This window comes from Trichosurus vulpecula, chromosome 2, assembly GCF_011100635.1.
Source record: "Trichosurus vulpecula isolate mTriVul1 chromosome 2, mTriVul1.pri, whole genome shotgun sequence".
NCBI classification, from domain to species: Eukaryota; Metazoa; Chordata; class Mammalia; order Diprotodontia; family Phalangeridae; genus Trichosurus; species Trichosurus vulpecula.
The window spans coordinates 41,244,986-41,380,143 of record NC_050574.1 but is presented as its reverse complement, the minus strand read 5'-3'; the positions used below and the strand labels follow the sequence as shown (position 1 = coordinate 41,380,143).

General features: G+C 53.7%; 9 protein-coding genes across 14 annotated transcripts in view; 2 read left to right on the top strand and 7 right to left on the bottom strand.

Annotated features, from left to right (window-relative positions):
• CIC (capicua transcriptional repressor) overlaps positions 1 to 7,500 on the top strand; it is a 10,837-nt gene extending 3,337 nt beyond the window's left edge. Inside the window, exons 7-20 of one of the 2 annotated variants that reach the window (XM_036745587.1) lie at positions 416 to 615; positions 698 to 920; positions 1,489 to 1,592; positions 1,673 to 2,906; positions 3,662 to 3,849; positions 3,931 to 4,052; positions 4,143 to 4,318; positions 4,479 to 4,778; positions 5,003 to 5,331; positions 5,466 to 5,692; positions 5,775 to 5,926; positions 6,010 to 6,141; positions 6,242 to 6,373; positions 6,459 to 7,500. In XM_036745587.1, coding sequence (XP_036601482.1) covers positions 416 to 615; positions 698 to 920; positions 1,489 to 1,592; positions 1,673 to 2,906; positions 3,662 to 3,849; positions 3,931 to 4,052; positions 4,143 to 4,318; positions 4,479 to 4,778; positions 5,003 to 5,331; positions 5,466 to 5,692; positions 5,775 to 5,926; positions 6,010 to 6,141; positions 6,242 to 6,373; positions 6,459 to 6,814 — 3,875 coding nt within the window. In that variant the 3' untranslated portion in view covers positions 6,815 to 7,500. Of the gene's footprint in view, positions 1 to 415; positions 616 to 697; positions 921 to 1,488; positions 1,593 to 1,672; positions 2,907 to 3,661; positions 3,850 to 3,930; positions 4,053 to 4,142; positions 4,319 to 4,478; positions 4,779 to 5,002; positions 5,332 to 5,465; positions 5,693 to 5,771; positions 5,927 to 6,009; positions 6,142 to 6,241; positions 6,374 to 6,458 lie in introns of both variants that reach the window. The other variant, XM_036745586.1, reaches the window with a different exon arrangement.
• Positions 7,501 to 8,802: 1,302 nt separating this feature from the next.
• PAFAH1B3 (platelet activating factor acetylhydrolase 1b catalytic subunit 3) lies at positions 8,803 to 11,877 on the bottom strand. Of its 2 annotated transcripts, XM_036745350.1 has the most exons (6): positions 11,856 to 11,877; positions 11,483 to 11,587; positions 11,112 to 11,201; positions 10,033 to 10,152; positions 9,695 to 9,817; positions 8,803 to 9,116 (listed from the first exon to the last, which is right to left on the bottom strand). In XM_036745350.1, the coding sequence occupies exons 2-6, from the start codon at positions 11,558 to 11,560 to the stop codon at positions 8,835 to 8,837; spliced, it is 693 nt and encodes a 230-aa protein (XP_036601245.1). In that variant the 5' UTR covers positions 11,561 to 11,587; positions 11,856 to 11,877; the 3' UTR covers positions 8,803 to 8,834. The 2 variants fall into 2 exon arrangements, with proteins under 2 accessions (XP_036601245.1, XP_036601246.1); XM_036745351.1 differs by having other exon boundaries at positions 10,033 to 10,149; positions 11,483 to 11,871.
• A 14,741-nt stretch (positions 11,878 to 26,618) lies between these two features.
• TMEM145 (transmembrane protein 145) lies at positions 26,619 to 33,515 on the bottom strand. Of its 3 annotated transcripts, none has more exons than XM_036745686.1 (15): positions 33,357 to 33,515; positions 32,547 to 32,621; positions 32,107 to 32,184; positions 31,882 to 31,968; positions 31,412 to 31,513; positions 31,236 to 31,320; positions 31,017 to 31,088; positions 30,856 to 30,924; positions 30,543 to 30,623; positions 30,375 to 30,453; positions 29,871 to 29,964; positions 29,032 to 29,204; positions 28,433 to 28,553; positions 27,984 to 28,190; positions 26,619 to 27,373 (listed from the first exon to the last, which is right to left on the bottom strand). In XM_036745686.1, the coding sequence occupies exons 1-15, from the start codon at positions 33,465 to 33,467 to the stop codon at positions 27,161 to 27,163; spliced, it is 1,647 nt and encodes a 548-aa protein (XP_036601581.1). In that variant the 5' UTR covers positions 33,468 to 33,515; the 3' UTR covers positions 26,619 to 27,160. The 3 variants fall into 3 exon arrangements, with proteins under 3 accessions (XP_036601581.1, XP_036601580.1, XP_036601582.1); XM_036745687.1 differs by having other exon boundaries at positions 26,808 to 26,953; positions 33,357 to 33,477; XM_036745685.1 differs by having other exon boundaries at positions 26,619 to 28,190; positions 33,357 to 33,493.
• A 3,796-nt stretch (positions 33,516 to 37,311) lies between these two features.
• PRR19 (proline rich 19) lies at positions 37,312 to 39,493 on the bottom strand. Its single transcript, XM_036743063.1, has 3 exons — positions 38,286 to 39,493; positions 37,908 to 38,071; positions 37,312 to 37,791 (listed from the first exon to the last, which is right to left on the bottom strand). The coding sequence occupies exons 1-3, from the start codon at positions 38,914 to 38,916 to the stop codon at positions 37,468 to 37,470; spliced, it is 1,119 nt and encodes a 372-aa protein (XP_036598958.1). The 5' UTR covers positions 38,917 to 39,493; the 3' UTR covers positions 37,312 to 37,467.
• LOC118836370 (proline-rich protein 2-like) lies at positions 38,950 to 64,747 on the bottom strand. The gene is made up of 3 exons (XM_036743682.1): positions 64,359 to 64,747; positions 39,497 to 39,786; positions 38,950 to 38,987 (listed from the first exon to the last, which is right to left on the bottom strand). The coding sequence occupies exons 1-3, from the start codon at positions 64,745 to 64,747 to the stop codon at positions 38,950 to 38,952; spliced, it is 717 nt and encodes a 238-aa protein (XP_036599577.1).
• Positions 64,472 to 93,205, top strand: MEGF8 (multiple EGF like domains 8). The gene is made up of 42 exons (XM_036744939.1): positions 64,472 to 64,536; positions 67,021 to 67,271; positions 67,351 to 67,514; positions 67,956 to 68,162; positions 68,263 to 68,443; positions 68,539 to 68,627; positions 68,824 to 69,236; positions 69,349 to 69,494; positions 69,802 to 69,924; positions 70,128 to 70,282; positions 70,640 to 70,759; positions 70,873 to 71,017; positions 71,253 to 71,416; positions 71,617 to 71,823; positions 72,811 to 73,011; positions 73,115 to 73,342; positions 73,791 to 73,909; positions 74,043 to 74,174; positions 74,528 to 74,641; positions 75,050 to 75,292; positions 75,793 to 75,992; positions 77,058 to 77,268; positions 77,564 to 77,804; positions 78,262 to 78,394; positions 78,771 to 79,027; positions 79,133 to 79,243; positions 79,958 to 80,076; positions 80,151 to 80,358; positions 80,496 to 80,676; positions 80,762 to 80,925; positions 81,442 to 81,586; positions 82,516 to 82,747; positions 82,975 to 83,101; positions 83,191 to 83,404; positions 83,493 to 83,707; positions 83,989 to 84,202; positions 84,527 to 84,692; positions 85,015 to 85,207; positions 89,275 to 89,445; positions 89,536 to 89,666; positions 89,769 to 89,898; positions 90,239 to 93,205. The coding sequence occupies exons 2-42, from the start codon at positions 67,076 to 67,078 to the stop codon at positions 91,469 to 91,471; spliced, it is 8,343 nt and encodes a 2,780-aa protein (XP_036600834.1). The 5' UTR covers positions 64,472 to 64,536; positions 67,021 to 67,075; the 3' UTR covers positions 91,472 to 93,205.
• A 2,887-nt stretch (positions 93,206 to 96,092) lies between these two features.
• CNFN (cornifelin) lies at positions 96,093 to 97,666 on the bottom strand. Its single transcript, XM_036743006.1, has 4 exons — positions 97,630 to 97,666; positions 96,887 to 96,997; positions 96,316 to 96,452; positions 96,093 to 96,182 (listed from the first exon to the last, which is right to left on the bottom strand). Exons 1-4 carry the CDS (start codon positions 97,664 to 97,666, stop codon positions 96,093 to 96,095), a joined length of 375 nt encoding a protein of 124 aa, XP_036598901.1.
• Positions 97,667 to 104,810: 7,144 nt separating this feature from the next.
• Positions 104,811 to 121,090, bottom strand: LIPE (lipase E, hormone sensitive type). 2 transcript variants are annotated; one of them, XM_036747938.1, is made up of 10 exons: positions 120,988 to 121,090; positions 115,826 to 116,361; positions 111,720 to 111,810; positions 111,333 to 111,478; positions 110,342 to 110,527; positions 109,646 to 109,940; positions 108,440 to 108,667; positions 108,085 to 108,261; positions 106,482 to 106,888; positions 104,811 to 105,990 (listed from the first exon to the last, which is right to left on the bottom strand). In XM_036747938.1, exons 1-10 carry the CDS (start codon positions 121,076 to 121,078, stop codon positions 105,622 to 105,624), a joined length of 2,526 nt encoding a protein of 841 aa, XP_036603833.1. In that variant the 5' UTR covers positions 121,079 to 121,090; the 3' UTR covers positions 104,811 to 105,621. The 2 variants fall into 2 exon arrangements, with proteins under 2 accessions (XP_036603833.1, XP_036603834.1); XM_036747939.1 differs by lacking the exon at positions 120,988 to 121,090 and adding an exon at positions 117,031 to 117,125.
• Positions 121,091 to 126,406: 5,316 nt separating this feature from the next.
• CXCL17 (C-X-C motif chemokine ligand 17) overlaps positions 126,407 to 135,158 on the bottom strand; it is a 10,454-nt gene continuing 1,702 nt past the window's right edge. Inside the window, exons 2-5 of the mRNA XM_036743155.1 lie at positions 131,586 to 131,666; positions 128,515 to 128,616; positions 126,629 to 126,743; positions 126,407 to 126,493 (exon numbers count right to left, since the gene is read on the bottom strand). Of these exons, the coding sequence (XP_036599050.1) occupies positions 126,658 to 126,743; positions 128,515 to 128,616; positions 131,586 to 131,666 (269 nt within the window). The 3' untranslated portion in view covers positions 126,407 to 126,493; positions 126,629 to 126,657. The remainder of the gene's footprint in view (positions 126,494 to 126,628; positions 126,744 to 128,514; positions 128,617 to 131,585; positions 131,667 to 135,158) is intronic.

Below are 135,158 nucleotides of genomic sequence, written 5' to 3'. Positions count from 1 at the left end.
GTTGCACCACCTAGCTGCCCAGGCAGTGTTATGTTTAAAAGCTTTGGGGACCATTAACCCAGAAGAGACTGGGGGTGTTTGTGTGTGCGCGCACGTGTGCATCTATGTGCACACGTGATAGCATTTGTGTTTAAGGACTAACACAGAGAAGAGGGATTCCACGTATTTTGTTGGGCCCCTTTGGGGTGCCTTGGAACAGTAGGAAGGAATCATAGAAAGACAGGCTTTGACTGGATATCGAGAGAGCCTTGTGGCTGTGGGGTGCTGCCCTCCGCAGTGGAGCAGGCAGTCTTGTGATGTCACGGCAGAGGTCACGTGTGACCCTGTGCCAGCAGGGCTGTTGGGAAGGCTTGCACCCTCCACTGTCTGACCCTTGGTCTCATCGGATTCTGGCTCTGGTTCCTTCCCCATGCAGTCTCATCAGAATTACTGTCAGCAGCAGCCCAAACCCTGCTGGGCACAGAGGTCAAGACCCCTGCATCTGGCCCTGGGACGGCAGAACGGCTCCACCCAGCAGGGCCTGGCCCCACCAGGCCGAGAGCTTTCTCCCACAGTGGTGTGCATGGCTTAGATGGGGGTGAAGCAGACAGCCAGGCGCTGCAGGAACTCACCCAGGTACAGCTGGGGGGAGGACTTCCTGAGGGCAGGGGTCATCAGGACTCCATCAGCCAACCCTGCATCTCCACCCTCCCTGCAGATGGTGTCAGGGCCAGCTCCCTACACGGGGCCGAAGCCTCCGCCTCAGTATGGGGGCCCAGGACCCTTTGCCACTCCCAGTGAGGGTGGAACCTTGGCAGGTGGGCGGCCCCCAATGCTGCCAGCAAGACCATCCCGCTCCCAGCGCACAGCTAGCGAAGACATGACCAGTGACGAGGAGCGGATGGTCATTTGTGAAGAGGAGGGAGATGATGATGTTATAGGTGAGGGGGAGAGACGGGGGTACAATGGAGGACATAGGGGCTTGCAGCCTCAGGCGTGTTTGAACTTGGTCACAGGGCCTTTGAGTATGATCTATACCTCTAACTGCAGGGTGGAGAAATCGGTGGGCTCATCACCTCCCTGGGCTTCTCATTCATGGCCCCCATCCTGTTCTCTACCTGTCCACCCTCCCACACCCACCCCCCACCCCCACGTGTCCTGGGTGGCATGCCTGTGTTTTTAACAGCACTGGCCCCTCTGTAGAGTGCCTGCCTCTTGTGGTAATCTCAGTGCTTGTCACAAGAGCCCCCGCCAGGAGGTAGGGCATTTTTATAGAGGAGGAGAGGGGTCTAGGCAGGGGTGACCGAGCAAGCTTCTGGCTGTGGGGCCCCATTTCCGAATCTGCTCCTCTCTTCTCCTGAATCCTGCGTCCAATTGCCTTCTTTTCCTGACCATCCTGAGCCCCCGTTAAAAGCTGACAGGAGAGAAAAACTCAGGCTTCTGTGCCTACTCAGAGGGGCTTCGGGGCATGGGCTCACCGGCGGCTTCTCTGCCCCTCTGCTTCCCAAGCGGATGACAGCTTTGGCACCACTGACATCGACTTAAAGTGCAAGGAGCGGGTGACGGACAGTGACACCGAGGACAGTTCTGGGGAGGACCCAGAGGGGGCCAAGGTGAGGGGCTGGGGCCATGCAGGGAGCGGGGAGCCCTAGGCCACAGGGTCTTTCTTCACCCTGATGCCTTTTTCTCCCAGGGATTTGGCAGGAAGTTGTTCTCACCTGTGATCCGTTCATCCTCTCTATCTGCTGCCTTCACACACTGCCGCCCAGCACTGGAGTCCGAACCCCCTGGAGCCCCTGACCCTTCCGCTTTTCCCAAGGGCTATGGCCCTGCACCCACCTCCTCCTCTTCTTCCTCCTCCTTCCAGTCGGCTCCCCGGGAGCCTGGTCGAGGTGCAGCTGGAGGGCCTCTGCGTGCCCAGCACCCGGCTGGGGGAGGCCCGCTGCCTCCTAAAGCCCGATTTCCTCCTGTGGACCCAAATGCCTATCGGCGCAAGCGGCCAGAGAGCACAGCAGGGCCAGAGCCCTTCCCCGGCCCCTCAGTCATTGCCTCGCCCCCCGGAGGAGGTGTCCTACAGGCCTTGGTGCTGCCCTCCGGGGGCAGCCTGTACCCGGCCAAGGAACCCCCAGAGCGGGACAGCAGTGTGGCCCGACTGCCATCAGCCACAGTGTTGGTGACAGCCCCTACCTCCCTAGGGAGTGGAGGGCTCACCTATGGAGCCCCACCGGCTCCCCCACGTCCCGCTCCAACTGTGGTGACCAATGTGGTACGGCCAGTCAGCAGTACACCTGTGCCCATTGCTTCTAAACCCTTCCCTGGAGTGGGACGAGGTGAGGGGTCACCAGCTGAAGGAGGCGCCAAAGGGGAGGCGGGGGCTGGTCCCCGAGCACCAGGGGGCTCCCCACTCGGTATTGGTCTGGTCTACACTGATAAAAAACAAGCAGCCCCTACAGCCCCGCATCTGGTGGCAGGACCCCTTCTGGGAGTGGGCAAGGCCCCTGCTGCTGTGACTAACCTTCTCGTGGGCGCCCCAGGCTATGGCACCTCTGCCCCTCCAGCCGTGCAGTTCATTGCCCAAGGCCCACCTGGTGGAGGCGGGGCAGCGGCTGCAGCAGGGCCCCCCACTGGCAGTGGCCCCAACGGCCCCGTGCCCCTGGGCATCCTGCAGCCCGCCCCTCTAGGCAAGCCTGGGGGCATCACTCAGGTGCAGTATATCCTGCCCACGCTGCCCCAGCAGCTGCAAGTGGCCCCAGCCCCAGCAGCGCCTGGCCCCAAAGCCGCAGCTGTCGGGGGCTCAGGCCCTACGGCCAGCATCCGCTTTGCCCTGCCACCAGGAACTACCACCAATGGGAAGGTCCTGGCACCAGCCACCCCAGCCCCTGGGATTCCCATTCTGCAGCCAGTGCCCTCTCCTGCACCCCCGAAAGGTGAGGAAGGAGGGAGGATGGTGAGAGTGTTAACTGATCTGGTGTGCTGAGGGCTTAGAGACATTGTGTCAGGCAGGCTAAGTTACACGAGGTGACAGTCTGGAAATGATTTCAAGGCCAGTACAAGTGATAGAGAGGAAGGCCTATCCTTAGATGAAAGCTAGCTGCTGAGCTCCAGTTATAGGGTGGCCAAGGGGTGGCCAGATAGCAGCTTGTTTGACAAAGATCCAAAAGTCTGAGTGGGGCATAAGCTCTAATAATAGAAGCCTCCAGCGAGATCCGCCGTCCTGAGCAGTCCAGCAGTCTGCACCAGAAAGTGGGCCGTGCAGGACAAGGAGCCGATCCAGGGGAGGGTAGCCAGGCCTCAAACTCATGGTGCTAGTGTGGGCAGGGACCTGAATGTGGCAGGGGGATCCCAGAGGACCGGTGGATCCTGTAGCGAGGTGGGAGACGTGATGAGAGCCCCACTGTGGGAGGGGGAGCGTGGTGCGGTCAGGACTCCTGAACGGAGGTCTCTGAGTGGAGGTTTGGTGCCTGCTAGGAATGCTTTCGGAGGGAATTCTTAATCGAGTATAGATTAGGTAGCATCTGGTCCAGTTTGTTTGAGGTTCTGAGGAGTGAATCTTCTCATGAAGGGGGAAGGTTCAGAGAGTGCTTTATGAACATCCGAGCGACGCTGGAGGATGTGGGGAGGATGAAGGTGGGCCCAGCACGGCTGGTGGATACCTCACCGCTCTCCCTCTCTTCACCTCCAGCCCAGTCGGTGTCTCCAGTGCAGGCCCAGCCCTCAGCAGGCCCCACCCAGCTGCTGCCTGGGAAGGTCCTGGTGCCCCTGGCAGCACCTAGTGTGGCAGTACGGGGTGGGGGGGCCAGCCAGCCTCTACCTTTGGTGAGCCCACCCTTCTCTGTTCCAGTGCAGAATGGAGCCCAGCCATCGAGCAAAGTAAGTGACTGGCTCCTGGGGTGGGCGCTGGGGGCATGGCCTAGGGCCAAGGGCAACTCCCTACCCTCTTACCTCCTCTAGATCATCCAGCTCACCCCAGTGCCAGTGACCACCCCTGGTAATCTGGTACCCCCACTCAGCCCGGCCACGCTGCCCAGTCCTGCATCCCAGTCTCAGAAGGTCATTTTGCCCTCTTCCACCAGGTAATTTGGTGAGGTAGAGTAGAGACGTGGATGTGGTAGGGGCCCTGCGACCCTAACTCACCTCTCCCCACTGTGGTTTTTCTTGGGCAGAATAACTTACGTACAGTCGGCTGCTGGGCATGCCCTTCCCCTGGGCCCCAGCCCTTCTTCCAGCCAGAGTGGAGCCCCTGGCACCCCAGCCTCTTATGGGCCGGCCAGCTCCGTGGCGCTGGGCTTCACCACCATCGGGCCCAGTGGCCCTGCCATAGTCCAGCCCCTGATCTCAGGTGAGGGCCACTGGATTGTCTTGTTGGAGGCAGGGTTAGTGAGGTTCACCAGAGGGTTGGTGGCGGGTCACAGACTGGGCTATTTGGGGAAGGGATTCTAGAGTAAAGGGGCAGGTGGTGTCCCTCCAAAGTCCCGACCCTGCTTCCTCTTTCTTTCCAGGCCAAGCCCCGCTGCTGGCCCCAGGCCAGGTTGGCGTATCACCAGTCCCCAGTCCTCAGCTGCCACCAGCCTGTGCTGGGGGTCCTGTCATCACAGCATTCTACCCTGGCGGGCCAGGGGGCCCCTCAGCCATGCCCCTCCCTCAGCCAGCCCCACCAACCCCAGCCCCTCCTGGTCTCGTCTATACTGTGGCCACCAGCGCTGCCCCACCTGCTGCCATCCTGCCTAAGGGCGGGGCACCTGGTCCTCCAGCCCCCACTGCCTCTCAGACCCCTACCAGTCCTTTCCCCAGTGCCACAGGTGAGTGACGTGCCTAGGTTGGGGTCCTGGGCTAGGGACAAGTGGGGATGGGGATTTCAAAGATGGTAAAGTGATTCTGCATGGGAGGGTTACCCTGGCAGGTGGGAGAAGTGCCTGGTAAATGCAAACTAATTTGCCAAACAGCCAGTCATTGGAGCAGGATACGGGCAGAAAAGGGACCAGAGTTTTATAGCTTTCATCCTGGATATTTTTCTCTTTGACAGGCTCCGTGGCCTATAGCTTGGTGACCCCAAAAGCCCAGCGTCCACCACCCAAGCCCCCACAGAAAGTGAAGGCGGCCATTGCCAGCATCCCCGTGGGCTCCTATGAGTCTGGCGTCCCCACCCGGCCAGGCCCTGTCCCCCGGCAGGCTGCAGAGCAGGGCGCCCCCAGGGAGGTGGCCCCGGAGACAGAAGCTGATGGTGGGCCAGCCACGCCCGCACCCCCACCTCCACCAGATAATTGGGCTCCACCTGGCCGAGAGAGCGCCCGCAGCAGCCCTCCCCCTGCCCCGCCAGCAGAGGATCGGCCAGGAGTCAAGGCATCAGAGACGGTGAGGGAGCTGGGGGGCAGGGGTTGAAGTTCTCATGCCTTTGTTCCCTTTTCCTTGTTCCCTTCCCCTCCCCCCAGTCACATCCCTTATGGCTGTTCTGAGCTGCTTTCCCCCCCACTCCTTCCTCACCCCAGGCCAGCAAGATTCCCAGTTCCCCTGATTGGCGGATTCCAGCTCTGGCACTGGAGAGCCGTGGGGAGCCCCCGGCTCCGCCCAGCCCAGCTCCCGCCCCTGGGGGCAGTGAAGGGGCAAGTGGGCGGCCTCCAGGGGCTGGGGACACCCCGGAGCGGAAGGAAGCCCCCAGCAAGAAGGTCAAGGTTCGGCCCCCTCCCCTGAAGAAGACTTTTGACTCGGTGGACAAGTGAGTGTCGGAAGGGCAGGGTGGTGGAGTGGCTAGACAGGGTGGTGCGGACAGGGGCTTGACACTTGCCATCCCCCAGCAGGGTCCTCTCTGAGGTGGACTTTGAGGAGCGCTTTGCAGAGCTGCCTGAATTCCGGCCAGAGGAGGTGCTGCCCTCACCCACCCTGCAGTCGCTGGCCACCTCCCCCCGAGCCATCCTGGGCTCCTACCGGAAGAAAAGAAAGAACTCAACTGGTGAGGAGCCCCAAGGGTGGCAGACTGACTTGGGGCAACAGAGGGCCAGGGTACCACTCTGAAAACTCTCCCCTATCACCTAGACCTGGACTCAGCCCCAGAGGACCCCACCTCCCCCAAGCGCAAAATGAGGCGTCGTTCGAGCTGCAGCTCTGAGCCCAACACGCCGAAGAGCGCCAAGTGTGAGGGCGACATCTTCACCTTTGACCGGACTGGTGAGGCAAGGGACAAAGCTGAAAGCTGGGCGGGGGGCGGGGCGCACTGGTGGGTGCCTGACAGGGTAGTCCGGCCTCACCTGGCCCTCTTTGACCACAGGCACTGAGGCAGAGGATGTGCTGGGGGAGCTGGAGTACGAGAAGGTGCCCTACTCGTCTCTGCGCCGCACCCTGGACCAGCGGCGGGCACTGGTCATGCAGCTCTTCCAGGACCATGGCTTCTTCCCCTCAGGTGAGTGGGGGCTGCCAGCTGTGGCTTAGCCGGGATGGTCTCCCTGAGACCCCAGGCACTCACCACGCTGTCCATCCGTCCCCAGCCCAGGCTACGGCGGCGTTCCAGGCCCGCTACGCAGACATCTTTCCCTCCAAAGTGTGTCTCCAGCTCAAGATCCGAGAGGTCAGACAGAAGATTATGCAGGCAGCCACACCCACAGAACAGCCCCCTGGTGGGGAGGCCCCTGGACCTGGGCCTCCACCAGCTAGCGCAGGGGCTGCTCCTCCGCCCCCCTCTGAGGGCCCTGACTCGCCCCCACCTGCTCCGGACTCTTCCTCATCCTCCGTCCCCTCAGCTGCCCCTCCCCAGCCCTCGGAGCCTGCGCCCGGTGAATCGAGCTGGGATGGGGCCAGCCAGCCTTCCCCTCCACCCCCTGGCCCTTCCCCAGGGGGCAGGTGAGGTGTCTGCCGGGGAGTGACATCCCCGAGGGTCCAGAGACCCCCATGGAGGAGACAGATGGCCCTGAGCTGGCCCTGGGCAGGAAGCTGTGTGGGGAGGGTGGGTAGCCCTGTACATTAAGCCTCCCTCCAGTGAAAGGAGGAATAAGGTCCCCTCTTCCTACTGCTTCCCTCCCTGGGGACTAGGGGGAGGCAGCAGAGGGCAGAGGGGGGACTCTGGCCCCCACGGAGCCCCTGTACATAACCTGGAGTTTGTTATCTTGCGAATCTTTTCACTCTACTTTATGCAAAATGGCTCATGAGGGCAGGACTGAAGGAGGGAAAGATGGGAGCCCCGCTCCCCCATGTGAGGGGGTACTGGGGAGATAGCCCAGAACTGAGGGTGGTGGCACCCACTTCCCTCTCTCCCCTCCCTCAAGGGGCTGGACTCAGGTTAGTTTGGAGGTAGGGGTGGAGGATCAAGGTTGGGGGGCCTCCTGCACTTTGGCCCTGGGTCGGCGGGGGGGCAGGGCAGGGTGCACCCCTTTCCTCCTTACCTGCTCCCCCACCAGGCTGTACTTTCTAAGAAGGCAATTTCCCTGTCCCCCCACCCCCACCCCTGGAACAATACATGTTGATCATGTGCAATATTTCTTACTGTGCCGAGAAGCCTCGAAGACCGAGATTAAAGCTGTTTTAACACACGTGTCTGACAGCCTGGGCCCCCTGGGACTGGGGAGGATGGGGCTGAGGGGTCAGCCTGGGAAGCAGCAGCTTCGCCATCGGTCACCCACACTGGAGAAGCCCCTCATCCTCCAGACCTTGGAGTCGGGCAGGGCCTGACCTGTGGGTCTGACCTAGGGCCAGTGTAGGCCTCAGTACTGATGCCCCCCAACTGCCACTGTGGCCAGGTATGGTAACAGGCCTCTCTGGGGAGAGTTGGTTTGTCTGTCATGGATTCCCACTCCCACCCCCCACCCCAGTCAGCAGTGAGGGGGAGGGAGTTGGGCATTCCCCCTCCAGGCTATGGGAGGGAGGGGGTTTGGGTCAGTGCCCACCAGGCTCCCTGTGAACCACTCATTGGTCTGTTGGCAAAGTCACTTAGCCCCAGGGACCTAGGAACTAAGCGTCTTGGGTCACCAGGTCCTTTGAGGCCTCCTGGTCCAGAGGTAGACAAAGTACGGCCTCAGAGCTTAGAATGGTTTTTACATGTACAAGAATGGGGGTGGGGTGGGGTTTACAGACCCTTGTTCTAATCCACCCCACTCATTTTAGAAGCCTTAAGGGATGAGGTGAGTTGCCTGAAGTCACAGGTTGAGTGGGAGAGCTCAGATTTAAACTCTGGTCTAATGATGACAGATTGTGTACTCTTTCCACACCCCTCCCTGCCCAATACTTTTTTTGGGGATGGGTGGGGTATGGGGGAGTTTGGACATCCACTCTCCACCCTAAGCCAAAAATGCCTCCTACAAAGCCAGGTCATGTAAATCCATACATATGCCAACTTGAGCCTTTGCACTGCCCCAAACCCTCAACTATGTGGGCCACTTGGTAGGTGGCAAGTCCCTCCCACTTGCTGGGCCTCTTATCTTTGAAGGAAACTCTTCCCCTTACAGTTGTAAATCCTAAGGGTGCCCTGTTGAATTTCCCATCAAAGAAAGGTCCAGCAAGGGGAAGCTACTTAGCCAAGGTCAACCAGGAAGGACCACCCACCCATTCAGCCTGTAGAGCTGGGCCTAAGAGGGCAGGTGGCATTGGGGTAGAAGCTGCAACCCAGGGTTAATGTGAGCATCCAGTGGTCTAGGGGAACTGCAGCCTTTTGGGCCAGCTCCTTGCTCTGCCCTCTGGTCCTGGTTTCCTATGAGGAAGATGAAGGGGTTGGCCTAGATTCCCAAGTCTCTATCCATCCATATGTATCGGCAAGGGCCCACAGAGGATAGGGGGCTGTCAGGGAAATGTTCCTGCTTAGAAGGGCTTCGCAGACATAAAAGATGAGGCTGGAGGCCAGACTGGAGAAAGAAGGTGTTTAATGGGGAGGGAATTCAGGAGCCTGGCTCAGGCTGTGGGGGCCCCTGGCCTGCAGCCAGGAGGCGCAGCAACAAAGCGTGCAACGCCTTGCACACAGGTGTGTAGCCCAGGCGGGTCAGATGCAGGTAGTCATACATGTCATGGTGGCTGATGGTGCCATCCGAATGCACAAAGCCAGGGTCAGCATCCAGAAAGTGAGCACGTGGCCGGCCTGCCAAGGCTGCTCGGACCAGCTCATTGACACGGCGGTTCTTCTCCCTCAGTGGGTTGGGGTGCTGGCCCCTTGGGAGCAGGGCCTGTAGAGTGGGACAAGACTGAGGAGGGCAGGCAGGCAGACACCTCCCCTCCTGGTAGAAGCAGAGTCTGATCATGACCAAGTGTGTGCTGTTGACCTTGGGTTAAACCCACTTGAAAGTGAGGTTGACCTTAGATTATACCTGACTCTCCTTTCAGCTCTAAACTCTATGATCCATTCTGTCCCTCATGGGGCCTCAATCTCCCAATTGACAAATAAAGAAGGGTCCTCCCAAGTCTAAAAGGGCAGGAATGAATTCCTGGCAAGAATGGCTCAGGTGCAGAAGAGTCTCAGCCTGGCATACAACATCCTCTCTTATGGAGTCAGTTTTCATGGGGTCCTAGCCCTGGACTTGCTTTGTGACTTCACCAAAGGCCCCTTCCCTCTCTGTGCCTCAGTTTCTTTTGTAAGTCAAATGGGAGTAGGAGTGCCAAGGACCCTCCCCTAGAGGCCTCCTACCTCTGGGACCTGCCTCTGAGGGTAAAGAAACAAGAAAAGTATAGCTGGCAAGATGGCCTTGTATCTGAGACCCTCCCTGTGTCCCTCCCTTCCATCCATCCTAGGGCTGGCCTCTCTTACCAGCACAACCACTCGGGCCTGGGGCTGCCGCTGGTTTACCAGGCCCACAATCGCCTCGATTCCAGCTGTGACCTGCTCTGCCGTGTGCCCGTGATTGTTGGTCCCCACCCAGACCACCACGATCTGTGAGAAAGGGAGCAAGGCTGTGATGAAATGGAGATCCAGGAGACCTGGGTCCTTAGCTCCTGGGGCAAGTCACTGCATCCCTCAGGCTGCAAGGAGGACACCCATCACCTACCCCCCGAGGGTGTGTGAAAACTGTAACAGCAATCTGAGAAAATGGAAGCCCCAGCTCCAGTCAGGATGCCCTCCCCAGCCCGGGCCTCAGTCCCTCTCACCTTGGGGCGGATGTGCTCCAGCTCCCCATTCTCCAGCCTCCACAGGACATGCTGAGTGCTGTCCCCACCTATTCCGAAGTTGAGGGCATGAAGAGGGGAGAAGAGCTCCCTCCAGAGCTGCTGGGACAGAAACGTGATGGGATAGCAGGAGAGGCTCCAACTAAGCCCTGGCTTGTGCTCCTAGCCTGGTCCCCACACATGGAACCTCAGGTGGCCCCCTTCCCTCTCTGGGTCTTTTATAATTGGAAGGAAAGGCTGGTGAAGCCTACAGACCCCTCCTCACAATCATGCCTTCTAAAGAACTGAAGGAAAGTAAGTCATCGATTTATCGATTGTTCATTTCTGATTCAAACTCATGCCTGCTTGGGAATCCAGACGGGATTAGGCTAAGAAGATCTAATTAGTTCAATACATCTCCCCCTCCCCCCAATCGGGGAGAGTGAAATGAGGGCCTGCTGGCCTTGAGAGGCAGAGGCAGAATTGAAGGCCAGGTCTTCTGACCTCCAAAACTCAACCGCCCCCCCACCCCCACCCCAGCTGTCCACTCATGACCTTACAGCTGAGAACACTTGAGGTGAAGTGACCCACACCCAGGTCAGCTCTGCCCGAGGCCCCTCCCTGCAATGCCCCTTCCCCTCCCTCCTCCCCCACCCCTGTCTCTACACCACGTCTTTGCATTTTACACTCAAGGTTCAGACTTCCGAGCCCCCAGCGCTGGCCACAACACCCCTTGCCTCCAAGTCAAGCAGGGCTTCCCTGCTTCCCTCTCTGTTCATCCCTCTCCATCCTCAGGGAAGCGGCCGGACGCCTCCCTTCTCCAGGAAGTAATCCCTGGCCTGGCCGTGGCAGGAACTCACCTGCAAAGTAATGGGAGGGGGAGGGGAACAGAAAAGCGGGGCAGGGCCTGGCCCAAGGTACAGCCACCCGGGGAGGGAGGGGCCATCCAGAAGCTTCTGCCCCGCGTTCAGGCCCCCGGTAAATGTCGTCGCCCTAGAACCAAGCACCGTGGCGCAGCCCTAGTTACCCTCCCTCGGGCAAAGGCCCAGCCTCCGTTTCCCCCGCTGCCCGGGAGCGCTCACCTCGCACTGGTGCAGCAGCTGCACCAAGGAGTCCCCGATGAAGACCACCTCGGGCTCCTTGTCCTTGCTGTCCGCCACGAAGCGGTGGTGCTGCAAGAGGGACAAAGCACGGTCCGGCGGGGACCTCGGACAGCGCCCTCCGCCCCGGCTCACGTTACAGCGGGGGAAACCGCCGGCCCAAGGTCACGCGCGGGGGCAAGGCGGGCGGGGGCGGGGCGGGCAAGTCCCCCTCCCTCGCCTCAGTTTCCCACCTGTCAAATGGGTACAGGGAGTGGTGTGCGGGGCGGGGGACAGGTGAGAAAGGGGGAGCTGATCGCTTTGGCCCCGCCCCTTGAGGCCCCACCCACCCGGGCAGGGCCAGGGACCCTCACCAGGGACATCCAGCGCCCGTCGCCCTGCACGTCCTGGACCGGGGTCGGGGTGCTGGCCGGGTTGTGGTCTCCGCTCATCGCGGTGGCGGCTGGCTGTTCCGGCTCCTGCGGTGATTCCGAGGTCAGCCCGGGCCCCGGACTCCTCCTCTCCGCTTCTCTCGCAGCCCGCCCTGCGCTCCCCCCTCCGCGCCGAGCTCGATGGTCCCGCCCGCGGCCCGGGACAATGGTCCGCACCCCCAACCGTCCCCCCCTTCCTGGGACAATGGGCCGCTCCGCCCCGACTCAGCCTGGGCGTGCCCATTGCACCGGGGAGGGGGGGAGGGGAGCCGCCGTCCCCCCCCGCAGCGGGGCGCGATGGGCGCGTCTGTCTCACCTCCTGGATCCGACTCGCGGCGCCCACGCGGCTCAGGGGACTTCGGCCCTGGGCTGGAGGATGAAACCATTCCACACCGGACGTAGGGGTGGAGGGCGAGACCATTCACCAGAGAGAGGGGAAGTCGAGAGCCTGACCCTGAGAGTAAATCACCAAAGACAGGGGGAGGACGAGATCATCTGACACCAGACGGGAGGGGTGGGGGAGAGCGGAGGAAGAAACCATATTCCGAATAGGGAACAAGCTTTTATTAAGCGCCTACTATGTACCAGGCACTGTGCTTAGCGCTTTACAAATAGTGTCCGATCCTCAAACGACCCTGGAGAGCAGCTATCACCCTACAGGTGTCATTCTACAAGTGAGGAAGCTGTGGGAGATGGTGAAGTGACTTGCCCAGAGGCGCGCAGCAATGAAGTGTGTGCAGAGGATCTGAACTCCGATCTCCCTAAGCCCACACCCAGCTCTCTATTCTCTTCCAAAGCCAGCTGTCTCTAGGGCCACCAGGATGTCCCCACCTGAGCTCCACTTCCTGGCTTCCAGCGATCCTTCCCATCCACACCAAACCCGGCACTCAAGCCTTGGCTGACCTGCTAGGTGTGCTAGCTCTTCTCCACCTCCCCTGGAGGGTTGGGGGGAAGGGGGTGGGCTCTTGGTCCTTCATTCCTTGTCACCTAGTCTTCCTGACTGCCACAGTCGCTGTGGATCTCCTCCTGAACATCTCGCCTCTTCCAGGAAGTCTTCCCTGACTGCCCCAGCCCCCAGGGATCTACCTCTCTCATACAGCATCCCGCATCTCACCAGGTTATTATTCATGCATAAAACCCAAAGCCATTCTCAAATTATATAACTGGTCAGAGCATAGGAAACCTTTCCTAAGCAACTATTAATCACCATCAGAAAGAATGCATCATATCACTAGTGATAAGAGAGATGTCAATCAGAGCAGCTCTAAGGTTCTTCCTCACACCTGCACGTTAGCCAAGATGGCAGGAGACAGCAAGAGTCCAACGGTGGAAGGGCTGTGCAAAGAAAGGTGAGCCGATGCATTGTTGGTGGATTGGTCAGAACCATTATGGAAAGCCATTTGTGAAGAGTGAGAGACCCCAGCATCTGCTCTCTTTGACCCACAGGTGGGCATATGACCCCAGGAGGTTGTTGATAGGCTCTACAAGCATCAAAATATTTAATGTGACTTTACTGGAATATAAATGAACATAATAATATATTATTACCTTTGGTAATAAGAGTGGCAGGCACAGGCAGATAGGAGATGAAGCAGGCTAAACTAGATATAGAGCAATGAAGACAATAAGAATGAAAGAGCCGTAGTAGGGACCCTGAAAATGGGTGGTGGCCCCCGAGAAGCCATATGAAGAGGTCTCATCTACCTTCTTGGGAGAAAAGAGATGGCCAGCTGTAAAATGCAACTCAATCTCCACTTTTGGACGGGTCGATTAGTTCTTTGTTATGAGGGGGAAATCCAGTTCGATTAATCTATACTTCTCAAGAGTCAGAATTTAGCCCAAGATGGCCAGGCTTTCCTGGTTATCCCTCTGTGACTCATGGGGAGCTCCCCATTCTCTAAAGCCCCTAGGTATTTCTCTGTCCTCAGCCCCTCCAGACTGGCGGGACTACCTGCTTCCATCTTCCTGGACTCACTCTCTCTGTCTGTCTGTCTCTCTCTCTCTCTCTCTCTCACTGTCTGTCTGTCTCTCTCTCTCTGTGTCTCTCTGTTTTGTGAGGCAATAGGGGTTAAGTGACTGGCCCAGGGTCACACAGCTAGTAAGTGTCAAGTGTCTGAGGTCAGATTTGAACTCAGGTCCTCCTGACTCCAAGGCTGGTGCTCTATCCACTGCACCACCTAGTTGCCTCAACTCCACCTCTCTTCATGCCATACAAGGTCCCTTTCCTATCACATGGCTGCCTCACATTGAGCTTGCAGTCCACTAAGACCTCACAGATCTTCTTCAGAAAATGCTGCTTAGTCCACATGCCCTACCTCTTGTACTTAGGAAGGTGATTTTTTTTAAACCCAAGGCTAAGACCATCCAATGACAGCTCTGTAGGCTGCACACACATTAGGGGGGTATCCAAGATCACAAATGGGAGTACTCTAGGAACAAGAGCAGCCTGTACCTGGGAAAGCAGACAGTCCAGGGGTCACTTGACCGTTAAGCAGCAGAAAACTGTCATTTATCGGGGGGCCAGCCCCAGCCCAGGGGTCCTGTCCATCCTGGGCCCAGCTTCCAGCATCTGAGCCCCACCAAGCTTTCCCAGAGCTGGTGGGGAGCAATGCATCTAGAGCCCAGGTTCTAGAGGCCTCAAAGATGGGACAGAAACGGCTCAAGATTATTAGGATGTTGTAGCTTCCTCCCAAACTCCAGAACATTTCCTGCCCTTGGTCAGCTGTCCGTATGGAAAAAAGGATTTCTAGGCTTTCTTGTGGGAGTGCAGTTTTAGAAACATAAAGAAACATGGGGCGGGGGGGGGGGGGGGGGGGGGGGGGGAACCATTAAGCCCTCAATGCTTGTCAAATGAGACCATTGGTCTAGCCCTAACATCCCCTGTTCTAAGGCCCCTCCCAGCTCTGACATCCCCTGCTCTAAGGTCCTCCCAATTCTGACCTTCCCTCTTCTAAGACTCTCCCAGCTCTGACACCCTCTGATGTTAAGGCCCCTCCTCCTTCTAAGGGCCCTCATCTGCCTTGAGCTGTGACCAGATGGCTACCATAGCCTACCAAATCAAATCTCCCTGTCCGGTTGCTGTCCACCCACATGCCTGTTATCTCCCCCTTCTTGCCTTCCTTGGGGAGGACGAAATGTCTGGATCTCAGGAGGGAAATGAGAGGAAAGCGATAGCTCCCACCTGGACACCGGCATCTGAGCTTAGCTCTGCATGATTCTGTCTCCCTGGCAGATCTGGGAGGAAGGGGCCCGGGGCAATCTTCAGGGCACTTTGCTGACCTATCTTCTGTTCCTCTAAACCATCATCTGACCATAGACCTGAGATAAATGATCATGGAAGGGAGCTATTTGCCTTGGGGAAGTCCTTGTAAAATTCCAATTTATTCAATTTTAGTCCCATGTTCTTTCCCCTCAAAGTCTTTTTAGGTCTTGACTCTGCTGCCCCCCCCCCAGCCCCGCCCCCCCCCCCCCCACCATGTGCTCAGGGTCCTTTCTACTTTGGTGTTATCTACACATCTGACAAGTGTGCTAGTCATGGGTAAAAATGGAGCAAGTCACCAGGGACCTTCCAAAATGTCACTGACTATCAATCCACCAATCGGCAACCATTTAGTAATTGCCTGCTATGCCCCAGGCAGTATTCAAAGTGCTCAGTACAAAGACAAAAGGAAAACAGCTTCTGGCCTCATTGAGCTAGAAACGCTAAGTAGACAGAGTCCCGATTTGGGAAGCCAGCAAGAGCTGAGTTCAAATCCTGCCTCAGATACTTCTTAGCTGTGTGACCCCAGGCAAATTACTTAACCTCTCTCTGCCTCAGTTTCCTTATTCCTAAAATGGGGATGATAAAAACAGTATCTACCTCACTGGGGTTTTTCGAGGCTCACCTGAATATAATGTGAATGTTAGCCATTATTACTATTCTATGGGGGAGACCTAATGAACATGTGTAGATACATATAACATACATGCAAAAGAATGACATGATTTTGGGAGGAGGGCACATAGAATATCAGAGCAAGGAGGGCCCTTAAGGGGCAGCTGGGGGGAGACTAGAAAGGGAAAGATGGTGCTTAAGTTTTGTCTTACAAAAAAAAAATTAAAAAAAAGTTTTGTCTTACAGGAGAATAGGGATTTTAAAGGCAGAAGTAAGGGGAGAGGGCATTCCAGGCTGGAGGGTCAGCCGAGGCAAAGACAAAAAGATGGGAAATAGAGTGTTCCCCTGCATGAGGAGCAGTAAGAAGGCCAGTCTGGGCCACTGGAATCATGAAGGCAAAAATAGGCAAGAAGAAGTTGAGGAACCCTAGCAGTAATTGAATTAAATACATACATATATATATATATATATATATATATATATATATATGTGTGTGTGTATGTGTGTGTGTGTGTGTGTGTGTGTATACATATATATACACACACTTTTTATTTATTTTGTTAAATATTTCCCAATTACATTAAAATTTTTTAACATTATTGAATTTTTAAAATAAATTTTTATTGATCTTTATACCTCCACCTTTCTCATAGTATCCTTCCCCCTCCCCTCCCAGAGAGCCATCTCATATAAAATGTTTTTCAATGAAAAGAAAAAGAGGAAGAAGAAGGTGGCAAACTCCCACCTCTACAAAGAAATGGGGGTGTTTTCTCATAACTTCTTTGGGGTCATGCCAGTCCTTTATAGTTCCTAAACATTCCCTTTTATTATGTTGTCGGGATTGTTTTTTGGGTAGCAATGGCTACCCCCACATATTGCTTGGCAGGAAGTGGGGGCAGAATAGATATCTCCAGTCTCTTCTGCACCCCCCCACCCCTTCTCCAATGGAGATTTTGATTCCTGCTGGGAGGGGAAGGTGGTCCCTTACTGTCCACTGCTGTCCTCAGAGAGAAGGGAGTACCAGGCTAGAATTATATCTATCTGCTCCTTAAGTATTAGTCTGGGGGATCTTGTTCTTAGGTTGAACTAACTTCTGATCTCTAATTAATTAGTTTTATATACAAAGCTAGACTCCTTTCCCATCAAACGCTGGTTCTACAATGAACACATTTAGCAAGTAGCAAAGAAACTAATTTATTCAAGTCTGTAGCAAACAGAAATCAGAGAAAGTCTACATAGAAGAATATAAACTAGAGTATCCAGAATGAAGGAGTTTTCAGCTCAACAGAGGAGTGGGGGGGTGGGGGGGAGGGGGGGGGAGAGAGAGAGAGAGAGAGAGAGCACCCTCGATCTCACTCGAGGGAAAGCTCCCCAAAGTCTCTAGTGTAGCAAGGTGAGGATGGGGGTGCAATGGAGACCGTCTGCTCCTTTCGCGTCGGCTACTTTCCAAAGTCTTTTCCTTCATGACCTGAGGTGGGGTTGGCATCGTCCATCTTCCCTCTCAAAGTTGGAAGCCAGATGCACCAAAACGCAAAAACAAGGGAGAGATTTGAAAGAACTGACGAGACCCTCAAGGAGAGTCCGAAGCAAACCGAGGCGCCTCCTCTGGCCAACTCCCCTTCCCGAGCAGAGGCCAGGCAGTGATTTCTTAATAAGGAGAGAGTCCCTCACCAATGGGCTTTAGGACTCGGGTTACATTTCCATTCACTCTGTTAAAATCATTGTATAAGTGACCCAAGACAATTCAAAAGGACCTACGATAAAAAGTGCTATCCATCTCCAGACAGAACTGATGGAGTCTGAATGCAAATCGAAGCATGCTTTTGTCTTTCTTTCTTCCTTCCTTCCTTTCTTTCTTCCTTTCTTTCTCTGAATTTTCTTTCACAATATGGCTAATATGGAAATATGTTTTGCATGACTGCACATGTACAACCTATATCACATTGCTTGCCTTTTCAATGAGAGGCAAATGGAAGGAGGGAAAGAATTTGGAACTCAAATTTTTTAAAAGAATGTTAAAAATTGTTTTTGAATGTAATTGGAAAAAATAAACAAAATATTAAAAATTTAAAATAAAATCACTGTACATATTCTTTTGTGGGCTCTGATTACTTCACTTTGCCTCAACTCGTCTAAATCATTCCATGTTTCTCAGTGTTTATCATATTGGTCATTCATACAGCATACTAAAATCCCATTTCATTCTTGTACCATAATTTGTTTAGCCAGTCCCCAATCATAGGCATCTTTTTTTTTTCCAGTTCTTTGCTACCACAAAGAGTGCTACTAGAAATATTTTGGCATATATGGGGTCTTTTTCTTATCAGTGATCTCCTTGGGGGTATATACCTAACAGTGGAAGCCACTGGGAATATGGGGAAATGACACAGTTTGCTGAAGGTGTAATTCATCTGAGCCTGATGTCTTGGGCTCATAAAAGGCAACTAGGTTCTCTTTCACTATCTCCTTACTGATAGGGAAATTTTAGATATGTATATCCTCCTTCTGGACAAGTGGTCTATAGTTCCCTCCCAAGATCAAGTTGCTTTTCTCTCTCCCTCCCTTGATTCCCACCCTAATGCTTTCTACCATCTCTCATACCTCTGGTTCCTGGATATCCTAACACAAGATTCTCTTCCCATTTGTCTGACTGTTCCTTCCAGGCTCCTTTGATGGTTCTTGAACTTTGTCACTGCCACTGTTCCTCCAAGCAGGGGGGTGCTGATAAATGTTTAACAACTGGTTCTCTAGCTGCAAAAAAGGTACCAAACTTCACTGGTAGAGATTCTTCAGGTGGGAGCTCCCTTCATGACACACTTTTAAGTTTCATCTGAATCAGTAACATTTTCTTCATCACTTTCTTAAGTCTAGACAACCAACACAACAATAAAGCAAGCTCTGGTTTGTAGCATTTTCCAATTTATCAGCTGTAAATACTCAAACTGAAACTTAACTATTGACCTCTACAATACAGAAGTAAGGAACTGCCTCCAGCACATCCCTGCCCCGCCCCACCCCCAGACAAATCTCTGTCCTGTTCCTCTTCTCTCTTTCTCTCTTCATCTCACTTAGTGATCTCCCAAGCATTCCATTAAACATGTCCAATTCCAATTGGCATCCTTATGGGGATGATTTTTGAGTCTATATATCTAGCCCTGATTTCTCTGCTGAGCTGTCATCTCATATCACCAACTGCCTTTTGAATATTTCAAAGTGGACATCCCATAAGCATTTCTTTTTTCTTTCTTTTTTTGGGGGGTGGGGAGTAATCGGGGTTAAGTGACTTGCCCAGGAACACACAGTTAGTAAATGTCTGAGGTCAGATTGGAGCTCAGATCCTCTTAACTATCCACTGTACCACCTAGCTGCCCCTTAAGCATCCCAAACAATACAAGCCCAAACACAGCTCATTATCTCTACTGCCCTCCCCTTCCCAACCTTCCCTTTTCCAAACTTCCCTGTTACTGGCAAGAGCGTTGCCATCAGTCCCCTAAGTCACCCAGGCTCATCCCCTTGGTCAACTGTGACTCCTCCCTCCCACTCAGCCCACATGTTGCCTAACAGATCTTGTGGTCCTCAGACTCTCTCCACTCACGTAGCCACCACCCTAGTTCAGGCTCATGAACCATTTGCAGCTGCTGGCATAGTGGGTAGAATGCCAGGAAGACCTGAGACTTTAGACACTTACTAGCTGTTGTGAGTCATTTAACCTCTTAGTGACCACAGGTTATAGAAAAGATACCAAACTTCACTGGTAGAGATTCTTCAGGGGGGAGCTCCCTTCACCAGTGAAAACACGGATCCCATCCCTCCTTCCCTTCCCCTTGAGAACAATGTCCTTGAGCTTAGCACAGAATTTTGCATATATTAGGCACCTGATAAATGTTTCTTGATTGTTGTTTGATTGAAAAATGATGCTACTTCCTTGCTACTTGGATATTTTTGGTTCCTTTCAAATTCAGCTATAACCTTCCTTAGCCACACTCCAGGCATTCCAACAAATCTCAGTGACCCATATGAGGGTAATTTTTCTCCTTGTATGAAGAAATATCTTTAGTTCATTTTGCTTATTAAGCATACTTTTATTTTAATATATTTTTCAAAATAACATGCAAAAATAATTTTAATGTTTTTTTAAAAAGTTTTGAGTTCTTAGCCATATTTTTAAATTATAATTTTTTCCATTAACAAGTATTTATTTTATATCCCTTCCACCTCTACCATCCCAACCACTGGGAAAAAAAAGAAAAACAAAACCCTTGTTACAAGTATGCATAGTTAAGCAAAATAAATAAATGTCTAAATTGGCCATGTCTATAAATGGCTCTCCTTTTGCATCTCCAATCCATCACCTCTCTGTCGGGAGATGGGTGGCATGTTTCATCATTGGCAATTTCTCTGGAATCATGGTTGCTCATTGCACCAATCAGAGTTCTGAAGTCTTTCAAAGCTGTTTGTCTTTACAATATAGTTATTTTATAAATTGTTCTCCTGGTTCTGTTCACTTCATTCTGCATCATTTCATGAATATTTTCCCAGGTTTGTCCAAAATCACCCCTTCATCATTTCTTCCAACATGATAGTTTTCCCAAACAATCATACACCACAATTTGTTTGGCCATTCCCCCATTGAGGGGTATCTGCTCAGTTTCCAGTTCTTCATTGCCACAAAAAGAGCTGCTTTACATATTTTTTGTATATATGGGCCCTTTTGCTCTTTCTTTGATTTCTCTGGGGATATAAGCCTAATAGTGGTCAGAAGATAAGCACAGTTGTTCCAAATTGATTTCCAGGAAGGCTGGACCAGTTCAGAGATTATCCATATTTTTAAAAATGTGTACATGAATATCTGAGTCCCTAGGCTTTGTTGGCCCACAGCAGGGCATTTATTCTAGGTAGATCTTTCACATTAGAATGGGAGAATGTTGAAGCTGGGAGGGACCTTATGGTAGAGAGTGTCAGAGCCAAGTGGTCCCCAGACAATCTACTTCAACCATTTCATAGATGGGTAAACTGACTCAGAGAGAAGAGACCCGGCCAGGTTCACACAGTGGAGTAAAGACAGAATCAGGACTGGAGCTCAGGACTCTTTCTATTTCCCTTGGCCTTACTGTGGTTAAATTATTTACAAAGTGGTTGAGAAGTGAGCACCAACATCACCCTTTGGTGTTTTTTCTTTCATGGAACCAGATATCTGTGCTGGTGTCAGAAAGTTCTCTCCTCCCAGGTGTTGGATTCAGTAGGAGGAAATGTCATATAAATGGTCAGAACAAGGTAGTCACTTAATGGTTAAGCAATGATGCAAAAAAAAATATGTTTGAAGCCATTACTTTTACACATTCATAGTCTATCACTGGACTCATCTTTGTAGGTTCCTCAGGAGTCTGCCTGGGTCTTTTCCTCTCCTCTCCTCCCCAATTCTCCCTTCCTCTCCTCTCTCCTCCCTTCCTCTCTCTTCTCCTCCCATTCTCTCCCTGTTCTCCTCAAAGAGGGCAGTCCGTGCCATCAGGAAGCTTACATTTCAATGGCTTACATTTCACACACACACACACACACACACACACACACACACACACACACAGAGAGAGAGAGAGAGAGAGAGAGAGAGAGAGAGAGAGAGCTGAAAAGTGTGTATGGAGGAGGGGGATGCAGAGAGATGGAGGCCTGATGGAGGAGGCTGGTGCGTCGGGGTAGAGCTGGGAGAGGCTTGAGCATGGTGGTCCTGAGTCTCCCAAGTAGAGGATCGATGGGAGGAAGGGACCACAGGGGCAGGGGCATCACCCAGGGTGAGAAGTCTGCTAGAGCTGGTGAAGTACACAGAAACAGGCCCAGAGCTCCAGGTTTCTGAATATCCTTTACACTCTTTGGTGTGGTGCTCCCGAGGTGCCAAGAGCTGGGGCACAGCTTCTGTGCTGGGCACGTGGAATGGGGAATCTGCATCAGTTTGTCCTTGGCTCCCAATTCGGCTGATCCAGGAATGTCCTACAGAAGATGGAACATGTGGAATCCTCCAGACCTTTCCAAAGATACTCCTCCAGCTAGGAAGAAAAGAGGGAAAGAGAGCTGAGCTTCGACCTCTTCTTCTCCCCACCAACCCCTGCCCCCCGCAAGTGATTCCTCCTCGGACGTCTTTACTGGGACACACACCTCTCCCAAATGACTGTCAGTTCCACTCTTCTGTATTTCTCCAGCCTCAGTTTCTCTCCAGAGCCCCAGGTCCCCATTGCCAGCTGATTACAGAACACTTCCCACTGAGCATCCTGCAGGCATCTTGAACTCACTGTCCAAAATGGAGAAGCACAACTGATAGAAAATGCTGGATTGGAAGCAGGCAGCCTTGAACTGAAATTCTGCTTCTGATACTCTCAGAGGCAGCTAGGTAGCACTGCAGTAGATAGAGCCCTGGGCCTGGAGTCAGGAAAACCTGAGTTCAAATCTAGCCTCAGACACTTAGTAGCTGTGTGACCCTGGGCAAGTCACTTAACCTCTGCCTAACTCAGGTTCCTTATCTGAAAACAGAGACAATAAGAGCCTTATTTCCCAGGGTTGTTGTGAGGATCAAATGAGATAATATTTGTAATGCACTTTTCACAATGCCTCATGCATAGTAGGTGCTTAATAAATGCTTGTTTCTTTCCTTCCTGTCTGTGTGACCACACCATGTCACTAAATTTCTCTTAGGTTTTCTCATCTTTAAAAATAATAAGAATAATTGTACTATCTAGCTCACAGGCTTGTTATGGGGCTCAAATAAGATAAAAATAAGTACTTTAAAATCTTAAAATATTATGTAAATTTCACCTACTATTGTTCTTTCCCTAATAATCCTGATCTTCCTCTATGCTTCCCTACATAGCCCAGGCCCCCTTCAATTGTTGGCCCCTAGAAAGTTACCCCAGGTTGAAGGAATTTGAGGGGCTGGCATCTACTCAAAACTATAACTCATGAGCCCCCATAGATGTTTCTTATATCAGACCAACCGTGGAACACATTAGCCCAAAGTGAAAGGCATTAGTTAAACAACACAGTAAAATAAATGACAAAGGAAATATACTCCCCATGAATGGGGGTGGGAAGTACTCTCTCTGACAGGTTACTGCACCATTGGTAGGAGAGGGAATACACAAAGAGAATATATGTGGCCAGGTTCCTCACACTGAGGGGTAGGGCAATACAAGTGGGAGAGGGCAGTTAACACTATATTCCTCCTGGAACACCTCTTTGTCTCCAAGCTTCTAGTGCTCCTGCTGCCATCAGTGGCATTGCTGATAGTCTCTGACTTCATGCTGATCGTGCCACTGCTTGGACCCTACTGTTGGTCTCTTCTCTCCACTATATTGCCACCTGCTACTGTTTGTTCCAAGTTGCAATCTGATGGCACTCTGCTACTGCCATTTGCAGACCGAGCAAGAAGGTCTATCCCTTTGGTAGTCCTGAGGGTTATGTCGGCTCTTTTATGATTCGGCCAACCAAAGAAGTCCCAAGTCAGTGTCTGCCTTTTGCACTATTTTTTCTCCTGGTTCAGCTACCATTCTTAGAATTCAGTGAATGAGAAAAAATGAGAAATGAGAAAAATGAGAAAGTTCCTTTAAAATACACATTTTTATTTATACTTTTGTTTCTTTACATCACCTGCATTACCCTATGCATCCCTCTTCCTTCCCCTGCCAGAGAACCATACTTTAGAACAAAGAATTTTTTACTTTTTTTTTTTTGGAGGGGAGAAGGTGGGGCAATTGGGGTTAAGTGACTTGCCCAAGGTCACACAGCTAGTAAGTGTGTCAAGTGTCTGAAGTCGGATTTGAACTCAGGTTCTCCTGACTCCAGGGCTGGTGCTCTTCTCACTGCACCACCTAGCTGCCCCTAGAACAAAGAATTTTTAAAAGAAAAAAAGAAAAGAAAAAATTCTGCACAACTCATCAACATATTAAAAAAATCCTGTCATTAAATACAGCATTCTATCTCATGGACACTGATCTCTGCAAAGAAGAAAGAGGGAGACATTTTCTCATAGCTCTCTTTTGGGTCCAAGCTTGTTCTTCATAATTTTGCAACATTGTGTTTTGGTTATTTTGTAGTTAATGTTCTTTCCATTTACATTATTGCAGTCAGTGGGTACATTGTGTTTTTGGTTTTACTTGTGTCATTTTCATCAGTTCATGTCATTCTTCTTGGGCTTCTCTATAGTCATCATATTGGGCATTTCTTACAGCAGTCATATTCTATTACATTCACATACCACAATTTGTTTAGCTATTTCCCAATCAATGGGCATATATTTTGTTTCTTGTTCTTTGCTACCACAAAAGTGTTGTTATAAATATTTTGGCATGTATGATTTAGCCAGGAAGCATAACGGGAATTATACCATAAGTTTCTTGTTGTTGTTGTTGTTGTTCTTCTTCTTCTTCTTCTTCCTCTTCCTCTTCTTCTTCTTCTTCTTCCTCTTCCTCTTCCTCTTCCTCTTCCTCTTCTTCTTCTTCTTCCTCTTCCTCTTCTTCTTCTTCTTCTTCCTCTTCCTCTTCCTCTTCCTCTTCCTCTTCTTCCTCTTCCTCTTCCTCTTCCTCCTCTTCCTCTTCCTCTTCCTCTTCCTCTTCTTCTTCTTCTTCTTCTTCCTCTTCCTCTTCCTCTTCCTCTTCTTCTTCTTCTTCTTCTTCTTCTTCTTCTTTCCCTCTGTCTCTGTGTGTCACTCTCTGTCTCTCTCTCTGTCTCCCTGTCTCTCTGTGTCTCCCTGTCTCTTTCTGTCTCTGTTTCTCTGTCTCTGTCTGTCTCTCTGTCTCTGTCTCTCTGTCTCTCTCTGTCCCTCTCTCCCTCCCTCCCCTCTCCTCTTCCCCTCATTAACCTCCTTGGAGTGTATACCAAGCAATAGTATCTTTGGGTCAGAGGGCATGGATATTTTAGCTAATGTATTCACACAATTCCAAATTGCTTATTGAGAGGATTGTAACAATTCACATCTTGGCTGACAATGCTTTAGTTAGCCTAGACAATTCTTGTTCATCCCCATCATTCCCCTTGTCACTCCATGCCAATCACCCTCTAGGAACTTTATTCAGAAAGACAGAAGGGAAGGGTTGAGCTGGGGATTTTCTCTCCTATCTTCACCATCCCTATTTCTTTTAAGGAGGGCATTACCCTCCCAGTCACCCAAGTTCATAACCTGAGGGATCCTTGACTTCTCTTTCCCTAACCTCTCTGATTGCCCAATTCAATTTCCCATTCTTGCCACTTGTTGGCAATTCTTCTTCCATCCACAGCATAGGTCACACCCATCCCCTCTTCTCCACTGACACAGCAACTCCCTGAGACCAAGCCCTCATCATCCCTCATCAGAACTATTAGAGCTGGTTTCCAGGTGGTGCTTCCCTCTTCCAGTCTCTCTCTTCTCCAATCTGTCCCCATAACATGGACCAAATCATTTCCCAGGTCTGATATCACTCTACTGCCTACAGATCTTCACCGATTCCTTGCTTGGATCATACGTCTATAGCTGGAAGTAGGGGCATTTTGGTCAATGTTTAACAAATGGCTCATTGAGGAAAAAAATGTACAGGAAACACTTTTAAGTTCAATTTGCATGATTCACATTCTCTCCATCCCTTTCTTGAATCTAGCCAAGCAACAAAATAATAACTCAAACCTTAATTTATAGCCATTTGCTGATTTCAGAGGTATAAATGCTCATGCTGAAAATTTGACAGTCAGCACTCATGAACCTTTATGAACTGGTTGTAAGTGACCTTAGAGGTCATCTAGGCCAACCCCCTCCCCCTCATTTTTTAGAAGAAGGAATTGAGAGGGCAGCTAGGTGGTACAGTCCATGGAGCCTAAGCTCAGGAGCCACTTCTTCCATGAAGCCTTCCTTGATTCTCTTCCCCTCTCCACATTCAGAATACACCCCTCCCAATTGCTGATTCTGTCTTTATCTTCCAATTTTTGTACAGTCATTTTTCAGTTGTGTTTGACTCTTTGTGACCCAATTTGGGGTTTTCTTGGCAGAAATATGGGTCTAGTTTGCCATTTCCTTCTCTAGCTCATTTTATAGGTGAGGAAACTGAGGCAAACAAGGTGAAGTGACTTGCCCAGGGTCACACAGCTAAGAAGTCTCTGAGGCTGAATTCTCTCCACTGTGCCACCTGGCTGCTTTGTGTTTATTTCTCAGAATACATGTTTTAGTCCCTAATAAGCTCCTTGAGGATGGGCTCCATTTTTGTCTTTACATCATAGGGTCATAGGATTATAGATTTAAAGACACAAGAGATCTCAGAGGTCACCAGTATAACCCCTTCATTCTATGTAAGAGGCCCAGAGAGGATGACTTATTTTTCCAAGGCCACACAGGTAGCAAAGCTGCAATTTGAATCCAGACCCTCTGCCCCCAAATCCTGTTCTTTCCAAGGTTCTTTCTTCCCAACCCAGTTTTAAGGCCCCTCCCAGCCCTGACATTTCCTATTCTAAGCCCCCTCCCAGCCCTGACATTCCCTGTTCTAAGCCCCCTCCCAGCTCTGACATTCCCTGTTCTAAGGCCCCTCCCAGCTCTGACATTCCCTGTTCTAAGGCCCCTCCCAGCTCTGACATTCTCTCTTCTAATGGCCTTCCCAGCCCTGACATCCCCTGTTCTAAGGCCCTTCCTAACTCTGACATTGCCTGTTCTCAGGGCCCTCCTCAGCCTTGGCATTCAGGTGTTCTCCACAAATAAGATCCTGAAGCACTTGGCACAGGACCTGGCACAGCACCGATGTTTAATGCATGCCTGTCCCCTCCCTCCCTCAGCTGTGCTTCTCACTGCTCCAACACAGCTGCTCTCTCCTTGGGGGAGCCAAACCCCAATTTCACCAGCTATGATTCTGATAGCTCCTTCTACAAGAGCACATGTCCCTTCCCAGCAGCCACAGTCCACAAAGTGCTGGCCCTGCACCAACCAGCCAAGGATGACCAGAGGAGGCCCAGAGAGTGAAGCTGAGCGGTCTGGGGCCAGGTAGCCCAGCCAGCAGGGGCATGGCTGGGGCCCTGATTCCCAGGACCCCTTCCTGCTGCCCTGGAGCCTGCAAAGGGGCCCAAGGAGGGCAGCTGCTGAGGCTCTGGCCTCTCTGAGCTGGCTGGGAAGGCCATGGAGGGCCCCTGTGCTCCAACAGGGTCTTCTCTACCATCTCCCCTGATTCATGCAAATGAGGCTGGAGCCTGGTCTAGAGGCCACACTGGTCCTTAGAGTTCTCATTTTTTATTTTGGCAAGAAAAGGGACCCCTCCCCTAGGCACCCCACAAAAAAGCCAACTGCTGGTTGCGTGCCACCCTGGGGGGTTGCCGGGTCAGAATCCATCTGAACATCCGTCAGAGGGCAGGGGTCAAAGCCTGTGGCAGGAGACTGTGAGGGCCAGGAGGCCAGAGGTCATGGCATCTTGAAGGGCCGAGGATGAGCCTGGGGCTTGGATCCTGGGGTTTCTTGAGGAAGCACCTCAGTATCCTTGCAGGCTTGAAGGAGGTCTGAGATCCCGGAGCAGGAGAAGGCTGGGGTCCCTCGGTGACCTTCGGGGTAGGGGCTGAGGGGAGGGAGGGGTGGGGGGAGAGAGGCTCCCACTGGGGCCATTTGGCACAAAATGAGGGGGTTGGGGGTACTGAATTGGGTGTGGGGTGGGGAAGGGAAGCTGCTGGCCATCAAGGCCTGTTGGGGCCCAGGACTCAGGCTGGGCCAACCCCCACCCCCCTAAAACCTCTCTGGGCTGTGTGTGTATGTGGGGTGCCAGCCCTCAGATGGGGGGCACAGCCCCCGCATTGGTATGGACGCTGAAGTACTCAGGAAAGCCAGGGTGAGGCCTGTGGATCTGGGGGGCATGGAGCTGGTAAGGGGGCGGCAGGCCCTCCCCAGCGGGGGCCGGGGGTGGAGAGGCCTGCTTGGCCATGGTCACCACCCGGCCCCTTGGAGGTTCTGCTGCCGCTGTCTCCTCCACCTGCTTCCCAGCCTGGGGGGAGGGGGAGGGTTCAGGGAGGGGAGGGGATGATCAGTTGCTGGTGGGAATTCACAGGAGGAGGGGAGTATATGGTCCCCAAAGTCTCCTCTCCCCCCTCCCTAGGAAAGATCCCTCCCCCCCCACCCCTGGTGACTCAATCCGGGAGAGTGAGGAAGCGCCCCTGGCGAGTGGGGAGGGGGGCCAGATACTCTAAGGGCATAGTTAAGTCATGTGTGATGAATTCTGGGGGTGGGGTCAGGGGCCGAGTGGCCAGGACTGGGGAACGGGGAGGGGGAGGGGGGACCTGGAAGGCTGGGGGAGGGGGGACTCGTGGGGCCGGGGGTGGGGTCCGAAGCAAGGCCAGGACCCAGGATGGGAGGGGTGGGGGTGGGCTCCTGAAGCCTAGGGGTGGGGTCATCGGGGTCCTGGGTGTGAGGCGGTCAGAGGTCTGTGGGGGTGGGGCAGGGACAGGAGTGAGGTACTCTAGGGGTGGGGCCAGGAGCTGGGAGGGGAGAGGGGCATCCTCAGGGCCTGGGAGGGGAGCCTGAGTGAGCAGCCAGGTCCTCAGGGGGCGGAGCCAGCTCCCAGGGGGAGTAGCTGGGACCCGGATGGCAGAGCTTACGCTGGCCCCTGATGCTGAAGGGATGGAGAAGAGCTCCGTGAAGTTGGGGACTGAGTCGCTGATGAAAGTCACGTTTCCGTAGACATGCTGAGGGAAGGACTTGTCTGATGGGGCCCCTTCTGGCCCGGGGCCCCCAGCTGAAGCAATCTGGGAGGTTCGCACATGGTAGGGGAAATTCTTGTTGGCAGCTGAGGGCCTGGTCATGATCTGGAAGGGATGATGAGGGAGATACATGAGATGATGGGGGACAGAGGGATGGCGGGGCGGAACGATGGAGGGCAGAGGAATGGGGGACAGAGGGATGGGGGACAGAGAGATGGGTGGGCAGAGGGATGGAGGATCAGAGGAATGAGGGACAGAGGGAGGGGAGATGGAGAGATGTAGGGGCAGGGAGGAGACAAGGGCCAGCCTTGAATGCCCCTCCACCTTACTCCCATCCCTGTCCTCACCAGGAATACCCCATGTGCATAGAGGTGAATGCCCAGCTGTATGCCATTGACGATCTTTTCTCGGGCCCACTTGGGGATGCCAAAGTTAGCAATGAGGGCCATGACAGGGACAGCAAAGAACCTGGGGAGGGGGAGTGAAGATGGGGATGAGCCCTGACCTCTGCCCACCTCCCACTCCCTGGCCCCAGGTCCTGCTCCCTAACGGGCAGGGGGGGAGGGGTCCTGTGCACAGGGACCAGTGACCACCCCTCCCCCCAGCACAGTGCCCAAGGTCCCTCCCCAGATCAGGGTCTCCCAGGCCAGGCCAGGGCTATGGTCTCACCAGAAGATGTCAGAGGCAGAGAAGGTGCCTGGATTAGGAGAGGTCAGAGGTCAGGAGGGGGAGTTTTGAGCAAAGGTCAGGGAACAGACATAAATAAAAGTCAGAGGTCACAGGATCAGAAGGAGCTTGGAGGTCACAGGGGATGTGGGTCAGGTATCAGAGTGGGGAATGCAGGGGTCAGAAGGGGTTAGAGGTGAAGTGTCAGTGTTTGACAAGGCCAGGCTGCCAAGGTCCAGAGGCCTCACCAGAGGCTGTAGACCTCCCTAGGACATCTCACCAGAGCGTGTAGGCTGCAAAGAACGGCCCATAGAACGGTTGTTTCTCAGGGAAGTGTCTCAGGGACACCAGCACAGCGTAACAGAACCACACATAGGCGGCCACCTGGAGGCCGATGAGCCCATAACCAGCCGGAGACTCATAGGTGTACAGCACCTGCCCAGGGTCAAAGAACTGGCCCCCAAAAGGAGAAAGAGCCGTGAGGCCCCAATCCTCAGGTCCTAGCCCTGCATTTTACAGATGAGGAAACTGAGGCACACAGAGCAGAGGCCACCCAGGAAGTAAGTAGGCTGAGCCAAAAATCAAACCGGGTCCTCTGACTCCAGATCATGGTCAGACTCAGTGACAGAAACAATGAAGGGCAGGCAGGGCCAGAGGGACCAGAAGAACAGACCCAGCTGCCAGTCACAAACACAGGAAGGGAAATGTCGGGTCCTGGTGGGGCTCCTAAGGAGGTGAACACTGGCCTCTGGGAGCCAGTGGATAGGCAGACCTGTGGAGGGTCCCCTGGGGGGCCAGGCCAAGGTAGAAGCCCCCAACCCTTTGCATCGTTTCTCTATGACAAACTGCCTTCCCAGTGAGTCAGAAAAAGACAAGCTCTTACCCCAAATATAGCCCTCTCTCCAGAGCAAATCATGAGAGGCAGAAGCAGAGAAAGCTAGAGAGAGGCAGTCAGTGCTGCCAGAAAGAGGGGGTGAGGGGCTCTGACCAGGAGACAGGAGCAGAGAGGAGAGGGGACCTGGAGTTCTGAGGAGCACGGGGAGGGAGGGCAGAGACAGAAGAGGCCAGAGGAGCCACTGGAGGAGGGAAGAGGGGAGGAGGGCCAGGACCGGCTCTTACCTCGGCCTCATAGATGAGGAGAACCACGTGTGTGAGTGTGTACAGTGTCATGTAGACGGAGAGCTTCACAGAGCCTGAATGGCTGATCCGGCCCCTGGGGATGGAGGGACAAAAGGCGAGAGAGAGAGAGAGAGAGAGAGAGAGAGAGAGAGAGAGACAGACAGACAGACAGACATGGAGACAGAGAGAGAGGGAATGGAGAGAGAGAGAGAGAGGGAGAGAGAGACACACATACACAGAGAGAGAGACACAGAGAGAGACAGAGAGAGGGAGGAGGAGAGGGAGAGGGAGGGGGAGGGGGAGAGAGACAGGGAGGGAGGGGAGAGGGAGGGAGGGAGGGGGGAGAGAGAGAGAGAGAGAGAGAGAGAGAGAGACAGAGGAATGTGGGGGGTGGAAAGGAAACCATCAGGAAAGAGGGCAATGGCCAGTCCCCCTCCCTCCCCTGCCCCAGCACTGCCCACTCCCACCCGCCAGGGAGCCCGCTCTGCCCCCATGCCCAGGCACCGTGTCACGGTGAAGCCTTTTCCCAACAGGATCAGCATCAGTAAGAAGATGAGGAAGCTGACAGAAAACAGTAGTTTGGCTGAGAGGAGAGAAAGGGAGAGAAGGTGCTCAGAGGGGGCCTCTGCCCAGCCCCCGCTGGTACCCTGCCCTGGTCAGCTTGATCCTCACCCACGATCTTCAGGCTCTCGTTGCCAATGCCATTGCTGGCATATTGACCCCAGTATATGCAGAAAAACAGGAGGCTGAGGACTGTAAAAGGCAAAGCCAAGTCAGTTAATGTGCATTTATTAAGCACCACCTACTGGGAAGACAGGACCAAAGGAGAGCAGTTTCTGCCCACAAAGAGCTATGACTTTACTCAGATCCAAAGAAGGACAGAAGTGGGGTGTGGGGGCAGAGGAGAATCAAAGGCCCCAGATCCCCTAGAGTCTTGAGCAGGGTACCCTCAAAGACTCTGGTTTCCTGGCCCCCCAGCTCTCACCTTCTACTCCTGCTGCTGCCATGAACATCTTATAGGTTGTGTGAAGCAGCTGTCGGCCTTTCAGCAAGTCTGGGGTCAGGGGGGGAGGGGGAGAGGTGTCCATGGGGCATCCCCATCCTCCAAGGTCTCCCCTCTCCTCCCACCTCGGTGTGGTGACTTACAACCAAAGTAGCAGGAGAGGAGGAAGATGAGGGTGAAGATGAGGAGGAAGGTCACATCCGTCTCTAGGATCCCTGGAGAGAGCAGGGATCAGTTCAGGCTCAGACGGTTGCCTAGGAGACTCAGGGTCCTGATGCCTCAGTCCCTGCTGCTCCCCATCCCTGGGAGGAGGGTATCCTGATGCCCTCACAGACACCGGGGGTCTAGGTCTCCAGACTCACCAAATTCATCAGCTGAGAAGTGTTGGGTCCAGAAAGACTTGCCATTGGTCAGCACCATCTCATACTCCAGCTGCAGCCCATCCCCCTGCAGGGTGGCAGGGGGGCCTGAGCCAGGGGGGCCATCAAGGGTGGGGTGAGCAAGCTGGGGGGCATGTGTTGGGGCAGGGTCACCTTACCCCGCACTTGCTGAGGGCGATGTACCACCATCTCTCTCGCACTGAGCGGAAGCTCCGGCCGCTGGAGCAGCTGAGGTAGCGGACACCCCCCTCAGATACCACCTGCCAAGGGGAGCCCGAGGAAGCAAGGGTGAAGTCCACCTCCCCACCCCCTCTTGGAGATAAGCAGCCATCTATTCCGTGTATATCTTGTACGGACCCATTTACATCCACATTGTCTCCCCAAGTAAAGTGTGAGTGTCATGAGGGCAGGGAAACCTTTTGCTTTTCCTTATATCCCTAGCACTGAGCGCAGTGCCCGCCACATAGTTAGATGCTTAATAAATGCTGGCTGATCTCTGCCTCTCACTCTCAGGCCCCGCCCTCTTACATGCAGGCTTCCCCTCTCCCATTCCCAAGCTCTCCCCCCAGGCCTTGCCCCCAAATCTCAGGCCACACCCCCTCCTTCTCCCAGGCCCTGCGCTACTCACCTGACAGCCCGACCAGGGGTACTGGGTGGTAAGGTTGATCACCTGGTTGTTCTCAGGCCTAATGACCGCCTCTTTGGCCAGGCAATCCTGCCACATGGAGGGATGGGCGTGACCGGGCCACCTCCAGGCCTTTACCTCCTCCCAGCTTGACCCTTCCCCAGCTCTTCTCCCTTGGCTCCACCAGTCCCCAATCCCAGCTTTTGACTTTCTCTAGGGGTCTCCCACCTTGTCTTGGGCCTTGTACACTGCGGGCCACTGGGAAGGGTCATCAAAGTAGAGGAGGATGTTCTCACAGCACTTGGCCTGTGAAGAGAGGGATGGGAAGGAGGAGAGGGGGAAGAGGGACTTACCATAGGGAAGGTGTCACTAGGGAGATTCGAGGACAACGGGTGGTATATCAGAGATTAAGACCAGGCTGTCCAACCCTCTCATTCAGCTGGAGAAGAAAGAGGCCACCACAGGGGAAGGGGCTTAGCCAAGATCATAGAGAGGAAATGGCATTTGAACCCAGTTCCTCAGACTCCCAATCTAGTATTCCTTTCCAACTCAGTTTGACGGTCTTAGATAGGGATTGGGGGAGAAGGTCCCATTTCAAGAATCTGGAAGGTCTCCCCCTGGGGACCTGGGGGGATTTTGCCTCAGGGCTTTTGGGGAGAAAGTCTCACCTCAGGATATCTGAACCTGAAGTCCAGCCGGCCATAATCGGAAAGAAAGCAGAATCTTGTCAGGAATACCCAGTCCTAGGGAAGGAAAAGGGTCAGAGCGTCCCCAGATTCCCCTCAGCACCACTGTCCCCTCGCCAAGTCTACACAACATTCTCTTCCCATCTGACCCTAACATTTCTTCCTTCCTGACCCCCTCTCCCTTGCCTCGACCTCAATATCTTTCCAGACCTGATTCCATCTCTCCCACCTACCCCGTTGTCTTCCCAGACCTGACCTCTTCCTGGCCCTAACCCCAATATCTCCGTAGCCTTAAATCCCGACCTCAACATCTCCCTAGCCTGGAGCCCAGCATCTTCCCAGACCTTATCTCAAGGTCTTCGCACACCCGACCTCCCTGGCCTATACCCCAATATCTGCTGCCCTCTTCGGTTCCCAGCCCCCTCCCCTCGCCATGTGCTACTCTTCTCAGGCCAGCCTCTCTTCCCAGCCTTCCTCCCTTGTCCTAGAGACCCTTTCCCTTCTCCTCCCACGGTCCCTTTCGCGGCCCCTTCCCCTCTCCCCAGGTACCCTCTTTAGCCCCGCCCCTCCTAGCCCCGCCCCTTCTTCAGCCCCGCCCCCAGGTGGATTGAGCATCTCCGCGGGCCCCAGGGCGAGGGTCTTCCAAAGCTTGGGGCCCAGAAGGGAGGAGACGGTGATGGGGAAAGGGTCTCCCGGGGGCGGGGTCCAGCGCAGGGCGGCCCGGGCTCCAGGGCGGGGGAGGGGCAGGGTTCCAGGGCGGCTCCCGCTAAGGCTAGGGCCCGGCGCGCTCACCTCTTTGGAGCTGAGGTTGCCCCGCACGTACTTGCCCCAGGCACAGGGGGGCAGCAGCAGCAGCAGCGGCAGCAGCACCATCAGCAGCGCGGGCGCGCGCGGGGGCTCCATTCTGCTCCCGCTCCGGAGACTCCGGCGGGGCCGAGCGCGCGCGCGCACCCGATTAAAGGGCCGCCGCCGCCGCTGGCCGCCCGGCCCCTCCCCCGCCCTCCCTCCGCCCCGCCTCCCCGTCTCCTCTGCGTAGACCTCCGGGGCTGCGACGACCGAACTCTTCCACTGTGCTCATCCCTCCTCTTATCACCCCCATCCCTCTGCACCCATGCTCCTCCTCGGCATCCTCGTCCCTCCCACCCTTCTATCTCTACTCCGGCCTCTGGGGCTGCGAGGACCAGACTCCCCCACGGTGCCCATACTCCTCCTCTGCACCCCCATCCTTCCCATCCCTCTATCTCTACTTCGGACTCCAGGGCTGCGAGGGTTGGACTTTATCCCTACGACCCTCCCGTCTCTTTTCTCTGCTGCTATAGGGGGTTTCGAGTGTCGAGTGGCAACCCAGCCCCCTCGAGGGGAAGAGCTTGTTCCGCTAAGACTGTCTTCCTGTCACGCTCCCTCTTTTTCAGACCCTGGTCCCTGGTCCCTAGTCCCTAGTCCCTGCTCCCAATGGGCATCAGATTGGGCCAGACCTTTCCAGAGATCTGAATCCGGAGTCCAGTGGCCTGTATCCTCAGGTAGGTTTTGCCTGCTGGGTCTCCAGCCGGTCACTCCTCCCTGCTGCAGCTGTATTAGATGACCTCTGTTCCTTCTAGCTCGCTCCCCTTTGCTTTCAGAGATCATTCAGCCCAAACCAGTCATTTCACTGAGTGGAAAAGGAGGCCCATGGGAGGAAGACTTTCCCCAAAGTCACACACTCAAAGTGGTAGCAGAACCAGGCTTCCAACCCAGGCCTCCTAGACCCCCAGCCCTGGACACCTGGCCATGAAGGCGCCTGCCTTCCCTGAGGGTACCTCTGCTCCTTTTTCTGGGTAGACACTTGTGCTTGAGGGGACATGGTAGAAAGAATGCTCAACTCAGTGCAACATAAGTCCTGGCTTTGAGACTCAGCTGCCCCATAGCAGTGTGATGTTGGGCAGGTAACTTAACCTCTTTGTAAGCTGGAGATAAGGGTCTGGGCTCCAGCCACCTCACCATGGTGTGTTGTCAACACCCCCTTACAGAATCGCCAACACTTTCTCCCACCCTGGAACCTAGCACACTTCCTAAAGTCATCCCACTCTGGGATTCTGTTCCCTGGTATGGACGCCAGGACTTTCTGCAGTGCCAGTGACTCAGAAGATGAGCCAAATAGTCTAAATGCACAAAATTGCCAGCATATCTGTCTGGAGACCAAAGCATGGCTGCCTCTGGAAAGCCCCCTCTGCCTCAATTCTACAAGCCATCTCTACAGGACATTTACCCTGGTTCACCCCCTCTCACCAGGACTAGAGCAAATGTTTTCCAGCTGGTGTTAGCTTCCAGACCCTCCCACTCCAAAGACTGCGTCCTCCACACAAGGGCCACACAAAATCCTCTTCTTAAAGCACAGGGCCCTCACTCTCACTCCCCTGCTCTAGGGTTCACCAACTTTCTTTTAAGATCAAGCTGAACAGGAGGGCCTAATCCTGGGCCCAATCCTACTACTGGCCTGGGAGCTTTCACCTGCTCCACTTCTGACCTCTGCCCATTGCCTTGCTGAACAGGTTCACTAGACGTTACACAACCTCAACCGGGCCCTCGAGGTACCCAGGCAATGCTTTTACACTTCCCTAATTAATTCACCATCCCACTCTTCAGAGCAGCTCTTCCAAACCTCCCATGGTCACCCTTCTCACCACCCTCTCAGCTGAGACCCTTGTTTCCTATTTTATTGAAGAGGCTTAGCTATGAGCTCCCTCTATCCCCTCATCTCACATCACTCAGATGCCTTCCCCCTGTGTCACATGAAGAGGTGGCCCTTCTCCTGACCCAGGAAAACCCTTCTACCTGTACAAGTGACCTCATTCCATCTTATCGACTCCAGCGGGCTGCCCCAACTTCCACATCCCCAATCTCTGACCACTGCTTGCTTCCCTACTGCCAATAAACATGCCCACGTCTTCCCTGTCCTCACTTGACCTATCTGTCCCTGTTAGCTATGGTCCCATATCTCTCCTCTTTGTGGCCAAACTCCTCGAGAAGGCCATCTATAACTGATGCCTCTACTTCTTTTCCTCTCCCTTCTTAACCCTTACAATCCAGTTTCTGACCTTATTCCAGCAAAGCTGCTCTCTCCAAAGTTACCAATGATCTCTTAGTTGACAAATCCAATGGCCTTTTCTTAGTCCTCCTCCTGCCACCTTTGACACTGTGGCTCTCTCTCCCTTGATACTCTTCTCTCTAGGTTTTCAGGATGCCCCCCTCCCTCTTCTCTGTCCCTGTCTACTCCAGATCACACTTTCCAACCACAGGTGTCCTTCAGGGCTTTGTCCTGGCTCCTCTGCTCTCCACCCTCCATACTACTTCACCTGGTGATCCCATGGACTTAATTATTATCTTTATGGGGATAATTCTCAGATCTACTTGTTCAGCCCTAACCTCCAGATTCACATCTTGCAACTCCAACTAGCTATTAGACATCTCAAACTAGATGTCTCCTAACACTTTAAACTTAACATGTCCAAAACTTTCTCCCCACACCTTCCTCCCAGCCACCCCTCACCTTCCCTCCTACTTGTAAAGGCAACACCATCCTCCCAGGCCCTCAGGCTCCCAACCCAGGAGTTATCCTGGACTCCTCACTACTCCCCGGCCCCCCCCCCCCCCCCCCCCCCCCCCCGCCACCATATCCAAGCTGCTGCTTAGGCCTGTTGTCATGTTTGCAGTACCTCCCAAATAGGCTCCCTTCTCTCCCTCTGACACTGCCCCTCCCCACTCTGTCCTGGACTACTGTAGCTCCTGGTGGGTCAGCTGCCTCAAGTCTCTCCCCACTCCTGCTCTTTCTCCATTTAACCACTAAAGAAGTTTCTCTAAAACGAAAGTCTGGCCATATCGGCCCCTGCTCAATAAATTCCAGGGGCTGGGTATTGTCTCTTGGATCAAATACAACATCCTTTTGGACATTCAAAGCCCTTCAGAACCTAGCCCCCTCCTACCTCTCACACCTGACTCCTCAATGCAACTTTTCGATTCAGCAACACCAGATTCCTGACTGTCCCACAAACGAGACCCTCTATCTCTTGGCTCTGGGCATTCTTTTGGCCTGTCCCCCAGGCCTGAAACACTCTGCCCCTGCTCCAACTATTGGCTTTCCTCAAGTCCCAAATAAAAGCTCCCCATTTGCCAGAGGCCTTTCCTAAGCCCCCTTAGTTCTGGTGACTGCCCTCTTTGGATTACCTCAGTTGATCCTGATATAGGTTGTATGCACACAGTTGTTTTCATATTGTCTCTCACCATTAGACTCTGAGCTCCCTGAGGGCTTCCTTTGTATCTGTTGTGCTTGGCACATAGAAGGCACTTAATGCTTATTGACTGGCGACTTTAGGCCACCTCATGGCCTCCTGCTCACCATATTAATGCCAAATTTAGCATCCCTGCTTGGCACAGCCCACAGAACTCAAGAGAGCTGCCAGCCACAGCCCCAGGTAGCTGGCTCGAGACCCTCATGATGACAATTTCTGGCCCTTTGCCATGTCACTTCATATCACTCTCCTTCACCCATTCAGTGCCCCAGCCAAAATGACCTGCTTGCTCTTCTTCCCAGCTCCCCATCCCTTCTCCTCTACCCTCTTAGAATTCCCAGTGTCCCTTGAAGCTCTGCACAGGGATCGATGCTGTGGGCCTTGGCCCTGACCCTGTGCTGACTGCATCCCTCCAGATACCATAAGCTTCTGGGCGTGGGGATGCTGGCATCATTGTCTTTCCATCCCCAGGGTCGTCCATGTGCTGGGCTCTTCATATATTTTTATTGAAATTATTGAACATGAAAGCACCAAGAGGGAACGGGAGCTAATTCTCCCCTGCTGCCATCTCCTAGAAATGAGAATACTCTCAACAAGTTCCTTTATGGAGGGGCACATTTCGGGGATGGCTCCCACCCTCAGTAGAGCCGCATGCGGGGGAAGGTCCAGGGCTCTGGGCTGCTCCTGGACACAAACCAGGGCAGTCCAGGCATTGGGGCTGGGGGGCTGGGGCTCCAGTCCAGGGCCTCTGAGTTGGGGAAGCAAGCAGATGGGTGGGGAGCCACCCCAGCCCCCCACTGCCAGGGCGGGGCACATGTCGGTGGGGTAGCAGGCAGCCAGATGCTCTTCAGGACATCGAATGATGTCTGGGGGCCCCAAGTCGTCTCTCCACGCTCAGGTCCAAGGGTTGGGGGTGGGGGTGAGGGTGAGGGCACCCATGGGTCCGGGGGTAGCACCAGGCTCTGTGGGTAAGAATGCAGGGAAAGACTGTGGGCATACAGCAACACGCCTTGCCTGTCTTCTACCCTCAAACACTTTAACTAGCAACCCCCATGTCCCTCAGGTGAGAAGGTCTTACCTTTTCAGTGGAAGGTGGGCTTGGGGTGGCCCCCAAGGTAAACACAAGTTCCCTTTTTCCCTTCCTCCTCCTCCTTCTTCTGCTCTCCACCAGGACCTGTGGATCAGAGTGGTCTCGACCCCGGGGCACCATCCTCCACTCCTCTTGGCTTCTAGGCTCTGGCCCTGGCAGGAAGAACATGAGCATAAAGCAGCTGAGCCCCCCCCCCCCACCCCACCCTGTCCAGCAGGAATGGGAGAAGTCCCAGACCAAAGGGCCTAGTTAAAGGTGGGGAGATCACTGGGCGGTGGGGCATGGACAAAGCAAGGGGTGCTGGAGAAGAAGGCCCAGCAGGGGGCAGGGTGTTGATGAAGCAGGATGGAGGATGCTCATCCTCACCTGCTCCCTGTTCCCTCAGGCCCCTAAGGACCTGGCCAAGGTCAGGCAGTTCCCCGTAGTGGGCCAGCATGGCCCCGATAATCTCTCCTCGGGCTTCCTGGATGAGGCTGCGCCTGGGGAAGGCCCCAGGAAGATGCAGCTGAAGCTGAAGCTCCTCCAGGAGTGTCCGAGGGCTGGGGGGACCCGGGGTGGGCCCTCCTGGAGCTTCATTTTCTTTGCCCTTGGGTGGCAGTGGGCTGGGCTCCTCTCCCCAGGTGGGCTGCAGGGGTGGCGCTGTTGTTGCTGTGGGGTCTAGGGTCTCCCCGGGTGGGGGGCTGCTCGCCTCCTCAGCCAGGCCACTCAGCAACCGGTCCACGTTCAGGGACTTCACCTCGTTACTCAGGAGGCCCCGGTGTGCCCGGCTCAGCCGGCCCTGGGTGATGACCACAGGCTGGGGTGCAGGGGGGCCCAGAGCTGGGTCCCTGTGGGCCAGTGAGCACCGAGGCCGAGCCCGGGGGGTCCGGGGGCCCCCAGCACTGGAGCCTCTGCTGGCCCTTGCCTGGTTCCGCTCCCGCTTGGTCCTCCGGTGTCGGATGCAGGCCGACCGGTCAGCCGGCTGCACTGGTCGGGGGTCCAGCCCCCGGGGCTCCATGGCAGCCTGTGACAGAGCAGGGGGACAGCATGCTCATGGAGACGGGGGAATTCTTGGGACCACCCCTTTATCTGGGGACAGAGGGAGAGCTGAAGCAGGCAGGAGCAGGGAAGATCCCATAGGGCAGGGGCTGGCTGGAGAGACCAGAGGTGAGGGTCCGAGGTCAAAGGCAAGGGTGGCCCAGGGAGAGACTGACCAGGGCTGCAGTCAGGTTCAGAGGTTGGAGGAAGGGAACAGAAGGGGGGTCAGGGAGTAGAGGTTGGGGGTGGGGGGTTAAAGGTCAAGGAAAGGCTCATGAACTGGGAGATCGTAGTTGGGAATCAGAGACAAGAAGAGGTCAGAGGGTAGGGGTCAGGGTTAGAGGTAAGGCTCAGAATTGGGGAGTCAGGGTAGTCATTTAGGGGAGAGTCAGAGGCGAAGGGCCAAAGGAGAAGGTCAGGGTTTGGGGGTGGGGGGGAAGGTGAGGGGTGGGCCAAAGGGAAGGTTAAAAGAGGAAAAGGGCACTGGTGGTCTCGGCTCTTCCCCTCCCCACGGGCCGTTCCTACCTCCCCAACCGACCCCCCCTCCCCCTCCACGTGACCCTGAGGGGGGAGGGGCCGCTCTCCCGCCCCCGCCATTTGCTCGCGCCCCTCAGCCTGGGCCTCGAGCCTCCGAAGCTCCGCATCCCTCTCCAGGCCCACGGTGTGCAGGCGTGTGTGGGCGGGGTGGGGCCTTGGTCGCGCAGGCGCGGTGTGAGGGGGCAGACACGCCCTAGACAGGAGGAGCACGAGGCCCAACCCCCGGGGCGCCCGCACGAGCTCCCTTGGGGGCCCGCTCCTCGGCCCGCCCTCCTCCTGCGCTGATTGGCCTAGAGGGAGGCCTTGCCCCCTCCTGAGAGGGGGTGGGGGGGGGGAGGGCCCTGGCCTGAGCAAGCGTGAGATACTCTTCTTTACTTCAACCCCTAGAGCCTTAGGCACTGCGTCTTGGAAAGGGCAGAGGCCACTAGGGGGCGCAGGGCACGGAGCGCAGTGCGAATTCTACCTAATCTCTCCCGCTCTCTGGACCTCGGCTTCCTACTCCGCAAAATGGATCTTGGAAACAGCACTTGCATCCCAGGCTGGCTGTGAGACTCCCTCCAAAGGGAGAACACATGGAAAGCATGCGCACATGCGAGCCTTAAAGCACTATGTCCACGTTAGCTATCGTTATTGATAATAATATTAAAGGAGACAGCATCTGTAAGGGCTTTGGGAGTCCTGAAGAACCATAGAAACGCTAGCTATTAATAATAATTAAAAATAACAGCGTACGATGAGATAACCGATGTAGCATTGATAAGAAATAAAATCGAATGAGATAACGAACCAATATCAAAAGAGAGAACTTAGGTAAAGCTCTCTGTAACTCTCAAATAAATGATAACCTGCTTGTCACCATCTCCGGTGAGTCATTTTCCCCTACGTGGGCGTCAGTTTCTAACGCTGGAAACATGGGACCCTTTGCCCCTCTAAAGCTCTGATCACACTAAATGTCCTTATGGACAGGATGGATTGGAGTGGGCCACCAGTTTCAATCTTTTGTTCGTACTATGTGGAAGCCTGAGGACACCTGCCAGGCATTGATTTTTTTGGAGATTATGGTACTCCATGAGTCTCACAAAGAATAACAGTCTTTAAAAGATGGGCTTGGTTTAGCTTGGGATCGTTAAAATCATTGTCCAATTTTTCAAATGCAATCTAGCCAGATTTTATCTTCTTTATCCTTGAGAGCAGGATGTCCTTTCTCTGTATCCCCAGAGTTTAGTACAGTGCCCAGCACATAGTAGGTGTTTAATAAATTTTACTTGACTGACTGATTTAGCCTAGCTCATTGTTCACCCTCAGAATCTGTACCAGACACATGCACTAATGGACCAGCTCTGTAAGATGTCCAACCAACTGCATATGAGGCTAGATAACAGGCATTCTTCACCCTCTTCATTTTTCTTGTGTGCGTAATTAGGCTGAACTCCTTTGAGTGAATATGTATCTCGTGCAGAAATCAGTGGGCTGTCAGCCAGGCTGGGTGCAATTAGCACAAATGGATTCCATCACTCAACAAGCATTTATGAAGCCCTAGCTGTGCTAGGAGCTGTCCAAGGTGCTCAGATGCAAAGACAAACATGTATCAGTCCTTGCCCTCACAGAGCTTACAGTCTATCAGGGAGTATAGAGAAACCCCTTCAATTTGAATTCTTACCAAGACGTACTGAATGATAGCCACAAATACCTTTGGGGAACACATACTTCCTCATTCTATACTTTATTTCATATTAAGCTCCAAAGGGTCATAGAACAGAATTATCTCTGTGTTTGGGTCTTACCCACAACCATGTGTGATTTGAAAAATGAGTGGGGGAAACCATTAAAGCAGCATTCTGCTCTACCATTTTTGTTGTCCAGTCCATTAATTGTGTTTGACTTCGTGACCCCATTTGGGGTTTTCTTGACAAAGATACTGGCTTGCTTTGCCATTTCCTTTTCCAGCTTATTTAACAGAAGGGGAAACAGAGGCAAACAGGGTGAAGTGACTTGCCCAGTGGAACTCAGGTCCTCCTGACTCCAGGCCCAGCACTCTATCCTTTGTGCCACTAGATGCCTCTCGCTCTGCCATATCCAATGATTTTTTTGTAGTCAACAAACAGTATATAGAAGAGCAATATTCTAATCTCTACATCTTTCAGACTGTTGTGTGACCATAAAGATGTGGTCTGTCATAGAGTATAGTTTGTGAAAACCTGTCTGTCATGTCCTGACAATATGTGTAGATCATTCTCATACAGATGTTAGGAAGGAGCAATGTGGGCCATTAATTAATGATATTTTCTCAATGACTTTTCTAGGAGTTAACAACATTTGTAATCTGAGGGGCGGGGGACCTTCCTCTGTCTCATATATCTTCAGACTGAATCTCTCAACATTCTCACAATGGGGCTGCCTCCAGCATGTATTTGCTCCTAGTTTCTGTGGTTCCAGCTGGCCTCTGCTGGCAGATCATATCCATCCCACTCTCCAATGCCTCATGACCCTCCTCCAGCTTCCCAGGTAAAGGAACAGACCCAGGCCCTCTTCTCTTCTCCCTCTATATCAAAGTTTCTTAACTTGAGGGGGTACTTAAGAAGTGTTTTTAATTGTGGAAATTGGATTTCAATATAATTGGTTTCCTTTGTATTTTAATGTACTTAATGAATTTTAAAAAATGATTCTGACATAGTGAGTATGCTCTGGCCAGGCTGCTGCACCTCTCACTCAGGGTTTTCAGGGTACCCTGAGGGATTCATGGGGTCTTTTCTCTAATGTCACTGCTGGAGCCCCCACCAGTCTTGTCCCACCCCAACCCCCACTGTTAGATGCCAGTGAGGAGTACCCAATCTCCACTTAACTACACTTTGGGCAGCTTGTCTCACCTCAATCCATTTCAGGCACAAGTCAAGACATCATCTGTGATGTCATTGGTCCTCTTCAAAAACAAACCACCACCACCACCACCACCACCACAATAACAGTTCAAGGATGAATTGATGGAGCTGAGGACATTTAGTCAGGAGAAGTGAAGAATTACAGACTTACATGACCCTCTTCAAGTATTTGAAGGTCTGTATGTGAGATTAGACTACTTACTTAGCTACTATTAATAATAATATAAAATGTAATACTCTTCAGTATCAAATGAGATAGCCTATGTACAGTACTTTGCAACCTTTAAATTGCTATGTAAATGCTAGTTATTATTAGTCTTATTTTGTGGTCTATAGGATTACTTTTATAAGATTATTTGTTTTGGTTGGTCCCAGAAGACAGATCTAGGACCACTAGAGGTGAGTTGAGGCTTGACATAAGGAAAAACTCCCAAAGTGGAATGGGCCTTGGGAGGTATAGGTTCCCTACATCTGAAGGTCTTTGAGTGAAGGATGGATGACCATTTGGGGGAGGTTGTGAGAGGGGATTCCTGTTCAGGTCTAGGTTGGACTCGAGGGAAGAGTCTGGGAGACTATGACACAGGGATAGGGTTACCTCATCCCAGGGCTGAGAGTGGGCAGGGAGGGCACCCAGGAGGGGTACCCTGGGAGATGGACTGGCCAGAAGTCTGGTCTGACTGAGACTCTGAGTTGGGCCGGGTGGCCTCTGGGATGAGAGAGGGGAGGGAGGGGAGGAGGGACAGCAGCTCCAGGACACAGTCTCTTTTTTTTTTCCCGTGGTCTCAGATCCAAGTTGCTCAAGGGGAAAACAGTTGAGTGATGGAGGCTCGATAGATGAGTAGCTTCTGGGACAGATGCCAAGGCCTGAGGTGAGATAACCAAGAGTCCTGGGCACATGACTTTCTCCAGTTTCCCTTTTGCCTCTTCATCTGTCCCACCTCCTTTCTTCCCCTCCTCCAATCCCTATCTGTCACCCTTTCCTGACCAGGCCCATGGGGTTCACTGAAAATTCTCCCCCAGCACAACTCAGAGGTACCATGGTCAGCAGAGAATCCCTCAGCACTCTCACAATGGGGCTGCCTCCAGGACGGACTTGCTCTGCCCTTCTGTGGTTCCAGCTGTCCTCTGCTGGCAGGAGATCACAGCCATCCCACTCTCCAATGCCTCATGTCCTTCCTCCAGCCTCCCAGGTAAAGGAACAGACCCAGGATCATACCCTGGGCTTCTACTCCATCCTCTGAACAGCTTCCTCCTTCTTCTCGCCTACTTATGTCCTATCTGTCCTTCAGGGCCTGCCAGAAGGGGAGCCACCTCCTCCAGGCAGCCCCCCTTGGCTACTCCAATCTCCAGGACTCTTGTCCTTGTTCTGAGCAGCTTTCACTCTGACTAAATAAGCCCCTTCCTTGAGTTTTGAGCACACATGGCTGGCCAGTCAGCATCTTTCCCTAGGGGAAGAGGACTACCTTCCCAATCAAACTTGGGACTCCCTGAGAGCAGGGTTCAGCTCATTCATTAGTCTAAAAAATCCCCTGTTATGTACTCTGTGCTGGACCCAATGTTTGAGGCTACAGATATATATATATATATATATATATATATACATATATATATGTATATACACACACATACATAATAAACTATATCATATATTATTATGATATTATATATATATTCCTGCCTTTCCTGATGCTATAGTGGGGTTATAGGACTGCCTGGTGTTATCATAGATGGAGTGCTGACTTGCAGTCAAGGAGACTTGAGTTCAAATCCTGCCTCAGACACTTACTAGTTGTGTCACCCTCAGAAAGTCACTTAATCTCTTTCTTCCTCAGTTTTCTCATCTGTAAAGTGGGAATAATAGCATCTATCTGTCAGGGCTGTTGTGAGGATCCAATGAGATAAGATATGGAAAGCTCTGTGTAAATTCTGGCTATTTCTATTGTTGTGGTTGTTCCTTTGCATCTGGCTTTTCATGACCCCATTTGGGGTTTCCTTGCCAGAAATACTGGAGTGGTTTGTCACTTCCTTCTCCAGTTTATTCTACAGATGAGGTAACTGAGGCAAATGGAAGTTAAGTGACTTTCCCAAGGTCACACAGCTAATAAGTGTCTGAGGCTAGATTTGAACTCAGGTCTTCCTGACTTAATCCCCAGCATGCTAACCACTGCACCACCTAGCTGCCTCTATTTTTGTTGGTTGAAGGAATAAGGTCTAGAACCACAGAACACCAATCCTAGGCATGATGGGATATGGTTAGTAAGAGAGGCCCACAGCCTCTTGGGGCTCTGAGGAGGGAATTTGAGTGTATCTGAATATGTTTGAGTGAAAAGGGGACTCCTTTGGGGGTTAGGAGGTCTGGGTTCTAGTCCTGCTTTTGCCAGGTAAAACCTTGGCCAAGATTTCTCCCCATGTGATGGTTTTCTCATCTGTGAAATGGGAGAGGTGAGGTTGAATGAGGTTATCCTTATAGACCCTGCCAGTGATGATATGTCTCCTGTTCCCCATTTTGCAACTTTTATTTAGAAATCAAGAAAGGCCCCATAGGGGAGGCAGTATTTGAACTGGGTCTTGGAAGATGGGTTGTATTTTGACATAGGACTGTGGAGGGGAGGTGGGTATGAGGGGAACCCCAGGATGGGAGAATCATCTTGAACAAAGGTATGGAGGTAGGAAATCTCTCTTGCACACAGAGATCAAGGATTCTGGAGCCCCCAAATGCCCTTTTCCCTTCCTTGTTCCTCTCTCCCACACCTGGGGGTGGCTTCCATTGACCTTGGTCAATGATGCCCATAACCCAGAGGAGGAAGAGCAGTGCTTGAAACAGAATGATTCCTTCTTCTTATCAATCTTCTTCCTGACAGACTTGGGTGGGCTGGGCCCTACTTCTATGAAGCTATTAAACATCAGGTATATTATATATTATGTTTATATACATATATGTATATACATACATGCACACACACAAATGTATATAGGCATAGACATATGTTATGCATATACATACATGCACATATGCCTACACATATGCATAGACATGCATATGTACATATACACACATACAGCAAGATGTGTGTATATGTACATATGTACAGGTATGTATATATACACATATACATACCTGAATACATGTGCATATACTTATGTGTACGTACACACATGTATGTATGCATAGACACACCTATATGCATAGGAATATGTGTGCAATACATGTATATGTGTATAGACATACATATATGTATATTTTGTACATGTGTATATATGTATGTACATGCATGTGTGTGAATACACACACACACTAATCAGCTACTGTGTGCCTAACCTTGTACTAACCAAGGGGAGATGGAGAAAGAAGAGAGGAGATGTCAACAATGTTTTTTTTCTTGACCTGTAATTTCAGGTGTAAGTAACTCCCGATGAGAAAATTCTTTTTCTTTGTGCAGAATGGCACTTCCTTTGCCCACTGAAGTCCTAGAGAGTCGTAAGTGTCTCGGCCAGAGCTGCTCAGCAGTCGTGTGCCAGAGATGGAATTTAAAGCCAGGTCTCCCTGATGTGGAGGTTGAATCTCTGTCCATTCCACCATTCCTGGCTGGTAATGTTCAGAGCCAGAAACCTGGCATCTTGGACCCAGCTCTGCCATTAACTCTGATATCCTGACCCTGGGCAAATCTCTGCCCTCCTCTTCAGTGTGCTCCTCTTTAAGGTGAGGGTGATAAGGGGGCACAAGAGACACTTTTTAGCACAGTGGATAGAATATCGGTCCCAGAGTAGCAAGACCTGTGTTCAAATCTGACATTGAGCCCCAGCCTCATTGTAGTTGGTTTTCTATTCTCTCAAGTCCCTTCTTACTGCATTCAGACCCTTAGTATGTTATAATGCATATGTAGATTATTGACTGTATGTAGATTACTGGCACTTTGTGGCAATGTGAACATGGTAAGTCATTGAATCTGGGCAGCTAGGGGGTGCAGTGGAAAGAGTGCTGGACCTCAGAGTGGAAGAGAACCAATAAACATTTATTATTAAGTATCTATAATGTGCCAGGCCTTGTGCTAAGCACCGGGAATACAATTAATAAAAAGAAAGATAGGCCCTGCCCTCAACAAGTTTATAATCTAAAGGTTCTGAGTTCAAACCCAGCTTCAGACACTTCCTAGCTCTGTGACCTGGGCAAGTCATCTAGGCTCTGCATGTCTCCATTTCCTCATCTATAAAATAGCAATATTAATAAGCCTCAGGGGGATGTTTGAGGAAAATGCTTTGTAGTGATAGGGATTTAAGCATAATGGGACCCAGGCAGTGATCCGGGTGCAGGAGTGAAATTCCCTTGAACACGGTGTGTGTGTGGGGAGGGGGGGGCTGGGAGACAGAGGAAGGTGGGCTGTTGGAAAGAAACGCAGAGGGAAGAGGGACTCCCCACAAGAGGGGCTCTGGGTCCTCTTTGGGGTCTGCCTGCAGATCTGTGCAAGCCCACCATCCAGCCGCAGAGACAGCAGCAGCGGAGCAGTGTGGCTTCTGGATCAAGCAGAGTGTTTGGACTAAGTGGGAGTTCATTACAATTCATCAAGGCTCCTCTAAGCACCTACTATGTGCCGGGGATTGTGCCACAAAGACAAGATTGAAATAATCCCTACTCTCAAGGAGCTGTTGTTGGGAGAAACAACAGGTATATAGATAAGTACATACCATTCCGTTGGACTCAGGGCTGCCTCCCTCAACCATACAGAGAGACGCTATTCACTGAGAGAATATCCAGCCAAGAGGTTTGAATTAATGGAAGGCAATCTCTAAATTAGTCTACCCGGTGGACCTCTCTTTGAACAATGAGCATCGCTGCTTTCGAGGGATGGCCACTTTCTGATAGGCTGCAGTATCCTCACTGGCCACTAGGAGGGGCCCAAATCTACAAATATCTGGGCAGCCATTTCAGTGCTAGGCAGCTTTCATGGGAACCCCTTGCTAACTGGAGTCTCATTGGCTCTAGTGGAAATGACATCTATTGTGTAGCAGACTCAGAGCCCCCACCCCATTGTGGGTCTTCCACCCTCTCAGGTCCCTTCTTACTGCATTCAGATCCTATGTTGTGATAATGCAGATCACTGTTCATAGAATAGAGTAAAAAGAAATTAGGCTAATTAGTCCAGAGTAGAAACAGTTGTCACCAAGTTGCTCCCTCTCCTAATCCTTCTCCTTGCCCCCTGTCCCAGATATTTGGGTGAGGATGAGGGGAAGTGTGAAGTCCCAACTGCCCATGCCCCCTGGGATAGTGGACAATGAGAAGTGGTGAGGGACATGGTGAGGGTTTAGTTCACCCTATGTTTCATCAGCCTTCAGGCAAATAGAAATCCTATTGGCTTCTATACCTTGGTAGATAGTGGGCACACTGCTGTTCTTTTGGGGCTCTGATCCTGTTGGCTGGGCTCTGCCTTCATCCTGCTTGTCCTCACTGTCCAAGGTTCTGAGCCTCCTGTCCTGGCCCACATTGGTGCCATCCAGAAATTCTACTTGTGAAGTCTAAGAGGAAAGAAGTAAAAGTGAACACAAAGTACAGATAGCATCATTTTATTCTATCATCTGGCTCTTTGCCCTAGAGAGAAATTGGGGAAGGGCCTTTCCAGGGGAGAGGGAAGAAGTAATCTCATTTCCTGCAGAAAGTCTCGTGATTTCTGCTCCATTGCTCTCCCTCTGTGAATCATTTCCTGGGATGTTTCAGGATCTCCACAGAGATAAAATGTTGAAGGAGGCAGTAGGCTATGCTTATACAGTCTAATTTTGAGGTAGGCAGACACTAATAACTCTTAGATGTGAATTTTTTTTTTGTTAAAAGAAAATTCTATGCTCTTCTACCACTTTAAAATATTAACGACAATAGGAATGATCATCACCAGCTTTATCCACTTGCACCACCCACCTGCCTGGTTTTAATTGGAATCTTCTGAGTCTCTTCTTGTCCAGTGGCCCTCTTGGTGTCTTTGGGGTGCTATTCTTCCAAAAATTAATTTTTTTCTTTGCAGAAATGTTTCTTTTTTACTCTGAATTTAACAGGCATCTATAGATATCCATGTTTCAATATACAAAGAGAAGCACAAAAGAGGATTGTATTTGAAGTTGTGAACTTCTCTTGTGTACAGTTTTCAACAATTAATTTTGGTAGATGAGGCAGTGTTGTGGTGGGGACTTGCAGTTAGGAAGACCTGAGTCAGAATCTTGACTCAGACCCTTACTAGCTGTGTGATCTTGGGCAAGTCATTCATCTCTGTTCATCTCAGCTTCTTCATCTGTAAAATGGGGATAATAATAGCACCTCTCTCCTAGGATTGTTATGAGGATCAATGAAAGTGCTTTGCAAGCCTTGACGTGCTATGTAAATGCTAGCTGTCCTGGGAGACAAGCCTGGGGAGGCCGCCTGAGCTCTGATCGTACTGCTACCACAGGCTTCTCAGCATACCTTTGGGTCAAATGAGAAGAATGCTGCCTCTCTCCTTCCTCATTCATATAGACAGGATTGGCGGATATCTAGATTCGGTTTATTTCATAGAAAAAGGCCATTTACCAACCACAATGTTCAAGGGCTTAAAATATTTTTTAAGATGAAGAACGAACACTTTGTGGCAAGAAAGGCCCAGGGTCCATCCTTCCTTCCTTTCTTCCTCCCTCCCTTCCTTCTCTTTCTTTTTCTTTCCTTCCTTCCTTCCTTCCTTCCTTCCTTCCTTCCTTCCTTCCTTCCTTCCTTCCTTCCTTCCTTCCTTCCTTCTTTCTTTCTTTCTTTCTTTCTTTCTTTCTTTCTTTCTTTCTTTCTTTCTTTCTTTCTTTCTTTCTTTCTTTCTTTCTTTCTTTCTTTCTTTCTCTTTCTTTCTCCCACCCAGTAGGTGGGCACTGAACACCTGGGCTAAGCCTTGGAGGGAGCCAGAGCTACCAAAGGTGTGGGTGAGGAGGGAGGGTGTGTCAGGGCTGGGGACAGCTTGGGTAAAAGCCCACAGGCAAGGGATGGAAGCTCCTTTATGGGGAATAGTAAGGAGACCAGCTTGATCTGGACAAAGAAGGTGTGAAAGGGAGTAATACAAAATATGTTTGGAAAGATTGGTTGGAGGCAGACTGTGAAGGACTTTAAATGCTGAATGAACATTATTTTATTTTTATATTTACTATTTAGTCATACCATCGATTTATATATTAATTATAATTAATAATTAACATATAATTAATAATATTGATATTAATATATTATGTTAATAAACAATCTATATTATTAACCTAAATATATCATATATTATATATTATAATATATTATATAATATATAACTATATATTATAGTTTCAGAGGAGACAGTAGGAAGTCACTGTTCCCAAGCAGCTGAAGTGTGTACAAACTATGTACAAAGAAGATCTACACAGGATTAATTGGAGATAATCAACAGAGGGAAGTCACCAGCACTAAGGGATCAGTAAAGGAGAGAGTGTTATGGAAACTCCAGGGGAGCAGGCAGTATCCAGGAGAAGGGTGGTCAATGGCATCAGAAGCTCCAGAGGGGTCAAGAAGGATGGGGACAGAGAAAGATATGGCAGCCAAGAGACCTTTGGTGGGGAAGCAGACTAGCCACCTCCCTTGCTTTCCACTACCTCTTTTGTAAAGATAAAGAAAGCATTAAAAATTATCCTAATGGTCTGAAGTCTTCGGACTGATATGTAAGAAAAACTTTATCAGTCCTTCTCTATCAGTTCTGAAACAATGTCTTGCTCTCCTTATCAGCCCAAGAAAGGACTCCTCACAGAAGCAATTAGAGAGAAGACTGGACAAGGGCAAAGGGCCTTTGATGGATCCACCTTCTTTCCCCATTCCCTGAAGAGATTAGGTTAAGGGAAGACATCTCTTTGATTCCTTCAGTTAATGGAAGTATCTCTTAGGTTCACCTTTAAGGTCTGGAAAGGAGAAGCCATAACAGGAACGATTAAAGATGCATTGAATGACTTTAAGAAAATGATTCTCCAAGGGTGTGCCCAAAGTTCTATTGTTCTGTATTTTAAAGCTGGTAAAACATATCATCACCTTTACTACACAGAGTGCAGTGACTATGTGAATATTATCTCATTGGGGAATTTCATCTGTTGTCTGGGAATGCTCTGAAATGTCTTTGAGCAGAGAGAGGATTTTAGAGTGCTGGAGTGGCTTTGTCTTTCTTTGATTCCCTCTGGCTCTCAGTAGAAATGTTCAGAATAGAACATGTCTCTCTTTATTGGTTCTACTTACGTCACTCTGTATCAGTTCAGTTAAGTCTTCCCACTCTTTCTTGATTCTTTTTCACTTCAATCCATATCATTTGGATAAGTTTTTTTTTCAAATTCTTTATATTAGTCATTCCCTATAGCATATTAATATTCTGTAATAATATTATTTTTTTCTTGCTGTTCCCAGATGAATGGGTATGTATTTTGTCTCTAGTTCTCTGGTACCACAAAAGTGCTGCTATGAACATTTCGGCATGTGTGAAGCTTTAATTCTGTTGTAAGGGTATGTGTGTGTGTTTGTGGGTCATTGAATTCGTGGGTCAATTACTCCACTCCACTTAAAGCAAGTCATAAGATGCTGTGCCCTGACACCTTAACCAGGGGAAGAATATGCATCAATCAACCAATGATTTTAGACTAATTGCAAAAAATCTTTGAAAGCCATAAGATGAACTGGAGTGACAGAAAGTGTGTTTAGATTGGCTAAGGAAATATGATCATAATCTTTGAATCATTTATAACTACTGGGGAATCCCTTTTGGTGTGGGAATGAGAAAGAGCCTTGGCCTCAGCCTCAGATTTCCCACTACCTTGGTCAGAGGAGGACCTTGTAAGCTTTCAGACTCTTCATCTTCCATTGGTGGTCCTGGCAGTGTCTTTTAGAACAGAAGATTTGCAGCAGTCTTTCACATGGTTGTTAATAGTTTGAATTTCTTCTTTTGAGAATTAGTTGTTCATATCCTTTGACCATTTATTCAGTGGGAAATTGGTATTGTATGTTTGTGTTAATTTCCTATATATAAATAATATATAAGTATATATTGGATATGAGATGCTTATCAGAGATATTTGATGAAAAGTCCATCCCCTGGCCTCAATTAACAATCTACTTTTTAATCCCAGCTCATTGATTTTGTTCAGGCAGAAACATTTCACTAAATGTATTTGAAATTATATAATATGTCTTTTGTGATCTCCTTTACCCCTTGTTTGCCTAAGAATTCTCCCATAGTCATAGGTGTGAAATACATCTAATCTCATTCTCTTCCAAAAGTTTTATGGCATGACCTTTCATATTGAAGTTGCATATTCATTTTGATCTTATTATGGTATATAGTTTAAGATGCAAGTATAACTATAGCATCCCTGAATGCAACTAGAAAACTCTTTGCCTGAAAATAGGTAGGCTTCTTCTTTTCAACATGGTGAGCCAAAAAAGTATAAAAAGAGGCTTAGTTGCTGGCTGGGTTCTGCTTGAATCTAGGGATGAAGTAGAATATTGCTCATTATTAAAACATGAAATTTGCTATCTATATCTAACTCATAGCTCCCATCCCATAGGAGTCTTCTGCTCTCTCAGGTCATTTCCTACTTCATTTATAGATTCATAGCCTTAAAATACTATGATCACATTGCTTATTGTACAAAGAGCAACATAAAAAAGGAAAGCAGACCAAACACTCCTATAAGAAGATAGTTACTATCAACCACCTGCTTTTCTTAGGAGGTAGTTTATGGTATGGTGGCTAGTGTGCCCAGCCTAGAGTCAAGAAGACCTGGGAAGATCTGAGAGGAGATGTAGGAATCTCACCATGTGAATGACCCAGAGAACAGTCCATGGGAGTACTAAAGCCTTGGACTTCCAGATTTGTCAGCCATATTAAGAGGAGTCTCAGAAAAGGAAGCTGATGACACATGTTTAAGTACCATTAGTGAGGGTTGGGGCAACCTGAAAGAGTACCAGGAAGCCTCCTGGGAGGTTGAGTGGAGCTTTAGATGTGCTTGGTGTCTCACTAGGAGTTGACTTCCAGTTCCAGTTGAAAAGTGAGCTTGGGGGAGATCATGGGGAGGTAGTTTTCCCTTCCTCTATAACTTTGATATCAAAGGGGACACTGGGAAGCACTTCTCAGCAAAAGTCTTTAGATTCATTTGTCTTCCCTTCTTATGTGTTTGAGAGCCAAGGGGCATGACACAGAAAAGGATGGGGGGAATTTAGCTGTGGCCACTTCTCAGACCTAGTGCAGTTACACTCACCATCATTTTACAGTTACAATAAAGGCATTTTAGTCAAGATGCCAGTTGAGTGGATTTGGGATCGAGGGTCAGATGGGAGAAGAAGTTAGCATCTGGTAAAAGTGGAGCCAGCCAGCTTACTCTCAGAGATTTGTGAATTATTACTGGAGTAAACATACCCCTAGAAAAGAGCTGAAAAAGCACAGTGGAATGTAGAGAATTTGGAATAGCTAGAGCAGTCTATGCATGAAAAAGAATGAAAGAATCTGTAGCCTAAGGATGAGATGATTTTAAGTATTCCCACATGCCCAGTTGGGTGAAGTCGACAAAGCTCAAGTTTAGAGTGCCACCTGGTGGCTTGACCAGATATAGTGCCCCAAGCAGTTTCTCCCCCTCTACTCTCTCTCTTTTTGTTCTAGTAGAAAAAACATTTTTGGGGGGAGGGGAAGGGATGGTCAGAAGTTTTTCAAAAGAATAGAATAGCTCCGCTTTCTCTCTTCTGCCGGTTTTCATTGTTCCACCCACTCTGACCAATGATCCTATCTCTTCTTAAACAAGCAAGCCAACAGGTTTCCCACCCCTTTTCAATTGTCTTTGGTGTTTTTCACCAACCTCAGCTCATTCTGAGCTTTAGGACTTCTGATATTATTCTTTAAGGACCAAGACATACTTCTGTATTCATCTTGTGTTACCTATATTTGCTCCCATCTTGTGTACATGTCTTTTTTAAAACTAGTTGGTTGAAACAGAAATTATGTGATTGTCTCAATAGATGTAGAAAAAAACCTTTGACAAAATACAACACTCATTCCTATAAAAAAACTAGAGAACATGGGAATAAATGGAGCTTACCTTAAAATGATAAGTAATATTTATCTAAAACCATCACCAGCATTATCTGTAATGAGAACAAGCTGGAAGCCTTCCTGTTACAATCATGGGTGAGGCAAGGATACCCATTATCACCTCTATTATGCAATATTGTATTAGAAATGTTAGATATAGCAATAAGAGAGGAAAAAGAAATGGAAGGAATTAAAATACGCAACGAGGAAACAAAACTATCACTCTTTGCAGATGATATGATGTTATACTTAAGGAATCTTAGAGAATCAACTAAAAAACTACTTGAGATAATTAGCAACTTTAACAAAGTTGCAGGACACAAAATAAACCCACATAAATCATCAGCATTTCTATATATTACCAACAAAGTCCAACAGCAAGAGCTAGAAAGAGAAATTCCATTTAAAATAACTGTAGCCAATATAAAATACTTGGGAGTCTAACTGCCAACACAGACCCAGGAGCTATATGAACACAACCACAAAACACTTTTCACACAAATAAAGTCAGATCTAAACAACTGGAAAAATATTGATTGCTCAAGGATAGGCTGAGCCAATATATTAAAAGGACAATTATATATCTATATGTATCTATAAATATACACACATAAATGACAATTGTACATAGTCCATTTATTCAGTGCCATACTGATCAAACTATCAAAATTTATTTTATAGAGCTATAAAAAATAATAAAATTCATCTGGAAGAACAAAAGGTCAAGGATATCAAGAGAATCAATGAAAAAAAATGTGAAGGAAGGTGGTCTAGCTGTACCAGATCTCTAATTGTATTATACAGTGGTAATTATCAAAACGATCTGGGACTGGCTAAGAAATAAAGTAATGGATTAGTAGAATAGATTAGGTACACATTACACTATAGTAAATTACCATAGTAATCTAGTATATGATAAACCCAAAGATCTAAGCTTTTGAAACAAAAACTCATTATTTGACAAAAACTGCAAGACTATATGGCAGAAACTATGTATAGATGAACATCTCATTCCATTTACTACCATAAGGTCAAAATGGGCACATGATTTATAATGAAGAGTGATACATAAGCAAATTAGAAGAGCATGGAATAGTTTACTTGTCAGATCTATGGATAAGGGAAGAATTTAGGATCAAAGAAAATATAAAGACAATTACAAAACGTAAAATAGATAATTCTGATTACATAAAATTTAAAAGTTTTTGCACAAACAAAAGCAGTGCAACCAAAATTACGAGGAAAGCAGAAAACCCTGAAAAAAATTCTGCAACGAGTATCTCTGATAAAGGCCTCATTTCCCAAATATATAGAGAACTGTGTTAAATATATAAAAATACAAGTCACTCCCCAATTGATAACTGATCAAAGGATATGAACAAGCAGTTTTCAGATAAAGAAATCAAAGCTATCTATAATCATATTAAAAATGCTCTAAATCACTATTGATTAGAGAAATGCAAATTAAAATAACTCTGAGGTACCATCTCATACTTACCAGATTGGCTAATATGACAAAAAAGGAATATGATGGATATTGGAAGAAATGTGGGAAAACTGGAATACTATTGGTAGAATTGTAAACTGATCCAACCCTTCTGGAGAGCAATTTGAAACTATGTCCAAAGGGCCATAAAACTGTGCACACTCTTCTAGGGGGGCCATCTCCAGTCGTCCTGATCTATATCTTGCCAATGGACCCAAAAGGCTCTGGAGGAGAAAGTGGGGCTGATGACTTTGCCCAGCCCTCCCTCACTTAAATGCAATTCACTTGCAAATCACTGGATCACCTTCCTGATGTCATGGTCCTCTTCAAGAATGAAGGACAAAAACAACCTGGAAGTAGTACAAGCTACCCCCAGCTACCCACTTCTCTCCCCTCCACTCCCCTCTGTCCACATAGGGTACAGTAGCCTTTTCACTCTGTTCACATAGAGTATAATAGCCTTACCTTCAGGTGCTCTGACCAAAGGAATGTAAAGTTTGATCCCTGAAATCTTGAAAAATATCTTGAGGTTTACAGACTAGATTTCTTTCTTAAGGACCATGCCTTAAACCCAAATCACTCTGGCTCTCATTGATTGCCCGGTGATAGGTCCTAGCCCAAGCACCACCTAATCATTGTTTGGACCCTGATGGCTCTGAGTGAATAGCAACTGTTTCTGTTTTGGTCAGAAACCCTGATGGTCTTCCCCTTCCTGACCGATTTTTTTTGACTAGGTAAAAGAGGCCAATTTTTGCCTCATTTCTTACCTAGCCTTAATCACTGAATGGGCTTTGCCTCAGTCAGACTGAGACCAGGGGAAGACCTTAGCTTAAAAAGGCCAAAATCTCCCATTGCATGTGGGGTCATCTCCAATTGTCTCGACCTATGTCTTGCCGCTGGACCCAGATGGCTCTGGAGGAAAAAAATGAGCTTAGTGACTTTTCACAGCTTTCCCTCACTTTAGAAGCAATTCATTTGCAAGTCATGTCATCACCTTCCTGATGCTATGGACTTCTTTGAGAATGATCTATATCCCAAAGACATAAAGAAAAAAGGAAAAGGACCTATTTACACAAAAATATTTACAGCAGCAATTTTTATGGTGGCTAAAACTGGGAATTGAAGGAATGTCCATGGGGAGTGGCTAAACAAGCTGTGGTATATGATTGTGATGGAATATTATTGTGCTATGAGAATGACAAGCAGGATGATTTCAGAAAAATCTGGAGTTACAGGAACTGATGGCAGAGTAAAGTGAGCAGAACCAGGAGAACGTTGTACACAGTAACAACACATTCTATGATGAAGAATTGTGAATGATTCAGCTATTCTCAGTAATACAATGATCCAAGACGATCCCAAAGGATTAATGATGAAGCATACTATCTGCCTCCAGAGAAACAGCTGATATTGTTTGAAAACAGACTGAAGCATACTTAAAAAAAAATTGGTTAGGGAGTTGCTTGGGCATCCACACAGTTCTCTCTAGACAACATTTCTTTTTCTTCTCTATCAGACTTGGAATCAATAGATTATTTAAATAGGTCAGTTTAGAGCTATTGGAATTGCATTGAGGGTTTTTTTAAATGTCTCATTGATGCTTTTTAAAAAAGTATCTTGTCTTCCCAAGATCTCCCAGAAGTAGTCCCAGAACATTGCATTGAAACAAAGAAAAACAGTTTAACACAATTTAGCAACATAGTAACTGTGCCTGACCACATGTGCAAATTTCCATATTCATAGTCCTAGGCCTTTCTACAGAGGGAAGAAATGCATTCCATCATTCTCAGACAAAGAGTGGTACAGCTAAGGTGATGATGTGGTACAGCAGAGAGGGTGTGTCTTAGAATAGAAAGAGCTCTGGTCCTGTAGTCAGAGGATCTGAATTCAAACTCTTCCTCTGATACTTAATATCTGTGTGACCAGTGGACAAGTCATATCACCAACCTGGGCTTTCATCATCTGTAAAGTGAGGGTACTGGGTTGTCGATGGCCTCTGATGACCTTTTTAGAACAATTATCCGTCTATTTTCTGGAATCAAGATGGTCATTGCATATTTAGAGGATTTGTTACTGGTTCCCTGATATGAAGGTGTTTTGCTGGTTCCAATACAGTTAGGTTTCCTGTTTTCAGAAGCATCTGTTCATTACATGGGCACTGGCAGAGGAAAGACACATAGGTGGGCATCATCAGTCTCTAGGTGTATTTGAGATTGTCTACTCAGAGTGTGATGCCCGCGTTGGCCACGAGATGGTGCTCTGAGCCTGTTCCTCCAAATCCGACCTCTTCCTCAGTCTCACTAGACTGGGGCTAGTCTGCATCTCTGAATTTGGCCTGAAAAGCGCTCCCTGAACCTGACCAGCACCTGCCTAGGCTCTCCTTGAAACAACTTAGAACTTAATGTTTAAAATCATTATCATGCAACATTTCATAACTGGACGCTGTGGTTTGCCAGGCTTTTTACCCAGATCACCTTATTGGAGAGATAGTGTATTGTAGTGGAGAGAGGGCAGGTCTAAGTCAGGAAGACATAGGTTCAAATACTTACCAGCTGTGTGGGCAAGCCTCATATTTCTCATCTGTAAAAATCAGCAGTTTGGACCCAATGACCTCTAAGGCTCTAAATCCAAGACCTACAACCTCAAAATAGCCCTCTAAGTGATGTTTAGTATCTACATTTTACAGATGAGGAAACAAAAGACTGAGAGGGATGAGGTAACTGGCCCAGGGTTCTTAGCACTACATTTTAGGGAAGCTATATTGACAAACCAGAGTGAGCTCAGGTAAGGGTCAGTCAGTGAATAAAGATTTACTGAGCCCTTATTATGTGCCAAGTACTGTGCTCAGTCTGATGAGGAAGACAACATCCAGACAACTACATATAAGTGAGCTATAAACACGATGAACTGGAGAGAATCAATGGGGTGGGGGGCAGCAAGGGCAGGAAGGGCACCAGAAACTGCCACATAGGGGGCCATTGTTCACCCTGGAGAAGAGAAGACCCATGGAGGAAGTTAGAGAAATTCCAATATGTTCCCAGTATCGTGTTGGAGAGGAAGGAGCAGATTGTTTGGTTTCCTACCAAGGAGACATAACTAGGAGCTATGAGGGGAAGTTTGTGTTGTTGTTAACTTGTTTCAATCATGTCAAGATGACCCTACTTGGGATTTTCTTGGCAGAGACAATGGAGTGCTTTGCTATTTCCTTCTCCAGCTCATTTTATAGATGATGAAACTGAGGCAAACATGTTAAAGTGACTTGCCCAGGGTCACACAGCTAGGAAGTATCTGAGGCCAGATTTGAACTCAGGAAGATGAATCTCCTTGACTCTAGGCCCATGGCTCGACCATCCCGGGGAAGCAAATTTTAGATTGGTGGAGGGAAAACTTCTTGAACATTGGAGCTGTCTGAAAGAGGAAATGGGCTGCCTCAGGAGCCAGGGGTTCCCCCCTCACTGGAGGTTTTTAATCATAGGGTGTGTGGTTACCTCCCAGGATTATAGACGGGCTTTTAAATCAGATATGGGCTGCCCTCAGTAGTCCTTTCCGTTTCTGAAAACCCAATTTAAAGTATGGTGGCTCTGACATTCTGGGTTCTCAGGGTCCTCCCAGCCCCAACATTCCCTGTTTTAAGGCCCCTCTCAGCCCTGACATTCCCTGTTCTAAGACCCCTCCCAGCTCTAACATTCCCTCTTCTAAGGTCCCTCCCAGCTCTGATATTCTGTGTTTTCCCCATTTTACAGAGAAGGGAAATGAGGATTATCTTAACGATTTCCTTTTATGGAGACAAAGGGCTTTCAGAGTGTAAGGATGGGAATGGGATAGTGGAAAGAGCCTTGTGGTAGCAGTCAGGAGGCAGAGTCTCTGGTCTTGGCTCTCCGGCCTGGCAGAATGAGCTAACCTGTCAACCTCAGTTCTCCTCATGTAAAAGGAGACTATCACACTAGACAGACTCTAAGGGCCCTTGCAGCTTGGACACTGGGTGACTGAAAAAAAGAATGCAGGTTTTGAGCAAGGTCTCAGAATTTCCAGAACCTAACTTTTAAAAAAAAAATAAGCGATTTCTCATTTGAACTTCATTTGTATCATTGCAAATTCTTGCCTTACAGATCTATAAGGGGCTAATGTAAGGACTAGATGTAAGAATGGATGTCAAAGTACACTATGTTTATATCTCTAGATATTTTCAGACACACACTCTTGCCATGTTTGTGGCACCTTCTGCCCCAGACATCTCCAAAGGCCCTTCCCTGGGCCTTCATCCATGCAGTTTCTGAACTCCCATCCTGGGATGGAGCTGACTTGATTGGTGAGTGAACAGAAAGCTCCCATAACCCACTAGACCAATCTAACTGACCTCTGGCCAGGCCATGCTCCATATACCATCCTGCTCTCTAACCTAGCCATATTCTCACCACCCATCCTGTCATCTCCCTTCCATGCTATGCCACCCATCTCTTGCTCTGGGAACCATCATCATTCATCTTCCCATGTTCAAATCCAGCCTCAACCACTTACTAGCTGTGTGACCCCAGGTAAGTCACTTAACCTTGTTTGCCTCAGTTTCTTCATCTGTCCAATAAGCTGGAGAAGGAAATGGCAAACCACTCTGACATCTTTGCCAAGAAAATCCCAAATGGGGTCACGAAGAGCTGGACAGAATCATGTGCCAAATATTATTGATCCTCATGACACCTCTATTGTTATTGCTCTAATATTACAGTTGAGGAAATTGAGGCAAACGGGGTGAACTGACTTGTCCAAGGTCACATAGCTAGCAAGTGTCTAAGGTTGGATTTGAACTCAAGTCTTGCTGATTCCAGGGCCAGCTCTAGATCCACTGAGCCACCAGATGCCTCTAACTTGAAGATAATTTACATTACTGGGTATCTCAGTGGAGCCAGAGATATAGAATGTGCATTCTTACTATGTGGAATGAGCATTAAGTTTAAATAAAACAAAAGTAAACCCTTGAGAGAATTCAGTACTCCGGATAGAAGGTGATCAATTGAGTCAGAAGTTTCTAAAAGGACAAGGACAGTGAAGACGGCGATTGAGAGATCCTTAGTAACGTTGGAGAGAGTGGTTCCTACTGAATGATGGGATCTTTGGGAGAGAGGGAGAGAAGAGAAAGTAGAGACAACTTTCTCAAGGAATTTAGACACCAAGGGAAAGAGAGATTATAGGGTGACAGCCAGTAGAGATGATAGAGTCATGAGAGATTTTTTAGAATGGGGGAGACATAAGTGTGTTTATAGGGAGGGGAGAAGGGGCCAGTAGATAGAAAGAGACAGAAGATTGAGCAGGGATGATAGAGGGGCACTTGGTTGGGGATATGGGAGGAGATGGGCTGAAGAATGCATGTCGAGTCATTATCCTTGGCCAGAAGGGGGGCCCCCTCTTCCCCTGAGATTGGAGTGAAGGAGGAGATGGAAGGGGATGATGTCCCCCAGGAAGCTGGGACTGAGGTTCTGAGGGGACCAGTGACTTGTTCAGGGTTAAGTAATCAGTGCAATGTCACCCCACTAGAAAGGAGAGGACCTCAGGAAGTCAAGGGATTGCCCAGCCAGGGTCACCTGAGTATAGAGAGCAGAGCTGGAGTGAGAATTTGTCTCCTCGTCTCAAGCCTGGTGTTCCTTCCACCATCCTTTAAACAAGCATTTATCATGTGCTACTGCGGGCATACATGTGCCAGGCTGGGCTGAGAAAGATATAGAAAATGAAGATTTCGATGAAGTCTCCTGACCTCTGAATAACTTTATGCAAGTGCTTACTGTATGTTAAGCCCTGGAAATACAAATCTTGAATTGAGGCCATCTCTGTACTGCAAACAGAGAGAGATAGGGAAGGGGCGGCCAGGGAAGGGTGTTTTGGTCTGGAAAGTAACAGGGATGGTGAGATTAGTTGACACATACCCTTTCCAGAATCAAAGCTTGTTGTGGTTCAGTTGTTCTTTCTAGTTGTCCCTGATTCTTTTGTGACCCCATTTGGGATTTTCTTGGCAAAGGTACTGGAGTGCTTTGCCATTTCCCTTTCCAGTTCACTTGACAGATGAGAAAACTGAGGCAAACAAGGTTAAGCGACTTATCTAGGGTCACACAACTAGCAATTGTCTGAGGCTATATTTGAACTCAGGAAGGTGGATCTTTCTGAGTCCAGGCAGGGTGCTCTATGCATCATGGCGCCCCCTAACGGCCCTAGACTCCTTTGTGCAATATGGAAAAGCTGAGAACTTTTACTATCGGTAAACAGCTTTCTAAGCCACCGGTCTGTTCTCTGCGACATCCTTCTTGTCATTTTCTGCAGGCAAACAACCAGATTCCTGGGATAGTCTCCTAATAGTCAATAATAGTAGTCAGCATTTATATATCCCTTTAAGGTTTGCAAAGCACTTTGCAAATGGGATCTCCTTTGACCCACACAACAACCCTTGGGGGGTAGGTGTTGTTGTGATCCCTATTTCACGGTTGAGGAAACTGAGGCAGAGACAGGTGAACTGACTGGCGTATCACCATCATGCTTGGTACACCTGGCCAGCTCTGCCTGATTCCTCACATGCTCCTGGGGGTCCATAGGGAGGCAGGCTCTGGGTGACATGGACTCTCTCTGTCCTGCTCTAGGATTAGTGCTGGGGCTAGCTCTTGGTTCTCCTCTTGTCTGCCTGCCTGTCTGTCTTTCTGACTTCTCCATCTCTTTTGCTGGGTCTTCATCCATGTCATGGCCACTGTGGCTCTGTCTTATCTCTCTGTTCCTCTGTCTCTGTCTCTATCTTTTTCTCTTCCCCCCTTGTCTCTATCTCCATCTCTCCATCTTTCCTCTTCTCTCTCTCTCTCTCTTCCTCTCTCTCTCTCTCGATGTCTCCCTCCCTGTGTGTTTGTCTCCTTCCCCATGCATGCTCCAGGACCTGCACAGCAGAACCCCAGCCCTGTCCCCAGAGTGTCCCTCCCTCTCCCCCCTTTCCCTCACTGCCTCTCTCTCTCTCTCTCTCTCTCCACTACTTCTGTCCCTCTCTTCTCTCTCTCTCTCATTCTCTCTCTTACTCTCTTCTCTCTCTTTCACTCTCCCTTACTTTCTCATTCTTTCTTTCTCCTTTTTCTCTTACTCCCTCTTTCTCTCTCCCTTATTCCCTCATTCTCTTCTTTCCCTTTCATTCTCTCAAAATTTCTCCCTCCTCTTTCTCTATTATCTTACTTGATAATCTCATCAGCTCTGATGGGTTTGGTTCAATTATAATTGAATTGAACCAAATATAATTGAACGGAGATAGTTCTCAGATCTATATAGACATCCCTAGGCTCTCTCCTAAGATAGTCCCACATCAGCAACTGCTGGTTTTTGGACAACTGCATGCCATGTAGGGATCTCAAACTCTACTTGTCCAAAATGAAACTTAATATCTTCTCCCCACCCTGCCCCCTAGCCCAGCTCCCATCTTCCAATCTTCCTTATTATCACTAAGGATGGCACCATCATCCCAACTGCCTCTTCACCTGGTTGTCCACCTTGACTCCTCAGTCTCTCTTATACCACATATCCAACCCATCCACAATTCTTCCCATTTTCCCCTTCATGATCCATTTCAGATAGGTCCCCTTCTCTCTATTCCCATGGCTACCACCCTGGTTCAGATTCTCTTTGCCTCCCACCTGGACTATTACTACAGACTTCAGAGTATTGGTCTCCCTGCTTTGAGCCTCTCTTCACTCCAATCCATCTCCTTCTCAGCTGTTAATGAGAGTTTCTTAAAATGTAGGTCTAAGCACGTCACCTCTCCTGCACGATACATCCCAGTGCTTCCTCATTTTCTCCAGGATCAAATATAAAATCTTCTGTTGAGTGTTGATAGCCCTTCCCAACCTGACCCCCTCTACCTTTCCCATATTCTTAGATTTTACTCTTCTCCATGCCCTCTATGACCTAGCTATCTGGCCAACTTGTGATTCTTCCCGCATGACCCTCATCTTCCACCTCCTCACCTTTGCACTGCTGGGTCCCCCATGGCTACAATGCTTTCCATCCTCATTACTGCCTCTTAGTTTCCCTGGCTTCCTTCTAGACCCAGCTCCAATCCCATGTCCAGCAGGAGGGCTTTCCAGGTCCCCTGAGCTGCCAGTGCCTTCCATCCAAGCTATTGTATATCTTGTGTTTCCCTACATCTGACCCAAATTCCCTCCTCTGATAACACTGTGTCCCTGGCTATGCTCCATGGCACTGGCCGTACCTTCTCCCACACCTCCTCCTCCCCACTGCCCATACCACATTCTGGACAAGGAGGAATCAGAATACTCTTTTCTCCCCACTCATTTCCAGCCTTTCCCTTCACCTCCTTCCCTCAGTAAACATTCTTCCTTTAAAGGTCATTCCATCAACAATTTCCATGCAATCCAAATCATAATGGCTGTAGTCTACTGGTCCCCAGAGCTTGCTTCTTCTTTTCTCAAGGACTTCAGCCCTTGTCTCTTCCCCTTCCTCTCTTCCCCAACTCTTGCCCTTAGACCAGGGGAGTTTAAAATCTGCACAGACTCTCCCTCCCAATTCCTCAGTCTCACAATTGCTGGTATTCTCATGTCCCATGATCTACTTTCTTCTCAAATTTGTCTTGCTTACATTTTCTTTTTTGAAGGGGATAGTCAGTTGTTAAATATCAGAACATCCTTGCAGCCAAACCCTTCTACTCACACACTGTAGTTCAGGACCTTACCAACTCTCACTCCCTGCTAACTGGACTTCCTGCCTCAAGTCTCTCCCCACTCCAGTTCATCCAAGGGGAATTTCCTTAAATGCAGATCTGACCACGTGACTCCTCTATCCAACCATATCCAGAGGCTCCCTATTGCCTTTAGGAAAAAAGAGAAAACTTTTAGCTTTTAAAGCCCTAGACCTCTTGGTCTCAGCCTACCTTTCCAGACTCATTTTACATAAACCCCCCCTCTCCCAATCTGCAACTCAGCCAATCTGGCCTTCTCTGCACGCCACACTTATTGTACTCCATCTTCAATCTCCAGGACTTTGCACTGGCCTTGATCTCTGCCTGGGACACTGTCTCTCCTCACTCTGAGCCTCTTCTTCTAAGGAGCAGCTCGAGGCACCATCTTCTGCCTGAAGACTTCCCTGATTGGCCCAACTTCCAAAACCCTCCTTCCCAAACTTTTATGTTTAACTATTTATATTAACTACATTTCACATAGAAATTTATTAATTTCTTATTTACATTGCATGTATTTTCACACATACTGAAGAGGGATTGTTTTGTTGTTTGTACTTGTATCCCAGCGCCGAGCACATGGGTACACAGCAAGTGCTTAATAAATGCTTACTGCCTCTGTGCTAGAATGAAGACACTTCTCTGAGAACGAAAACACACACACACACTGTCTCTCACTGTCATAGTCCCTCTCCCCCCTCTCCCCCTCTCTTCCTCTCCCGCCCCCCCGCTTACGCATGTGCGAGGCGAGGGGGCGGAGTCGCGACGCCGAAGGGGCGGGACCGGCGCGGTCCTCCAGGGCCCCTCTGCCCGCCCCGTTCTCGCTGCTTCTTTGGCTCCGGGGCCGCTCTCTCCCGCTCCTCCGGCGTCTCACTGGTTCTCGTCGGCTCGGTTTGGTTCCCGGGAGGAGGCGGTGAGTGCGCGCGCCGGCTACGGGGGCCCGCGGGGGACCTGCCGGGGCCGCTTGCTCTGCCCTGCCCCCGCCCGGCCTGACCCGGCCCCGGCCGCGGCCGCCCCGCAGCCTCCCAGCGGCGCCAGGGCCTGCGCGGCCCGAGGCCGCCCCCTCCTCCCCAGGGGACCTTTCCCATCTGTAGGGAACCCTCCCCGCAGGGGACGCTCCGCATGTGTAGGGGACCGTCCCCCCATCTCCAGGGGACCCTCCTCCCTCTCCAGAGGACCCTCCCCATGTGTAGGGGACCGTCCCTCCTCTCCAGGGGACCCTGATTTAGAGGGGCCCCCATATATTGGGGACCCTTTCCCATCTATGAGGCATCTTCCTCCTTCTGCAGGAGACCCTTCCCCATTTAGGGGTTGCCCTCCCCAATAGGAGACCCCCATTTAGAGGGAAACGTTCTCCATTTGGAGGGGACCCTCCCCATCTGTAAGAGACCGTCTCCTGCATGTTGGGGTCTGACCCTCTCCCCTTGTCTCCCTCTCTGTGGGAGACCCCCATCTCTAGGGACCCTCCTTACATGTAGCCCAGTCGCGTCTCTAGTCTCCCAGCTTCGAGAGGACTCTCCTTGTTTCTAGGGAGCCCCAAGAGAAGTTTCCCTTGACTCTAGAGGACCCTCTCCCATTTAGAAGGGATCCTCCCCCACAAGGAGGGGGGTGGTCTCCGTTTCTTCTGGCCATCTGTTCCCTCCCTTTGGTGGATTACGCGGTGGTTCTGAATACTTGAGGTGGAGGGTGGGCTTCATGAGGATGGGGTGAGAGGAGAGTGGATGGGCCACAGGGGCCACAGCTGTTAGTCTGAAGAGGTTCTGGGGGCCTTAGTGGGCTCCAAGTCACAATGAGCCAGTGCCTTCGATGGAAGCCAAGAGACATTCAGGGCAAAAAGAGGAGATCTTGCACCTAGCACTCAGGGGGTGGGGACTGTCCCAGCCCCTGAGTTGGCGGTGCTGGCTCTCTGGGGGACCCTTCACCTCTATGAAAGAGGCCACAGATAGCTGGAGAGCATCCTGAGAAGGGGGCCCGGTGGTGGGGACGTGCCAGGGGAGCTGGCCACTAGCTGTGGAGGGTTATCTCCCTCCTGGAAAGGCTTCAAGCAGAAGCTGAATGACCATTGGGTGGAGGGTTGGGGGGGCGGTTGTAGAAGGGATTTCTTTTTGTGTATAGGTTGAGTTTGGGAGGAAGGATGGAACGAGCATTTATAGAGCACCTACTCTTTGCCAGGCATTGTCCTCACCTCACAACAACCCCGGGAGGGAGGGGTTGTTATTATCTCTATTGAAGAAAGTGAGGCAAACAGGGGGAAGTGATTTGCTGGTAAGTGTCTGAGGCTGCCTTGGAACTCAGGAAGATGAGAATTCCTGACTCCAGGCTCTGATTTAAAAAAAAAAAAACAAACAAACAGCTCACCTCTTCTTGAAAATTGGCATTTCCTTCAATTATTTAAAAACACGGTTCTGAGAAAGCGTCTGCCGCAGGGGTCTGTGACCCCAAGCAGGTTAAGCGTGGCCGTGGTTTAGAACGCCTGTCCGCAGGGGGATTCCCTTTTTGGGGGATCCTGTTTGTCTCTTGGAGACCCCTCCCTCCTGCGGCAGCTCCTGTCCCATCTATGGAGGCTCTTCCTGCAGGTACAGGACTGCCATCTGGTCCTGAGAGTATTTCCCCTTGCCCAGGGGCCCTTCCTCCTTGGTAGGGCGCCCACGAGCAACAGAAAGTCACCCTCCACCGAGGAATTAGCTCCTGCCTCCTCGAGGGAGCGGAGCTGGTTTTTGCCTATGTATTCTCAGTACAGTGCCCTGCACACAGTAGGCACTTAATACTCTTCAAGGAGGGGCTGTCCCTTCCTCTTTGGGACAGCACTTGTGTTTCAGGAAGGTTTTCCAGACCTCCTACCTAAATCGTCCCTTTTGAGGACCCCCCCCCCCACCCTTGATCCTGGTCCCGCTCCCTGGAGTCGATCTGAGCAGGTTGCCTCATCTCGTTTGGTTCTCACACCAGCCCTGGGAAGGAAGTGCTGTGATGTGAGTTCTTTTACAGGTGGGGAAACTGAGGCAGACAGGTGAAATGCCTGGCCCAGGGTCACCCAGTTAGGAAGTGTCTGAGGCCACGTTTGAACTTGAGTCTTTCCATGCTGTGCTGCCCACAGCTGCTTCTAAATCTTTTAGCTGGCACATTATTTTTCTTGAGGCAAAATGTGGCACAGCCTTGGGTTCTCTGACTGTGGTCACCTCGCACTGGGCACTCTCTTATTCTCTCTGTTGGAGGAGTCAGGGCTGATGGAACATGGGCTAGCAGAGGTTGCAAGGGGCTCTGGGGATGGGCGATGGGCCATGGCCAGGGCCTGTCATGTCCTTGCAAAGCTAAGACCGAGTAGAGAAGTGTACTCAGTGGCCCTCTGGAGACAGCCCTCACTGCTGCTCGGGCTCATCCAGCCTCTCTTCCCACGCAGGCCTGATGTTCCCAGGTCCCCTCCCCTGAGTGGCCACAGCCCTTGGGGCCTGGCCATGGCCTCTGCCCAGGGCCATGGCCACTGGGCACTGGTGGCCCTCGTGGCCGTGGCCCTGCTGTGGCCCCTGGCCCCGCAGACCCAGGCTGGTGACTGCAAGGGCCAGAGACAGGTGCTGCGGGAGGCCCCGGGCTACGTATCCGATGGGGCAGGAAACTACAGCGTCAACGGGAACTGCGAGTGGCTCATTGAGGGTAAGTCTGGGGAGGCAGGAGGGAGACCTGGGGGTCCCGGGGCAGCAAGCAGATAGTGAGCCCTGGCTTGTTCACCCAGCCCCCAGCTCCCAACACCGCATCCTCCTGGATTTCCTGTTCCTGGATACGGAGTGTACCTATGACTATCTCTTTGTGTATGATGGGGACTCGCCTCGGGGACCCCTGCTAGCCAGCCTCAGCGGCAGCACCCGCCCCCCACGCATTGAGGCCTCCTCTGGCAAGGTGAGGCTTCCCCATCTATCCCCCTGGTCTGGCCCCCCTCCTCTGCTTGGTCCCCCTCCCCCTCCCCTACGTGGCCCCCCCACCCTGGCCTGGTGCCCCTCCCATATGTGGCCTCCCTCCCCCACCTGATTCCCCCCTACCCCTCTCCTGCCTGGCCCCCTCTCCCACCCGGTCCCCCTCCCCTGCTCCCTCTCCCCTCCCCTGCCTGGTCTTCTCTTCCTGGTCCCCCTCTCCCAGGTGGCCCCCCCTCCCACCTGGTCCCCTTCTCTTACCTGGCCCTCCTTCCCCAAATGGCCCCCCTCCCCCTGCCTGGTCCCCTTCTCTTCCTGGCCCCCCTCTCCCAGGTGGCCCCCTCCCCCTCCTGGTAGCCCCCTCTCAGCCCTGCCTCCTCCTGGCAGAGCTCCAGCTCCCTCCCAGCTCTCTCTTCTCGTCCCCTGGCAGATGCTCCTTCACCTCTTCTCTGATGCCAACTACAACCTGTTGGGCTTCAACGCCTCCTTCTCCTTCTCACTGTGCCCTGGTGGCTGTTCAGGCCGGGGCCTGTGTGAGCCCTCCGGCCTGTGTACCTGTGACCCTGGGTGGGGTGGCCCCGCCTGTGCCCGCCAGGACTGCTCTGCCTACTGCCGAGAGCATGGCACCTGTGCCTCGGTGAGGATTCTCCCCGGCCCCTGGTCCTCAAGCCCTCGGTCCCTGACTTGAGCCGTTTGGCCCCCAGCTGCCTCGTCCTCTGACTCCGGTCTCCCCCCAGGAGGCAGGCCCCTGCCGCTGTGAGCCGGGCTTCCTGGGCCGTGCCTGTGACCTGCGGCTGTGGGAGAACCAGGGGGCCGGCCGGTGGCACAATGTCAGTGCCGAGGATGCCACCTTCCCAGCCCGCGTCGGGGCTGCTGGCGCCTTCCTCTCGCCTCCGGGGCTGCTTGCTGTCTTTGGAGGTGAGGGCGGGGTCTGAGGAACCGAGAGCCAGGCAAGGGTAGAGACGTACAAGCCTGTGCCTGACTCGGCCTCCTGCCTCTCTCCCCCCTCACAGGTCAGGACCTGAACTCAGCACTGGGCGACCTCGTTTTGTACAACTTCTCTGCCAACGCCTGGGAGCGGTGGGATCTCAGCCCGGGCCCGGTGAGGACCCCAAATATGTGTGCTCCCCAGCCCTGCCCACACCCGCCCAGCTCCTCCTTCTGATCCTGGGGTACCCTTGCACTCTCCTCATCTGCCTCTGCCCACCCTGGTGTCTTTTCCCCCATCTCCCCACCTCCTTCTCCCTGTTCCTCCACGTGGGCTCTGTCTCTGAGGCTGGACCCTGTCTCCCCACCAGGCCGCCCGACATTCCCATGTGGCCGTGGCTTGGGCTGGCTCCCTGGTGCTCATGGGAGGGGAGTTGGCCGATGGCTCTCTGACCAGCGACGTGTGGGCCTTCACCCCGAGGGCTGGGGGCCACTGGGAGCTGCTGGCCCCCCCCTCCTCGGGGCCCCCAGGCCTGGCCGGACATGCTGCTGCCCTGGTGGACGACTCCTGGCTGTACATCTTTGGGGGCCGCACGCAGCATGACCTCTTCTCTTCAGGCCTCTTCCGCTTCCGCCTGGAGGGCCCTGGGGGGGGCCGGGGCCGCTGGGAGGAGGTGCGGCCAGCTGGTGGCCGGCCCCCCGCTGCCACTGGTCATTCCATGATCTTCCACCCACCATCCCGGGCTCTGCTGGTCTATGGGGGCCACAGGCCTTCCACAGCCCGGTGAGTGGCGCAGGGCAGTGCCCCTTCTCATACCCTTTCAGCCCCCCGGATGTCCACTGGGCCCCGCCTCCCCTCCGCCCCCCAGCTTGTCCCAACTGTCTTCACCCTCTAGGTTCTCTGTACGGGTGAACTCTACCGAGCTCTTCCATGTGGACCTGCGGGTGTGGACCTCCCTGCGTGGCCGAGATGGTCAGCGGGGGCCCCGGGAGCGAGCCTTCCACACGGCCAGTGTCCTTGGCAACTACATGGTGGTCTATGGTAAGGGCATCCCCCACCCCTCCAGCATTCTGGCTTGTAGCTGGCCTGGGTGCTCTCTCAGTGACTATCTCCCCAGCTTCTCAAGCCCTTCTTGCCTAATCCTCTCCAAGTATGGGAGAACCCCTGGCTCTTCCAGGTATGCTGACCCATCCTCTCCAGGTGTGCTGAACCCTCCCCCATCTTCTCCAGGTGTACCTGACCCCTCCCCCATCCTCCCCAGGTGTGCCTGACCCCTCCCCCTCCCCCATGTGTACCTGACTTCCTTCCCTCCAGGTGTGCCTCATTTCTCTGCCCCCTTGGTTTTCAGGAGGCAATGTGCATACTCACTACCAGGAGGAGAAGTGTTATGAGGATGGCATCTTTTTCTACCATCTTGGCTGCCATCAGTGGGTGTCAGGAGCTGAGCTGGCCCCTCCAGGGACCCCCGAAGGTAGCTGATGCTTCTGGGGCCCTCTCCGTACTCAGTACCCCTCAGGAAGCCCCGTCTGACCCTGTCCCCCCCATACCCCACATGCTCTGTCCTGACTCTGCCTGAGGACCCAGGCTTGAGGGCTCCCTGGAGGTGGTGGCTGGGCCCCAGGAGGATGAGGAGGGAGTAGCTCCTGACCTTGACATCCTTTCTTGTCCCTCCAGGCCGGGCAGCACCCCCTGGGGGCCGGTACTCCCATGTGGCAGCTGTGCTAGGCGGCAGTGTCCTGCTGGTGGCTGGCGGGTACAGCGGGCGGCCCCGAGGGGACCTGATGGCCTACAAGGTGCCCCCCTTCGTGTTCCAGGCGCCAGCCCCAGATGTGAGTTCCCGTGGGGGTTGGTGAAGGGGCACGGCCCCGGGGGGGGGGATGGCTGTAGAAATTAGTCCTGGAGAGACACCTTGGCCAGGTCTGAGCCAGAGCCCAGCAAGGTCCTGGGGGACTCGGGCCTCAGGGGGCAGAGGTCATGTCGGGGTCACAGAGATGTTGGGTGGGGGATGTGGCATAGTGAGGTAGGGGGTCAAGGCAGGTCCTGGGGGGTTGTGGGGGGTTGGTGCTGCAGTGCAAGGAGTGGGGGCTTGTGGGGGGGATGTGGGGATCCCAGGAGGAGCCTGGGCCGGCATGCAGGCCAAGGCTTAGCCCTCTCTTTCCTCCCCTGTCCTATCCCACCACCATCAGTACCACCTGGATTACTGCTCTATGTACACGGAGCACAGTGTCTGTGCCAGGGACCCTGAGTGCAGCTGGTGCCAAGGATCCTGCCAGGCTGCCCCGCCCCCTGGGAGCCCCCCTGGAGCTGTGAGTGACCCTGATGCCCTCTTTTCTGTGATTCTACATCCTCTTGCTTCCTGTGTGCCCGGACCCTCACCCTGATACCAGCCCCTGACACTCCCTCCTTTCCCTCCCTGCAGTGCCCAGCAGCTGGCTGCCTAGGCCTGGCCCGCCTTCTGGGTGACTGCCAGGCCTGCCTGGCATTTAGTGGCGCCGTTCCTCCACCTCGTGGGCCTGGGGCCCTGGGCTGGTGTGTCCACAATGAGAGCTGCCTCCCCCGGCCTGGTGAGTGATGAGTGCGGCTGCCCCGTAGCTTTGGGGAGCCCTGGTCAGGAACGGGGGATGGGCTTGGCTTCCCTCCCCTGCTGTCAGTCAGCGAGTCCTATGTTCGCCAGGCTGTGGTGACCTTTGGGGTGTGGGAAATGGAGTGAGGGGACACCAGACCGGGGAGTTGGTGGGAAGAAGGCGGGAAGGGGTGTCCAGCTGACCGTCCTCCCTCGGCTTCCATTCCTCCCCTCAGAGCAGGCTCGATGCCGAGGGGAACAGATTTCTGGCACCGTGGGCTGGTGGGGGGCAGCCCCTGTCTTTGTCACAACTCTCGATGCCTGTGTTACTCAGAGTTTCCTGCCTGGCCTACACCTGCTCACCTTCCAGCAGCCCCCCAATGCCTCCCAGCCTGACAAGGTCAGGGGCCCCAGTGGTGATGGGGGGATGGCCCAGGCCCACCCCAGGCATGTCCAAGGCCTCCTTCCTCCCTGTGCCTATGAGAGCAGATCCCCGAGGGCTGGTTCTGAGAGCAAACACCCCAGGGATCCTGGGCTTGGGAGGTAAGAGGGTACCACTGCGGGCGCTCACTGCCACCCCCTCTCCTCCGTTCCTGGCAGGTGTCCATTGTCCGTAGCACAACCATCACTCTGTCACAGACATCCAACACAGAGACAGATGTGTCCCTTGTCTACCGGGGCTTCATCCACCCACTGTTGCCTGGGGGCCCTGGAGGCTCGGGGGCTGATGATGTCATCGTGTGGGCCCGGGCCCAGAGGTTGAGGGTCCTGGCACGAATGGCACGGGGACCTGATAGCCAGCACATGGTGAGGGTGGCGGGCAGCCTGGAGTGGGGAGGGGCCCCGAAGGAGACTGGTGGGAGGGAGGCCTGAGATGATCTGCCAGAGTGGGGGCATCTCTGCAGCCTTGGTTGGGGGCCCGGGGAGGGGATGAGCTGGAGCCTTTTGGGGGAGTTGAGGCAGTGTCTGTTTGAGGAAGTGGGGAGGCCATGGGCCTGAGGGAAGGGGCTCTGAGATAGGATGGAGGCTCTGAAAGGAAACAGCCCTAACATGACAAGGAGACAGCAGGAACTGGCCACTTTTCTGTCTGGGCGAGCCCCTGCCAGTGGTGAGAGGATGTGGACCTGGTCACGGGCTGCTCCTAGTGCTCAGGCCCAGGTCCTTGTCAGGAGGAAGCCCCATCTCCTCCTCGGCCCCTAGAGGTGAGGTAAGCCGGCTCTGGCTCAGGACGGGCCCCTCAGGCCAGCCTGGCCCAGCTTCCTGGAAGCAGAGTGTTGCCTTCACACAGTCCCTCATGTGGGAGGGGTGATTATGCAGGAGACTGGGAGGGTAAGGGGCTTGCCCACAGACCTGCATTGAGGAGCCTGGCCTGCACGTGCAGCCTTCCCGCTGCTCCTGACCAAGCTCTTGAGGCGGTCAAGCACACGAGGCCACGTGGGGTTGGTCCTGGGCAGAGGGCCCAAAGGCACAGGGGGTTTGTAGGGGCCATACCTCAGCTCTGGCCCAGGGCTTCTGAGGAGGGGGCCTAGCGGGATGGGGCTGTCAGAGCGCCTGAAAGAAGAGGGGCTGACACATTCTGGAAGGAGATTTGGGCATCTGTGAGATAGGAGGGGTAATAGTCTAGGAAGGGGAATGGGATGTGGCAGGGGCCAGTAGGTGTTGGGGAGAAGCAGGAAATGGAGTCTGCAGGAGGGGAGGTGTGGACATCAATTGGGGGCCTGGGGTACAAGGTGGCTTATGGGAGGACGGAGTCTTTCTGACAGGCTTTCTTCCTTGTCCTGCAATCACCTGTAGGAGGAGGTGGGGCGCTGGGTAGCCCAGCAGGACAAGGAGATACGGAGGCTCCAGCGCCCTGGCTCGGCTCGCCTCTTCCCCCTCCCTGGCCGTGGCCACAAGTATGCTGTGGAGATCCAGGGTCAGCTGAATAGCTCTGCGGGGTCTGGGAATAGCGAGCTCACCCTGCTGTGGGACCGCACCGGCGTACCAGGGGGCAGTGTGAGTGCTTGGCCTCGGCCCCCTAGCCCCGCCCCTAAGGCCTGACCGGTCAGCCACTGAGCCCTAGGCCTGGCCTGCTGACCTCTTGCTGTCCCCTCCCCAGGAGATCTCCTTCTTCTTCCTGGAGCCCTTCCGCTCGTCAGCCTGTACGTCCTATACCTCCTGCCTGGGCTGCCTGGCAGACCAGGGCTGTGGCTGGTGCCCGCTCAGCTCCTCTTGCCTCCTTCGTCAAGATGGCGCCCGCTGCAGTGGCGGCGGGGCCCTGCTAGTGCTGGCTCCGGCCCTCTGCCCACTCTGTGAGGAGCACCGTGACTGCCATGCTTGTGCCCAGGTTCTGATGGGCACTGTGGGGCTGGGAGGTGGGGCCCCAATGGTGGACCCAGAGTGTAGGAGGTCTGGTGGAGGTGCAGTGGTAGATCCTGTAGAAGGAAGAGTTTGCTGATGGGGGGCTGATGGGAGGGCTCCCCATCCCTGGATGGCAAAGTGGGGAGGGAAGAAGCTGTGCCAGGTGGTCTTTGAGACCCTGTCCTTTGAGTTATCCAGATTCTGTAAGACAGAGAAGATGAGAGAGGGATGGGGGGCTTGGAGGAAAAGTCTGAGGGTCCAGGGACCATGTAGCAGGTAGGCCTTGGATGGGAGGGGGTGGCGTGCTAGGCAGAAACTGGAGTGGAAAGAACCTGGTGAGTGTGAAGACTAGACCAGGCATGGAGCCAGGGGAAGGCCAGAGGCCAGAATTTTTGACGCCCTCCCCTTCTTTCCCTCCATCCCCCTACCCTCAGGATCCTTTCTGTGAGTGGCAGCAGAGTCTGAGCCGGAAGGGAGATGCCACCTGCAGCCGCCGAGGCCGGGCTGGGTCCGCTGTGAGGAGCCCTTCTAACTGCCCCCCGCTCTGTAACCAGTGAGGCCTGGCCCAGGGGCCCGGGGGTGGGGAGGGGAGTGGAAAAGGGAAGCACCTGACTGGGGGAGCCCAAATCTGGCCAGCCCGCTTGGGGCTCCAGCTCCAGGCACTGACCCCTGGCTCCCTCCTGTAGGCGACACTCGTGTGAGACGTGCCTAGCCAACTCGAGCCAGTGTGCCTGGTGCCAGTCTACGCAGACCTGCTTCCTCTTTGCTGCCTACCTTGCCCGCTATCCTCATGGGGGTTGCAGGGGCTGGGATGACAGGTGGGCAGGATCAGATCGGAGACTAAAGGGACAGAGAGGAGGGTAGTTGGGTGGCCCATTTGGTAGAGCCCTGGACCTGGAGTCAGGAAGACCTAAGTTCAGATCTGACCTCAGGCACAGACTGGCTGTGTGACCCTGGGCAAGTCACTTCTGCGTGCCTCAGTTTCCTCATCTATGATGTGGGGATGGTAATAGCACCTGCTTCCCAGGGTGGTTATTTGGCTCAAAGACAGTATTTGCAAAGCTTAGGGTGCTCTATTGATGCTAGTGCTGGTGGGATGGGGTCCCAAGGAGAGTCGGAGGACTGGGAGGTGGGGTCTTCCGTGCTGACAGATGCCCCCTCCCTGGCCTAGCGTCCACTCAGAGCCACGATGTATGAGCTGTGCACGTTTCCTCTCCTGCCATGATTGCCTGCAGAGCCATGAGTGTGGCTGGTGCGGGAATGAGGACAACCCAACCCTGGGCAGGTGAGGGTGAGGCCTGGGCGGAGGGCTGTGGGGGGAGCAGGAGCCTCTGTGCCCGGACTCATGGCTATCGTTTCGTTTCTCCATTCCCCCATCCCCACCTCTCTCCCTGCCCCCCCTTTCCCTCTCTCTCTCCTTCTCTCCCTGTCTCCCTCTCCCTCCCTCTCTCCCTCTCTCTCCCCTCCCTCTCTCTCCTTCCCTCTCCCCTTTCTCTCTCCCTCCCCTTTCTCTATCTCTCTCTTTCTCCCTCTCCCTCCTTCCCTCTCTCTCTCCCTGCCCCCCCTCTCTCATCCCTGTGTTTCTTCTCTTACTGTCTTCCCATCTCTTATCCCTCTCCCTTCTTGCCCTATTTCTTCCTCTTCCCCTTTTCTCTCTCCTTTTCCTCTACCCTTCTCTGGTCCTAATTCCTAGGTGCCTCCCAGGAGACTTCTCAGGACCGATGGGAGGTGGTCCCTGCTCCCTGGGAGCTGAGGAGGGACTGCCTCCAGGGCTTCCTGCTCACTGGTCATATGCCCAGTGCCCAGATGTGGATGAGTGCCGCCTGGGCTTGGCACGGTGCCACCCACTGGCATCCTGCCTGAACACACCAATCAGCTATGAATGTCATTGTGGGCATGGTTACCATGGTGATGGGGTCACCCACTGCAACCAGACGTGAGAAAGGGTGGGGGTTGCCATAGTGGGAGAGCAGATGGTACCTGGAAGGCAGGGATTGCTCCTTTTGTTGGGGCTGCCTTTGAAGATTTGGGTCTCCAAAGAGATGACTCCGGAGACAAGTGTCACAAAATGGAATAGGGTTACCATGGAGACCTGGGACATCATTTGGAATGGGGTTACCATGGAGTTGGGTCACCAATTGGAATGGGGCACCATGGAGACCTGGTTCACCAATTGGAATGGGGTTACCATGGAGACCTGGGTCACCAATTGGAATGGGGTTGCCATGGAGACCTGGGTCACTGGTTATCATAACATTGCCATGGAGACCTGGGTCAGTGGTTGGAAGGGTGTAACAGTGGAGATGGATCCATAGTGTTTTACAGGTTACCGTGGAGATAGTGGGGATTAGCCTCTAAGCATGTGAAGGCGAGCATCAGGAGCCTGGGCTGTGCCTGCTCATCTGACCCCTCTTCCCTCCCCGATTGATCTCCTAGGTGCCTGGAGGACTGTGGCCATGGCACATGTAGTGGCCCCCCCGACTTTACCTGTGTGTGTGACCTGGGCTGGACCTCGGATCCCCCCCTGCCCACGCCTGCCCCAGGGCCTCCTGCCCCTCTTTGTTCCCGAGACTGTGGCTGTAACTTCCATAGCTACTGCTACACCCAGGGGCCAGGCATCTGTGATGAGTGTCAGGGTAAGGAGGAGCCCCCCGAAGGCCAGGGAGCCTCACAGTCATTAGGGAAAGACTGCTGGGCTGGGCATTAGGAACTCCAGGCCTCTTCTGTGGACAAGTCCTTCTCTGGGCCTCAGGATTGCCAAGTAAAAGATGGGCGGTGGGACATAGGTGATTCTTGAGGCTTCTTCCAACTCTGACTTTCAATTGTTCTGGCTAATATATCCTGAAATGAGCACCAGGCTGGGGACAAGGTGAGCAGTTGTTCCATGGAACCTCAGAAAGTCCCATCTGGGAGGGTCCTTAGAACATGGAATGTCAGAGCTGGGAGGGGCCTTAGAACAGGGAATGTCAGAGCTGGGAGGGGCCTTAGAACAGGGAATGTCAGAGCTGGGAGGGGCCTTAGAACAGGGAATGTCAGAGCTGGGAGGGCCCTTAGAACAGGGAATGTCAGAGCTGGGAGGGGCCTTGGAACGGGGGATGTCAGAGCTGGGAGGACCGTTAGAGCACAGGATGTCAGAATTATTACGTCTGACGTAATTTGGCAGTCTTGTTTTCTAGTCTGTCTGTTACTCTTTCCTCATAAGCACCCACCCAGCATACTTGGTTTGGTGGAATACACGCTCAAGTTGGAGCCAGAGGGCCTGGGCTCAGCTTCTGGTCCTACTCCTTGCCCTCCTGTGCGCTGCCCACCTTGGGCAGGTCACTGGACTCCTTTGGTCCTCTGTTTCCTCATCTGTAACGTGGAGAGGATCGGACCCAATGATCTCTGGGGTCCTCCCTCTGACCCTCATGTACTGTGTCCTCCACAGTGAAGCAGCAGCAATGCTGATTAATGATCAGTTGGTGGTAGGCCACCCTTTCTAAGCGGTCCCTGCAGGCAGGCAGTGAGGTGGAAATCTCTGTGGGGATTCGGCCCCAGGGCTCTTTGCTGCAAGCCCAGGGTGTCTTCTGCTGCCAAGTCTGAACATTTGCAAACCAAACTCCAGAATCCTTCCATCTGGATCCAAGTTTTATATTGTAAATCCATTGCCAACGCCTGCCATTCACCTTTCCCCCCTCCCACTTGTGCCCGGCTCTCTGCAGACTGGACTTGGGGTGAGCAGTGTGAGCGGTGTAGGCCAGGCAGCTTTGGTAATGCCACGGGGCCCGGTGGCTGTCAGCCCTGTCAATGCAATGGGCATGGGGACCCCCAGCAGGGCCGCTGCGATGGCCACACGGGGCTGTGCTTCTGCCAAGACCACACTGAGGGGGCCCACTGTGAGCTCTGTGCGACCGGCTACTATGGGGACCCTCGGTGAGCATGCAGGGGGCAGAGGAGATGGACGATGGGCTCTGGGTGGGTGGTGGGGACAGGGCAAACCCGGATAAGAGTGTGAGTAACCGAGGAGAAGCTGGGGCGTGGGCTGGAGGAGGGAACTGAAAGGAACCTGAGATGCAGGTGGTCCTCATGGGGTCACTGAGGCAGGAGGAGGGGGGTGGGTAATGAACTGTTTGAGCTAAGGGCCCTGGGGGAAGTTGGGGGGAGTCACACAAGGAATCCACAAAAGGGTGGGGGGGATCTCTGATTCCTCCTTGTCCTACCCCCACAGGGCCGGGGGCTCTTGTTTCCGGGAGTGTGGGGGCAGAGCCCTCCTCACCAATGTGTCATCTGTGGCATTGGGCTCCCGCCGAGCAGGGGGACCCCCCCAAGTGGGCAGTCAAGCTGGGCCCGGGCTGGCCTACTGTGTGTGGGTGGTGTCAGCCTCTGAAAACTTGGAGCCCTGCCCTCCTGGGATTCCTTGTCCCCCACTGACCCTCACCTTCTCCCCAGACAGCAGCACCCCTTGCACGGTGAGCATTCGGAGAGAGCTTTGGTGGGCGGGGGGGATTCATCTAAGTGGGACACATCCTGTCTGCTTCCTGAGACACCTCCCCCTCCCCCATCACCACTCAGACCCTACTCTTCCCCATGACTCAGACTTCACCTGATGGGGTGCTGAACAAGCAGAGAACCACCCCCTCAGACAAGAGGCAGCTGGGGCCTGGTCTGGGGCTGGCTCAGGAGAGCCCTGATCTGATAAAACAAACCTATCCTCCCCATGCTGGGCCTGAGGGGGCAGGACTGAGCTGGGACCTCTCAGGGGACAGGGACTCTGGGCATGTAGGGTCAGAGGTGCTCTGACAGGGAAGGGACAGTCCCGGTGGGACTGGGGCTGCTCTTCTCCCTTGGTCCTGAGCCCCCAGACTACTAGACAAAGCCCTCCTGTTCCCTGAAGCCTGGCCCTGACTGCCCTCCCCTCCTCCACAGCTGAGCTATGTCCTGGCCTTTGATGGTTTCCCACGATTCCTGGACACAGGCATCGTGCAGTCTGACCGGAGCCTCATTGCAGCTTTTTGTGGCCAGCGGCGGGACCGGCCCCTCACCGTGCAGGCACTCTCAGGTATGGAGAACCCAGGCTTTCTTGTCTGGAGGTGGAGCCAGCCCTAAAGGAGGAGGCTCGGGACTCTGGTCCCAGCCCAGGGAATGCTCCTACCAGGCCAACGAGGGGGAGCCCCTGGGCCAGCTCAGCTGCCCCCCGTGCTCCAATCCCCCCCAGAATGAGGGGAGCCCCTGGGCTGGCTCAGCCACACCCCCGTGCTCCTGCCCTCCCAGAACAAGGGAAGCCCCTGGGCTGATTCAGCCATCCCCTGTGCTTCCATCCCCCCAGATCTAGGGGAGCCCCTGGGCCCACTCAGCTGCCCCCTGTACTCCCAACACCCAGAATGAGGGGAGCCCCTGGACTGGCTCAGCTGCTCCCTGTGTTCCTGCTCCCCCAGGGCTGCTGGTCCTACACTGGGAGGCGAACGGCTCATCCTCATGGGGTTTCAATGCATCCGTGGGTTCCGGCCGCTGTGAGATGGGGGCAGGGGGCCCTGGGAGCTGCCCAGCCCCGCAGGAGTGTGTCCCTGAAGAAGCAGGAGGAGGTGGGGCCGGCCACTGCCGCTGCCCCCCAGGCTGGGCTGGCCCTGCCTGCACCCTGGCCCTGTGCCCTGGGAACTGCTCTGCCCACATTGGGGGGGGCATCTGTAACCAGGTGTGAGTGGGTGGTGGGCTGGGGGTGGGGATGGGGAGGGGAGTATGTGTTCAGGGGAGGCGGCCTTTGTTTGACCCCAGATTTCCTCCCCCATCTTCTCCTCAGAGCCTAGGACTGTGTGTCTGCTTTGAAGGTTTTGGGGGAGCAGACTGTGCCACACATCTGGATGGGGGGCAGCTTGTCTGGGAGACGCTCCTGGACAGCCGGCTTTCTGCTGTGAGTCCTGCCCTGGGGCCCAGCCCTGACTGCTCTGGGAGGGACCTCGGGACCCAGCCCCTGCACCCCCTTCTCTGCCCAGTGGGACCCAGGGCCTTGTTTGCCTGCTCCTTCCTTCCCTTGGCTCCCAGCCCAGACAGCTGAAGGATCTTGAAGGAAGGCTCCATTTTATTCCTCACAGTCTGTGATTGTGGATCCCGTTTTCCTGGCTGACCACCTCCCTCCTGATCCTACTGAGGATGAAGGGGGTGGGGAGGGGGAGGGAGGGAGAGAGAGTGGGGGGGAGAGAGAGAGAGCCAGAGACAGAGAAGAGAGAGGGGGAGAGAGAGAGAGAAAAGAGAAGGGGAGAGGAGGGAGAGAGACAGAGAAGAAGAGAGAGGGGGAGAGAGAGAGAAAAGAGAAGGGGAGAGGAGGGAGAGAGACAGACAGAGAAGAGAGAGGGGGGGAGAGAGAGAGAAGAGAGAAGGGGAGAGGAGGGAGAGAGACAGAGACAGACAGACAGACAGGCAGCCCTGCCCCACTGGCTGGGCTCTTAGGCCTGTTTTTCTGGAGCACTGCAGGGTCAGAGGGAGTCGAGGGGCTGCTTGGCCTCCCTCTCCCCCTGCCCTTCGGTTACCGGTTGAGGGGGCAGATCTTTGGGTCAGACATGTTTCCCCCTCCGCATACACATACTCCCTCTCCAGGCCCAAGCCTGAGTCCTCTGTCTCCCCGTAGGACACAGCAAGCCGCTTCCTGCACCGTCTGGGCCACACCATGGTTGAGGGGCCTGACTCTACCCTGTGGATGTTCGGGGGTCTGGGCCTGCCTCAGGGGCTCTTGGGCAACCTGTACAGGTGAGGGTGGCCTCCAGGGCTGCTGGGTACCTCCCTGTCCAGTTGAAGGCTGACCGTGCCCGGCCTCTCCACAGGTACTCAGTGGGGGAGCGGCGCTGGACCCAGATGCTGGCTGGGTCCGAGGACGGGGGGCCTGGGCCTGCGCCCCGCGTGTTCCATGCATCTGCCTATGTGCCCGCTGGCCGTGGCGCCATGTACTTGCTGGGTGGCCTCACGGCGGCAGGGGTTGCCCGGGACTTCTGGGTCCTCAACCTCACCACCTTGCAGTGGCGTCAGGAGAAGGTGAGCGGCCACTGACCCCCCTCCGCCTGGGGTCCCTTCTCGCCTGTGCCCTCTGCTCCATGGGAGGTCATTACCCTTGCCCTCCTCCTGACTGCAGTGCCCTCCTCTTTGAGCGGCTCTCTGTTCCCCCGCCTCAGACCCCGCAGGCCCTGCTGCTGCCTGCTGTGGCTGGCCACACGCTGACCTCCCGGCGAGGCTTGTCCCTGCTGCTTGTTGGGGGATATTCACCTGAAAATGGTTTCAACCAACAACTCCTGGAGTATCAGCTGACAACGGGAATGTGGCTGGCCGGGCCCTCGAGTGGGACACCACCCACCGGTGAGGATGAGGAGCCTGGGGCGGGGCCCCCTACAGCCCCCCAGGCTCTCATTGCCCATCTCTGTGGCTCCTCTCCTTTCCCCAGGCCTTTATGGTCACTCGGCGGTCTACCACGAGGCCACAGACTCTCTGTATGTCTTTGGCGGCTTCCGCTTTCATGTTGAGCTGGCTGCCCCGTCCCCAGAGCTCTACTCCCTGCACTGCCCTGACCGCACCTGGAGCCTGCTGGCCCCTTCCCAGGGGGCAAAGGTCAGGGTCACTGGGCCCCCCTGGGAGGCAGAGGATGGGTGGAGACACTCCCACAGAAAGTGGAGGGGCAGGATGAGGTAGCTGAGGTGGAGGGTCAGCACATGGGAGGCTTCTCCCCATCAGAGCTCCCCAGGGAGGTAGGAGCTGAACTTGGCCCCATGCTGCCTCAGGCCAGCCAGATGAGCTCAGAGGGCCAAGATCTTCCTGTGGGTCCCAGGCATTGAGGATGGCTTCTGGGAAGGAGAGGCTTGATGGGGGGGACCCAGATAGGAGCCTGTGGACCAGGAAGGAGCCTGTGGGGGTTATGGGGGAGATCTGAGGGGTGGGATTCATGCAGGCAGGGGAGGCTTCAGCCAGGCTTCCTAGAGGGCAGGGTTTGGAGGAAAGAGGGCTTCCCAGGGAATGGAAGGGGGTGATTCTGGAGGGGCTTCCTGAAGCCTTGTGTGATGGGGAGGAACAGGGAAGGGCCTGAACTGTGGGGGCCCCTCCTGGCTGTAACTCTGCCCCCTCCCCTAGCCCAGGCCCCGGCTGTTCCACGCAGCAGCCCTACTTGGGGACACCATGGTGGTCCTGGGGGGCCGTTCGGAGCCGGACGAGTTCAGCAGCGATGTCCTGTTGTACCAGGTCAACTGCAATTCCTGGCTGCTGCCCAACCTGACCCGTGAGTGGCAGACCCCTGTGAGGGAGGGGCAGAGGGGCACCAGGGCTCGTTGGCCGTTCATCCTGCCCAAGCTCTGTGGGCATCCTGCATCCTAGTCACAGGTTTGGAACCAGTACAGGGACCTCAGAGGCCATTGGGGTCAGCCTTCCCATTTTACTGATGAGGACACTGAGGCCCAGACAGAAGTACCCCAAGATGCAGAGCTCAGGAGGAGCGCCCGAGGGACGTGAGTCCAGGCCAGCACTTCCCACGGCCCGATTCTGTGTGGTCACTGCACAGTGTCTTCTGGGCCGCCTGCCTGCTTGGGACTTGGCAGTCAGCACTCTCCTCAGACAGCTCTCTCTGTGGGGCCAGAAATGTTCCCAGCGATCCCTGACCTTGGCTGCAGACTGTGCTGCCCCTTTCCATAGAGTCACCCTGAGCCAGATACGTCCCAACTGAGGCCAGCCTTGCCCAGGGCCCGTGATGGCTCGTTTTCCAACCCAGGAGCCCACTGACCCCCCTTCCCCATCTGTGCCTGCTGACACTCTGTCTGCCTCTGCCAACCCATTCCTCTGCCTATGTCTGTCTGCCAACCCCCTGCCCCCCGTCCATGTCTGCTGACCCCCTTCCCTCTGTCTGCACCTGCTGACCCCCTGTCCCTCTGTCCATGTCTACTGACCCCAATCCCTCTGTCCACCTCTGCTGACCCCTGTCTCTCTCTCTGTCTGCTGACTCCCTGTCCATGTCTGCCTGTTGGCCTCTCCTGGTCTCTGTTAGGACTTACTCACTGACTCTCTCTCTCTCTCTCTGCCTCTTTACCTGTCCCCCTCCCTCAGGCTCCAGTCTTTCCTTCTGTTTTCGTGGTCTCTCCACCAGCTCTGCCACCCCTCCTCCTGCCCTCTCAGACCCTGTCTCTGAGCCTCCTTCTCTGCCTCTGCTGCCCGCAGGTCCAGCTTCCGTGGGGCCCCCAATGGAGGAGTCCGTGGCCCACGCCGTGGCGGCTGTGGGGGGCCGCCTCTACATCTCTGGGGGCTTTGGTGGGGTGGCCCTGGGGCGCCTGCTGTCTCTGAGCTTGCCTTCGGACCCCTGTCACCTGGTGCACTCCCCTGAGGCCTGTAATGCCTCGGGTGCCTGCAGCTGGTGCCATGGAGCATGCCTGTCAGGAGACCAAGCCCACAGGTGACGGAGAGATTTCCGGGACCCCTGGGGACACGGCCCAAGGAGGGGAGGAGAGGCGGGGCTGGGGGGCGGGGCTGGGGGAGGGGGGCGGGGCTCCCCGTGCCCCACATTGCCCTGAGACCGAGGGAGGGGCAGCGCGATCCCGGGTCAGTGGGTAGGGAGGGGACACGCCGGGCAGTGCCCTAAGCCCCGCTGTCCTTCACGTGCCGCCTGCCCCTGGTACCCAGGTTGGGCTGCAGCGGTGCCTCCTGCTCCCCCATGCCCCGTACGTCGGAGGAGTGTCGCCGCCTGCGCACCTGCAGCGAGTGCCTCGCCCGACACCCCCGCACCCTGAGACCGGGGGAAGGGGAGGAGGTGAGGTACTCCCTGCCCTGAGCCCACTGCAAAGAGGAGGGGGGGCATCCCCCCGGGGGCCCTGGGCCTGAACGTCCTCCTCCCGCCAGGCCGCCCCGCCGCGGTGTAAGTGGTGCACCAACTGCCCGGAGGGCGCCTGCATCGGCCGCAACGGCTCCTGCACCTCGGAGAACGACTGTCGCATCAACCAGCGCGAAGTGTTCTGGGCTGGCAACTGCTCGGAGGCCGCGTGTGGGGCGGCAGACTGCGAGCAGTGCACGCAGGAGGGCAAGTGCATGTGGACTCGCCAGTTCAAGCGCACCGGTGAGCGCCGGGGGAGCCGCGGGGGGAGGTGGGGGCCGAGGCTGGGCTGGGCCGGGGTCCCAGCTCAGGCTGCTCTTCCTTCCCCCAGGGGAGACCCGCCGCATTCTCTCCGTGCAGCCCACCTACGACTGGACCTGTTTCAGCCATTCGCTGCTCAACGTGTCCCCGATGCCCGTGGAGTCGTCGCCCCCCATGCCCTGTCCCACACCCTGCCACCGCCTCGCCAACTGCTCTTCTTGCCTCGACTCCAAGGGCGCCGATGGGGGCTGGCAGCACTGCGTCTGGAGTAGCAGCCTCCAGCAGGTGGGGGGCAGGTGGGGGGTTCTCAGGGCCCCAGGGAGGAGTGGGCATTGCAGGAGAGGGGGAACAGGGGCCCCAGGGACGGGTGGGCACCACAGGAGAGGAGGGGCAGGGGCCCAGAGAGGAGTGGGCAGTACAGGAGAGGAGGGGCAGGGGCTCAGGGAGAGGTGGGCACCACAGGAGTGGGAGGCAGGAGCTGCCAATCTGATTCCTCATTCTCTGTGTCTCTTTTGCTGCTCCCGGGTCCTGCCCCGCCCTCTCTCCTCTTTCCTCTGCCCTTGCAGTGTCTGAGCCCGTCTTTTCTGCCCCTGCGCTGCCTGGCAGGGGGCTGCGGGCGGCTGTTGCGAGGGGCAGAGAGCTGCTCTCTGGGCTGTGGCAATGCCCCACAGTGTGCCCTGTGCCTCCGACGTCCACATTGCGGCTGGTGTGCCAAGGGAGACCCTGGCCAGGATGGGGCAGGGCTGTGTATGGAGGGTGGCCTCAGCGGGCCCCGAAATGGTGAGAATGGGTACCCTGGGCCAGATGCAGGAAGGGCTCGAAGTGGTGGGCAGAGCTGGGGGCAGGGTGGCAGATGTTTTGGGTTCTGATCCAGGCCCAGCTACGCGTACTGTGTGACCTTGAACACTTCTCTGCTCCTCTTTGAATCTCCCATCTCTGTGTGTGTCAAGCAGGGGGGTGCGGGGTGTTGGATTTGATATCTGAGCACCCCTGGCTCTGGCATTCAAGGACTGGATGGGTCAGGCCAACGAGGCCAGGGTCAGCAGGGTGGGTCACAATGGGAGGAGCGGGTGTGATCTCCCTCCCTTGCCCTTTACCCGACAGGGCTGACCTGCGGGCATGGAGATCCTCGAGCCTCCTGGGCCTTCCTGTCCTGTCCTCCTGAGAATGAGTGTGTCAATGGACACCACGACTGTAATGAGACCCAGAACTGTCATGACCGTCCTCATGGCTACGAGTGTACCTGCAAGACTGGCTACACCATGGACCAGTGAGGACAGGGTGGAGGGGGAGACTGATATGCCATGGGCCAGTAAGGATGGGGGGTATGGATATACCATGGACCAATGAGGACGGAAGCCAGTGAGGATGGGGAGGGGGGGGACAGAGGGGACTGATATGCCATGGGCCAGTGAGGATGGGGGGACAGATACACCATGGACCAGTAAGGACGGGGGAGCCAGTGAGGATGGGGTGGAGGCGGGGACTGATACACCATGGACCAGTGAGGACAGTGATATGTCATAGACTGGGGGGACTGGGTGGGGCTGGGAGACTTTTGACCCTTGCCCCTTGCTTCCTTCCCTCGGCAGTGCACGGGGTCAGTGCCGCCCAGTCTGTGCCCAAGGCTGCGTGAACGGCTCCTGCGTGGAGCCTGACCACTGTCTCTGCCACTTTGGTTTTGTCGGCCGTAACTGTTCGACTGAGTGTCGTTGCAACAGGCACAGTAACTGTGATGGTGTGGGGGCCCGGGACCGCTGCCTTGAGTGCCATAACAACACTGCGGTGAGGACCCTGGGGCCCAAAGCCCAGCTTTATCCCTGCTCTTGGCTGACCTCACTCACCCTTCACCCCTGACCTCAGCCCCAGCCTGTACCTTGGGCTTTGACTGCTGTGGCCTCTGTCCTCACCCCCATCCCTGCTTTTCCCCCCACCTCCTCACCAGAGCCTGCCTTCCCTGAGCTCTTCTCTCCAGTCCTTCCCTGACCCTTCGAGCATGGCTGCGTGCGATCCATTGCTCAGTCAGCAAACCTTTATTCCGTGCTTGCAGCGCTGTGCTAGGGTACAAGTGCGCTCTGACGGGAGCAATGGCAACGGTGAGCATTATGATAACAATAGCTAACATTTCTGTGGCCCCGTAAGACTCTCACTGGCTTTATCCATATTATCTCACTGGATCTTTGCAACAAACTAGCAGGGTAGGTGCTTATTAGTATCTCCATTTCACAGACGAGGAAACTGAGGCACAGGTGAAGGTACTTGCCCAGAGTCACACAGCTAGATTTGACTTCGGGTGTCCCTGATTCCTCCTGTTCTAACCACTGCCCCACCTGCTGCCCCATAAGTAGACAGAAAATAAATATAAGAGAATGAGTCCAAATAAATAGAGCGGTTAGATACAAGGTGGCTTGTGAGGGGGAGCACTAGCTTGGGGCTGAGGCATGGGGCGGTGCTGTTGGAGAGCCAGTGCTGTGTGGCAGGAGCCGCAGAGAAGGCCAGTCTAGGTGAATGCTGGGCAGAGAGATTGGGACCAGGCATAGATCTTGGTGGCAGCAGCGTGGGAGCTGGGCCGACATGGGCAGAGATGGGATGAGGCTCTGGTCATGTGTGGGGGAGGGAGAGGTGCAGAGAGCGCAGGCTGGGGGACAGAGGGTGTCCTCTGCTCCGGGCATGTTGAGCTGGAAAAGCCTGTGGGATGCCAGGCCCTGCCCTCCCAGAGCTCCCTCTCAGTAACGGGGGACACACAATGTAGACAGCTGTGTGCGGGGTACGAGGTTATAGATGGACACACAGAGATTCACAGGGGCTAGATAATTAACTAAGAAAAGGCACTAGCAGAGGCAGGGAGAGGGAGAGGCTTCCTGGAGAAGATGGGATTTTAGCAGGGACTCGCAGAAAGCCTGGGAAGTGAGGAGGCAGAGGTGAGGAGGAGAGTGTTCCAGGCACAGGGCACAACTGAAGGAGGCCAGGGCCACTGAAAAGGTGGGAGAGGGCCAGGTCATGAAGATCTTTTCTGTTTGGTTCTGGGGGGAAAGAGAGTGAGTTCAGTTTGGGACATGTTGAGTTTAAGATGGCTGTGGGACGTCCAGCTCCAGATGTCCAGTAGGCCCTAGGAGATGAGGAACTGGGGATCAAGAGAGAGGTTAAGCCTGGGCAAATAGACCTGAAAATCGTTACACAGAACTAGATGAAGAACCAGGAAAGGACACAGAGAAGGAGCGGCCAGAGAGGGAGGAGAATCAGGAGAAAGAGGGTGGTGTTCTGAAAACCTAGAGAAGAGGGTGATAGACCATGTCCAAGGCTGCAGAGAAGGTGAGAAGGATGAGGACTGAGGAAAGGCCATTGGATTTGGTAACTGAGATCCTTGGTCACTTTGGAGAGAGCAGCTTCTGTGGGAAGATGAGGTCGAAAGCCGGGAGGCTGCAGAGGCACTGGTTGTAGATGGTCCTCTCAAGGGGTCCAGGGAAAAGCAGCCGAGTTGGGAGGGGATGAGCAGCTGGGTTTAGCAGAGTGAGTGGGAGTGAAGGACCCAGAGTAGACACGTCGATCCCTGGCCCTGCCTCCTGCCAGCCAACCGTCCACTGGGTGGAAGGGCTCATGTCTCATGTGTCGTGTAGAAGAGAGAAGTTAGGTGACATGATGAAGTGAGGGTGTTGGAGGACGTGGCTGCCCAAGGTCGTTCTGGCCTTGGGAAGAACGAACTTGGAGTGGGGGTGCACAGGGGGAGACCTGGAGGAAAAAGAGCCAGACGTGACCTGACCCAGGTAAAGAGGTTCCAGAGCTGGAATTTGAACCCAGAGCCGGTGGGCTTCCCACCACGTTGACTTGCTATTTACCTTGTGCCTCTTGGCCCCAGAAGGCAAGGCTGAGGTGGAAAAGGAAAATGCTCCCAACAATCAGAGCTGTTTAGTAATAGAATGAGTAGGCTCATCAGGTAGAGATCTCCCTGTCAGTGGAAGTCTTCAGGCAGAGCGACCCCTTTGGCATGTCACAGAATCAGAGGGTGTAGCCACGTGGTCAAACCCAGACCCTGAAGGAAATTCTCTACAGGGTCACCAAGAATGTATTCCGTCTACTGCCTGAAGACTTCCAGTAAGGGTAAATCCAGGCAGGGGATAGGGCATAGGACTGCCTGAGTTCAAATCCAGCCTCAGACACTGACCCTGGACAAGTCACTTCACCCCATGTGCCTTGGTTTCATCATCTGTAAATGAGGGTGATAACCACCTGCTCTCCAGGGTGGTTCTGAGGCCCAAACAAGGTAACATTTGTGGAGTGCTCTGCCAACGCAAGAGTTTGACCTCCCAAGGTGGCACATTCCGCGCTTGGACAGCTCTCGTCATCAGGAAATGTTCCCTGACGTTGTCCCTCCACCTCTCTGCCCCACTCTGGGGCCAACCAGAAAAAGAGTAATCCGTCTTCCTTCCAAACCCTCCAAGACAGTCAGACAGTTGAGCCCCCCCCCCCCCCCCCCAGCATTCTGGTCTCTTCTTTCTGGACCCACTGCTTCCTGCAGCTTTCCTGCACCGTTCCTCCCAGTTCAACCTAAGATACCTAGATCGTGCAGCCCCTCTGCTGTACTGCTGATTCACGGAGAACCGGAAAATACCCAATTTTTTTTTTAAATGGAAATCAATCCCCCACACAGCCCTCATCCTATATTTTGAAGGTGATTTAAAAAAAAAAAAAACAACTCGCATTTAGAACTTGATGCCTGACCTTATTCTATTCTTTTGTATTTCATTCGGTCCATTGTTGTGGTCAGTAAAGATGTAGGGTATCTTTCGCTTCTTATCCAGGGTGCAGGCTGTCCCTCCAAACTTCATGCCTTTTGCAGATTTGAGAAGCATGCCATCTGCACCTTAAGAGCACATCTTGGCAGCACCCAGGACATGAATAGCTCCCTCCCCATTGATCTTGGTCCTCCAATATCTCATCGAATCCGCTTACCTAGACTGCCCTGTAGCATGAGAAGCTTGATCAAATGCTTTCTTGGAATCGGAAGATAGTGTGTCTGCACTGCTCCCCTCCTTTGTCTAGCTAGTTACCTGGTCAGAAAAGGAAATGACCTCAGTGTGGCTTGACCTGTTCTTGATGACGCCATGGTGCCTTTTAGTGGTCACTGCTCTTCCTAATGCTCACAAACCTTCCCCCTCCTAGCACGGCCTCGAATTTCCCCAGACACACCAACCTGTCCTTTGCAGACTTCACCCTCTTCCCTTTTTTAAAGACTCAGGAAAACGCCCTTTTCTGAACCGGTGGGACCCCTCCCATTATCTGGGATCTGAAAGATATCACCAAGAGCAGCTTAGCAATCATCTCTCTTGGTTCTTTAATAGTAAATAATAATTATAATAATGGCTTGAAATTAGCTGGCAGAGCACTCTGTGATAACATTATCTCGCATGAGGTGTGTGCTGCAGGCTGCCCAGGCCCAGGAATGGGAGCTCCTGGAGAGCAGCAATCTGCCTGTCTGCTTATTCGGGAGTCTCCACTCCCTGCTGGCCATCGCCCCAGCCTGTGTTTATATGGGAATGCTCTCCCATCTCCTGGACATCCTGGTTCCTCTCTGCTGGCTGTCTTCCACCTTTTATAGGTACTTTCAAAAATGAGTTGCCCAGAAGTGAACATTGAGCCCTAAGCATGGTCTGACCAAGGCCTAGTGACGTGGCACCTTTGTCCTTCTGGTTCTGTACACTGTGTCTCTTCATGCCACCAAAGGGACATCATTCTCTTTTTTTCTTCCTATTGTATCCCTCTGGAACTACTGAGTCAGGGGTCTGACTCCTCCCCTGGGCCCCATCCTCTGCCTGTCAGCCAGCTGGCATCATCTGACAGTGTTCCCTCCACAGGGTCCCCACTGCGAACGTTGTCGGCCACTGTTTGTGGGCTCAGCCCTGGGAGGCGGGACCTGCCGCCCCTGCCGAGCTTTCTGCAGAGGGAACAGTGACATCTGTGTCTCTGAGAAAGAGTTAGAGATGTCCCGTGATGATCCGGAGGCGTACCCCCTGGACCCTGAAGAGGTGAGTGGCCTGGGCATGCAGGTTGGGGTGAGGGAGCAGGACCTGAGGGGCTCTGGACGTCTGCATCTCAGGGGGTCTGTCCATCACCAGATTGAGAAATGGGTGTCTGAGGGGCCGAGCGAGGATGAGGCTGTGTGTGTGAACTGTCAAAACAACAGCTACGGGGACAAGTGTCAGCGCTGCCTGGAAGGCTACTTCCTCCTGGATGGCCGGTGCACCAAGTGAGTGGCAGTGGGTGGGCTGGGGGTCCCTGTCCTGGAGGAGAGCCAGATACAGGCCTGAGAAGCAGTGACCCCAGAGATTGAGAACATCCCTCCTTCCAGGTGTCAGTGTAATGGCCATGCAGACACCTGTAATGAAGATGGGACAGGCTGCCCCTGCCAGAATAACACGGAGACAGGCACCTGCCAGGGGAGCTCTCCCAGTGACCGCCGAGACTGCTATAAGTACCAGGTAAGGGCATAGGGTGATGCCGGGTCAGGTGGACAAAGGAGGGGGCGTAGCTGGTCAGGTAGATGATGTATCGTGCTAGTTCTGACAGAGGAGGGTGCCTGAATGAGAGGTGCCCAGAAGCTTCCCAGGAGTCGGGGCAATCAAAGGTCTCCTAGAATTAGGGGAACCTGAGATGGTTCTTGGAAGGAGTAGAAGAGTATCAGGGGGAACTGAGGAGGAGGAACTATTTGGGGTGGGGGGCAGAGGCCAGAGTGAGGAGGCCTTGAATGCCAGGCTGAGGAGTGGGGACCAGGGGGTGGAGGTGAGGGAGATCCCTTTCTTGCTTCTCCTGCCCCTGCAGTGTGCCAAGTGCCGGGAGTCTTTTCACGGCAGCCCCCTCGGGGGCCAGCAGTGCTACCGGCTGATCTCCGTGGAACAGGAGTGTTGCCTGGACCCCACCTCCCAGACCAATTGCTTCCATGAGCCCAAGCGCCGGGCCCTAGGCCCGGGGCGCACCGTGCTCTTTGGGGTTCAGCCAAAGTTCACTAATGTGGATATCCGCCTGACACTGGATGTGACATTTGGTGCCGTCGACCTCTATGTCTCCACGTCTTATGACACCTTTGTGGTCCGCGTGGACCCAGACACTGGAGTCCATTCTGTCCACATCCAGCCCCCTCCTCCAGCCCCACCACCTGTGGCTGCAGAGGCTGGGCTGCGAGCAGGTGAGGTGGGTGCTGGAGGGCCTGGTCTGCCCCCCGAGCCTCGGATCCGGGAGGTGCGTCCACGGGGGCTCATCACTTATGTGACTGTGATTGAGCCTGCTGCCGTGCTGGTGGTGCGCGGGGTACGGGACCGGCTCGTCATCACCTACCCTCATGAGCAGCATGCCCTCAAGTCCAGCCGCTTCTACTTGCTCCTGCTGGGTGTTGGGGACCCCACAGCACCTGGTGCGAATGGCTCCGCAGACTCCCAGGGCCTCCTCTTCTTCCGCCAAGACCAGGCACACATCGACCTTTTTGTCTTCTTCTCTGTCTTCTTCTCCTGCTTTTTCCTCTTCCTTTCACTCTGTGTCCTGCTCTGGAAGGCCAAGCAGGCCCTGGACCAGCGGCGCGAGCAACGGCGACATCTGCAGGAGATGACCAAGATGGCCAGCCGCCCTTTTGCCAAGGTCACAGTCTGCTTCCCGCCTGACCCGGCTGTTAGTGTCCCCTGGAAAACGAGTGGAATGGGCCTCCCACCTCCTGCCTTCCGCCGCTCGGAGCCTTTCCTGGCTCCACTTTTACTGACCGGGAGTGGGGGGCCTTGGGGATCTGGCAGTGGGGGCTGCTGCCCTGTGGCCCTGAGGGCCGGGCCCATCACACTGGAGCCCACAGAGGACGGCATGGCGGGGGTCGCCACGCTCCTGCTGCAGCTGCCTGGTGGCATCTACACCCCTAACCGGGCCTGCCTGGGCTCCGCCCTGGTCACCCTGCGGCACCGGCTGCAGGAGTACTGTGGAGGTGGCAGTGGACCTGGGGCCAGTGGGCACGGGGCAGGGGGTGGGAGGAAGGGACTGCTGACTCATGACAACCTCACCAGTATGTCTCTCTGAGAGCCTGGGGGTGGGGAGGGTCACCCAGTCCCTGTTCCCTGCCTCTCAGACCCCATGCTCCCAGCCCATCCCGAGTGGCCAGGCATTCCATAGGCCCCCCGGCTCATCTTTGGTTTGGCGATGCCCTTCTGTCAGCCCCTTGTTTGGACTCTGGACTGTACTGTGTCAGGCCTTTCTGAGGAGCCACCCCCTGGGCTCCAGGCCAGGTTTCCTCTCTCAAGGCAGACCCCCCTCCCACCCTCCACCCAACAATTTGAGTCCATCACCTCTGAGTCCCCCCACCCTTCCTCCCCAAAGGAGCTGCTCCATAGTGGACCCATGGCCTCCCTGGGGTCTCCCAAGCCACTGCTTCCTGGACACTGGACCTCCTTGGTTCCATTGGAAGCCCCTCGGCTTTCTGTGATGAAATACTGTTTCAGACTTGGAAGAGTCCCTGTGAACGTTTAGTCCAAGTACCTGAAACCCCGCCCCAGTGTGGGGACCTCACTACCTCTTGAGGCAGGCCATTCCAGGTGGCAGGATTTTCCTGACATTAAACCTCGTTTGCCCCTTTGTATCTCCACCTGTCACTCCTGGTCCTGCCCTCTCTGGCCCAGAGGGACTCCTGTTGTCCCTCTGCTGCAGGACAGCCCTGCAGGTAGATTGAAATAGTGCTTGTGGGTATCCTCTGGAGAGCTGTCCCTTCAGCCTGTCCTCTCCATTCGGGTCACTCTCTTTATCCATCTGCTTCCTGAGATGTGTGCAGGGCCAAAGCTCGTAACCTAGGGTGGCCCTACCCCAGTGCTCCTCCCTAGCAGGGCGGAAGCCCGCGCTCCAGGGTGGCCCCCCCGCCCAGCGCTCCCCCTCCATGGTCCAAGCGGCACAGCCCAAGGTGGGGGGAGCCACATCACAGCCTTGACTCTTGCTGAGCTTGCCAACCTGGCTGGGCCTCCATTCACCTTGTGAAGTTGTCTTTCTGAGGCCAGGTGTTGGCTCAGTGACACAGCTCCTGTGGAGGCCTTGGGGATCTGTTGTCTAGCCTGTAGTGAGAGATCCCCCCCAGCTGCCGCTCGTAGGTTCGGGGATGGTGTCATTCATGATTCATCCAAGTCATCACTCAAAATGGTCAGTGGCCTGGGGCCAGCCCCAGGCTCCAGGGGCTACTCCTGGGCTCCAGAGGTCCACATCTCTGCAGGGGGATTAGCCCCCTCTGCCTCTCCCCACCCCCTTGCTGGGTTCCCAGCCAGCAAACCCATCTCTTCTGTGGGGAACCTTCTGAGTTAAGGCGAACTGGCCAGTGAATTCACTGCCCTGGTGGTCTCCAGTTGGAGGCTGGATGACCAAGGAAAGGCCTTTGAAGCCCCTTTCCAGTCCTTAGGTTTCCTGATCAGTGACCCTTCCAGTCCTGCAGCTGCCCAAATGGCAGTTGAGGTGATCCTCGGAAAGCACTTAGCACATAAGCAGGAGCCGCAGAAATGCTCCTTCCTGCCCTTCCTAACCGGTGACTTCAGTGAGCTCCTGACCCCTCTGGTCTCTGTTTCTCTTGACTCAGGACTCCAGGACCCACCTCTTTTCTCTCCTTCCTACTTCTGAACCCCTCACCCTTTCTCATTCCCTAGAGCTGCCTGCCCCCCAGCCCCCCCCACCCCAGGTCAGAAGATTTAGACAGCCTCACTCTTGTGGGCAGGAAGGTCACTGGACTGCATGTATGGGAGAAGGAAACCTAAAATCGCCAAATAAAATGTTACCAGGGGACCCTATTGTCTGGTTGCTGTATAGAGATGTGGGAAAGAATCTGGGCCACTGGCCCCTTAAGCCGGTGCTGCCATCAGGCTGCAGTCTCTTGTGCAGATTCCCTCATTCTGTCCTCCATTTCCAGTCCATCCCTGCCCCAGTACACACGTCCTGGCTCCTGACCAGGAATTTCTCCTGCAGCCTCTTCAGGGATCCTGTGATGACCCCATGACCCCCAATCCCTCTGAGCCCAGTGATGACTTTGGGATTCATGCATGTGGTTTTCTGTCTCTCCAGGATGGGGTGTAGGGAAGGGAGGTCAGGACATCTTTGCCAGCTGCTCCATAAGCCAGCTTGGCCAAGTGTGTGTCCACCTTTGGGCAAAGAAAGGCCTTTTCCCCATTTTCTTCCATGGTGTTTGAGAACAAAGGACCAATGACAGTAATGTAAGGGGGTTAGATTCAGTTCCATCATTCTAGGATGTCCCCACCTTGTCCTAATCAGGAATACAGAACTTCCCTCTCTGCCTTTGAGGGCATATGAGACATATGTTTGGTCCCTTAAATTAGAGGTGGGGCTGAGCCCAGGAGAAGAAGGTGGAGGAACCAGTGAGACTAGACTGCAGATCCAGGGTCTCCCTCCTAAGGTCCCTTAAACACTGACTTGGCCCAGGGGAGACCTAGACCAAGGAAGGAGGAGCCTTGGCACCAGGACCGAGACTGGGCGTCCCGACAAGGCTTCTTTGTCAAGTGGGGTGTGTCAGGGCCCATCCCTCCTGTTACTCAAGTGACTTACTGTTCTGGTCTCTCAATGGCTGTCTTCTATGCCTCTTTGCATCACTGAAAAAGGAAATAAGGAAGCTAACATTTATTAAGCACCTACTGTGTGCTACAATATGTTTTATCTTCATTTTATAGTTGAAACTGAGGCAGGCAGAGTTTCAGTGTCTTGCCCAGAGTCACACAGCAGTCTGAGGCTGGATTTGAGCTCAGGTCTTCCAGACTCCAGATCCAGTGCTCGATCCGCTGAGCCACCTAGCTGTGTCCATCCGTTAACATTTGGGAACTCAAAAAAAGTTCTGGGAGCATAGATCCAAGTCCTGGAAGGGTCTTGAGGGACTGTTGAGTCTGATCCCCTCATTTTAGCATTTTAGCCCGTGAAGGTAAAGAGACTTACCCTGGTCATGTAGTAAGTGGCGGAGCTGGGGTTCAAACCCAAATCTGTGTCTATCCATCTGATCCACTGAGTGAATTGTGTTTTCTGCTCCCTGTTGTACCCCTTTTGGGCTCCCAGGTAAGCTCTGTGGAATCTGTATCCCCAAGTAGTACAGGTATCCCCAGATTAGGACTTTGAGGCCCAGAGGGGTGCATGCTGCTTGTCAGTCCTGAGCCAGCCATGTGAATGTTGGTGTTGGGATTCAAACCTGCGTCTCCTAACTCCACATCTAGGGCACCGTCACCCTCCACCAAGACTCTCCACTGCCAGCAGCTCCTTTCAGTGTGAATGTTCTAGCTCTGCTGAGGTTCAGGTGTCAGAGGTGGTGCCCGGATATCTGAAGGAATGTTCCCAGAAGCGAAGAACCAGAAGGTTCAGAGGCCAGCTCATCTGACCACCTGCCTAAGAACCTCCTCCATACTGCCCTCAACATGCAATCCTGCCTGGGTTTGAACAGCTTGATCCGTCCTCTCTCTCCACCCTTCTTCAAACCTCCTCTGGGCTTGCTCTGATTGTTAGAGGATGCCAGCGGGAGGGGATCAGTATGGGGAGACCATAGGTAAGGGGAGAAATATGAGATGAGGTGTTTGGACTGGCTAGGGGCCTAGATCACAGCCTCTCCAAAGGTAAGAGCAACAGCTGGCACTAGATGTCACTGGTGGCTCAGAGCCTCACGAGGTAATTTCTAATTGGCTGAGGTGGGTGACTCCAACTTGACGGGAAGCTCTTCTGAGCGGGTCACCATGACATTAAGATAGTCACTTCATACAAGCTCAGCAAGTAAATCAGGGGCTCCTCTGATCCCCTCTATTCCCCTTACACAAATTGTATCCCAGCATTTAGTGCAGTGCCGTGCACATATTAAGTGTTTAATGCTTTTTTAATTCATTCAGTATGATCTCAGTTAACATCACAGCAATCCTGTGAGCTAGGTACCCCTGGGAAAATGGCAGCTCATAGAGGTTGTGGCAACCTGTGAGTCTTAACTTATAAGTGTCAGTCAGGACCTGAACCTAGATCTCCCAGACATTAATTAGCAAGAGAGTGTTCCTAGGAAGGCAGCCAAGATGGCAGAGGGGCCTTTGTCTCTGTCATACAAGGACTGGTCGAAGGTACTGAGAATGTTTAGCCTGGAGAAGAGTGAGCTCAGGAGGGACAGGCCAGCTGTCTTCCAGTATTTGAAGGGCTGTGCTGTGCACGAGGGGTCAAGCTTGTTCTCTTTGGTCATAAAGGGCAGAAAATAGCTAATAACGAGAGCTGTTCCACAGTGGAACTGGCTCCCTCTAGAACTGAGGCGCTGAGTTCTCTCCAGAGGTCTTCAAGTCAAAGCAGACATCTGCCTTCTGGGCACTGAGTAGGGAGAATTCTTATTCTGACTCGAGGCTGAGGGACCTCCCAACTCTCAAGTTCGGAGCTTTGTTCTCAAAGCCTAGCACCCTCTCAGGAGCTGCGGATGGGGGGAGAAGCCAAGACCCAGAGAAGGGCAGAGATTCACCCCAGAAGACACAGCTCAGTCTTGGTGTCCTGGCTCCCTTCCAGGCTTAGCCTAGCTGCCGTGCTTCCGAGTTCTAGACCCCTCCCATTTCCCAGACCACTCGGACACAGCTTTGGGTTTCCGATTTTATTGGTGGGTAGTGAGGGGTAAGGCAGTGGAGGGTCCAAAAGAACAAGTGGTTGGGGCTGGGGCGGGTCCTCACTGTCTGATCTTCAGCTCCCGAGCCATCTGGCAGAGCGCGCAAGGCAGGCAGAAGGTGAGCGCTGCCCAGTCGTTTCCAACAGAGCCCTGTCGAGGAAAAGGTAAAGAGGTTAGGGAGGCATTGAAGATCTGGAGGCCCCAGTTATCTTAGTTGCAGGGCCCCGGCCCCTTCCCCGGGTGATCAGGCTCCACCCCCCCCAGAACCTCCAAGCCTCCCCACCAAAATGTGGTAGCGCTCTCTCATGCCAGTGCGGATGGAGTGGAGACCACCAGGCAGGTAGGGCGCACAGCAGCACTCCCCGAAATCATCAGCGATGCGGCAGGCCAGGCACAGAGGGGCAAAGGTGCCGCAGAGACCTGAAGGATAGGAGAGGGAAAGGTCAGGGGGAGCCCCCAAGCTGAAGAAAGCCTCTCCTCTCCCCTCCCTCCCCTCCCCTTCCCTCCCCATCCCTGTCCTCCCCTGTCCTCCTCTCCTCTCCCTCCTTCTTTCTTTGTCTCTCTCTGTGTCTGTGTCTGTCTCCCCCCCCCCCCACCCCGTTAAGACCAGATAATCTCTAACTCTGACATTCTGTTCTAGGGCCCTTCCTAGTTCTGACATTCTGTGGTCTAGGTTAGAAGATCCCTCCCATCTTTGATATTCTGAGTTGTAAAGTCCTCAGTTCTGACAGCGTTCTCTGTTCTGAGATCTTTCCCAGCTCGGACATTCCCTGGTCTAGGGGCCCTCCTGGTTCTGAGGAGGTGACAGAGCCTATGGACGGGAGGGATGCCGGGGCAGGCTGGGGCGCACTCACACACGGGCATATCATTGCAGCAGTCTGTGAGTTCTGTGTGCCAGTCGCTTTGCTGAGTCTGGTAGCAGGTGCTTTGGCTTTGGGGCTGGCTGGTCACAGGGTAAGACATAGCTGGGGAGAGCAAGAGAAGAGATAAGGTTAGAGGAGGACGCTTTAGGGTCTGTGCTCTTCCTCCCTCCCTGGCACATCTGGGCAGCTTGAGGCAGGTGGAGGGGGAGAGAAAGCGAAGGGCTCTGAGGAGTCACACATCAGGCACCGCCCTCATCTGGGCGGGGGTTCCTCATCTGCATTTGGAGCCACATCTGAGTGGGCCCTGGGGTTTCTTGGAGGCACTGGGGGTCTCCCTCCCCCTCCCAGGCTCTGGCTTTCTGTAGCTGGGGAGCGTGGGTCCTCTTGCACATCTGGATAGCCGGTGCCTCTTGCACATCTGGGGGGAGGGTGTTTGATGACATTCCCTGCAGGCGGGTTCCAAGGGAAGTCTCCCTCCCAGTAGACAGGTTGGGAGCTCAGGGAAATGGGGGCCTTCTCTTGCACATCTGGGGTCAAGGGGCGTCTTGTGCGTCTGGGCCGAGGGCCACATCTGAGAGAAGGAGCAGGCGTTCCTCCTCCACATCCGGGGGTGGGATTCTCTATTCCTGCACTTCTGGGGACCCCGGCCGGCTTCTTGGTGGTGTCCGCGCAACCCCGGGGAGGAGTAGGGGAGGGGGAGCAGGCGGGGGTAGGGGTCTCTCAGTCGAGCGCACCTTTGCCCTTCACGTTGTCATGCATCTCGAACTGCATCCTTGCAGAGATGGTGCACACTGAGGCGGAGAGGAGGCGCTGAGTAGCTGGTTCCGGGGGCACCTGGAGACTAGGTGGGGTGGGGAGTGGGGCAGGGGCAAGGGCACTGGAGTAAGGGGAGGGACTGCTGCAGGCGAAGTGGGGTCTGGGGAGGGAGAAAGAGGCTGGGTCAGAGCCCCCCTCATCCTTTCCCGCTTCCTCCAGTGAAGCTCTTGGTACTAAGATTCATCCATTAGGGTTCTGAGAATCTCCATCCCCCATCCCCATGCCTCAAGATTGAGGTATCATTGAGGGGAGACTAATAAGGAGAGACTGAGGCTGAAGCTAAGTTGGACAGAGATAACCAGGAATGGTCAGTGCCAGAGAGCAACGCAGACACTCAGCAATAAAACGTCAGAGAAAAATCCCAGTGCAAGCAGAGACCAAGAAATCTGCTGTGCCAAGAGACAAAGATGCTCCGAGACTTGGGGCTGCCAAGTGGAGAAAACTGCAGATATCCTCAAGTGGAGACCAATCTTCTGAGGAAGACTCAAATGTAGCCAGAGACTGAGCACTTTTTGCCACACCCAAGGGCCCCAAGCCTCCATGAAGACATCGATCAGAGCAGCCGAAACACCCCTCGAGAGAGAAAAGAAAGGCAGAGATACCCAGAGATAGGGGAGAGATAGAGAAATATGGGAGATAGAACAGTCTACTGGGAGCCTGAGAGACGTGTAGAGACAGCCAAGGAGAGAGAAAAGCTGGGGACAGAAGCCCAGAATGACAAGAGACAGCCCCAAGAGAAAGTCCAAAGAGATACAGAAGAGACTGCAAAGTCCAAGAGAGAGCCAGGGGAGTCACTTCAGACTGCAGGAAGCAGATGCCGGCGGCAGGGGGCTGCCCGGGCGGGGTGGGACTCCTTCCTACCTGGGGAGCACTGGGCGGGGTGCTCTGGCTCTCGGGCTAAGTAGGGCTGCGGTTGGCTCTGGCCTCCTCACTCCGTGCCTCGATCTCTCTGGCTGTGTGTTCTCATCCAGAGCTGGTCTTATATGGGGCAGCCGGGCAGCAGGGGCGGGGCAGTACCATGACACAAGGCGAAGGCAGTGCTAGGTTGCTGGGAGCAAGGATTAGATGGGGAGTCCCCTCCCTCCTCCCATCCCCTCTAGGTCATCCTTGATGGCTAGCTCATCTTGGGGGGAGCCCCAGGACAGGTAAGGGGATCACTGAGACGAGGGCCAGAGATCTGGCATTGGAAGCAAGCCAAGATCGATGCAAGGAGAACATGGGGAGACTGAGGTACCCAGGGACAGAGATGAGAAGATGGGGAGGCAGAGGTAGAGAGGAGCAGAGACACACAGAGGCAACAGTTTCTCAATTTTACAGTCTTTTTAGGGTGTACAAAGAGCTTCCTCTGCCACAACCCTACAAAGTACATGGTGGGTATCATATTAGCCTCAGTTTATAAATGAGGCAAGTGGAGGTTTTTCGAGTTCATAAATAGCAGACCAGGGACTTGAGTCCTTGGTCTTCTGAGGCTCAGTACTCTTCCCACTGACTCAAGAGATAAACACAGATAAATAGAGAAGGAAAGGACACAGGCTTGAAACTGAACCTGAAATTTACTACCTGTATGATTGAGAGCATGGCCCTTTCTCTCCTTGGGCCTCAGTTTCTCCATATGAAATGAGGGGGTTGAACACAATGATTCCCCAGCTCCCCCTAGAGCTAAATCCTATGGCCCTAAGAGGCAAGGAAATGTGCAGAGATCGAACTGGAGGCAGATACAGAGGGGAGGGAGAGAGAGAGAGAGAGAAGGACAGACAGACAGAGACAGAGAGAGAGAGACAGAGAGAGAGAGACAGAGACACAGGGACAGAGACAGAGAGAAGAGAAAAAGAGAGCGAAGAGGAAGAGAGAGAGAGAAGAGAGAGGAAAGAAGAGAGAGAGGAGAGAGAGAGGAGAGAGAGAGAGTATATGTGTGAAAGAGACAGAGACACAGAGATGGAGACAGAGAGAGAAAAGAGAGAAAGAAAGAAAGAAAGAAAGAAAGAGAAAAGAGCAAAAAGAGAAAGAGCAAAAAAGTGAAGAAAGGAAGAGGAGGAGGAAGAAGAAGAAGAAGAGGAAGTGGTGCAGGAGAGGTAAGGAGAAACAGAAACAAGAAGGGGATGGCTAGAATAAGCATTTATTAAGCACTTACTATATGCCAGGCACTGTGCTAAGCACTTTTACAGATATTATCTCATTTGATCTTCAGCAATTCCTTTACAAATATTATCTTCATTTGACAGTTAAGGAAATGGAGGCAGACAGAGGTTAAGCAATATGCCCAGGGTGACATAGCTCGTAAGTGTCTGAGCCTGCATATGGCCTCATGTCTTCTTGATCCAAGGCCCAGAGCTCTATCCACTGCTCCACTAGAGATGAGACTGTCTCTGAATTTCTCTGCCTGTAGTTCAGAGGTGGGGAAACAGTGTACAATGAGAGGGAGGCAGGGAGAGAGAGCAGGGTTGTGTAGGTGTGTATGTGGGGGGGATCATTAGTGGGCCCTTAAGCTGCCTCCTGGTTCCCTTCACTCCCCTCGCTCCCCTGCTCCTATCCAGTGTGACAGGTCTGGTTGAGGAGTGGGGAGTGGTATAAGGCCAGAAGGGATAGGCTGTTATGGAGATTTCTCCCTAGGCTGTGTGTGTGTGGGGGGTGATATACCCTCCAAATCAGAAATAAACATGGCAGCCCTGGCACCAAACCCAGAAGGTTGGTGGCTGAGGGAGCAGGACACCAGGGTCCTTTTTGGGGAAAATATTGAGGGTCCAGAAACCTAGGTGCCTTCAAGGACCCCCCTGAGGATTAGCCCTGACCCTAACAAGTTCTGTAGGACTTGGGGGGGGTGACTCAGTCAGGGAAGCAGCATCAGGACTGGGTGAGGTTCCTAGGGTGGGTGTCACTCCCAGAAATGCTGGAGCCACCGGAAAAGTGGGGAGTCACCCATCAGGGAGAAGGTGCTGTCACTTGGCAGGCAGTGTTGGGCAGGGATGGGGTGATGTTGCTGGCCTAGGTGGGGCAGCCACTTCCCAGGGACCCAGGCATTCAGGGCCTCAGTCCCCACCCCTTCAGGGACCCAGTATCCTGATCGCCAGATCTCTGGGCAACTTTCAGCCTCCCACCCATCTACCTTTCAGGGTTGTTATGAGCATCAAAAGATAGTAATTGTAAATGGCTTAGCAAAGTGCTTGGCATAGTAGGTGCTTAATAAATGCTTCCTTCCTTCCTGTATTTGTCTCTTAAGTCTTAAGTTTTAATCTCTCTGAATCTCTGTGCTTCTTAGGGTCAGAAGATTTAGTTCAACTTCCTCATGTTACAGAGAAGGAGACAGGTCCAAAGAGGGGAAGCCACCCTTTACCACATAGTTCATCTCCCTGTCCCCCATTCTCCACCTCACTGTCTGTGTCTGGACTTTGAATTAGGGGTCTTTGCTCCCCCACTTCCTAATGCCCTCCCAGCCCTAGCCCTGACTTCATCCTCTGGGCAGCCTGGATGGGGAAAGCGTAGGGAATGAGCTAACAGAAGCCTGGTGTGTTTCTCAGCTTCCCCCACCTCTGCCCTTCCCGAATACCCCAGAGGCACCAATTAGCCACAACTGGTTCACACCTGGTGAAGAAACTGGGACTGACCAGATGGTGAGGTGGCCAGTGGGAAGAAGTTATGAAAACTGAGGGACAGGTGGGGTCTTGGGGCTCAGTCATCTGGAGCACCCCCCCAGCCCCTTTCCCTCGGTGACCCCAGCCCACACTCACCTAAAGACATAGAGGGTAATCAATAGGGCCCCAGACCCCCTGCATCCCTGATAGGGTTGGGGATGGGAGGCTGGATATCTGGGGTTGCCCAATGGAGGTTACTTCAGGCTGGCTCTCCTTGGGAAACCGGTCTAGCCAAGCAGACAGGACAGGGGATAGGTGGGGTGGCTCAGTACCCCCTTCCCTCCCCTTCCCAAACCGGCTGCTTCTTCCTGGCTCCACCCAGGACAGGGAATGGGAGACACCCGGGTGTGCTCACTCAAGCTGGTCCTGTGAAGCCGACTGTGTTTGGGTGTGGGGTCTGTGTGTGTGTCATTGTGTATCTTTGTGTTAGTATTGGGTGCATGCATGTGTGACCCACAGTGTGACTGTGGGGAAAGGTTCCCCCTTCTATTCTGCTTTGTGGAGGGCTCTCCTTATAGAATGGAAGCTCCCTGAGGGCAGGGGCTGTTTCCCTTTTGTCTCTGCACCTTCCATGGCTGGCACACAGTAGGTGCTGGATAATTGCTCATCCATTGATTGTTCAGAGCCCATCAAAGGTGACATCCCCTAGCTGTGTGTAAACACCTCACTGTGAAGCCCAGTGGTTTCTGTGTGTCGTATGCGAGTGGAGACAGCTTTGGTTTGGGAATCAGACACCTCGAATCCTCCATCAGCAACACGTGACTGAGCGCCCTCGAGCAAGTAACTGCCCTTTGGCCTCGAGGTTGGGCCAGATGGTGTTCCAGGTCCTTTCTAGCTCTGATGTTCTAGGAGGTTCTGAGCACACCTCGGGGAAAGGATGTTGGGGCTGGGAGTGGGGTATTTGGCACACATCATTGTGTCTGTGTGTCTGCATATACTGGGGTATCTCTGGGGTAATAAGGGATAGTGTGGCACAGCCCTGCGCTGGATTCAAATGCAGGCTTTACTACTTACCTCGAGACCTGAAGCCCCTTCAAATGTGATAAAGCATTTATTAAGTGCCTACTGTGTGACAGGTTCTGTGCTACTGTGCCCTTGCTGAGTCATTTCAGTAGTGACCCCTTTTGGGGTTTTGTCATTTCCTTCTCCAGCTATTTTTACAGATGAGGAAACTGAGGCAGACAGGGTGAAGCCACTTGCCCAGGGTCACACAGCTAGGAAGCGTTTGAAGCTGGATTTGAACTCAAGTCCTCCCCACTCCAGGGCAGGAGCTCTATCCAGGAGGATGAGGGGCTACAAAAACAAAAAAGCATCTCCCTGCCCCTGAGGAGCTAATCTCATCATGGAAGGTACATAGCACTGATAACTTGTGGGGAAGGGGTGCTTAGGAAAAGCTTCTTGGAGGAAGGTAAGGGTTATGAGAGGTAGAAGTGAGGTGGAAGTAGAGGCATATGAGAAGACAGCCTCTGTTCATGCGGTGTGTGTGTGTGTATGTGCATATCTGTGAGTGTACGATTGTGTGTGTGTACGATTGTGTGTGCATGAGTATGTGATTTTGTATGACGGTGTGCATCTGTGTGTGATTGTGTGTGCATGTGTGTGATTGTGTGCGTATGTGATTATGTGTGTACGAGTGTGTGTATATACCTACATGTGGGTCTGATTGTGTATGCGTATCTGTGAGGGTATATGTGTGTGCACGTATCTGTGTGTGTGTGTGTGTGCACCTATCTGTGTGAGTATATGATTGTGTGTGTGTGTGTGTGTGTGTGTGTGTGTAGGGGCCACTAGGGGATCTGGATGTCCAAGCTGAAGGGCTCCTCCCTTGCCCTAGAGGTGGCCCCTGGGAGTCATTGCTCCCTGGCCTCAGTTTCTCCATAATGGGGATGACTGGATGGGTGGAGCTGGGAAGGAGGGAGGCACTTAGAGAAATCCCGATGGGGTGAAAGGGAGGACAGATGGGGGGGAAGAGCAGAACAGAGTGTGTGTCACACATACACACACACGGATCACAGGATTTAGGAGGTGGAAGGGCTGGCTCCTCAGGCAGCATCTAATGCCAACACCTTCCTTTTAGAGATGAGGGCACCTCAAGGTCCCACAGCTAGTGGGTGGATGCTACGCTGGGTGGCTTTGAACCTGGGTCTTGACTTCAGACCCAGCCCTCCCTCCACTCGGACATAATCTCTTCCTTCCCTCCTCTCCCCTACCCCCAACAGAGAATCAGTCTCTGAATGTCTCAGGCCCCGAGAGGGAGAGATAGAGTCCCCAAGGTGTGATGGGAAAAAGCCCGGGTTGGCATCAGACCACATGCACCTGCCCCCACTTGATCTGTGATCTCAGGCAAGAACCTCCCTCTCTGAAACTCGGTTTGCCACCTGTCAAGTAGGAGAGCTGAACTAGGTGACCCTGAATCCTATGGATGCAGAGATGGAGGCTGAAACAGGTACATGAAGAGATAGGGAGGCCCCTAACTCTATCCCCACCCCAGCCAAGGACCTCAAGCCAGAGCCAGGCAGGTGAGGCAGGGAAGATCCGCTCCCAAGGTCCTCAGCATCTCTTCCCGCCCCACCCCCTATCACCCCTGTGACTCACTCCCTTATCAACTCCTAATGGGTTAATGACCGGTTTGCGCCCCCCCCATTTACACCCCCGCAGGCACCAATGACTATTTTCGGCCTTAGCTGTGCCCCCCTCCCCTCCCCTCCATTGGCTGAAGGCAGGTTAGACCTTGTGTGGAGGAACCACGGCCTGCCCCTTGGGAACATGGGTGTCCTGATCCCCTAGCTTCCACTGGTGGTGGTGACAGTGGTGAACCCCAGGCATCTCTGCTGGGTCCTTTCCAGGACCACGCCCTAGGCAGCCAGCTGAGGAATGAGGTGAGACTGGTCACCCTTAGATGCTTTATCTGTCCTTGGTGACCCAGACCTGCTGCTCCCAATGGCCCAGCCCATTTGAGCTTCACCTGGGCCCCAGGTACTATGGTGAGGGGATCCCTCCCATCTCTCCCCTGCCCCTCCTCTGTCTCTGACCTATGAAGCACTGTGCCAGCATCAGCCCTGGCTGTCTTCCTCAGTTACTCCTTAGCTCATCCCTGGTTCTCTCATGGTAGGGGCTCCATCTCTCAGTCTCTCCCCCTTGGCTGTCTCCCCTTCTCCATTCAGGCCACCTGTGTCCAGCTCCTCTCTCCTGAGGCTTTCCTGTGGTTTGGTGCCAGCAGCCCCTGCCCTATAAACAACTCCATAAAGCCTGGGGCCCCAATCATGTCCCCTCTGGCCTGGGTATGTCTGCAGGACCCAGAAGTGTGGGTTTCTGGTCTCAGTCTCTACCCCCCCCAGAACCCCACGCAGGCACCCAGGTAACCCAAGCCTCCAGGCAGCCAGCCAGGCATTAGCACCCCCTGGTGGAAAGCCTGGGTACTGGGCCTCCCTGGGGAACCCTCCCCCTGGGGTCCAGTCACAGAGAGGGGCTGGGGTGAATTCAATACATTTATTCACAAAAGGGAGCAGAGCAGCAGCAGCAGCAGCAGCAGCAGAAGGCAGTGGTTGGGGGGAGCAGTTTGGGGGGCTCCCTCCACTCAGGGCTCACAGTGAGTGGGAAAGCATTGGGGGGCACAGGCAGCTTGCTCCCTCCCTCCCTCCCCAATGGACCTAAGGCATTCCATCCCCGAGGGCAATGGGCCAACCATGACCCACGTGGAAGTGGAGGCCCAGAGGGGATGCAGATGGTGGCCTGGGAGATTGGGGACATCTGTGAAATGGGCTCTCACGATCTGACCACCTGAGGTGCCCTGGCAAGGCTAGGGGAGGAGCTGGCCCTAGAACCTGAACTTCCTGATGCCCAGGCTGGGGTCACATGGCTCCAGGACAAGGAGGCACCAGCCTCAGGGGCTCCTGGCCCCACACTTACCTCTTCACGTGGGCCCAGACCCACCCCCTTTGAACTTAGAGCTGGGAGGGTGCCCAGAGGCCATCCGGCCCAACTCTCTCATTTTACTGAGGGGAAACTGAGGCCTGGAGGGGAAGGACTTGTGCCAGGCCCCAAGGGTGCCCTTCCACTATGGAGGGGCACTTCACTTTCCTACCTAGGTAAAATGAGGATCTCAAAGCACCTTTTGGTGCCGACATCTTGCCTCTGTGTCTCCTGGCAGGGCCCGAGGGGCCCAGGGGAGTGTTAGCCCCCACAGGGGGAGGAGTGTGAGGTGGAGGGGGGCCACCCCTCTAATACCATGAGTCTAGAGTGCAAAACACAATGGACCAAGAGAGAGTGGGAGGCCTTTAGTCAGGAGCGGGCAGGGCCGAGGCCCGAGTGGCGAGAGGGCTGGGCCTGGGCCAGGCCTGGGCTCCGCAGGCCAGGGGTTGAGCTGGCTGAGGCAGGGGTCTGAGGGGAATGCTTGGTCCGGGGCCGCTCGGACCACCGAGGCTTGGTGGGTGCCGGGGGCGTCTGCATCTCTGTCCCTGGCATGAGGATGAGGCGGATGCGTTCCACGCACAGGGCAGTGGCCTGGCGAGTCTCACGGCACAGGGCTGCCAGGCTCAGGAAGCCGTGGGGCAGGTCCTCCACCACACGCAGGCTCACGGGGCGCCCAAGGCCCCGAAGGCGGCGGGCGAACATCACCGAGTCATCCAACATGGGGTCCAGGGCGCAGGCCTGGTGTGGGCACACACGGGTCCAGGGGGCCCGGGGGATGGACAGGTCACACCATGATCAACAGCCAGAGGGGCAGCCATGAAAGGGAGAGAGAGGAAAGGGGAGGGGGGAGAAGGAGGACAGAGGGAAGACCAGGAGGGATGGGCGAGATGGGGCAGATGTGGGGTAGACCAGAAACGAGGGCGATAAAGAAAGCCCCAAGTAGGGGGAGTGAAAAGAGGGAGAGAAAAGTGGGGGGCGGGGAGAGAGAGATGGATGGACGGAGGGAGGGAGGGAGAGAGAGAGCCAGCTGGTTAGGAGGGGCTCCACCCCCTCCCTTCTCTGGCCCTTCTACTTCCCCATAAATGATTCTCTAAGCTAGACCTCAGACCCCTTCCTCAGGTCTTCCCTCAACTCTTCTCCTCCCCACCCCCATCTCAGCCCCTTTCCTCTGGACCTCAGTCCACACCCCACCCCCCACCCTGGATCTCGGTACCCCTCCATCAGCTCACCACGATGTGCACGGGCGGCAGGGATTGGAGCATGGAGTCATGGGCCAGCAGCGGGGACATGAAGGGGTTCTTGACAATGGGGGACGTCTGCAGGGACAGGTTGGCCCTGCCTTGGCTGGAACGCCGGGGCTGGAAGCCTTCGGGGAAGGTGGAGCCCAGGTAGTCCAGATTCTCCCGGCTCTCTTCCTCCTCTTCCGTGGCCTCATCCTCAGTCCCCGAAGGGGGCAGGAAGAAGTTCACCTCCTGAGGGGCCGATGACAGGGTCTCTTCTGACCCTGAGGACAGGACTGGGGGTGTGGAGCCCCCCACCAGGCTCAGGTCTTGTAAGGTCAAACTTTTAGAGGAGTCCTTGGGGAGACTGGAAGACTCCTGCAGGGCAGCCTCAGACACACTCCGGCGCATGGTCTCTGAAGGAAGGAGATAGGTAGTGAGTTCCCCATCCCTGCATTCTCTCCTTGACCTCGGGCCACCCAGCTCCCTGCTACAGGGCACAGGACTCTGGTGAGCCCCAGCTTGGTCCTGATTCCCTGTGTGACTTCAAGCTCCTTCCCCTCTCTAGGCCTGTTTCCTCATCTCCAAATGAGGGGGGTGGGAGAGGATGGCCTGTGGGCATTTCTGGGCTAAGTGCCAGGATGTGGCCATTGTGTTCCACCTGATCTGTCCATCCTCTGTACCACCAATCAGAGTCCCTTCCTCCCCTCCCTGGTCTCTGACCCCTTCCTCATCATCTCTCTCTACCACTTTCCCAGGCTGCTGGATCTCTATCTCCACCCCACCCCAGCCGGCTGGGGAGACCCGAGTTCAAACTCTGACAACCTTCTAGTTTTAGGTACCTGTGCACTTAACCTCTGTCTCTTCACCCACTTCAAACCTTGAAATATTAGAAATAGGAACTTTGGGCATCACTCCCTTGCCCTGATTCCAGGGTCTCCCATTGCCATCTTGGAGAAAGGACATGATTGAGTCCTTCCTCCTCTTTCTAGGCTACAGGGAATCCCATGATTGAAGACTCCATGGGAAGGGACTCTGGAGGCCCCTGGGCCCAGCCTTCTCTGGGATTCCCCGCAAGTGGCCCCCACTCCACTGGGGATAGCTGCTGGGCTTCAAACCCACTCCGTCTGGCTCCACCTTGCTGCCCCTCATTCTGCCCTCTCGAGCCAAGAACAAATCTCATCCCTCTGCCATAGGGCAGGACGTAGCATTCCCCAAGATTTCCACATCTCATCTCCCTGGAGCCCTGGGAAACCACCTTTGCCCAGCATTCAAGGACTTGTGGCCTGTGTCCCTCATTCCCACTCCCACCTCGTTTTCTGGCTGGGAGGGTCCCAGCCCAGGCCTAAGAATCACAGGTTGGAGCTGGCAGCGCCCCAGAACAGAAAGAGGGTGCATTGTACACCCAAGGCCTTGCAGATCCAGAATGGAACCCCAAGACTTTCTCTACGCCTGCCCCCTCCTCTCTAAAGGGAGGGTATGGGAATATTGGGGGACCATTCCCTTTCAGTCACGGTGCCTCACCCCCCCCCCCCCAGGCAAGTACCATGCCTGGCAGGTGGGAGGTCTGCAGAACTGAATGGTGCCCCACCCTAATCCAGCCTGGCCTCACCTGTCCCTGACGGGGAGCCCTCAATGGGTCGTCGGCCTCCAAGCTCCAGGAAGGTGTTAAGCCAAGAAGAGGCCCCCAGCCTCAGGTCACGGAGCAGTAGGGCTGTGTCCCTTTTCACCAGGCCCATCACACCCAGGGCCTGCTGCTCTTGGTCTTCCTGGACGTCGGGCTCTACGCCTGTGGTTGGTGGAGAGGAAGAAGGGTCCCCTTAGTCCTCTTCCTTCCCCTCCAGGTGGTCCCATCCTCATTTCCAGCGGTCTCAGCTTCCAGCTTCCCACACCTGTGCACTCCTTGGGGGTCTTGGCCACCAGCTCCCGCCCTTCGGGTGCCCCTGGCACCTGGCCCCCACCCTCACCAGCGTAGGCACTGAGGCACTTGGAGAGGACGCTGAGGGGGAGCAGGGGGTCCATGAGGCTCATGAGGCGTGAAGGCGAGGCTGAGGCCTGCAGCATTGTGGCCGGATAGGCAGCCATGATGCCATCAGGCATCCTCACGCCATAGGCCGCCGCCCGCAGGGACACAGTGAAGCAGAGGTTGCCGCCGGCGCTGTCCCCTGCCAGGCACACCCGCTCCCCTGTTGAGCCTGGAGGGAGGCAAGAGAGAAGGGGTAAGTGCTCTGCCTGGGGGAACTGAGGCCCAGGAGCACAGAGTGCAGCTGTTGGGAAGGGGGACGAGGGGCCCAAGGCTGGCATGTCCTGGAGCAGTCAGGACACCTGGACCCACATTTGGTCTTCTCACTAACAGGACAGGTGCTTCCTGGACCTCAGTGGGGTCTGCAAACCATGGGGATTAGACCTGGTGTCTTCCTCTCAGGCTCCTCCGCCGGGCCTAGCAGCAGCCAGGGCTCCTTTCCAAACTAACAGCCAGGAATCTCTGAACCCAGGAGTCCCTGGCATTGGTGGACAGGGCTCAGAGGTCAGAGGCTGAATTGGAGTGGGGAGGGTTAGAGTTCTGGAAGCTTGGGGAATTCAGGGGAGTGTAAGAATTCAGGAAGGCCCAAAAGTCACCAGAGAACTTAGGAGGATAGAGGTTGGGGGAGCGATGGGCAGGGGCAGCTCTGGAAAGTGTGGTGCTGGCGCAGGTGAGAAGTCTGAAGTTAGGGAGGCTGAGGCCAGATGTTCAAAGATTTAGGGTGGAGGGGATTTCAGAGGCGTCAGGCCCAGCCTGCTCATTTTAGAGAGGGGGAAAGTGAAGCTCAGAGTGGGGACCCTTGCCCAGGATCATGGCATAACTGAGTGCCTGAGGAGGGGTCTTCCTGCCCTCACGCACAGGGCAGGGCCCTATTCACACTGCCATACTGGGAAGTGGGGACTCAGCTACTGGAACCCCAACACTGGAAGCACTGAGACTGGGCTCCATAGTGGGTGGTGGGGGGGAGGAGAAGCAAATGGCTAAGGTCAGAGGTCAGAAGTCAGAAAGGCTGGAGCTGGTGAGAACAAGGGGGGAGGTCACTGGCTAGGCCAGGAAGTGGGCTGGGGGATCCTGGCAGCCAGGTCATCCTGGCAGGAGTGGGGCTGGGCAGGGGCTGGGACTAGGGCTCCTGGGGTCAAGGCAGGCTCACCCAGGAGGCGACAGTTTTTGAGGGCCCAGCAGTAAGCGTAGAAACACTCCTCTAGGGCCCGAGGGAAGGGGGCCTCAGGGGCCAGGGAGTAGTCGATGGAGAGAATGGGGACCCCCAGCTCCTGGGCCCAGCTCTTGAGGTAGGGCTCGTGGGACTTGGAGGTTTGCGCCACGAAACCACCGCCATGGATGTGAATGACCAGGGACTTGGAGCGTGGGGCGTGGTGGGTGCGGGGCCGAAGCTCCAGGCTCCTGGGGCCCTCGGACCGGGCCAGGACATTCAGTTCCTCGCTGTCCTTGGGGGAGGGCAGACAAAGAGAAGGTGTGTGTTCCTGCTCTCCACCTGGCCCCCTACTTCCCCTAAATTGACTCCCCCAGCCCCAGCTCATCCCCCCACCTCATCATTGGGGGGGGGGATGAGGAACAGTCTGGGGGTGGGGAGGGAGAGGGGTTTAGGGATAGAAGAGATGGGGAGAAAGGGCAGACAGAAAGGAGATAGGCAAGGAGGTAAGGAACATATAGAAATCCAGGGTTAATTAGGAGAAGAGGTCAAAAGGAGATGGATGGGTCGTGGGGATGGCGGAGGATACTTGGGTATGGATGGGCCTGGAAAGGGGGATAATGAAGAAGGAACAGGAGGTAGGGGAATGAGACTGAGGCAGGATGGGGAGGTGCCCAGGAATTCCCTGCCCCGAACCTGGCCCTCGCGAAGGTCGTATGAGATGAGTCGAACCAGCACAGGGCCCGGACCCGTGTGGGCCACTGGAGGTGAGATGGTGACATTGAGCTGGGGGTTGTTGGCCAGGGGGATCTCGAAGGCTTGAGGGGGCAAGCTGAGGGCCCGGCACACCCGCACTGTGGCTGACACCATGTTGGCCAGAGACTGCCAGAGAGAGAGGGGGAAGGCAGGTGGGGAGGGATGGATGAGAGTCAGAGCTGGCCCTGAGGGTCTAACCTGTGCCCCCCAGTCCTGCCTTCTGAGGCTTCTCTAAACCTCCCCAGCTGCACAAAGGGGAGTCACAGAATGAGGCCTAGGCTGGCACTAAGGAGAACTGGGTTCTGAGCGTTGCTCTCTAAGTCACTGTGAAAGCCCATTCTTCTTTCAGTGTTGTTTCCTCCTCAATATAACAAGAATGTGGCCGCCAACCCCCCTTCACCTCCCCAACCAAGGGATGGACAGAGAGACATAGGCCTGGGGGAGGAGAGGCCTAAGGCTGCAAGGCCACAAGTCACCCGAGGACACTCTGAGGTACAGCCTAGTGTAGATGGAGTTGCCACGGGGAGACTTCTCAACACTGATGGTCTGGACTAAAAAACCCTCTTGAAACAGTGTTCCGAGATCAAAGGATATAATGGGGAGGAAAGTGCTAGACCCAGGGGAATTATAGAATATAAGAGCTGGGAGGGACCTAGAAGGGTAAGGCCAGAGCTGGGAGGGGCCTTGGAACAGGCAATGTCAGAGCTGGGAGGGGCCTTGGAACAGGCAATGTCAGAGCTGGCAGGGGCCTTAGAACAGAGACCTTAAAAGTCATGCAATTCAAACCTCTCATGTTTTCATGTTACATATGGGGAAATAGAGGCTGAGAAGGGAGAAATGCCTAAACCCACAGAATGGGTCAGAGAAGGAGTATCCCCTGCCTCCTCCTGCTGAATTCTCAATCCTCCTTCCATGGCCCTGCTGTACTCACCGACAGGACCTCAATCTCTGTTACATTCCAGAAGGCCTTCCAGAAATGCACATCCAAATTCTGGGTGATCCGTTCAAACTCAGCTCCTCGCAGCTCTGGGTCGATAGCAAAGCGGCCACCGGTGAAGAGGGAGCTGGCAGCCACACCTGGGAAAGGCAGAGGGCGGGACCCTCAGGGAGGGCTTGGTGGTCTAGGCCCCTGCCCTCTGCTGCCCAGGACTTACCCTAGGTGGGGACAGCTCCCTCTCTGCAGCTTAGGTTGGGGGGAAGGGGAGGGCACAAGAGGGGAGAGAGTAGTGAGCGGCAGGGAGATGAGGGGGAGTCCAGGGGGCTAGGGGGCATGGGAGTCGGAGGGACAGGGGGCCATGGGAGGTTGGGGGGCACTCACCAATCCCTGACTCATTGCGTTTGTAATGCTCCCCAAAGGAGACCAGCCCGATGGAGATGGTCTGCAGGAAAGGCCGGATGGCTGGAGTGAACTGGGGGGAGGGAGACAAAGAAAGTTACAGATGATCACCTGGGAGGCAGGAGGTGAAGAGACAGGATGATGTGGTGGGGGGTGGGGCCACAGTGAGGCAGAGGAAAAGGCAGTGTGGTCTGGAGGAGACACAGCTGGGAATCAGTCCTCTAGAAAAGCTGAAGAGCTTACTATGTGTCCCAGGTTCTCCCAGTCCTACCCTTAAGATGCTTCTATTCATACAAACTAGATGCCAAGTAACCTGGGGGGCGGGGAGGGGAGAGGCATTATCCAATAGCTGAAGGGCCCAGGAACTACTTGGCTCAATCAACAAACACTAATATTTATCAAGTGTTTTCAGTGGCTTTGACTGGGCCCTAGGGCCTAGGATGGGAGCAACTTCTGGCCAGGGAGGGCTTCTGTGCCAAACAGGAGCTCCTGTTGTTTGGTCTTAGAAGGAATAGGGAGTCACAGAGTTTACAGAGGAGAGGAGTGACAGTTTGACCTGAGCATTTGGCAGTAGTGTGGAAAATGACTGAGCCAGGAGGCTGTGGCAAAACAGGGAAGTGAAGGGACCATCTCCCAGGGTGGGGCTACGTGGTGTGAACTGGACCTGGTGGCCTGGAGGGGGGGTAGGGGGGTGGGGGTTTGGGGGTACAGGATGACAGGAGGGAGCCAGCCCCGGGAAAGCCTCACAGAGGGGAGGGCTGGCTCATCTGTACAGGAAAACTGGAGTTCAAAGGCCACCCTTGCCACATCCTGACTGTGTGACCAAAGTCACTTAGCTTTGTGGCATCCCAGCCTTGTGTCCTCTGAGCTCTGCTGACCCGGGCCTGGAAGAGGAATCCTACATGGAACTGGACCTGAAACTGGTGTGATGGGGACTGGCCCAGGAGACCCATCCTTAGGAGCAGGCACCGTGTCCCCTGCCTGCTGAACTTCTGTGTGCTTGCAGTGGATAGAGCTTGGGCCAGGAGCCAGGAAACCCGAGTTCGAATGTGGCCTCAGACACTTCCTAGCTGTGTGACCCTGGACAAGTCACTTCACCCTGTTTGCCTGAGTTTCCTCATCTGTATAAGGGAAGCTCATAAGAGTGCCTGCCTCCCAGGGCTGTCGTGGGGATCAGCAGACAGCACGGGGCCTGGCACACACAGCAGCAGCTGCCACTCTCGCTGTTATGACAAGGCCAAAGAAGGCCCTCTCTGACTGGCTGCTGAGCCAGAGCCCCAGAGGTGAGAATTCCGTGCTGCCAGGAGGCCCCTAGCTCACTTCTTGTCTCTCTGGCTCTCAGGTGATGGAGGATCGATGAGCCCATGAACTCTGGAGGGTGGGGAGAGCCTGGGGTCCAGGAAGCGGCGTCCATGCTGGAAAGTGGTGGACGCTGGAGAAGCCTGGGGGCAGGTTTGTCTGTCGGCGAGGCTGGGTCAGGGGCGACTCGGGAGGACCAAACTTTGGCAGCAGACTCAGGTCCTCACCAGGGCCCATGGGGGGCAAGGAGAGCAGGCCCCTGGGCCCGGGTGCATATTTCCTTTTGGTGAAAGCTAATGTGTCACTTGGTTAAAGGGTCCTGGGGAGCTGATCGACGATACTGATGCTGAGGAGTTAACTAGCAACTGATACTGGGGAGAAAACATGAGGGTTGGGATGGGGGCTCTAGCTGGCAACATTGGAGAGATCCTTCCAAGGTCTGGGAGCCCATAGGACCCCGTGTGGGGAGATGAAGCCAGCCCTCGGGGGGAGACAACTTGTCTGGGACAGTGGGGGTCCACTAGGGTTGTTGTGCATTTACTTCAGTCGGGTCTGATTCTCCATGACCCCATTAAGGATTTTCTTGGCAAAGATACTGGAGTGATTTGCCATTTCTTCTCAGGCTTAATTTTATAGAAGGGGAAACAGAAGCAGACAGGGTTAAGTGACTTGCCCAGGGTCACAGAGCTATGAAAAGTGTCTGAGGTCACATTTGAATGTGGGTCCTCCTGACTCTAGGCTTGGCTTGCTATTCCCTGAGCCACCTCATTGCCCGTTATTAGGGCTACCTGGGACCAGTCCCTCCTCTTTGTTCAGTTCCTGGCTTCTGCCCATCTCCTGGTGGCCCAAAGTGGGCACCACCTGGGTCAGTCCCTGACACAGCCATGACAAGCCCCTGCTGGTCCTGGAGACAGCCCTGCTTTCAGGCTTCTGGGGGTGCCCAGGGAATTCATGCCGGGGGCAGGCTCTGTCCCCCGCTGTGGCTCTGGTAGGTTGTCAGGGATCACGTCAGCCCATGAGGAGGGTGTGTGTTGCTCAGGCACCTCTGACCCACCTCCTTGTGCCACAGAGTCGGCCTGGGATCGGGCTTTGTCCCCCATCGGGCATCTGGTGGGCCTGCTCTGTGCTTGAGCGCCCACAGGCTTCTTCACCTGCTCTTCCCCTGCCTCTCGGAATCCTCCACTTCCCTGCCGACTCAGCTCCAGGCCCTCCTCCTCCAGGCAGCCCTGCCGGGCCCCCCAGACCCCTGTTCCAAACTCCCTAGGACTTGTTTCACACAGAGTTTGTTTTGTCATCTGGGAGTGTGTTGTCTCCTGACTGAATGCAAGCCTCGTGAGGCCAGGGAGCACATTTGTATCCAGAAGAGGCAGTCCAGGGCCTGGCAAGCAGCAGGGGCTTCCCCAAACCTGCTGGAGAAGCCACACTGGCCGCTGTGGACATGTGCTGTTCACAGAGACCTCGGCTCCGGGGGTCAGAGCTGGGGACAAGAAGAGGAAACCACAGGGAGGCCCAAAGGAGGCTGGATGCCAGCAGTGAGTGTGGGGGCAAGGATGAACCCCTGGTGAGGGCCAGGCCAGGTGGCCACCATATCCCTGCCAACACCAGGAGAGATAGGAACAGAGATGGAGAGTCCTGGGGGATGGCAGGGGGAGGACAGGAGCACCTGCCCTCTCTGGGCTGCCGTTCCCTCACCTGTAACAGGGCTAGACTCAATGGTCTCTGAGCTCCAGATCTGGGCCTAGTTCCGCCATAGGGACTCCCGCAGGAGGAAACTCCTACTACCAGTGTAGGTCAACACCTCCTCTAATGTGAGAGCCAAGGAGAGCCTCCGGGGCTGGTGCGGGACAGAGCTGGACGGAACTGGCTCCCCACCCCACGCCCTGGCATCCCCGGACATGCTATGCTACAGGCTGCTCTGCCTCTCTTGGCTGTCTGTGTGACCATGGGGGCAGGGCGGTCTCTTACCTCTCTCAAGAGAGACAGGGAGACACCCAGCCAACGAAGAGGGGATGGGAGTGACTTAGAGGCAGAGAGGTGGGGAGACAGAGTGGCTACAGGTCAAGGGCCAGTGGGCTACCGGCGACCTCCCCCTGTACTGACCCTCTCCCTCCCCAAGCTGGGGCAGGTCCAACTGAGCCGCCCACTGTGAGCTTCCCGGCCCAGTGGGACAAAGGTCAGTGGGCCTGCCAGGGGATTCCTAGGGAGGGGGGGTGCTGGCACTCTGAAGAAGGTCCCAGGACCCCAAGGTCAGACCCGGGTATTTCTGAGCACAGGGCACCATCCCGTACATGTGCCGTGCACTTGGCAAACATCTGCTGACTTATTATTCTTCTTTTTGGTGGAGGACAAGGACATGCCCCAGATCCCAGGCATCAGGGCCGTGGCCCTCTCTGGACCCCACCCCCACCCCGCCCCAGGCAAGCGAGGTAGGTCCAGGGAAATCTCCAGAGGTCTTGGCCATGGGCACTGGCCCCAAGGGGCTGAAGCTGATGGAGATTTTGGAGGTGGGGGGAGTGGGCAGCGTGAGAAATAGCTTCAAGGTTCTGCCCCTGCCTTCCTGTGTGCCCTTGGGGAGGCTGGGCCCCCTCGCTGGGCCCCCACTTCCTCTCCATTTGTGGGCTCTAGAACTTCTCTTCCAGGGTCCCTCCCAACTCTGGCCATCTCTGTTCTGGGGCCCAAGCACCCCCGTGGCTCCGACAGTCTCTCATCTATGTCCCTTCCCTCATCTGCCCCATGGGGAGAAGGCTTCAGCAAAGCTTCCCACCCCGCCCCTCCCCTTGGCCCCTCACCTGGAAGCCCAAGCAGCGCCCATAGAAGCAGCCCTTGTGCAGGGTGCCGTACTCTCTGAGGAAGTCGGCACTGAGTCCCCCATCACCCTCAAAGAAGAGGCCGCCTGGCCGGTTGGCAGCCAATAGGCGCTGGGCATAGTAGGCCAGGGCTCGCAGCTGCGTCAGGGCTGCTAGGTAGGCCTCCAGCTCGGCCAGGTTGTGGCCGGCACGGAAGAAGATGCTCTTGCGGCTGGTGGCCACATAGCGGGCCTTGTGGAGCAGGTGGGCGAGGCAGCAGCGCGCAGTATGCACCAGGCTGCGGTAGCCATTGGCAGGTGTCTCAGCATCCAGATCAAAGAGGTGGGCCACTCCCAGCAGCTGGCCCAGGGCTGGCTCCAGCCCCAACGCCTGCTCCCGTATCCCCGTGAACACCGCTGCGAGGCGACGGGCCGTCTCCCCGGGGCCCTGGCTGGCAAAGTAGGCAGCGTTGTCCTCCGAGAGTGCCACCAGCGACTGCGTCATGGATCTCAGATCCATGCCATGGGTCAGGCGGGAGGCTGTGGAGAGAGACAGGGATGGTGGCTGGGGGATGGGCATGGGTCCCAATCCTCCCCTCCCACCCCTTGGGATCCAGGGATCTGGCTCTCAAGCCAAGGCCTCTGCCTCCCTTCACCATCCCCAGACCCAAATGCCCAGGACCATCCCTAGGTACCTCAGGGAAGCCTGCCTGGGGTCACTGCAGCCAGGTCCTTCCTATCTTCCCCCTCCTGGCATCAGCCTCCCACACTGTGAGGTCCCAGGCTCCTGGTGCCCTGTTCTCCCCAAAGACCCTGGCTTGAGCCCTACCCCCTTCCCAGGGCCCAGGTGATCCAGTTTCTGGGTCTCTCTCCAAGGACCCAGGCATCCGGTTTCTAGTTCCTCCCCCTTCCAGGTCCAAGATGTCTGATTCCCACTTCTCTTCCTGCATGGACTCAGGCATCTAGTTTCCAGTCCCCAGTGGCCGCCCCCTGCCTCCTCCTGACCCCAACCCCCTGCCCAGGACCCATCTCCAGTATTCTCCCCAAACTCAGACATCCAGCCCGCAAGTCTTCTTCCTCTAATCCCCTACCCCTGTCCCAAACCACAGCAAAGCCCCCTCTGTCCTGCCCCTTCTCAGGACCTGGGCACTCATCTTCCTCTGTTCTCTCCTGAAGCCTCCTGGGCAGGATGAGGGACCACACACTCACCCATTTTCCTTTCCTTGTTTATGCCCAGCATCTTGCAGACCAAATCCAGGTCCAGGGGCAGCTGGCTATTACTGCCTGCCCAGAAAGGAGCTCTCTGGCCTATAAAAGCTAGGAGGGGCAGACCCCACCCCCTAGGCAAGGGCCCCGCCCCCAGCCCTCTTCCCTTCTCTGGCTGCAGCTGCTGGCACATGGGGGGAAGCACGTGATGTCAACAAGTCTCCAAGGCTCCCCAGGGCCTCTGGGATCCAAGCTCGGAGTTCCAGGGACACTGGCCCCTCTCCGTCTCTGGACTCTGGGCATTTCCCCGGCGATCCCTCCCACCTGGCTGCTCTTCCCTCCTCATCCCTTCCCTTCGAGCTTGGTTCAAGGCCCAGCTGGAATCCCACCCTCTCCAGGAAGCCCCTCTCTCTCCTCCTCAACAGCATTGACAGCCTTCAGTGTTTCTTGTGTCTTGTTTGTCTGTTCTCTCCCCCATCAGACTGAGTGCTCCTTGGGAGCAGGGACTGAATTTTGCCCCTTTTTGTAACCCCAGGGCTTAGCACACAGTAGGTGGCATCAATCCTCCCCCTCCCTCCATTTCTGATCCTTAAGTGCGGCCTTTTGACTGAATCTCAATTTTACAGATGTTTTGTAGGCCACATGTAGCTGTAGGTTCTCCACCCCTGACCTAGCCTAACAGGGACCCAAGTGTCCCCATGTATACCCCTGCCCCAGCCTCCGGAACTCAGGCATCCTTCCCTATCCTACCCCCTGGCTGCTCAATGGTCTAGTCTGCCCCCCCCCCCCCAATCCTGTGAGCCTCTCGCTCCTGTCTCCCGAGCAGAGCCAGACCTTGGCCTCCACCTCCTAGGGAGGGATGGATCAGTGGGTTTCTACATAGGAACAACTTTACAGATCTCCTCCAACCCCTTCTTTATTTTAACAGAAAAGGAAAGTGAGGCAGCAGAGACAGCACTGATCACTGCTGTGTGACTTAGCGCCATAAGCCAGAAAGATTGGTCATGTTGCAGGGGGGCTGGAATGATCACCCCGACTTCCCACAGGGACCGCTGCAGCCTGAGGGGTGGCTAACAGATGGCCATTCAGGCTGAGAGCTGGGGCCCACCCCCACTGCCTGGCACTGGGTGATCCAGTTTGGGGTGTGCCCCATTTCTCCCCCACCCCCAGCTTCTAGAACAAAAGCTGATTAGCAGCAGGCCCTTCAGAGCTGGTGGGGGGGGGGCGGGACAGGGGAGGGAGGCATGAGGTCTGGTGGCGGGCCTGGGGGATGGACAGGGAGCAGACTGGGCCACACGGCTACCAAGGACAGAAAGAAACTGGGCTAGAGGGCAATGAGAGCAGAAGCTGCTGTGTGTCGGGGTATGTGCCCACTGGAGGACTGGAGCAGAGGCCAGCCAGTGCCAGGACAAGAGGCTGAGGCCAAGATGGGCCAGAGTGAATGGGGCCAGGAGGCATGGGCAGGGAGGTGGTGGGTCAGGGGGAGGAGGAGGCAGAAACTGAAATGTGAGCTGGGGTAGGCCAGGCCCTCCCTCGGCTACCTGCGTGGCTCTGGGCAAGTTGCTTAACCCTGGGCCTGTTTCAAGGGGTTGAACTAGATGCCCTCATACTCCTTCCAACTCTAAGTGGATGGATGCTCAGAAATGAGTGGAGGCATTAGAGAGGGGGGCCGGCAGCTAAGGGTGAAATGGGAGCCAGATGAGGCTAAAGATGAGAGTAAAGGAATGGATGTGGCCTAACCCGGTATCTTAGACTCTGTCCCCAGGAGGGCGGGGGCAGGGTATGAGGGTGGGGTGGGCCAAGAAGCCTCTGATCCAGTCTGTCCCAGAAGGCTTAGAGTGGGGTGAGGGGTTGGGATGAGGACTAAGGGGAAGGGCAGCAGCCAAAAGAGTCTCCTGGGGTAGCAAGTGTGCAAGAAGTTAGAAAACAAGGATTTCCTGGGAATAAGGAGGGAGAGGTGAAGGAGGGTCAGGGAGCTACATGGAGCTTGGCTTGGGGCCTGGGAGGGGGGTGGGCGGGTGGAGCCAGTTATCCCAGTTGTCGAAGTCCAGGAGTGTGACTAGTTGTAGCCCAGGGCTCCAGATCAGGGGGAAGTGGGTGAGTAGAACAATATGGACCTGGTGCCTATTGTCTAAGCTCCAGGAGCATTAGTGGAAGAGCATACATGTGGAGACATGTAGTCTTGGGGTCCCAGGTCTGAACTCAGAAGGGAGTAGGTGGGAATAATCCCAGGGCTCAGAGGAAAGGGTGTATGGATCCAAGGCTGGTTTGGGGCTCAGGAAGAAGTGAGAGAGCTCAGTGTGGGTGTAGCCCTGGGCTCTGGACTGGGAGCTGTGGGAGCTGGTGTCCCCATGTCTGGGAAGGTGACTCCCATCCACCCCTTCCTTAATAATTTGTGTGGAAAGGCAAGATGTAGCCCTGAGGGCAGGGCCCCAGCCAGGGAGATGCCTCTGCCAAATTCTTCAGTATCACCTCCCGCTGGCTCCAGGGAGGGCTGAGGAAACACCAGGGCATGGTCTGTCTCAGACTGTCTGGGGGTGTGGGCACCATAACAGAATACAGTCATCTGCCCCATTTGGTCCCCTCCTGTTAGGAGCCACCCTCTGCGGTGAGCTGAAGATGTAGCCCCAGATGGGCCGGGGTGCTTGTGGCCCCAAGGCAGGCTCTTTCCTATGGACTGGGAGAGGGGTTTCTCTAGTTCCCAAGAAGTCCTGGGATTCTCTGAGAAATTACAAGGGTGAGCTTTTTGTTGAGAGTAACCCCTCCCCCCCCAGGGACCCAGGGCTTATCCCTAGAGAAACATAGCTCCATGACAGCCACCCTGTCCTGGGCAGCAGGTGGGGGGAGAATGGCCTCCCAACGCTTACCCTCCTCGTGTGGAGGAGTGGAACGGTGTTGCCACCTTGCTCTCCCCTGAATCAGGTAGATCAGTGCAACTGTGGCTGTGGGAGGCCTGGGTGCACATGCTTGGGGGCTTATCCTCCCCTGGTTCCCTGAGTGCCTGGGGCCCCGGGCTAGGTAAGGTCTGCCAGGCAGGAAGCATTCTCTAACCCCAGACTGCCTGGTTGCGGGGGCGGATGGGAGTCATGGCTCATTATGCCACACTCCCTCCCAAGCAGGGTTTCTACTGGGGGCATCCCCTTCTTCTTCCTCCCAGTACTGAGTCACCCCTCAAGCTGCCTCAGCTATCTGTGAGACACTCCCCTGCCCCCATGTAACGCAAGGACAAGCATCCCCCCGGGCTGTCAATGAGCTCTCCTTCCCTGGGCACATCCCGCAGGTATGATGCTGCTGTCTCCACCACATAGATGGGAAAACCGAGTTTCAGAAAGGTGATTTAAAGAAGCCAATTGGGAGACCCTGGATAGAGCGCTGGATCTGGAGTCAGAGGACCTGGGTTCAAATCCAGCTCTATACATAATCCTGGACAAGTCACAACTTCCCTGGACCTCAGTTTCTTCTTCTGCAAGATGAGGTTAGACCAGAATGGTGTCTGGGGCTCCTTCCAACTCCAGGGAGTTCTTTATTCCCTACCTCCCACTGCCCGCCAGACGTCCCACTCCACATCCCCTCCTATGGGGCATTCCACTTTGTAGCCCCCCTCCCCCATGGTACATCCCCCTCTATTCCCTTCTCCTCAAGGCCTGCCCCGCCCCTACATAGCACTCTATATGGTATATCCTTCTTCCCCCCAGGGTACATCCCACTGTATGGTCCCTCTCAAACCCATCTCCCCTACATCGCACTCTATATGGTACATCCCACCCAATCCCTATCCCCCCCACACACATGGTACATCCCACTGCCCCCCTCCCCACACCCCGCGTGTCCAGTGACACTGGGACGGCCGGCTGTTTTCCCACCAGCGACAGAGGAACCCCGCCATGGGTCGGGCGGGCCAGATTACAGCCTTCCTCTCCCCCCGCACTCGGACCCAAGGCTGGCTCCGCTCTCTCTCACCTTTGACCCGGCCTCGCCGCCATCGCCGGCGGCTCCGGCTTCCCGCTCCCTCCTTGGTCCCGGAGACCCCGTCTCCCCCCGCCGGCTCCATCGTCCTCGGCCGTTCCCCACCGCCGGACCAATCCCTTTCCCTCGCCACAGCCTGGCCTCCGCCCCGAAGACCAATCGGCATCGACTCCGGGCGGCTAGGGCCCCACCCTCCAGAGCCCTTAAAGGGCCGCGGGGGCGGAAGCCATTGGGATGGCCTTATCGAGACCCCCGCCTCCTCTCTCCCGCCCTCTGAGTCCTCTCCTGTACAGAGAGCAGGGGCGGGGCCCGGATTGAGCGGCCGCTACTCTCGCCCTCAACCCCATCCTTCCTGCCAGCAACTCCTTCCTCAAGCCGAAGGGAGGCTGAGGGCTCAGGTTACTGCGCAGGCGCGCTTCCCTAGAGCGAGGCGGAAGGCGGGGGCGGGACAACCTCCGGCTTCCTCGAGAGCTGAAGGTGGGGCACGTGCCATTCTCCTCCTCCTCCTCCTCCTCCTCCACCCTTCCTGTCCTTCCTGGGGCTGGCGCATGAGTAGCCTGGGCTGAGTCCGTTCAAATGAGGGGGAACTGGTATGGCGCCTGCGCATGGGAGGCACGTGATCTCTGTTTCGCCAGGTCCGGGTGGGGGGGGAAAAGCGGGAAGGAAGAGGAGAGCTCGAGGCCTCTCTGCCCGACCTTGGGTCCGGGCCGTGGCCTAGCAATGGGTGTGGTTTAAGGGAAGGCGTGGCCTCGGGGGATATTTGCGTGCGAGCCTAAAGGGAGGCTAGGCCTAGGCATGCTCAGGGAGTGGTCTGGAGTAGTAGGTGTGGCCTAGACTGTGGGCGTGGCTTGGCCCCCCCCCCCCCCCCCCCCGCAACCACGCCGCTGGAAGGCTAGGGCTGGGGAGGGGATTGTGGGTTTGAGCATGGGTCAGGTCCCATGGCCCCCCCACCCCCACAGCACCCCCACGGAGGTGGGGCTTCATGTTCCAGAGCCGGGTCCGGAGCCCACGAGAGCGGAGCCCACGTCTCGTGTGGATTCTGTAGGGTGTCCGCGCGAGGGCAGGGACTTTTCTCATTTACTTGGGGCTCCCAGCGCCAGTACTGGCCTGGCACACAGTGGAGGCTTGATACAGGCTCATTGGATTAGGGTGCACCCCCCAAAGGCACTGGAGGCCCCATCCCCTAAGGGGCCTCTGGGCCTGGGAAGGGGCACCCTCCCACTCCCCTCACCCCAAGAAAGAGGCGGGAAGACCCGAGCCCTGCACCCCAGGGTCTATGGGCCACCCGTGCTCATGGCCACGGGCCTCCGAAACAGAACAGCAGCTTTGGGAGAGCAAGGTGTCTGGTCCCCTCTCCTCCCCTTGATTACCCCACCCATACGGGATCAAAGTAGAGTCAGAGGTGAGGGTCTTCAGCTGCTGTGTCTAGGCCAGCCCCTCTCATTTTGCATATAAGGAATCTCAGGCACAGTGAAATAAGTGACTTTACCCAAGGCCACCTTGGGAGGCAGCAAGTGACAGAAGTGGAAGCTGAGTCCAGGCCCTCAGACTGCCAACCTAGAGCTCTTGGAGTGAATTGGGGGTCTGGGGGAGCCGCTTGGACCTTCCCTCCTTTCTTCCTCCTCCCCTATTCCAACTAAACAGGGTCTATTTACCTCTTCTCATCCTTCACCCACCTGCATCTCTGTGAACACCATGATTGATGTGCATCTTTCCATCGTGGCCCAGGGTTCCCTCTGTTGCTGATGCCACCTTATGGGGGACATAGTTCTGGTTGGAAGGAGGTTCCTGGAGGACCAGCGAGTCCTCCTTGGCTCTGCTGTCCAGGGCATTGCTTTCCTTCTCTATTACAAGTGGCTGTCCTGGTGACGGCTGGGGTGTGGGTGGCTGCTGTGAAACGGGGCCCTTCTCGGAGCCAGCTTCTTGCTTGTCTGTGGGCTGTTGCTGCTGTTGTAAGGTGTCTTCTTGCTGTGATGCAGGACTTTGCTGTAAAGGAGAGGCCTGCCCTGATATGAGTCCTTGCTCTGAGATAGATTCCTGCTTTGAGTTGGGTCTGAGGTACCTGGATTCCTGCTGTAATATGGGCTCCTGCTTTGACTCCGGTCTTGGCTGTGCTAGAGGCTCACTCTCGGAGGCAGCTCCAGGCTGGAATGCTGTTACTTCTTCTGCTGTTGCTCTGAGTTGGGATGTGGGTCCATCCTCAAAGGCTGAGTCCTGATGAAATCCCAGCTCTGGGGCTGAATCCTGCAGGGTTTTAAGTTCTAGATGCATCACTGATCTGTGTTGGAAAGTATGGCCACGCTGTGATGTGAGGGATATGCCTCTCTCTGAGGCAGATTCTGGCTGGGATGGAGATCCTGGCCGGAATGTTGGCTTTTGTTCAGAGTCAGGTCCCAGGTGTGCTATGGGGGTCTGCTCAGGAGCACATGGTCCCAGCTGTACTGTGGGAGCCTGCTCAGGGGCATGTTGTCCCAGCTTTGCTAGAGGGATCTGCTCAGGAGTAGGGGGTCCCAGCTTTGCTAGAGGGATCTGCTCAGGAGCAAGGGGTCCCAGCTGTGGTACAGGGGTCTGCTCCGGGGCATGTTGTCCCAGCTTTGCTAGAGGGATCTGCTCAGGAGCAAGGGGTCCCAGCTGTGGTACAGGGGTCTGCTCCGGGGCATGTTGTCCCAGCTTTGCTAGAGGGATCTGCTCAGGTGCAAGGGGTCCCAGCTGTGGTACAGGGGTCTGCTCAGGGGCATGTTGTCCCAGCTGTGGTACAGGGGTCTGCTCAGAGGCATGTGGTCCCAGATGTGCTGTGGGGATCTGCTCAGAGGCAGGTCCCAGCTGTGCTATTGGTGTCTGCTCAGATGCTGAGCTCTGCTGGTATACAGGTTCATTCTCAGTGGCAGGTTCCTGCTCTAATGAAGTTTCCTGCTGTGATCCAGGTCCCTGCTTGGAGTCAGGTCCCTTGTGTGATCTAGGTCCTTGTTCAGAGGCAGATCCCTGCTGTGATCTAGGCCCCTGCTCCTCTGTTGTTATGGGAGACATTGTCAGCCCAGCCTCCATCCCTCTGACCCCCTAGGTCACCCCCTTTACAGATCTCTCACTGGCTCCTCGCATCTGTGCATCTCTTTGATTTCCATGTGTTCCTTCATCCTGGCATCTCTGATTCCCCACACTTGAGCCTGGCTGGTGTATGTGTTCAATACTTGGCCCCTTCTGCTGTGCCCAGTGATGCCACCTCTGTCCTTTCCACTGGGGTGAGGAAAGGAGGGGCCTGTGCCACTGGCCCTCCCCTGGTAGGGGAGGGGCTTGGCCTCTTGTGTCATAGACATGGCCCCGCCCTCTCATCCATTCAGGGGACCCTCTCTTCTCCCCCGAGGTGGGTGTCCCAACTTGGTCCCTTGCTTTTTATGGTCTTTCAGAGACAGAGTCCTGGACCTTGGAACAAAGGCTTTTGTTCTGGAAAAGCATCTTAGTGTTTGAGGAAAGGGTGGCTGCCACAGAGAGAGATGCTCTTCCCCTCCTAGAGAATACTTTCTTCTGCCTTTAGAGCTTCTATTTTCTCCTCGTTCTCGCCTCCCTCTCTAGCTGCTTCTTCACAAACCCCCAGGACCACAGGGTTTAGAGTTGGAAGGGAGTCCCACCTGCTTATTGAACAGATGGGGAAACTGAGGCCCAGAGAGGGCGAAGGGACTTTGCCAAGGTCCCGCAGGTAAGTGGCTGAGTTGGGGTTTGAACAATCTTCTGACATCACACCTCTCTCATTTCTGTCCTACCAGCTGGGAACCCTTCTATTCTTCACCTCTTCTCCAACCCCTGGGCAGCTTTGGACCCTTGGGGATGTCTCTAGATGGAGGGGTGCCCTCTCTGAAGAATCTGGGGATGCCTAGCCTCAATTTGAAACACTGGCTGGGAAGGTAACATGGCTGCTTATATCATTTGGTTGGTAGCCAGGAATTGACAAGTGGACTCCTTGTGGTGACTGAGTACTAGGCCTTACCACTTGTCCTAAGGTGCTCTGGGCCTTGTCATCTGCCCTGCTGCCTGACCCTCCTCCCTAACTTCCTCTGGGCCTTGTCATCTGCCCTGCTGCTTGGTCCTCCAGTCCCCATCCCCCCACTGTAATCCCCCCGACTGGCTGATGTTCCCTAAAGACCCCTGGACCTTGTCTTGTGTCCCTTTACTGCCCCTGTAGGACTTGGGGCTTTTCCGTCCATCCATCTATCCTGCACCTCTATGTGTTGTCACCCCCAAATGGAGCGGGGGGGGGGCTGTTCTTTTTTTTCTTTCTATCCTCAGCACTTAGCCTAGTTTTTGGCATGTAGCTAGCACTTAATAAATCCTTCATTCATTCATTCTCTTGGCAATCTCATTGGGTTGGATAACTTCAGCACTGCCTGAACTTTCTGCTAGATAGTTCTCAGATCTTCATCATCAGTCATTTCTTCTCTCCTGATCTCTAGATTCCCATCTCCAGCTGCCCATGGAACTCTTTACCTGGGGCTGCCCATTCCACACTGACTGGGCTTGTGAGCCAGCTGGTTTTCCCATTTCCATGTGGGGCAGCTCCATTTCCCCGGTATTGCCTGGTTTGGAGTTGCCTTTGATCTGTCTCTTATGTCCCATAGCCAAACTATTACTGCAGATGAATTCACCTTCACAACATCTTTGGCATCTGGGCCTGTCTCTCTGTGCCGTTGGCTATGACCCTGATATTATGACCTTCCTGCTTCTAGCCTTTCCCTGCCCTGTTTCAAGGGCTTTGTGGTCCTGAAGGCGCCATAAAAAAATGGCTAGTTTATTATTGGGAGTTTTGGAGCAAGCCTGTAATTCTGCTGGTGTCAGAAAATCCTGGTGAATAAACTCCCCATACTACTTCAGATCAGCTCCAACTCGGTCCTTTATAGTTTTGTAGAGTTGTCTGGGGCCCTGAGAAAAGTCAGTGCTTTACTTCAGAGCACACAAAACCCATATCTGCCAGAAGAGGAGCTGGGACCCAGGTCTCCTTGACTTTGAGGCAGATGGTTCTCAACGTACCATCACCTCGCCCCACTGCCCCCCTCCCTTTAAAACTCACCCAGATGCCAGAGAATCAGTGACTGCTTGTTTATCCTGTTGTAGTGTTCTCTGAGGGGTCCATCCTCCAGAGAGTTGTGGCCACTCACTCACCCTCTCTGGGCATGCTTCCTCTCTAAATGATCAGGTAGGATTTGATTATTGCTAAGTCCCCTCTCAGGTCTGATGCCTCTGGCCTTTTCTAACTTCTCCCCAGTATCTGGGGAATTGGATTGGTCTGAAGGGTTCAGGCAGGTGGGCGTCTTTGGTCTAAGTGGGAGCTGCCTGGATCTTAGGAACTGAATCCAACCACTTCAGCTGGTGAAATGTTTTTGCCTTTATTGAAGACCCCAGTGTGCTACATGTTGCTGGTGTGGCCACGTTCAGAGTCAGGCTGAAGGCCTGGGGAGTGATTAGAGATTGTGGGGCCTGGTGCTTCGTGTCTCTCAGCCCAAGCTTGGATCTGTGAAAGAAAGGGCAGAGACAGGGAAGAGAGGTCAGGTGCTTCCCAGAAAGCTCAAGCTGAGGGGCACCTCAAGTCCACATGACCCTGGGGATAGTTTCTGAATTAATGCAATCTTGGGAGAACCAGGATTACCTTGCTGACCTTCAGAAGGGACCAAGCTCTTACAAAGGCACGTTAATTTTCTGCAGCTGACACTGCTTCAGAAACCTGAGACAGCTTTGTCTCCAGTGCTTCTGGTGCCCTAAGCCTAGAAAGGCAAGAGACACGAGGTTAGTCGGGCCCAAGAACTGGATCTGAGGCTTGGAAAGAACACGGGACTGGAAACCAGGAAAGCTGGGCTTCCCTCAGAGACCACCTAGGTTTTACAGAGAAGGAAACAGGCCTCCAGCGTTAAGTGACCTGCCCTAGATCACAGGGGCGCTAAGTACTAGCTAGAGTCAGTGTTTGAACTCAGGGCCTCTCACACCAAACCCAGCGGTCTTTCTGTGTGTGAGTAGTGCCCTACTACAGTGATAGATAGTGCCCTAAGTTATGCCATCCTCTGACAATGGTCACAGACTGGGCCCTTACTCCAAGCCTTCCAGCTGGGAATGTAGGACGTGCTTGTCACGTATTTCTGCCACGCCCTTTGAGGGTCCAGGGTCACCTGATGTGTAGGGACAGGGCTTCAGTGGGGGACAAGCATGTCTTCATCCTCTAAGTGCCCTTCTCAGGGCCATCCAGGGTTCTCTATGCCTCCTTTGGTGGGGGTTGGGAGGAGCAGCCCTGAGGAGAGCTGTCTTCAAAGCTTACAGGACAATGTAGGAGAGTCTGGGAAGACCTGGGTTTGAATCCTGTCTCTCACACTTCTTGTGTCACCTGGGATCAGGGCACCACTCTTTCTGAGCCTCAGTTTCTCTAGCTGTCCAATACAGCAGTACCCTGTACCTCACAGGGCTTTTATGAGGAGGAAAACTGGAATCACTACAGAGATGTGTTCTGGCTGGCATCCCTGATTCCCCCCACTCACTCATTTAGCCCAGGGATTTTTCAGAGGGGATCTAGGAACTTTGTTGTTTTGTTTAGTTTTAGTATTTTAATAACTACTTCAATATAATGGGTTTCCTCTGTAATCTTGTGTCCTTTCTCTTATGCATTTCAAAGCATTATTCTGAGAAGGGCCCCACCAACTTCACCAGACTGTCTGGCCAAGGCATCCAGGACACGTGATATCTAGAAGCAGCTAAATTTTAGTGACCCTCAGTATTATGCCAGGGTTGTCCTTCTGGTGGTTTTGAATCAGAATCCCTCATGATTCTCTAACACTTGGAGGTATGTGAAGCCCCTCTCAGGACGTGCCTGGGAAGGAGGCTGGGGCAGTGCTTTTACTCTCCCCATTTTATGAGCAGGAATCAGCCTCTGGGAGGTGGCCACCCAGACGGTCACACAGGCCTGTTGTTTTTGCAGCTCTGTGGTGGCCCTCTGGCTACATCACTGCGCTCTAAAGAAGACTGACCGACTGCTTCCTCCCCAGGGCTCAGAGTGATTATTATTGTTATCTGGCAGTGGAGAAAACCGCAGCGCAGAATAGTCGGATGGGAAGTCTGTAGTCCTACAGGTGGGGAGTCAGAAGTTTGTGGTGGACATTCAGGGGGAGGATGCAGAGTTAGTCCAAGTGGGCATCTTCCTTCCTTCCTGTGTCCCCCACCCTTCACCCCTGATTGGACATAGAATGGATGGGGCCTGGGCTGTACTAGGAGGAGGAAGTCTTTGGGGTCAAAGCATCTGAGTTCCCATCATAGCTGGACATTGACTACAGTGTGATCTCGACAAATCACCTCACTTTGCCGGGCCTCAGTCTCTCTCTGAGGGAAAAACTTGATAAGGTTTCTGAGGGCTCTTGAGCTCTAAGCTTTTTGAGTCTGTGGCTAAGCAGAGATCCTCGGTCTTGGCCTCAGTCTTAACTTTCCTGTATTTACTCTCCCTACCTCCCAAATGACCCTCTTTTATTTAGGTAGGTGCCTTCTCCAACAGCTTACCTGGTTTTTTCCTTTTGTATTTAAGGCGGGCACACGGGCACTGTCTTGCAGGTGGCTTGGCTACCCGTACCCTCTTTCCTCCATGAGTGTTCTGGAAGATATCTGAAATACCCACGTTTCCCACCCCAGGCCCCTCAAATTCAGGGTAGGGATAGCTGAGTAAAGGGTCCTGAGATTTAGAGCTGGAAAGGGCCCTTAGAGATCAGCTCTCCACTCCCCATGTTACAGATGAGGAAACAGGCTGGCAGAGAGGAGTTGTTTGGCTAAGTTTGCACTGGTAATTCACACATTTATATGGGATAAAGGACTTATGGGTAGAATTAGCAATCATCCACCTCTTTCCTCACAGTGACCCCAGCCTCCTGGCTGCTCTTCACACAAGACAATCCACCTCCACACTCTGGGTGTCTTCACTGGCTGCCTCCCAGGCCCAGAATGCTCTTTCCTTATTACTCTCTGCCTCCTGGCTTCCCTGGCTTCCTTCAAGGCTCAGCCTAAATCTCACCGTCTACAAGAAGCCTCTTCAAACCCCGCTTCCTTCTAGGGCCTTCTCTCTGTTGATTATTTCCAATTTACCCCATATAGAGCTAGTTTGTATGTAGTTGTTTACAGGCTCCCTCCCCCATTAGACTGGGAGTTCCTGGGGAGCCTTTCTTTGTAGCCCCAGTGCTCAGCATAATGCCAGCACATAGTAGGTGCTTAATACATGCTTGCTGACTTGAACAACTGTGCAGAAGGTAGTGTAGGCATTAGCATCATCATTTCATAGCTGAGGAAGGGAGAGACTTTCCCAGGGCTGGGGTCCTTGGATCTCTGCTCCTTCTTAAAGCATTTTAACTTAGCTTAGAAGGATCCATTGAAAAAACAAGGGGGCTATCTCCTCTGGTGGAGAGACAGCTGTGGGGGGGGGGGCAGCACAAGTACTGTCTTCAGTGACTTAAAGGTCACTAGGAGAAGACCACATCTTTTGCCATTAGGTTGTTTAAAATCCTTGAGTGGATATCATGGGGACCTTACACTTTATCCAAAAGTCATCAATCGAATTCAATTTTAGCAAACATTTATTAAGCACATTGGTTTGGAAGGCTAGCTGCAGAAGATACTAAATTAAGAATGTTGCCTTAAAGAACCTGTAACCTAATAGGGGAGAGAGACACGTGCAGTAAGTCGGATGTGTGGTGGGCAGGAGAAGCCAGGATGGACTACTCCCACAGATGAAGGAAAGAAGCTGTTGGCATTGGGGTGGGGAGGCAGCACTGGAGCTGGGCCCTGGAGGAACTGGAGAATTTCAGTGGGCAGAGATGGGAGGGAATGCTTTCCAGACCTCATGAAGGAATGAGCCACCTGAAGCCAGGATAGCTTTGGGTGTGATGGAGTTAGAGCTGGTAGTCTGTTCTGGTCTGGTTGGAATGCAGAGTATGGGAAAGAGGACAGGGAGGCTGGAAAGGACTAAAGTACTTGGCAAAAGGCCCCTGGGGGACCCTTGAAGGCTTTTGAGCAGGGGAGTAATAGAGTGAGACATGTGGATTAGGAAAATGGGGGGAGCTGTGTGAAGGCCAGAAGCAGAGGTCAGAGGCCAGGCTGTTCCAACAACCTCCAGAGACTGGGCCCTGAGGAGCTGCCTTCACCCAGATAGTGCCCCAGCCACCTGTACAGCTGCCTACCCTGCTGTGGAGTGGGCCACGCCCACCTCCCCTTCCACTGCCCACCTGGACACAATAATCAAAAGAAGTTTCTGGAAATGCTGTGTCACTGGCCTGTTCCACTGATTGCTCACCATCCCCTGGGACTTTCCAGATCAAAACAACCCTTTCTGGCCACCACTCTCCAACAAGGGCTGTATTTTCCTGCTGGGGTGGGGGGTGGAGGGAAGGAAAGCAGCTTTTATATAGTGCCTACTGTGTGCTAGGCTCTGTGCTAAGCACTTTCCAAATATGATCCCATTCGATCTTCACAACAACTCTGAGGGATAAGGTGTTGTTAGGCTCATTTGATCATTTTACAGATGAGTTATCTGAGGCAGGCAGATACCTAGGGTCACACAGCTAGTAAGTGAGTATCTGAGGCTGGACTTGAACTCAAGTCTGCCCGACTCCAGGTTGTATGGACTGTGCCACCGAGCTGCCTCTTTTAGAACATAAGCTTCTTCAGGACCTGGTCTTTGGAGAGCTTTGTAACTAATTGCTTTGGTCTCCAGCCCTTTCCTTTCTGATTTCTTGGATCCAGCCTTCATACAGTTCCCCAGTTTTCCTGATTCATTGGTCTCACCTTATTATCTGCTGCTCAGAACCCTGTCAGGGTTCCCCTATGCCCGCACTTGAGGCCACTGCCTACCTTCCCAGCCTCTACACTTGTGTCTCCAGTGTCAATCGGTGGACCTGGCCTAGAACAAACACTTAACATGCTTTCTCATTCATTCACAACGTAGCATAGAGTTGGGCTCTTTGAACCCCTAGGACAAGCCTAGAAGCGATGGGAGAAGCTGCAGAGAGGACCTTTCTTCCTGCTACATTATTAAGCCAGGAATCTGCCTGACAATCATGGCCCTCCCAAAGTGGGAGGGGAGTGTAGGGCTTAGCTGGTGCCTCATCCCTGAAGGTTCTCAGATAAAGACTGGGTTGGGTACTGTTGGGAGCTGTTGTTAAGGGGATTCCTATGCAGGTATATGTGGGCCGTACATTAGCCTTAGCTCCTTTCCAGCTGAGATTCTGTGATTCTTTGTACTGGCAGAGACACATGGAAAAGTCCCTTCCTCTCTCTGGGCCTCTGTTTTCCCATGTGAAGGGGTGACATTGGATTTCTTCTAGCTCCAATAGCTAGAATTTAGAATTAGAAGGATGAGTATGTTAGATTGAGAATTTTAAGGAACTTCAGAGTTTATCTAGTCTTTGGATTCTGTGATGCTGGGGATCCCCAGCACTGCCTGGGACTCCACTCCTTGGGAAACTGAAATGATAGCACCCCAACTGCACCAGTAGGGGGAAGGGGAAAGGGTGCTGATGAGATAGTTTCCCTCCTCCCCCAAGGGGGAGAGCCAGGATGATGGCATGGATAGAAGTGGCATCACTGACCTTCACACCGACACTCCTGCCTTCTGCCCCTGGGATGCCTCTCTGCAGGCAGTTTGTGGTCCCTCTGGCCTTCAGCAGCCTCTGTGGGAAGGAAACAGAGGTTGCTTTTCAGTGCATTTCATGGAGGGGGGGATTACGAGAACCCCGGAAAATGTACTTGATTTGGAATGTGGAAACTTGGGTTCACATTCAGTCCCATCTAGCTGTGTGATCATGGGTAAGCTAATGCACCCTACTAAGCTAACAGTTTCCCCATCTATAAAATGGAACAATAAGACTTGCCCTATGTCAGAGCGTAAGTGTGAGAATCAGAGAAGGTAGTAAATAAAAGACATCTCGTAACTCCTAAGTTGCTCTTACCGATGTCTGTTGTTATTTCACTTCCTCCACTAGCGCAGGGAGGTCAGGCTGCTCAGTTCTGGATCGAGGAGGAGATGGGGATTCTCTTTTTCTCTAGATTCGTAGACTTTAAAGATCCCAGATCTCTTGCTCTGACCATAAATGCCTCATGGCAACATTAAGGAATAAGGAGGAGATTGGTAAACTGGGACTTCCCTTTAATCTCTCAAATTGTTGAGCCTCCTGGAAGCTGAGGCTCAAATTCTAATACAGAGAAATAACCCCTCCCTTTGCCCCGTATCTGGACTATTCTTCCTTTCACGCTCTGGCCTTTTCCCAATACTTTCCTTTTACCCAAGGCTGCCTTGTTCTCTTCTTTATGATGCCACAACTTACTCTCTCTCTCTAACAACTGGAGGCGTAAGAGGATACTAGCTTGAAGCTGGAGACGGGGGCTGATATTGGGCCAAATCCCTCAGCAAAGCAGCAGGAAGGAAGGGAGTGCAAGAGAACCTGCCCTTCTGGCTAGTGGCAGAATCTCTTCAACCTGCCAGTCAAGGCCCTGAGGATCCTGCTCACTGGAGCCATGCCAGCAAAGGCTGGGTGACCACTTTTTGGAGGTGTAATAGCAGGGCTGCTCTGTCGAATGGGCTTGGGGAGAAAGGGCCTCTGAGGGCCTTTCCAGCTCTCTTGGCCCTAGGCCCAGTCCTTTTGCTGGCACCTTTCAGATGGATAGACTAGCTTACTTGGTGACTTCAGGCAAACCTGTTCCCCTTTCTGAGTCCTCTTTTCCCAGTCATATGAGAAGGTGAGACTCAATATCTTATCTCACTGAATCTTTACTTTGGCAAGATGATCTTTTTATACCTCACTAATTGCTTCATGGTCCCATTCACCACAGTGAGTAAGTGGGTCTTGTAAACCTTTTCATCCCTCCTTAAATTTTCCATAGGGGGCCCCCCTCCACTTCCCTCACCCTCTCAATTGAGAAGCTCATCTCATACATCACTCCAAAAATGGAGACCAACTGTGAAAGATTTGGCTACTCTGATCAAGACAACCATCCAGAACAATTCCAAAGGACCCATGGTGAAAAAATGCTTTCCACCTTCTCGGTGAGAACTGATGAACTTTGAATGCATACTGAAGCATACTTTTTAAACTTTCATTTTTCTTTTTTTGTGTCTGTATTTTCATTTGCAACATGGCTAATATGGAAATATGTTTTGCATAACTCCACAGGTATCATTGATATCATACTGCTTGCCATCTCAAGGGGTGGAAAGGGGTGGGAGGGAAGGAAATAATTTGAAACTCAGAATTTTAAAAAGTGAAAATTAAAATTTTTAAAAATGTAATTGGGAAAAATTTAACAAAGTAAATAAAAATATATTAGAATAAAAAAGATAAGAAATTGAGGCCATTCTGTTCCTGGCTCCTGGAAACCAAGAACTTCCCCTTCTTATATCACTCAGATGCCTCGCACCTCACTCTCCTACTTCTCTTGTCTCACATGAAGACACGGCCTGTCTTCTGGCCAAAGCAAATCCCCCTCCACGATCAAGTGAGACCATTGCAGCACATTGCCTAGTCTATCCTACCCACTCTTACTAATCTTCACTCTCTCCCTGTCTATTGGCTACTTTTCTGCTGCCTATAGACCTTGCCCATGTCTCCTCCATCTTCAGAAAAACCTTTACTTGATCTGTTTATCTCCTCTATGGATCACCCCTTCTGTCCTCCCTTTTGTGGCTTATGTTCTTGGGAAGGTTGTCCACAATTGGTGCCTCTACTTCCTTTCCTCTCACTTTCTCCTTTTGGCTTCCCATCTCATCATTCCACTGAAAGTGCTCTCTCCAGAGTCATCAGCCTTCACCTTTCCTGATCTCTCTGCAGCCTTTGACATTGTCACTCACTCTGCTTTTCGATATTCCCTTTCTCTAGGTTTTCATGACACTGTTTTCTCCTGGTTCTTCTCTTCCCTGTATGATTTTCCCTTCTTTGCTAGATGTGTGTCTCAGAGAGTCTGGCCTAGGACTCTGGCCTGGACCCTCTTCTCTCTGTACTATTTTGTTTGGGGATCTCTTCAGCTCCTGTGGATTCAGTTCTCATCTCTATACAGATGATTTAGACTGGTTTGTGCATCCCTAACCTCTCCTGACCCCAGTCTTACATCTCCAACTGCCTATTGGACATCTCAAATTGGATGCCCAACAAATGTCTTTTTCAAAAAAATTAGTTTATATACAGGTTTTTTTTTACATCACTATAGCTTTCCCCCCCTCCCAGAGTCATTTCACACAACAAATAGTACTTTTAAGACAAAAAAAAGGAAATGAGGGGAAAGTATAACTGATTAATATATTGAAAAAATCTGAAAATATGTGCAACGTACAATGCTCCCATTGACGTCTTAAACTCAACATATCTAAAACTGAAGTCACTTCTCTCCTCTTTCCTGCCTCCCTCTTCCTGACTTCCCTATTACTATCTAGGACGCCATTATCTTCCCAGTCCTTTAGGCTGGCAATGCAGGAGGCATCTTGGACTCTTCACTCTTTCTAGCCCTAATAATTGTCCTCTCCTGCCAGTTCTACCTTTGCAACATCTCAAACATGCCTCCTTCTCTTCTTTGACCCCCTCTACCTTGGCAACCCTCATCACCTCACACCTGGATTATTGCAATAACCTGCTGTTTGATTTCCCTGCTTCAAGTGTCCCCTGCTCCAGCCTATCCTCCATTCAGCTGCCAGAGTGATTTTCCAGGTCACCCCTACCCCCACCCCACTTACTAATCTCCAGTCACCTCCAGGATCAAATACAAGGTTCTCTGTTTGCTGTTAAAAGCCCCTCACAACCTAGCCCTCTCCTACCTTTTTGGTCTCCTTATACCTTACTCCTTTCCACATGCTCTATGATCCAACAACACTGGCCTTCTGGCTATTCCTCATGGCCTGGGTTCTAGTCTCTCTATGACAACTTCTGCATGACATTGGACAAGACATCTGGACTCTTAGAATGTGAGAGGTGGGAGAAAACTTAGAACATAGAACATGGTGTATCTGAACTGGGAGACCTTGGAACAGTAATGTCCAAGCTGGAAGGGAGCAGAGCACATATAATATGGGAAGTCAGATCTGGGAGGGACTTTAGACATCATTTAATATAACCCTTCCCTTTACAGGTGTGAAAGCTGGTTAGTGTTGATGGGTTGAAAATGTCTTTTCCAAGGTT

Excerpts from the sequence above, each read along its gene's own strand:
- PAFAH1B3 (XM_036745350.1), bottom strand. The coding sequence starts at position 11,560 with ATGAGCGGAGACCACAACCCGGCCAGCACCCCGACCCCGGTCCAGGAC. Across the intron at positions 9,818-10,032 it reads TGGAGCACATCCGCCCCAAG|ATCGTGGTGGTCTGGGTGGG; the intron begins GTGAGAGGGACT and ends CCTTTCTCACAG. Across the intron at positions 9,117-9,694 it reads AGGCCCGAGTGGTTGTGCTG|GCCCTGCTCCCAAGGGGCCA; the intron begins GTAAGAGAGGCC and ends CCCACTCTACAG.
- CNFN (XM_036743006.1), bottom strand. The coding sequence starts at position 97,666 with ATGCAGTTCGAGATGCATGACAACGTGAAGGGCAAAG. Across the intron at positions 96,998-97,629 it reads TGACAACGTGAAGGGCAAAG|CTATGTCTTACCCTGTGACC; the intron begins GTGCGCTCGACT and ends TGCTCTCCCCAG. Across the intron at positions 96,453-96,886 it reads CTGCAATGATATGCCCGTGT|GTCTCTGCGGCACCTTTGCC; the intron begins GTGAGTGCGCCC and ends CCTATCCTTCAG.
- TMEM145 (XM_036745685.1), bottom strand. The coding sequence starts at position 33,467 with ATGGAGCCCCCGCGCGCGCCCGCGCTGCTGATGGTGCTGCTGCCGCTG. Across the intron at positions 31,089-31,235 it reads CTTCTCAGCTGATGAATTTG|GGATCCTAGAGACGGATGTG; the intron begins GTGAGTCTGGAG and ends TGCTCTCTCCAG. Across the intron at positions 28,554-29,031 it reads TTTGCAGCCTACACGCTCTG|GTTCTTTGCTGTCCCTGTCA; the intron begins GTGAGATGTCCT and ends CCCCCTCCCCAG.
- MEGF8 (XM_036744939.1), top strand. The coding sequence starts at position 67,076 with ATGGCCTCTGCCCAGGGCCATGGCCACTGGGCACTGGTGGCCCTCGTG. Across the intron at positions 77,805-78,261 it reads ACAGCAGCACCCCTTGCACG|CTGAGCTATGTCCTGGCCTT; the intron begins GTGAGCATTCGG and ends CCTCCTCCACAG. Across the intron at positions 89,446-89,535 it reads ACCCCCTGGACCCTGAAGAG|ATTGAGAAATGGGTGTCTGA; the intron begins GTGAGTGGCCTG and ends GTCCATCACCAG.
- PRR19 (XM_036743063.1), bottom strand. The coding sequence starts at position 38,916 with ATGGAGCCCCGGGGGCTGGACCCCCGACCAGTGCAGCCGGCTGACCGG. Across the intron at positions 38,072-38,285 it reads CCTGAGGGAACAGGGAGCAG|GGCCAGAGCCTAGAAGCCAA; the intron begins GTGAGGATGAGC and ends TCTTCCTGCCAG. Across the intron at positions 37,792-37,907 it reads GCCCACCTTCCACTGAAAAG|AGCCTGGTGCTACCCCCGGA; the intron begins GTAAGACCTTCT and ends TCTTACCCACAG.
- LIPE (XM_036747938.1), bottom strand. The coding sequence starts at position 121,078 with ATGGAGCCGGCGGGGGGAGACGGGGTCTCCGGGACCAAGGAGGGAGCG. Across the intron at positions 111,811-115,825 it reads GGCGCTGCTTGGGCTTCCAG|TTCACTCCAGCCATCCGGCC; the intron begins GTGAGGGGCCAA and ends CCCTCCCCCCAG. Across the intron at positions 108,262-108,439 it reads GTGCCTCAGTGCCTACGCTG|GCGTAGAGCCCGACGTCCAG; the intron begins GTGAGGGTGGGG and ends CACCAACCACAG.
- LOC118836370 (XM_036743682.1), bottom strand. The coding sequence starts at position 64,747 with ATGCGGAGCGTCCCCTGCGGGGAGGGTTCCCTACAGATGGGAAAGGTC. Across the intron at positions 39,787-64,358 it reads CCCCCTCGCCTCGCACATGC|GAGGGGGCAAGGCCTCCCTC; the intron begins GTAAGCGGGGGG and ends ACCCCCTCTCAG. Across the intron at positions 38,988-39,496 it reads GCGGCCCCTCCCCCCTCAGG|ATAAAGGGGTGGTCCCAAGA; the intron begins GTCACGTGGAGG and ends CTCTGTCCCCAG.